The 118,209-nt window shown below is 37.4% G+C and overlaps 3 protein-coding genes across 20 annotated transcripts; 1 reads left to right on the plus strand and 2 right to left on the minus strand.

Annotated features, from left to right (window-relative positions):
- The first annotated feature begins 15,495 nt into the window (after nucleotides 1–15,495).
- On the plus strand, nucleotides 15,496–50,471 carry FUBP1 (far upstream element binding protein 1). 16 transcript variants are annotated; one of them, XM_081225196.1, is made up of 22 exons: nucleotides 15,496–15,705; nucleotides 22,448–22,538; nucleotides 23,363–23,425; nucleotides 24,230–24,268; nucleotides 25,470–25,509; nucleotides 26,051–26,100; nucleotides 26,193–26,264; nucleotides 26,389–26,446; nucleotides 28,066–28,228; nucleotides 28,328–28,426; nucleotides 28,551–28,652; nucleotides 28,903–29,005; nucleotides 29,104–29,204; nucleotides 29,587–29,728; nucleotides 30,348–30,508; nucleotides 33,345–33,496; nucleotides 33,582–33,661; nucleotides 36,982–37,110; nucleotides 39,115–39,189; nucleotides 45,195–45,340; nucleotides 47,982–48,028; nucleotides 48,934–50,471. In XM_081225196.1, exons 1-22 carry the CDS (start codon nucleotides 15,586–15,588, stop codon nucleotides 48,962–48,964), a joined length of 2,064 nt encoding a protein of 687 aa, XP_081081322.1. In that variant the 5' UTR covers nucleotides 15,496–15,585; the 3' UTR covers nucleotides 48,965–50,471. The 16 variants fall into 16 exon arrangements, with proteins under 16 accessions (XP_081081322.1, XP_081081316.1, XP_081081325.1 ...); XM_081225190.1 differs by lacking the exons at nucleotides 47,982–48,028; nucleotides 48,934–50,471 and adding exons at nucleotides 45,055–45,114; nucleotides 45,726–46,117 and having other exon boundaries at nucleotides 26,048–26,100; nucleotides 36,982–37,119; XM_081225199.1 differs by lacking the exons at nucleotides 47,982–48,028; nucleotides 48,934–50,471 and adding exons at nucleotides 45,055–45,114; nucleotides 45,726–46,117 and having other exon boundaries at nucleotides 26,048–26,100.
- Nucleotides 50,472–50,569: 98 nt separating this feature from the next.
- On the minus strand, nucleotides 50,570–110,194 carry NEXN (nexilin F-actin binding protein). Of its 3 annotated transcripts, none has more exons than XM_081225187.1 (12): nucleotides 109,562–110,194; nucleotides 84,707–84,785; nucleotides 82,808–82,886; nucleotides 82,574–82,722; nucleotides 77,106–77,147; nucleotides 75,721–75,918; nucleotides 75,451–75,627; nucleotides 72,642–72,830; nucleotides 67,916–68,116; nucleotides 58,173–58,394; nucleotides 52,218–52,403; nucleotides 50,570–51,957 (listed from the first exon to the last, which is right to left on the minus strand). In XM_081225187.1, exons 1-12 carry the CDS (start codon nucleotides 109,738–109,740, stop codon nucleotides 51,589–51,591), a joined length of 2,070 nt encoding a protein of 689 aa, XP_081081313.1. In that variant the 5' UTR covers nucleotides 109,741–110,194; the 3' UTR covers nucleotides 50,570–51,588. The 3 variants fall into 3 exon arrangements, with proteins under 3 accessions (XP_081081313.1, XP_081081315.1, XP_081081314.1); XM_081225189.1 differs by having other exon boundaries at nucleotides 109,558–109,681; XM_081225188.1 differs by lacking the exons at nucleotides 77,106–77,147; nucleotides 109,562–110,194.
- LOC308612604 (uncharacterized protein) lies at nucleotides 106,315–109,550 on the minus strand. Its single transcript, XM_081225208.1, has 2 exons — nucleotides 108,795–109,550; nucleotides 106,315–106,989 (listed from the first exon to the last, which is right to left on the minus strand). Exon 1 carries the CDS (start codon nucleotides 109,483–109,485, stop codon nucleotides 109,171–109,173), a length of 315 nt encoding a protein of 104 aa, XP_081081334.1. The 5' UTR covers nucleotides 109,486–109,550; the 3' UTR covers nucleotides 106,315–106,989; nucleotides 108,795–109,170.
- Nucleotides 110,195–118,209: the final 8,015 nt, after the last annotated feature.

The following is a 118,209-nucleotide window of genomic DNA, read 5'->3' on the forward strand; positions in this document are numbered from 1 at the left end:
CTGAGGGAAATGCTGGGTTAAGTCAACTCATGAACACATAACCTTGTTTCCCGTGTATTTCTGTAATGAAGACACTTTATTATAACACTGAACTCACGGTCAAATAGTAGTGTAACTCCTACCTGAATGAAGCTTATCTAACACATGTATTTCCTCCATAAGGCACATCACAGACTTCTTGTGCTTAGGAACGTCAGACAGCACTTCAGCACCACATTCAAACATCCCTTTAAACAGTAAAATCACCAAAAAAAAAAAGGCAGGAAAATGCAAAAAATGCAAAAATGCACTAAATAGACTACAAAGACTTGTTAATGAGAGCTGATATAAGAAGGCTAAGCACTGCCTTGTTGGATATCAGCTGGGAACATAAGACAAATTTTTTTTGCTGCTCTGCTCATGCACATGCAAATGGCCAATAAAGCACCCTGATTTCAGGGTTACAAATAAATTTTAGTGAGTGGGCAAATCTGAAAGTAAAGAACTGGTGAATATGAAGGATCAACTGTATGATGATGTACTACTACTGATAATCTAAATTAATTATGATCATTTAAAATATTATTTTTAAGCAACAGCAAAATGAAAACTACACAGTCACCCAAAGTAATGTCTTTAAAGTAATATTTCTTTGGTATGTATAAATTGAGTGGGGTGTGTTTGTATGTGTGTATTTCCCTCTTCCCCACTCCATACTCAGCTTAGTACTACTTGGAGACTCAGTCTCTAACTGGGCAAATCTGATCCCAACTTGGGTTAGGTTCCGCTGACCACAAGTTCCCACATTTTTCTCGGTATCTCTACCACTTATCACAACTACATAACCATCTGTTTTCTTATGCCCTACTCACTGGGTTGTAGCCTCCCTACAACCCAGTTTTTTGTTTTTTGGGGTTTTTTCTTTTTTTAGAACATTTTCCTAGTATAAGGCCTTGTTATACATTGCTGTTCAATTAACTTTTACTGAGCGAATAATTCAATGAAATGAGAAATTACAAGGACCTAAAGTATGATGACTATGATATAAAAAGACAAATGGGCAAATTTAATAGAGGTAGAATACATACAATTTGCCAACCAACTTTATGTGGGGGATTTGGAAGAATTTTAGATTGTCCTGGTTTCTTCTTCTTCTTCGTTTTTTTGGGTTTTTTTTTTTTTTGCGGTACGCGGGCCTCTCACCGCTGTGGCCTCTCCCGGTGCGAAGCACAGGCTCCGGACCCGCAGGCTCAGCGGCCATGGCCCACGGACCCAGCCGCCCCGCGGCACGTGGGATCTTCCCGGATCGGGGCACGTACCCACGTCCCCTGAATTGGCAGGCGGACTCTCAACCACTGCGCCACCAGGGAAGCCCCTTCATTTTTTTTTTTTTTTTGGCCATGTGGCTTGCGAGATCTTCCCCGACCAGGGACTGAACCCAGGCCACATCAGTGAAAGCCTGGAATCCTAACCATTAGGCCAAAGGTATGCAGAGTTGTGCTACTAATTAAAGTATAGAATATAGGAAGAGTACATTTGAAGAAAAGATGAGTTCCATTTAGTTTCCTATAACCTCTTCACCTATGCTACTTCTTTATTTTTTTAAAAAAATATTTATTTGGTTGTGCCGGGTCTTAGTTGTGGCATGCGAACTCTTAACTGTGACATGCATGTGGGATCTAGTTCCTTGACCAGGGATCAAACCCGGGCCCCTTGCACTGGGAGTGCGGAGTCTTAACCAATGTGCCACCAAGGAAGACCCTATGCTACTTCTATACTTGGAAAATTTTACTGCTTGATAAAACTGCATTCCTAATTACTACCTGTGTTGGAATAACTTGTTCCAACTATAATGTAAGATCACACAGGGCAAGGTTTATTTACTTTTTGACTCCTAAAAACCTAGCACAACAATATCAATTGAATTGAATGTGGATGAAGATGTCCAGGAGACAGTTGGATATTCTAAACTGGGGTTTAGGAAAGAAGTCTTAGCTGGAGATAAAGATTTAGAAAAGATCATAACACAGGTGTTATTTTAAAGGGTAGAAGAATAATTTTTAAAAGAATCAAAGACAGAACTTTGGGATACCAGCATTTAGGGGGCACGTCAATCAAGAGGAAAAAATGAAAAACACTAAGAAGGAACAATCAGAGATCAACCAGGTGAGAATGGTATGGCAGACACTATTGATTATGAACCACAAAGCCATTCCTATCTTCTTTCTGGATAACAGATACCTAGTTTCTTCCAGAATAGAGTAATGAACTCAAGGAAGGTCAGTGCCTCCGCCAGCCCCTGGGGAATGACTCATGGTTAGTTTAAGTCAATCATAGTAATCACATTTCCTTTTGCCAGTGACTGGTGTAGGGGTGGCCAATGAGATGTAAGGGAAATGCTCTGGGGAACTCTGGGGGAGACTGTCTTCTCCATAAAGAGATACCTACCCCAGAGAAACCCCAGCACTGCCTTTCTGCTTTGGGATGATTAAACTATGGTGCTTGCTATCTTACAATCCTGAAGGTAAACATCTGTGACACAGTGAGAATGCCAGAGTACAAAGAAAGCAAGAGCCTGTGTCCTTGATAGTGTTGTTGCATCCCTTAATCAATATTAGAACCATCTATCATTGGTCTTATTGTTAAAGAAATTCTGTTACTTGGAGCTGAAAACATCTTGATATCACTGGTGTCCCAAAACGAAAAGGAGGACAGTGTTTCATGAAGGATATAGGAAAGTCAAGAAGGGTGATAGGAAAGTACCCACTACAGTGAGAATGATTTTTGTTTCAGTAGTTATAGCTAATCATAGTAAGCACTCAAACATTAACTATGTGCCAGCATTATTCTAAAACTTAATACATATAACCTCATTTAATCTTTCACAACAATCCTATGATGTAGATGGAATTGTGGGCAATGAAAGCAAAAGCCAGAATCCAGTGAATTGAACAATAAGAGAGAGATGAAAATGGAATAGTAAATTTAAGCTTTTAAAGAAAGTCATCTGAGGGAGAAGAGAGAGTTGTAATAAAGTAGGGATAAAGAAGGTTTTAAGATGGTCAAGTGAGGGACATCCCTGGTGGCGCAGTGGTTAAAAAATCCGCTTGCCGATGCAGGGGACATGGGTTCGAACCCTGGTCTGGGAAGATCCCACATGCCACAGAGCAACTAAGCCCGTGTGCCACAACTAGTGAGCCTGCGCTCTAGAGCCTGTGAGCCACAACTGCTGAGCCCACATGCCACAACTACTGAAGCCCACAGGCCCTGGAACCTGCATGCCACAACTACTGAGCACACGCACCGCAACTACTAAAGCCCGTGCTCTGTAACAAGAGAAGCCACCACAATGAGAAGCCTGCACACCACAATGAAGAGTAGCCCCCCCGCTCGCTGCAGCTAGAGAAAGCCCACGTGCAGGAACAAAGACCCAATGCAGCCAAAAATAAATATATAAAAAAATTAAAAAAAAAGATGGTCAAGAGAGGAAAAAATAGAGAGGAAAATGAGATATATAAAAATACATAAGAAAGGAAATAATTGCTTAATTAAGGTCTCAGAGGAAATAGGAGGGTTTGGTGCCAAGATTGGAAATAGATGAAATTTGAACAAAATTAGAAGTAGGGCTCTGAGATTAAGACAAAATAAATAAGGAAAAAATTATAAATTTGAAGGCAAGAGGACTAGGAAGACTAAAAAGTTTATAGATGCTATCAATCCTCTTAAAATTTTTTAAAAAGGACATCTGCAACTAAGGAGTTGAGAATAAAAGTAGGGCATTTGACACAGAATGGTAATGGTTTGACATAGTAGTTAAGTGAACTAGGAAGGAAACTAATCAGAAACAAGTAAAGGATTACTAAATCTCACTGAGGACCCAGCCAAAACCAGAAACCATGATAAGATGAATCAATATTCATTTTATTCATTTCTTCATAAGGTGGGAAGGTGAGAAGCCACTGGAGAGTTTTATGCAGAAAAATGATGGGATTACTTTGGCATCTGGAGTAGAGAAGCATGGTAGGCAAGGATGGAAGACTAATTAAGAATGTATTGCAATAATAATTCAGGTGATTTGGACCATGATGTAGTAGTGGAGGTCCTACTTTATTTTAAAGATAGAGTCAATAGGATTTTCTGATGAATCAGATGTGGAATGTGAGAGAAATCAGTAATGACTTCAAGGTTTTTCAGCTTCAGCAAGCTAAAAGAACAGAATTGCTATTTACTAAAATAGGAAGACAGAAGAGCTACAGGAGGAAATTGGAGAGTTCAATATTGGACATATTAAGTTTAAGACGCCAGTTAAGCTTATAAATGGTAATGTCTAATAGGCATTTGGATGAGTTTGGAATTCATAGAGGCAGTACAGAGGGAAGACAAAATATCAGTAGAGGTGAACTTTAAAACCACAAGACTAAAGGAGAGTATACTAGAGTAAATGTAGATAGAAAAAAAAAGGGTCCAAGGAGAGAGTCCTAAGATTTACAAATATAGTAGTAACGATAACTATTACTAATAAGGTAAGGCCTCTCAGCCTCAGGAGATGAATCTTAATTATTCAAAACCAAGTATGATACTTGCTCGAGTAAGCCAGTGTGATTCAGCTCTGAGCAGCACAAGGTTAATCCAATGAGCAACCAGAGGAAGGAGGTAGTAGTGTTTCCTTGTTTTTAAAGGGAAGAAACTTTCTTTTTCCACTTTACAATCATGCCTGCATAACACTGGGAACTGTGGCAACCATTATGCAACCATTAGGGGCACTAAGCCACATGCTGAGGATGGCAGAGGGCAAAGATGAAAAAAATATGGATACCTCATGTATTGTTGAGCTGCTAAATCAACCAGCCCTAGAGTGACTCTGCACCTGGACTTTTTAGTTATTATTTAATAAGGGCTTTCATTACTTATAGGCAATTGTATCTGGTTACCATAATCTCATTTAATTTTCATAACAATGCTTAGAGCACAAAGAACAAAATGAGACTCAAAACAGATTAAACATGGCCAGCTTAAATAACTTGGCACATAGGTAGCAAATGGTAAATTGAAGCTTAACTGACTCCAAAGTCTATCTTAAGTGGTTTAGAGTAGATTTAAAGAGTGGACATAACTGAAAGACAAAGGGGAATGGGAGTTGAGAATTCTTGAAGTGACTGGCAAATAAGGCCAGGAAATAACAGAGATTGAAAAAAAAGAGAAGTGTCAAAAGACTAGAAGAACAGAAGGAATACATTAGTAAACAGGCGATTAAAATAATAAGAGGTTTTCTTGAGAGAATACTGGAATTGAAGATTTTTATTGTTTGAGTAGTCTGGATGAAGACTAGATGTAGGCTGTAGCTATGAGTAGGGAGGAAATTGCATTTTCAGTGGTCAAGGATTGATTTATTAATATTTACTAGCATCTATTATGTGACACATTATTTTATGCACTTAAGATACAGTGGTGACTAAAATAGACCCTGTGGAGCTCACACTACGGTGTGAAAAACTGACAACAAACAAGTAAACAACTAGAACTTTGGTGTGTACGGAGTTTGGGGCCAGCATAATCAGTGGCACTCAGTGGTATCTGATTTTTGATGAAGTTCCCTGGTTGTAGCCGGGCTAGCAACTGAGGCCTTTACTCATAAAGTTACACATAGAACATTTTACTCAGGGTTACAAACAGAACACAATAACTGAATGACAATTAGGATGACAATGACTGGCAGTTATGTAATTATTTCAAATAATTTTACATACTCACACTAGGAAATAAATGTTTAAATGAGTGAGTGGTCTGATTAAGCTTCTGCCATTCCAACTCTTCAACCCATTGCTTAATAAATTACAGACTATCCTTTTTTATTTCTTCAAAGAATTTTTTTTTTGGCCACACCAGGCAGCTTGTGGGATCCTAGTTCCTTGACCAGGGATCGAACCCAAGCCCTTGGCAGTGAAAGCGCTGAGTCCTAACCAATGGACCGCCAGGGAATTCGCTAACCTTTTTTAGAGTGATGCAAATTACGATCTGAAAACAAATATAGAGTCTTTCCAAAGTGATTCATGGTTTCATTCAACATTCACTCACTAGAATAAGGTCCATGAGGATAAGCGTGTTTGTCTATTTTGTTCACTACTGTATATCTAACACCTAGAACAATGCCCAGCATTTTCACTGAACTGAATAAATGAATAGATTAATAAGCATCCACTAGATGCCAGGTAGTATATTCATCTCAAAAGTAAATAAGGCAGTTCCTAACTGGTCTGCAGGGCAGAAATGGAGACACAGATGTAGAGAACAAACGTATGGACACCAAGGGGGGAGAGTGGCAGAGGGGATGGTGGCAGTGGGATGAATTGGGAGATTGGGATTGACATATATACACTAATATGTATAAAACGGACAACTAATAAGAGCCTGCTGTATAAACAAATAAAATTCAGAAGTTAAAAAAAAAAAGTAAATAAGGCAGTTCCTGCACTTAAAAAAGAGTGTACCATTTAAAGACTCTAACTAAAATAAAATCTCTTGATCTTCATTTATATCAAAGTATAGTTAAAAAAGCAAGGTTGTTAAGAATCTAGAAGTAATACCTCTTCTGGATAAAAGGAATTTATTGTAGACTTCATATGCTTTTATACAGTTTTTTTTTTAATTTATTATTTTTTGGCAGCATTGGGTCTTAGTGGCTGCACGCGGGCTTTCTCTAGTTGAGACAAGCGGGGGGCTACTCTTCATTGTGGTGTGCGGGCTTCTCATTGCGGTGGCTTCTCTTGTTGCGGAGCACAGGCTCTAGGTGCGCGGGCTCAGCAGTTGTGGCTCTCGGGCTCTATAACGCAGGCTCAGTAGTTGTGGCTCACGGGCTTAGTTGCTCCGCAGCATGTGGAATCTTCCGGACCTGGGATCGAACCCGTGTCCCCTGCATTGGCAGGCGGATTCTTAACCATTGTGCCACTAGGGAAGTCCCGATATGCTTTTAAATTTAGAAAATAAACTACCATGCTATCTTGAAAATTTATAGTATTTGTATTATTAGGTACTATAATTAGATAATCTGTTATGAAGAATATTATGGTTAAGTCACAGGAAAATAGTAATTTCAGATACTTTAAAAATTTTTATTCCTTCTTTTCCTTCTCAAGTCCTTTCAAATACACTCTTTTAAAAATGAAGTGAGAATATCAGTTAATATGAAGCAACATAAAAGAACAAACAATCAGAAGGCAAATTCCAAAGAGATCATTGCTATAAATAGAGACATGGAAATGTCAGGACAGAGAAGCAAAGTTCCACTAAAAACAACAACAAAATTGTATGCCAAGTGAGTTTTATATCTCACACCCACCCATCTTCAGTTAAGGATTTCATCGGCAAAGATCCTCCATCTTCTAGTAATCTATCTCAAAAACTAAATGTGAGTAAAGGCAGAGGTCCTGATTTAAAAAATCAAGCTGTTTCTGGTTGTGCACAGTTTTCTTCCCCTTGAACCTAAGAAGCAGAAAACCTCCATCTGAAACTTAACCCAATCACTGCTGCTTCAAAGAGAACTTATTTCATGAAATAAAGAGCACTGGACTAGGAATCTAGTCTTGGCTCTAGTCTTGCAATTCATCTTGTCACTTTGTACATACCACTCAAGCAATCTGGGTCACAGTTTCCTCCATAAAATGAAAGAAATGGACTAGACGATCCTAAAAGTCTTTCCAAGATCTTAGGAAAAGTTCGAGTGAAGCTACTCTTCTGTGCCACCTAGCCTTGAAGGCCCCCAACATTCGTAACCACATATTCAACAATTTGTTTTTAGCTCTAGCTTTGCAGCAAAATAAGTATGATTACATATAAAACTCAATTCAATATTTATCAGGCTTCTACCAAAAGAAAAGCACTAAGCCATACTGGGCAAGCCGAAGAGTGAAAGCCAGTCCTTGACCACAGCCCTCTCTTACACAGAGGGGAAATGGGAAAGGACAAGATCTTTGTATTCAGAACATTTGCTACAGTCTAGCTGGGGAGACAAATTTTAATTCAGCTTAATTATGCAAATGCTTATTAAATACTTTTTGCATAAAGAGTCAGTTTTCAAACTTTGATGAGCATAATTATCTAAGATGCTTTTCTTTTTGGCCATGCCCCATGGCTTGCGGGATCTTAGTTACCCAACCAGGGATGGAACCTAGGCCCCTGGCAGTGAGCGTGCCTAGTCCTAACCACTGGACCACCAGGGAATTCCCCTAAGACACATTTAAAAAAACATAATTTCCCATAAAAATGATTCACTACATCCAGGTGGGGCCCAGGTATCCACATTTTTAAAAGCACCCCCAGATGATGCTGGTGGCCCTGTTCAATTAACATTGCCATTAGCCTAGATCAACAAAAAGTTGATAGGTTCAAAAACAGAAAATGTTTCTAGAGCTTGAGTTCTCAAGACTATATGCCCATAACAACTAGAGAACAAACTGCAAGGCATTAAAAATAAGCAAAAATCTGATGGAGCATATAGACTTTGTATTTCAGTGGTTCTCAAGCGTGGGCTGCACTTTAAAAAAATCAACTGAGGGGGACTTCCCTGGAGGTCCAGCGGTTAAGACTCTGCACTCCCAATGCAGGGGGCCCAGGTTCAATCCCTGGTCAGGGAACTAGATCCCGCATGCATGCCGCAATGAAGATCCCACATGCCGCAACTAAGATCCAGCACAGCTAAATTAAATAAACAAATAAAATCAACATAGGAAGTTTTTACAGATACAGATATAGACCAGTTAAATCAGAGTTGCTGGGAGTGGTAGTTGTGGCTCAGCTTTCACATTTTAAAAAAACCTCCCTGTAACAAATGCAGACAACCATTAAATTAAGGGCAAAATCACTGGAATTGGTTAGTCAGGTTAAGTTTCATGAAAAAAGATGATTTTTTATCAGACTCTTTACTTGGCTAAAAATTTAATGAAAAAGATAAATGTAACAGAAGAAGTGAAAGGAACTGATGTATAAATAAATGATCTAGGTAGAGGAGGAACAAATAAAGATGCTTTCGACCACAAAATAAAGGGAGACTTAAGAACAGTAAATATATGAATTTTTTTTAGACATTTTGGTTTTGAGGCAACATACAAATAAGTCTTAGAGGTAACTGCAGACACGAGTTTGGTAACGCATTTAGGGAGTAAGTATAGGACCAGTTTAATGTAAATTATGAAACCATACATATATATATTCTGCAGTTTCATCAAATATGATATTCTACAGCATTATATTCCAGCTTTATTACAAATTATTGAAATACATGCTATAGAACTAGCTAAAAATCACTCAAGAACTGAGTGGTAAAGGCCACTTTGAGACAGATGCTTTGAGTCCCAGATATTTGACCTAGCAACATCCCTAAAGTAATGGGAAGCTGGGAGTGTTAAGGCTTCCCAGCAGGCAGCTCTAAACTTTTCTCACTGAATACTGATATTCAATTTTCTGTATATTCTATGATGCTACATTCTGTCTCCTATGATCCCAAAGGACAGATCCTGCTTATAGACAGGATGCCAACAGATGTGTGCAATTAGCCAAACACTCTATATATATTCAAAGAGGTCCTTTGTATGATACAGAAAGGATATTCACTCTCACTAGATTTGAAGGACCCTGTAAAGTTGGAAATGGTACTTCAGCAAACCCCACCCTTCTCCCTCATGTCTTCCACCTTCAATGAAGAGGTCCTCAAGGGCAGAGAAAATTTATTATATTTTCACAAAGAACCTTTGTCTCAAGCATTAATTGTTCTAAAAGATTAAACTATAAAGATTTTCCTCAGAATTCTCAGAAGAGTCTAATCTAAAAACTCCTGATATGCTTCTTTTAGCAGATGGGTTATTTTGTAGAGGAATACAATATGCAGACAAACAGTACAAACATTATCACAGGGGCTGTGTGGTAATATAGGGGAAAAATTAAAATTAATCAATCCTATCCTTGTCTTGAGAAGTCTTACAATCTAGTTAGTGATGTGTACTACAAACACGTAAACCCCCTGAACAATGTATTTGAAAAATAACACTAATCATCATCAAATATACAGGTATATATGTATATATACACACACACCATAAAGCACTATATACTTTAGTAAGGCATATTACTAATCCACCCAGTGCAATTAGCAATACAGAAAAACAAGCTTCTATAATGTTATACAACACACGGGTTCTTTAAATTTTGTAAGTAATCTACTTTTATTACCTTACATTAAAAGCTGCCTTCCCATGAAGAATTTTAGCCTAAGTCTTGATAAAAACTAATGCAAATATTTTAAACATCCAAGTAAGAAATACCAAATTGTGACTCATACCCTAGAAATTACAAAGAGATACATTTCATAGATTTTTAATAGATTCTTCCATTCTTTCAAGTCAGGCTGCCTAGGTTCAAATCTCAGCTCTAACATTTACTAACATGTGACCTTGGGCAAGTTCGCTAACTCATCTGTACCCCAGGAAAATGGAGATTTTAATAGCGCCTATCTCATAAAGCCAATGTGAGGATAAATGAATTAAATACATGTAAAGCACTTACAGTGCCCAGTATATAGCACTTTAGAGTGTGCTATGCAGTAAAGACACAGAAAAAGACATAGCCCTTACTGTCATGAACCTTATAATCTATTGGGAATTCTAAACAATAAATGATATTATGGTATTATTACCATGATATGGTACATGAATACATATAGGAATCCCTAAATTTGATAGTTCTGGACAGGTTTTCTGGAAAAATGGAAAATTTTCAACAGGCAACAGTGAAATGGAAGAGGTGAGGAGTGTTCCTGACAAAGAGAAAGATATGTGCAAAGGCCCAAGGGCTCTACAGTTATGAATAGGTGGGAATGACAAGGATGGCAAACAGCTGGATTTATGGCAAATCAATGGTCATGAGCAATATCCTAGAGGATTTGTCAGTGCTCTAACAGCCTTTCAATCAGGACATACTATTATATCTGACATCCAAATCAGAGAAGAAATTTCTAATAACTGAGGGTGAGATGATACTATGGTGACTTCTGAAAGAGAAAAGACAGAAATCATGGTGTAAAAACATAAGACTTTTTTATTATCCTTTACTTTTCAAAAACAGATTAAACTGCTGTCTCTGGTATGCTGGTAAAAGGAAGTTATGTGACTTACCAAAGGGCACATGGGTCAGACTTGAATCTAGATCCTCTGGGACCAAGTCCAGAGTTCTTTTCACTACATGGGGCTGCCTCCAGTTTCAGACACTAGTCAAACTGTTGTTCTCCACAAAGTTCCCTAGTTACATTTGTGTTAACAACTTTGTCCTTTATAATGCAAGTACTGATAGTTCTTGCTTCCATTCACACAGTCTGAAACAGAATCCTACAAACTCAATCAGAAAGGATACAAAAGTCATTAAGACCAATGACCAACATTAATGATCAAATACCCTAAAACAACATCCTGGACCACTTACTTTGAACTAACTGGCCACTTTCCTCCTCACATTTAACCTGAATCTGTTGTGACTGTGCACTGAGAAAATACAGGCCTGGTTCAAATGACACACAGAATACAGCATAAATTTATCAGCTCCTTTTGGCTAAGGGTTGTTAGCAGGTAGGTGATAGATATAAAGATGAGGCAGAAAAAAAAAAAAAAAAAAAAAAAGATGAGGCAGGAAGTCTGTACAATTTTGCCACTCTAAAATGCCTATCCAAAAAGCTATAATGGACTGTTTTTCTCCAATAGCTATAAAACAAGAATCTGTTAATATTCCACACAGATTTAACTAATCCAACAGTGGAAAGTTATGCTGAGAAAGAATCAGTCATTTGGTAACCAATAAATCAGAAGGTAAAATGAAGAATGTTGCCAGTATATTTAATAGCCCAACTTGTACTATCTTTACTAATCTTTTCATTCTGTTATTTGATAAATCTAAATGCCCCAGCTAGACTCTTATAAGCTTAAAAACGTTGACTTTTGCTTCATCCTGAGAATGAAATATGGAATACTAATTTCTATGATAAGACAGTGACTATAAAATAGAATTCAGCTGAAAATTTAGCCAATCTCTCAAAGCACAATAAACCAGTTTTAGATTAGCTATGATGCATCCACTTTTAAGAGGATTTACATTGCAAAGGGAAATGCATTTAGTCAAGAAAAGTCTGATTTCATCAGTTATAATGAAATTATCTAGAGTAACCAGCAAACTACAAATGGCTTTGAGAAGACTGAGTGGACTCAGAACTAATTCATATATAACCAAATCAAAAGTCACTGATTATAGTTTTCCTACAATTCAGTTGCTGTTACAGGATCCTGGGTTTACCAAAACTACGATTTGAACATAGTGTTTAATCCAAAAAATTTATAGAAGTGGAGTACCATGGATTATCCTTTCCTAATTATGAAATACCAGAAGCCAAATTCTATGTTTAATAAAGCCAATTTCCATTTGATAGCACTTTCCAGTTTCTGAAGAGCTCACAGAGATACCTCATTTGAGGATACCAACGCAGGTTATGATCATTATGTAGATGAGAAATCTGAGACACAGAGTCTAAGTTCACTTGACCAAGGTCACAAAATCAACTAAAATGTAGAGATGGATTTTTTTTGACATTCATTCATTCAACAAATATCTAGAATGCTAAGACTATGTGTTAGGGACTAGTCAGTGGTAGAGACAGACAAGGTCCTTTCTCTCCAGCAGTTTACAATCTAATGGAAGACAGACAATAAACAAGTAAACACATACGACATAATTTCCGATAAATTCTATAAAGAGAGCATGGTAATTGGAGAGTGATTGCAGAATGGCACAACAGAGGTCAGAGATGGTCTAGGGAGATGACATCTGAACTGAGACCCAAATGATGAGGACAAATCATCCATGTGAAGGTCTATAAGAACATCTGAATCAGGCAAAGGAAAATGCAAGCATAAAGCCCTAGAGGCAGGAATGTCCTTGGACAGTAAGGTGGCTCAAATGGAATGAGGAGCAGAAGTGTTTAGATAGTAGCCTGATTACATGGCACCCTTAGGCCATTCCAGGAGATGGGATTTAAAGTGCAACAGGAGAGAAGACTAGGTGAGATGATCTCATTTATGTTTTAAAGAAAGCTTTTAAGCTGCTATATGAAGAAACAATTGTAATACATTCAAGTAGAGGCACGCTTGAGCTTCAAGAGTACTGGTAATGGTCTACTTTTTGGAGAACATTCCTGGAAAGGATACATGGGTGCTTGTTACATTTGAAACATTACATACATACATTATATACTTCGCTGTACAAAGTTTTATAATTTTTAAAAGTAAATTGTAAACATGTAAGGGTGGAAGCAGAAAAAACAACTAGAATGCTACTGTAACAGCCCAAGACTGAGGTGATGGTAACTCAGGAGTAGTGGAGATGAAAAGTAGTGGAATGTGGAATATACCTCTGAAGTAATGTAAATAGGTCTTCTTGATGGAAAAATCAGGGGTTAGCAATCAAGGCTGACCAGTGATTCTCACTGTGGCGTGATTTTGCCTCCCGGGGGACATCTGCAATCTCTGGAGACATTTTTGGTTGTCATAATTGGTGTGGGGGTTCTCGTATTGGTACAGGTGCTACTGGCATCTATGGGTAGAGGCCAAGGATGCTGCTAAACATACTACAATGCACAGTAGTGCTATAAAATAAAAAATTACCTGGCCATAAAGTGTCAATAGTGCTAAGGCTGAGAAATCCTAATCTTGACTGATTCCAAATGGTTCCCATCCTAGAATACCCGTACTTCCAGGGGACTCTACCAAAAAAAACTAGAAATGGAGGTCTTTACTTATTTTCAATGTTTAGAGATAACTAAAATTGTGGTATACATGAAACAAAGTTTATTTCTTTGGAGGTAAATTATATCACTCTGTGACTAACACTACGTTGATCAGGACTAACTGGTATATGTCTAATTAATAAAATATGAAAAAATCAACTACTGACTAATAAATGCCATTTATTGGACAGACTTTCTCAAAGCACAGCTGAAGAAATCCTATTTAGCAATACCACCCAACACTGCTTATACAGTTTTTCTTTTTACCAGTTATGCTTAAATCTGTAGTCCAACATATTCACTGCTTTTCCAAATACAAATTCCCCCCCCCCACCAAATCGAAATAGATGGCTATGCACACTGAAGGACATAATCAGAGCTGTAAATGGATAAAATGGTAGGAAAAGCTAATTATGGGAAAATGATGGCCCACTTGTACCTGTGTGCATGTAACTGTTATCAGACTTACTTTGGGCCTTGAGCAAGTGGATACATTAATTTCAGGTATAAGTAAGACTGCAGCACACGTTTCTCTTAATTACTCTAAGACTAGCAATGGGAAAAGTACTCTTTGAGACCTAACTCACTAAACACAAAATACCAAAGTTGGTAAAGTTCATTTTACTTCATTTTTTGTTATCTTAAGGGAAAGAATTTGGGGGAAAAATAAAATCACTGTGATCGACTCCTAAAGCATTCTAATGGGTCTGAAACTACTACCACTAATGCCACGATATGCTCCAGAAAGAAATTACCTGGTAACTGAAGTAGATAACAAAAAACAAAATAATCAATATCATCATCATCTAGTCCTGGGATGACAATACAAAACATCAGAGTTCTCACAGGTTGCGGCTGAGGGAAACTATTTCGAAGAAGCCACAAAGCCAATTTTGGTCAAGAAATGGACGCTGTTTCTTATCTATAAGGATCTCAATAAAACTGGCCATGGATACATACGATACTAGGTTACTGAGTGTGGCTAAAACTGAATTTTAGGAACAATTACATTTTTTAAAAGGTAAAGAAAAAGGCAGTCATATTGTCACAGCCTCATCCAAAGAATTTACACAAAAACTTCGAAATCAGCCCGAGAACTAAGGCCTCCGGCCTAAATTCATCCCCACTTGTGACAAAACTCAAAACTGACAATCTAGAAGTAAAATGCAGGGACACTTTACTACCCTTAAAATCATGCCGCGTTCCCGCTATGCCGGGCGAACGTTTTCGGGAGCATCACCGAGCAGCGGCCAAAGCGCGCATCTCCCAGATGCCGTCCCGGTGGCACGCTCTAGACACTGTTGCGCCGCCGTTACGCCTATCGACGTCCCCCACTTCCCCATTGGTACACAGAATGACCCTCGGCGGAAAATTCACCCATTCTACCTCCCTGAGGCGGCGACCGATAAGAAACTACTCCTTTCCTCCAGCCTTTCAAAAATTCAAGCAGACGGCGGCCAGCTCACCAGTCTTATCCACTAACCCAGAGGGATAACCGAACCACCTCAACCAACGAACGCACATAGAGGAGGAGCCAATAGAAACCCCATTCTCGCGAACTCTAAAGACAATTCTCGCGATATCTCGCTGCCTGTCTTTTTCCAGCCCCACCTCCACACCAGCGCGTTGCTTCAAAACATCGCGAGATTTTCTTCTTTCAGTCTCCGCCCCTCTACGGCACGATGGTCGCACAAGAATGTGATACAGCCTCGACGGCCGCCATTTTCTTTCTTTCTTAGCAGTTGGCTGAGAGGTCTCTGCGAAGAAGCGGTAGCGGCCACTGTAGAGTAGGCATGGCAGATTATTCAACAGTGCCTCCACCCTCCTCTGGCTCAGCTGGTGGTGGAGGCGGCGGCGGTGGTGGTGGAGGAGTTAACGATGCTTTCAAAGATGCGCTGCAGAGAGCCCGACAGGTAAGTCAGGACCGCGCGGCGAGACCCCGACAGCTCACGGTAATTGGCCGCTGGCTGAGTAGGCCGCTACTTCTTCGCGCATGAGGAAGAGGAAAGAAGTGCCCTTCCGCCCTCTGAAATGTGACGAGACTCACGTTTCCCCGCGTTAGTAATACCGAATGGAGGCTGGAACTCGGTTTTGTGTTCTTGGTGTCTAAGCCACTTTGAACCCCAACGTGTGCTACGCGAAGATGGCTTTAGATTTTTCTCCCGTTTCTGCGGTACTCGCGCTTTTTTCTCCAAGGTGTTAGCATTTCCTTTTCCTCGGAGTGAACATCCTCTTCCATGGGGTAAAGCGCGCGTAGTTTTACACAATAGTATGGAAGCTTCTAGTAATGAGTTTGGGAAAGGACTAGGGTCTGTCCGCAGGAGCCATGGTAAGGGAAGGGATCTGTCATTAAAGCAGTCTTTAGAGCTTCCAACCCGTTTGAGCTCTCCCGCAATTAATCTTTCGGTACCATACACTTTCACACCTTCAAGGAAGAGAATTAGAGGAGAGCACTCGTATTCCGGGTTGGAATCCCTTTTCAGGGCGGGATTTACGCGTGTTCTACGGTTCCTTCCCTCTTCTCAAAATGGCTTCAGGGCCATTATACCCTAAGTTTCAATTTGAATCTGCCTCTCAGTTCAGAGTCGTAAACTGACCAGACCTCTTTGTATTACGTAGGTGCGTACATTTGCCCTCAAGGCACCACTTTCCCAAACAAAAGCTGTAAAAAAAAAAAAAGTTATATTTCAGGATTTTATTTGAACTTTATCTTTATTAGATAGTCCCTTAATGTAATTTTAAAACGTGTGATGTTGGTATGGACTTGTGTCTAAGTAAAAGTAAGAATCATATTCTCGTTATGACACGATGCGAGCTAGATGCTAGACATTTTTAGAGTACAGTGTTAAGCTCATGGTAATCAGAATCCAATTTTGTGGTATGTTTTGATTACATTAGGAGTTAACTTATTTTTCACTCCCCGGTTGGATTAAAGGATCATTTGAGTCAAAATCCATAAAATCTGTAGTGATGTAGCAAAGCGCTCATATTTTTATAATGTGAAAACATTATTTTAAAAAATGTACCTGTACTTGTTTTTAATCAGAAATTTTCCAAGGAGTCAACAGAAGATCATCATTAACCCTAATTCTGCGATTTATTCACCTAATTCTTATTTACTGCTTCTGAACATGTTTAGAATAGTGACTGAAACATTTATATAATGACAGGAACTCTGTTAGAGAAGGGTTTTATTAGATTGGAAGACTCACCTGAATTATTTTATTCAATCAGCATATTGAATTAATTTGTGACACACACTGTACATAAATACTGGAGCCTTTTAAATGTGTTAATTGGGTTTCTGCCTTCTAGGAAGCTATGATGGTCAAGGAACCAAAGACAAAAGAATAGAAGTATCTGATTAACGCTTTCAAACAGTAGACAAAATATGGGCACTGTTCATTCATCCATTTGTTCTGTAAACATTTTAGAGTTCTATGAATCAGGTACTGTACATAACACCAGGGATTGGGGTACTTAACTGCCAAAGTAAAGGACTGATATTTTAAGCAAGGCATTAAAGAATGAGTGAGAGTTTGACCAGTGGAGAAAGAAGCAGCATGTGCAAAGGTATGGGGGTTTTGGGGATGACAAGAACCTAAGAGTGAAGTCACTGGAGGATAGGGTTGGGTGGGGGAAGGAGGGTGGAAAATTAGGTGAGAAAAGGTACAGGTGGATACAACTTCTGAAGACAATTTTCTTATTTAGACTGCTTTTTTAAGTATAGAAATTGTCCTCAAACTATGAACTTCTTGTCCTCTATTTATATGCCAATAGCTGCCCCAGTGCCCTTTCTGTAATATAATTTACAAGTGTCTTTGCTGTAATTAGATTGTTTCTACAGAATTGATCTTAAATCTGAGATTCTCATATTTAGCATTTGAGTTGAATTGCCCCTTCTGGTTACATTTGAGAATGCCTCCGTATATTGGTTGTAGAGCTGCTTGTCTGATTATGTAAGTGGAGTATAGGGAAAAGTGCTTGGGCTGAAGGGACAAATTAGGTTAATCCCTGAAATACTTTTTTCCTTATCTATATTAAATGGATACTGAATTATATTTCCGAAATCTCCATCTAACCTTAAGTTTCTTTTCTTTGTCTAGAGTATTGTGCTGTGTTCTTTGGAAGGAAGAGGTATAAGAACAGCTTCTTGCCTTCAAAGAGCTGCATACTGCTTGGGAAGCTATTGGCATTTCAGCTGGATAGTTCTTTGTTATGCAGGAAAGCAGAACAAATGATTAGTATCCCTGGTCCCTATCTAGTAAATGCTAGTAGCATTTACTCTAGCTGATTGTTGCCATCAGGCAATTGAGGCCGAGTTGCTCAGTCTTTTTTCCAGAGAATTCTAGTAGCTTATTTTTTTACTGTGAAATTTCCAGATTTTTATAATATTCTGTAAGCTAAATCTAGCACAGGGGCACCAGACTGCTTCTCTAGTTTAGGGTTTCCAACCTGTGTACTTTAGAAATTTATATTTGGGTATTTCAAACTGTAACTGCAGAGGGTGATGTTGAAACTCTTTGATTAGATCTTTAGTGATCACACTGATAACAAGTTCTGTCTTTGAAACACTGGAAAGTTGAGATATATCTATCTACTTTTTTCCCCTTAAGGTTATATGAAGATAGAAGTGAATCAGAGACTGAGACTAAGTATAGTGGTAGATAACAGGTTATGCAAGAATATCAATCCTCATCACTTCCCCTCTAAAAAACTATTAAATTAGTCGTTAAGTACTCAATTCTTGAAATCTCTTTCTTGATAATTGTGAAAGTAATTCAGACTGTATTATGTTTGAATGCAATGAAAAATTTATAAAATAGAACTGTTGATTTTTTACTTACCATTAATCTCTTCAGTGAAAACTAGCATTTGAGTGTGTGCGGGGTGGGAGGGGGTTGTTTGGTTGTTTTTGTTTTTCTAACACATTTTGAGATGGGATAGCAAAGCTTGATTATGATAATAAGCAAAGATTTCTGGGCTGTAAAGAGGGGACAATGCTTAATAAAGTGGTGGGCTAGTAGTATTTCTAGCCTCTTCACATTTCTGGTGCATAGGAATTGAATCCATTAGGACCTTGCCCATAGTAGGTACTCACTATTTATTGAATTTGAATCAACAGATATCTTTAATGAATTAAAGCAGTAATGAAATTTTGTTCTGAAAATAATTATGTTCTTTCAAAGTGTATATCTTTGGCCAGTACAACTAAAAACCTGTTACATTTTTTAAATTGAATATTTGAAGTCTTGTGAACCTGCTTTATAGTTGAATTAAAGTGTGCTGATTTGTTCATAGTAACTGGCAATTTATATGCTACATATTAGGCTCTGTGCTAAGCATATTTATATTAATTCATTTAATTCTCACAACTATTCTACAGGGTAAGTGTAGAAACTATTTATCTCTTTTGTACACAGAAGATGAATGAGGCACAAAATGCTTAAGAAAATTTGGCAAGGACACAAAGCAGTAAAACCAGAATTACCACTGACCCCAAATCACGGTTGGACCCCAAAGCCTAAGGAAGCATGTAGACTGAAAATTAGGAGATAGTCATTTTGGGCATTTAGGTAATTACTTCTGAAAATCAGCTTTTTGTGTGTTGTTGTTTGTGGTTTTGTTCTTGTCGTTTTAACCTCTAAAATCAGGTGGTATGACTGAATAATCTCAAATTTCCTTTCAACTCCAAAGTTCTTGGATTCTAGGAATAATTGATGAAGAAAGGTGGAAAATGCTAAAACATTGAAAGCACAAAAAATATTTACTCATTTGAGAAGCAGGGAGGGTCCAAATGGAAAGCTTGAATTTTTTTTTTTTTTTTTTTTTTTTTTTTTTTTTGCTGTACGCGGGCCTCTCATTGCTGTGGCCTCTCCCGTTGCGGAGCACAGGCTCCGGACACACAGGCTCCGCGGCATGGCTCGCGGGCCCAGCCGCTGCGCGGCATGTGGGATCTTCCGGGATAGGGGCACGAACCCGTGTCCCCTGCATCGGCAGGCGGACTCTCAACCACTGCGCCACCAGGGAAGCCCGAAAGCTTGAATTTTTATTGTAAATTGAAAATGAAAGAAGTTACCTACACTTAATTCTACTAGTCTCATAAGAATTTTATATAGTTAGAGATTGGATTTTAGGAATTACTGTTTCTCTTAAATTCTGTGAAGTGACCTAGGAAGTTTATGTTTTCTATTGATCTTGGAGAATTGATTAAATCTGTGTTAGTATTTTTTCTAAAAGTTCTTCTCTAATGTTTTCGTATTGGTTCTGAATTTTTGAGATGGTGTTAACTGGTTCTTCTGAGTGAACTAAGGATCAATTTTAGTTGGATATTTTTAGAACTATTCAGTGGATAGGGAGGTATAAATAAATATCCTTTTTCTGTGCAGAAGTTCCTTGGAGTTCAAGGAGTGCTGCTTTGCAAACTCAGTGTTTATAAAAGCTAACTGCAGAAGGTATTACCAGCCTAAACCATTTTCTTTCATTAGTATTAACTCTTTCCTTGGACCAGAAATATTTTCCTCATAACATCAATGCCTAGGAGTATGTTAAATTTCCAAAGGAACAGTTCAAATGCTGATTGCTTTAAAGCTGAAGGGTGGAAAAGCAGTTCTCAGGTGTATTGCTTTAAAGCTGAAGGGTGGAAAAGCAGTTCTCAGGTGTGATGAGGAAAACTTTCAGGAAAGAAATAAGATTTTAATTAGATCAAAGATTCGAATAAGCTTTTGAGAAAGTGAAAGATGATTAAGATAGGTTAGAGTGACCAAAGCTATAAAGTCAGGAAATATATAATTGTATACCTTTTTTGTTGAGCATTTTTATATTTAATCCTAATATGCTTTGTGGTGGGTGTTTGCATTTACAGATGAGAAAAGGGAAACCTAGGAATCCTAGGAAATACATTTGGTATATGGGAACTGTTATATGTTTAGGACTTAAGTGATACATATTGGATTCAAGTCGTTGGATATGCTTATCCTTTCCAGTTTTCTAATTATAATGAAGCTTGAGGCACTTGGTTTAGTTCCACATCAACACCCTTTTAGAAGAATTCCAGTCACCAAAAGTTTCATTTTCTGTTTAATTTTTATCATGGATAATTTCAAGCATACTCAGAATTGAAAGAATAACGTGATGAACTCTAATGAGCCCATCACCCATCTTTGGTGATTACCACTTGTAGTAACTGCCAAGGAGGTGTGTAGAAATTGGGACTTCTCCACCGTTGACTTACTGTGTAACATTGTTAAGTTACCTCTTGAGATTTTTTTCAATTGTAAAATGGATATCTATTTCACTAAGTACTCTACCTCATAGAATTGTTGTGATAATTCAGTGACAAAATGAGTATAAAACATTTATTTTAATACAGAGTTTGGCCTTTTGCTGGCACTCAGCAATTTTAGTTCCATTTCCCTTTTCATAGAAAAATGCAGTAAATAACCCCTGGTTGTGCCCCACTTATGACTTGAGGCTGGTGTTTCTTTTTTTTTTTTTTTTTTTTTTCTTTTTGCGGTATGCGGGCCTCTCACTGCTGTGGCCTCTCCCGTTGCGGAGCACAGGCTCCGGACGCGCAGGCCCAGCGGCCATGGCTCACGGGCCCAGCCGCTCCGCGGCATATGGGATCCTCCCAGACCGGGGCACGAACCCGTATCCCCTGCATCGGCAGGCGGACTCTCAACCACTGCGCCACCAGGGAGGCCCGAGGCTGGTGTTTCTTATACGATGTTTGCCCCACTCTAAAAGTTAAAAGTCTCTAACAATGAAATGAGTTGTGGTTCTATAACAGAGGCTTCCTTAGACGTACAACTTCCCAGGCTTCCTCCACACCTCCTCGTTCCCTTAGAAAAAGATTGTCCAGGGCTCCCCTGGTGGCGCAGTGGTTGAGAGTCCGCCTGCCAATGCAGGGGACACGGGTTTGTGCCCCGGTCCGGGAAGATCCCACATGCCGCGGAGCGGCTAGGCCCGTGAGCCATGGCCGCCGAGCCTGTGCGTCCGGAGCCTGTGCTCGGCAACGGGAGAGGCCACAGCAGTGAGAGGCCCGCGTATAGCAAAAAAAAAGAAAAAGAAAGATTGTCCAATAGAAGTATAACGCAAGTTACATGTTTTGTTTAACCCAACATATCTAAAATATTACCATTTTAACGTGTTCAATATAAAAATTTTTGAGACACTTTACATTCTTTATATTTGTTCCAAGGTTTCGCTATCTGGTATGCATTTTACACTTGAAGTACATCTCAATTTGGACTAGACATGAAATACTCAGTAACCAAATATGGCTAGCATTTTACCTTATTAGACAGCACAGCCTTAGCATGTTCACATTCTCCCTATACCAACACATAGAGACTCATGGGAGAGAGACATGGAGAAGATAGAATTAGGATCCATATTTTCCTCAAAGTTATTTGGTCAGTCTTCTAAAGATTCTTAATTGATTACTTCTTTGTTCTTATAGAGATATATCAGAAACAATTCCAGATGATGATTATTTGTTAACTCTCCGAAGTTATTAATGATAGTAATAAATTGAACTGTAATTTTAATTTGTCTATCAAATTAATTTTCTTATGTGATAGATATTAGCATATATTAGGAAATAATGTAGTTATGATGCTCTCTTTAATAACGGTGTGTTTTTTGTTTTTTAAGATTGCAGCAAAAATTGGAGGTGATGCTGGTACATCACTGAATTCAAATGACTATGGTTATGGGGGACAGAAAAGACCTTTGGAAGATGGAGGTAAGTTATAGCCATAAATATTTTAAATTGTTTTACACAGAGTTTAGTTGAAGTGATTTTCAGTATTTTTCAAATGTTCTTTTTTTGAAACATTGCTTTTATCATAAGGTTCCTAAAATTGTAAGGGTTATATTGGACTCAAAAGGAGAGGGGGGAAAAGAGACCTAGACAAGGTAGGTAAAATTTGAGTTAACCAGCCAGTTTTGTCTTACTAGAGAACATCATTTTCCCTCTTTTAGGATTGTGCCAGATTGATAGTTTGCACAGACGACTTGTTAATGTACTGAAGAAAACAAAAATACAAAATGTTTAGGAAACATTTCATGGGTTTTTCTCATCATACATGAATTAATCTGAGATGCTGTATTCTCATTACTTTGTTATTTCAGATTTCACTGTAAAGGTTGAAGTTGCTATAGTTTGCTACTTTAGTGTGTTGCAGGTTATACCATTTTTTGTTTGTTTTAGTACCTTGTTTTGTGTTTCAGGTTTAACTCAAAATGTGGCTTAAAACAGTAGATAAACAGTGCCTTGTATTTTTTAAAAACATAATTGTTGAACCTTCTGAACTTAGAAGTCTGCACATATTTTTTGTTTTAGATTTGATGTATGAATTTCGATACATTTTCTTTTTGCCCTTTTTTTTTTAAAGGAGGATTCTGAATGAGCGTATAGAATGTATTTGTAGCTTTTGACCAGGAGTACTTGGTTTCCTTTTATTTAAGTGTCTTTCACATTTATAGTGAGGTTTTAATATACAAAAAAAATGAGCTAATGATGCTTCAGATGTTGTATGTAATGTATTCTTTTTATTTTATGTGTAGATGGCTCTTGGACAAGTCCGAGCAGTACAACACACTGGGAGGGAATGCCCTCTCCTTTTAAAGGCAGGAATTTTTATTTATTACCTGTGTTCAGTATGTAAACGTGAAATAAACCAGTGGATTCTTAAATGGACACAAATATTTCTTGGATTATGTGTCTGAATTTTTGTTGCACAACATTCTGATGTTTAATCATTTAAGTTTGAAGGGGGGAGGAGAACGTAGTACTTTGAGCTGTAGGTTGCCTATTCTAAGGTACGCATTGTATTCATGTGTGTAAAGGATATAGATAAAGATGAAGTCATGTAGTTGTTTGAGTTTCTTTTGAAGTTTATGCTGTGAAATGTTTGGTTAGGAACAGTAGAACAGTTTAGATTGAGATTGCCTTGTAATGTGATTTTTTACTTATTTTGCATAGCTTTGTGTTCACTGTCAGATACACTCAACTTTTGATATGTCAAATTTTCACATTTTGATAGGTTTTTTTCCTTCCAATCTTCAGTTCCTACAGTGGGAAGCATCATTAGACTTTAGCATGTGATGTTTTGCTAAGTAACGGACTAAATACTTTGTCTTGTATCATTCTAAAGTGCTTAACATACATTAAGGTCAGTGATTTGATTCAGTAAAAAAGAATTTTTTTTAATGTCTGTGCATCTTTTAAACATGAAGAGAATGAAAGAAATGCCGTTTTCTTTTGATCACTAAGTGTTTGGGTTGAGTTTTGGCAGTTTTGGTTCAAATGATAAACCATACCCTCAGCTATTTCAGTAAATGTTTATATTGGTATTCTTGATTGGGCATGGGGGAGCTAAGTCTTATGTTTGTACTTACTGGCAAAAAATTAAAAGACTCTTAATTTTGCAGATCAGCCAGATGCTAAGAAAGTTGCTCCTCAAAATGACTGTAAGTATTTATTTTAAATTGGGTTAAAAGTTAAAGTAACTGTGGATTTTAATATTAGGGCTTTGTTCCAATGTTTTGTTGGGTATCTTTGAAGTTAGTTGAAGGCCATAAATTATCTTTTTGTATGAATTTATTTGTAAAAATATACCTCCTATCTCCCACTTCAATTATGGCCATGTATCAATATAATTTAAGATTTAGTTGCTAAGTCATTTTACATGTTCAATTTATTTTATAGCTCTGTTTTTGAAGTACAGTTGTTATATATTTCATTATGGTTTATCATTGGATATTGAATGTAGTTCTTTGTACTATGTAGTAAGAACTCATTGTTTATCCATTCTGTACATATTAGCTTACATCTGCTAACCCCAGCCTCCCACTCCATCCCTCCCCCAGCCCAGCACCACCCCCCACTACCATAAGTCTGTTCTCTGTCCACTAGTCTGTTTCTGTTTCATAGGTAGAATCATTTGTGTCAAATTTTAGATTCCACATATAAGTGATATCATATATTTGTCTTTCTCTTTCTGACTTAGTATGGATATCTAGTTGCATCCATGTTGTTGCAAATGGCATTATTTCATTCCTTTTTATGGCTGAGTAGTATTCCATTGTATATACGTACCACATCTTTATCCATTCATCTGTCAGTGGACGTTTAGGTCATTTCCATGTCTTGGCTATTGTCAATAGTGCTGCTATGAACATAGGGGTTATAGCTCCATTTCTTTTTTTTTTTTTTTTTTTTTTTTTGCGGTACGCGGGCCTCTCACTGTTGTGGCCTCTCCCGTTGCGGAGCACAGGCTCCGGACGCGCAGGCTCAGCGGCCATGGCTCACGGGCCCAGCCGCTCTGCGGCATGTGGGATCTTCCCGGACCGGGGCACGAACCCGTGTCCCCTGCATCGGCAGGCGGACTCTCAACCACTGCGCCACCAGGGAAGCCCATAGCTCCATTTCTTAATCTTTGCTTATGCTGCTTGAAAAAGGACAGTTTTTTTTCTGTGCTATTGCCAATAATATCTGCCATTTCACTGAGTTTCTTGCCCACTCTCAGTGTTAAGTATTCTGCATAAAATTTTGTGCTCTTCAGGGTGTTGTCTGTGTGTCAGGGAAAGATTTTAAAATTGCTTAAAATGATTATATTGTTAAATATATGTCAATTAAATTAAATTCTCACTTTATTTAATTTTTTGGTAGCTTTCGGAACACAGTTACCACCGATGCATCAGCAGCAAAGGTATAGTCAAATAAAAGCTTTTCAAAGAGCATTTTGCAAGTTTTAGTTGAACTGTATGTGAAACACAGCCAAGTTAGTATATAGTGAATATGTGTCTGCTTTTTTTTTTTTTTTTTTGGTATATATAGTTCATTTCCCTTGATGCAAATAGGTGATAGCAAATGATCTGTTTTCTTGAGTGAGATACGTTTGTAATTTGAAAGGATGGGTGGAACTAGCCACACTTTAGAAGAACTAAGCTGAATTAAAATAACTGTCAAAATGATATCTCCTGAACTGCACCCCAACTCCTTTTTGTTCGTGCCTTCAGACTGTTCCATCCACGATACCTTCCTCACTTGATGTGTATGACCTTGATTAAGATACTGGGTTTAACTACTCAGGCCCCATATTTTGACTTTAGAGTATTTTAAGTATGTGCCTGGAAATCTAGTTTAAGCTATTAGGAGCCATTAGATTCCCATTTTTATGTTTACCTTTTATTTGTAAACAAATTATCTTTCTTTGAAGGAAAATGTTGGTTTCTGTTATTTCTTAGCAGGTCTGTAATGACAGAAGAATACAAAGTTCCAGATGGGATGGTTGGATTTAGTAAGTAATCTAATTTTTTGAAAGCTACGAAAAAACATAATCAAAACATACTTTAAAATCTTTCAGCAAATAATTTTCTTTTTTCTTACTAGTAATTGGCAGAGGAGGTGAACAGATCTCACGCATACAACAGGAATCTGGATGCAAAATACAGATAGCTCCTGGTAATGTTATTCTCTTGCTATTATTTTCAAAGTGACAAGAAAACTAGTATTTTTAAAGTTGCTAGTGAAAATGATGCTGTTAACGTTTTCTTGGCCTAAGATTTTTGTTTGTTTTTAATTGTAGACAGCGGTGGCCTTCCAGAAAGGTCTTGTATGTTAACTGGAACCCCTGAGTCTGTCCAGTAAGTACAAAAATCATGTTCCAGCCCTTCCTTCCTACTGAAGGATATTGTCCCTGCAATTGAACTGACTTTCTCCTGCGCTATTCCTTTTCCCCTTAGAAAATTTCTAACAGCATATAAACGTGCTTGAAAATCCCTCTAAACAGAAAACCATCCCTAAACCCCACATTTCTAATTCTCTGCTCTCTTTTACCAAAAAAACTCCGTAAAAGTTGGTAGCTCTGCTTGAATCTTCAGCCTTGATTTCTTTCCCTAAATTCCAGATTCATACCCAGCTGCTTCCTTAGTATACTGTCCAATTGAATGTCTACTAGACAGCTTTAAATGTTAAACTTCAAATTGTTAAAAACAGAATCATTGTTTTCCAGCCCATGCTTTTTCTTTTACTCAATCTAGTTCATCTCATTTTAGTGTATGAAAACTCTGTTTTAATACTTTATCTTTCTCTAAAGTCTCATTTATCCATAAGCATTTTTTCCTTCCCAGTTATTTGGAATTCAGCCTCTTCTTGCCACCTTCTATACTGTCACCTTATCTATGACTCCATTTGCCTATATTACCACAATGTGTCTCCATTCTTTTTAGCCTTGTCTAATTATAGTATAGCCATACCGATCCTTTTAAAATATGAATCAATTCATATCACTACTTTGCTCAAAGATCCTCTAATGCTTTCCCATTTAGAGTAGAAGTCGGTGTCGTTATTATGGCTTGGCTTACCTGCCACCTTTCTCACTTCATATTTTACCATTCTTCCAACTCACTCTGTTCTAGCCCCATTTAGCCTCTTTTCTATTTTTTCAGCACACCAAGCGTGCTTCTCATTAGAGTCCTTTGCACTTTCTGTTTCTTCTCCCTAGAACATTTTTCCCCAGATACTTTCACAGTCACTCCTCTACCTCCTTCAGGTCTTGGTTCAAATGTCTCCTTATCAGTAAGGTCATTCATCTTTCTTTTTTTTTTTTGCCCTGCTGTGTGGCTTCAAGGGATCGAACTTGAGTCTGCTTCAGTGGAAGCACAGAGTCTTAACCACTGGACTGCCAGGGAATTGTTCATTCATCTATTTTGCATAAAATAGCATCCCTTCACATACATACACACAACCTGTCCTCCTTATCTTGTTTTGGTTTTCTTTATAGCACTTAACAAATGATATGTTGTTTCTTTAACCTGCTATTTTTACTTATTTAATGAAGTTAAGCCATGCCAGCAAGGACCTTGTCTTTTTATTTCACTGCTGTAACCCCATTACCTAGAATAGTACCTGGCATATAGTTGACATTTCTTAAGTATTTGTTGAGTGAACAAATAAATTTTAACATGTGAGTAACCAAAGTAAAGGTTTAAAAAGTAAACACATTGTTTAATTTTTGGAAGAATGAGCTTTATTCTGAGATAACTTTAGAAGTAGGGTGTGTCTTCTCGGAAATTTTGGACTACTCTCAAAAATATTGATTATATATTGATACCTAGAAAATTTATTGTGTGGTTTCAGTCTTTGACACTCATGGCATTTTCTTTTAATTGTTAAAATTTAGTTTTAGGCCACCTTATCCTGAATTGGGATGGGAGGAGTACCTGATTATATTATTTTGTATTGGCTATTAATTTGTTAACAGATCAGCAAAACGGTTACTGGACCAGATTGTTGAAAAAGGAAGACCAGCCCCTGGCTTCCACCATGGTGATGGGCCAGGAAATGCGGTTCAAGAAATCATGATTCCAGCTAGCAAAGCAGGATTAGTCATTGGAAAGGGGGGAGAGACTATTAAACAACTTCAGGTATTACTATGTTTGTAAAATGATTACTTTTTGTCTGTTTTGAAGCCTCTTTTCTTCCTCTCCCCTTTTGTTAATACATCTGATTTCTGTGATTAACAGGAACGGGCTGGAGTTAAAATGGTTATGATCCAAGATGGACCTCAGAACACTGGTGCTGACAAACCTCTTAGGATTACAGGGGACCCATACAAAGTTCAAGTAAACTTAAGTTTATATTTTACAAAGAGGGATTTGGGGTGGATGGCAGAGGGGGAACACATGCATGAATAATTACAGTGTTTTGAGACACGATTCCTAAATTGGGTAATTTTTTCTACTTCAGCAAGCCAAGGAAATGGTGTTAGAATTAATTCGTGATCAAGGTGGCTTCAGAGAAGTTCGAAATGAGTATGGGTCAAGAATAGGAGGAAATGAAGGAATAGATGTAAGTAAAAATACCAGTTTAGAAGTGGTTGAATGCTAGCCCATAAATAAAATAAGGTTTTTCCTGTTTTGTTTTACATAGCCTTCTCTAACATTGTACTGTCTTTCCCCCCCACTTTCTATCTTAGAATACAGAATGTGTACTTTGTATCTTGCCATCCTCTTTGATATAAATATAGTACTTCTGTGGTTTGGGGCAGATTAATTTTTCAGGAAATGGCTTTCCTAATTCTTAGTCCTCTCTGCGTAAGGTCCCCATTCCAAGATTTGCTGTTGGCATCGTAATAGGAAGAAATGGAGAGATGATTAAAAAAATACAAAATGATGCTGGTGTTCGAATTCAGTTTAAGCCAGGTGAGTACATATATTTATTTTCTAAACGTTGGTGGCAGTTACTTTTGACACTGATTAATTTAATGCTAAATTAATCCAGTTTGTTCCTTTGTTTAAAGATGACGGAACGACACCAGATAGAATAGCACAAATAACAGGACCTCCAGACCGATGTCAACATGCTGCAGAAATTATTACAGACCTTCTTCGAAGTGTTCAGGTTTGATAGAATGTTAAATTTTCATTGTTTTGTTTTGTTTTCATTTAAAAAATACTTTTCCTTCATTAAATGTGAAAGTCCCCCTCCATATTTTTTTTGTCCGAATCTGTTTGGTGATACTTTATTAATAGCTAGAAAGTTTAAATTGCTTTAAGGTAAACATTTTGGAGCAGGATGGCAGCTACATAAGTGCACTGCTTTATTCACCACGGCATAAAAGGAATAAATGGTGGTGGACATTTCTTGATTATTTGGGCCAAGTTGTGTCCCAACTTCTCTAAACTTCTCAGTTAGGAAAATGAAAGTTAAGGGAAATAAATGTGTAATAATTTTACTGTGGAAAGAAGAGCATATTTCTGACTTTGTCTTTCCCCTCTTTTAGGCTGGTAATCCTGGTGGACCTGGACCTGGTGGTCGAGGAAGAGGTAGAGGTCAAGGCAACTGGAACATGGGACCACCTGGTGGACTACAGGAATTTAATTTCATTGTACCGACTGGGAAAACTGGATTAATAATAGGAAAAGGCAATGTATTTAAAACTATTAATGTGTGGTTAATAATTTAACGGTTCTGTTGCTGTTGTAAATGAGTAGCAATAATTTTTTTCTGACTGTGTTTTAGTAGAAAAGTGTTCTTATGCTGATAGTAACACCTAAAGCCTAAATGAAGGGCTTTATATGTACTTAAATCAAGAGTGGGATTTGAATCACATTGGCTTCTAGAGAAGGGAACCAACAGTATAATTAATCAGTGTAAGAAATTTTTCTTCTGACCTAGAAAGTGGTTAGTGTTTTTGTTTATTTTGCTGTTTCCTGGCATGTTTTTAAATTTTTGAATTTTTAAATCATTGTGTTAGTTTATATATACATTGCTTAGAAAAGCAATTTCTTTGAAGCAAATATTTTGATGTTATAATTCATTTTAAGGTTGGGTGCAGACATACTAAGTTATGTCTTAAAACTTAAATGTTTGAAATGCTTCATATAATTTGATTTAAAGTGTAGAATAAATGGAAACTCCTAGGAGAATATTGGTAAATGGGATACTGTTCATATCTTCCTTTTTAATTGTGACCAGTTTATTTTGAATAGCTCCTCTTGTATCCTTTGAATCTTTAGAGAAATTACTGTGCTTTGATTTTAGGAGGCGAAACCATAAAAAGCATAAGCCAGCAGTCTGGTGCAAGAATAGAACTTCAGAGAAATCCTCCACCTAATGCAGATCCTAATATGAAGTTATTTACAATTCGTGGCACTCCACAGCAAATAGACTATGCTCGGCAACTCATAGAAGAAAAGATTGGTGTGAGTATGCTTTAAACTTCCAACTGGGGCTTCCCTGGTGGCGCAGTGGTTGAGAGTCTGCCTCCCGGTGGGGGGGGACATGGGTTCGTGCCCCGGTCCAAGAGGATCCTGCGTGCCGCGGAGCGGCTGGGCCTGTGAGCCATGGCTGCTGGGCCTGCGCATCTGGAGCCTGTGCTCCACAACGGGAGGGGCCGCAGCAGTGAGAGACCCGCGTGCCGCAAAAAAAAAAAAAAAAGATAAACTTCCAATTGATACCACAGATCCTGTTAGTTAAATAAGACATTAATTCATATGTTCCTGTAAGTGCTGTACAGAAAAATGTTAATTTCTACTCTAAAATTATAGGTTTGGTTACATAATAGAAACATACAATATAGAAGAGATTTTCCAGCAATGAAAATAACCCAGTTAATACACAGTTACAGGTGTTCAGAACCTTGTACTTGAGGGTGGGTAAATAAGAGGATAGCATTACTTGAGTTATGGTATTAGGGCTGGTGGAAGATTGTGGAATATACCTGAAGGAGACAGTTAACAGTAAGTCACTATTTATTAAGGGCTTGCTTATCCAACTTTGGTGAAGCAAAGGTGAATCCGATGCCTCCCCCCTCAGTAAAGTAGAAATCTATAAATCCTAATTCTTAGACTGGCTGACAGTCGTCTGGGGAGTTTTAAAATGTCGACCGCTTGGGTGCTTTACACCTTGACACATATAACATACACAGTTCTGATTCAGATTGTCTGCAATAGGAGCCAGCATCTAATTTTGGAAGGATGTTCCAGGTGATTCTGATGCATGATCCAATTTGGAAATAGTGAGGAAATAGTGCTTTACTGTGTTTCTTTTATTTTACTATGAAGAATTAACGTGAAGGAGCATCTTAAATTATTAATAATAATTAGAGTATCTTAGGAAAGTTCTTCTTGATGTTTGCCATGCTGTGAATGGGGTGTTTCTCTCTGCTTGGAAAAACAAAAATAGATGTACAAAAGACACTTCAGAATACCTTACAGGGACTTCCCTGGTGGCTCAGTGGTTAAGAATCCACCTGCCAATGCAGGGGACACGGGTTTGATCCCTGGTCCGGGAGGATCCCACGTGCCGCAGAGCAACTAAGCCCGTGTGCCACAACTACTGAGTCTGCTCTCTAGAGCCTGTGAGCCATAACTATTGAGCCCATGTGCCACAACTACTGAAGCCCGTACACCTAGAGCCCATGCTCCGCAACAAGAGAAACCGCCGCAGTGAGGAGCCTGCATACCACAATGAAGAGTAGCCCCTGCTCACGGCAGCTAGAGAAAGCCCTCGTGTAGCAACGAAGACCCAACGCAACCAAGATAGATAGATAGGTATGTAGGTAGGTAGTATAGTTAGATAGATAGATTTATTTTTTTAAAAAGAATACTTTATAAAAATATACACAAACATAAGGTCTGTGGTATGGAGAATAAGTATGATTGTTCCAAAAAATGAAGAAAATAATTGTTGGACTCAGTAATGGCAGGAATTGATGCCAGAAAAATGAATAGTGCATCTTGGTTTTGGATTTTGCTATCATTATGCATGGATCAGCATTGCTTCTGGATTGATGGACAGACTAGATACGTTGTTCAAGAGAAGCTCTTAAGAAGAACTTGGACTCTTGAGTCAGGCTATTTGGATTCAGAATACTCTGGATCATTTACTGACTGTGTGACCTTGGGGGAAGATATTTACACTCTTCTTTGCCTCTTTTTCATCTGAAAGTGATGATAATCATACCTACCTTTTAGGGTTATAGGGATTAAATGTTTGAAGTATGTGTGTTTATCACTTAAAAGAGTGCCTGGCACAAAGCCCTGTAAAAATGTTGCTACCTTTTTTCAGTAATCCTTTTTTTTTTTTTTTTTTACTATTTGGAAAGGAAAGGTTATGTATAATTGAAGTGAGGGATAATGACAGCAGTTTGAGACTTAAAGAGACAGGTTATTATGAAAGTCTTGAAGTTTGGCTTTATTGTAGTGAGAAAATTGATAACCATATATAGATTAAGCATTTTTGTCCAAGTTGTCACATGGTGAGTATTAACTGCATGAAAGGAATATTTTATTTGAGAACAGTTAAATCTAGTGGTCCTTACAAGTTGGATTAGCAAAGAAGAATCAACTAAGCATTATTAATTACGATGTGGCATGAAATGGATACGAAATATCCTGATTTGCTAAATCAATTAAAAAGGGAATCTTCATGGTATTCAGAAAATTATGATAAAGGGTAAGGGAGGAAATAAATTATTTATTGAAATGGGGCTCAGTGACAGGAAGGCTGTGAGAAGGACTGGTTTGTTGAGTGAGAACTTGTTACATTATTGGGGAAGTATTCAATAGCCAGTTCACGATATGAGACCTAAGCAATTTGAGGACTGTATTGTCAGCATGGTTCTCTGATTACAATGTTAAGTGAATAGATGTAGAGTAGATGCAGAGAAAGAAGAGCTAGAGGTAAGAACTTGATATTTGATAAGCTTCCATGATTAAGATGATAAAGGGCTAGTAAAAGTAAAAATTGTGCAAGGAAAGGGAAATAATGGAAAAGGGAATAGCCTGAAAAGAATAGAAGGTAAAGTTAATGTTTCAGTTCTTTGCTAATGCTGTTGATTTTAATTAATTTTACATGCCTCATTAATATGGTAAGAGTTCAGAAGTTTTACAACATGAGTGAAGAAATGAAGGAAAATCATAAATTTTAGATTGCTTGTGGTTAGGTAAAAGGGTAGAAATAGAAGGTTATTTGGCCTTTGAAATGTTTAACCATTACTGTCTTTCTGATTTTTGTTTGTCTTTTGCTTTTTTGCAGGGCCCAGTAAATCCTTTAGGGCCACCTGTACCCCATGGGCCCCATGGTGTCCCAGGCCCCCATGGGCCTCCTGGGCCCCCTGGGCCTGGAACTCCAATGGGACCATATAACCCTGCACCTTATAATCCGGGACCACCTGGCCCTGCTCCTCAGTAAGTTTTAAGTTTGGTTCTAGGTTTTTCCTCAAAGATTCTAGATTTTGGGAAACTATTTTAAAATTGATTTCTGTGTTTTCAGTGGTCCTCCAGCCCCTTATGCTCCCCAGGGGTGGGGAAATGCATATCCACATTGGCAGCAACAGGCCCCTCCAGATCCAGGTAAAAGATGCTTATCATTTGGGTGTAATCTGTGTTTTTGTTTGCCACTCCTGTTATAGTTATACATTTTCTAGTGTTGATTCTACATTGTGTGCATTTTCTGCACTTGTTTCACTCCTTCAGCAGAAGTGTTAGGTTCTGGTTCTACTACAGTGTATAAGACTTGTGAGTATGGTCTGTTTTCGTAGGTCTTTCTCTACCTGCATTTGGTTTTCTCTACTTTAGAAGAGAAAGTAGAAAGTATAACAGAATGCTAAAAGCCAAAAGTATAGGAAGAAGTAAGTACAGTGTCTAGGTTTTAGATGCTAGTGTCATCAGATGTATGTTAATTGTGACATTATCCATGAAAGAATAGTGTACATTTATTTATAAAATTGTGTGAGAGTCAGTTGGAGTGTTTAATCCTTGGGCATTAAACTTCCAAATTCTCAAATAAGATACGTAAGTTGCCTATTTTAGTATTCCTGATATAACTTCACATTAGTAAAAAGCAGGCCTGTATTAAATATCTGCATGTTGGAACTCTCAAATTAATTTAGTTAAATATTCTCTCTGTTCAGATGTGATTTGTATCTGTTACATTTTATTCTATCCTTGAATCTTTTCCCACCCTGTCGTTTTCTTTCCATCACGGTCAAAGAGCATTCATTGAAACCAGTAACTTTTATAAATGATCCTTTTTTTTCCCTCACCTACTACATACCTCTTAGGCCTCTTTCACTGGAGTAGTTTCAAGGAAGGTACTGAACTAAGGATTCCTTTTCACACTAGTATACTTATTTTTTAGTTTTTGGTTTTTTTGTGTGTGTGGTACGCGGGCCTCTCACTGTTGTGGCCTCTCACGTTGCGGAGCGCAGGCTCCGGACGTGCAGGCTCCGCGGCCATGGCTCACGGGCCTATCTGCTCCTCGGCATGCGGGATCTTCCCAGACCGGGGCACAAACCCGCGTCCCCTGCATTGGCAGGCGGACTCTCAACCACTGTGCCACCAGGGAAGCCCTATACTTATTTTTTTAAAAACTAAAATAATTTAAATGAAATTGTTTTAGTGAATTTTATTAAACATTTCTGGAGTTAAGGGCGGCCTTGTATTATAACATACCTTAATTTCATAGGAGGTATGCTCTTTGGAACATGATGATACAACATGACAGTTACCAAATAACCACAACTCCCACACATTCAAGAAACTAAACTGTGTGCGCTAAGGCCTGAGTATGCAGCAATGAATTTACATTCTGTAGAAATGCGTACTTAAAATGTTAGCAATACTGTGCTAGAAGGACTTAAGAAGGGTCAAATATAATTTATTGTATAATAGTGTTTAAAGAATGGAAGGATTTTTCTTTCCCTCTTGTAAGCTAATTGGTATGGTGTTATTAAGCAGAAGAATCCCACCACTGAAGAGACTGAGAAAATTAAGGGGCAGATTTATATTGGGTAACTTGGATCTGCAGGATTGCACCTATTTGGATGCTCTGTTTGGGTAGGTAGTATGATTGAGAGAAATGATGGTAATAAGAACTGGTCTCTGTTTCACAGTCTCATTTTCCCACTTGGGGTAGTGGTGAAGTCATCAATGAAAGAATTGGTTAATGAATGTGGCTTTCAGCAACGCCTTTGGAAAAGAAATAACCCGTTTTGCCAAAAAATAACAGCTAGGGTTAGATATTGCTTATATGTAAAAACCAAAATGAAATTGTTTCATTACTTTGTATTAAACATCCTGGTATTTAAATGTGGCCCTATATTGGCAGTAAAGTCTGTATTCTCTGAATTAAAATCTGTTTCTATAAAAAAATTACTGGGTTGTTAAAGATTTATGTAGTAGTCACATACTTAGAGTGAAACAGACTTGAATGAGTCCTAGTCATAACTTACGAATTACGGGATAGTAAGCAAGTATTGAACCTCTCTAAATCTGTTTTCTTATCTATAAAATGATAAGTAAATGAATGAGTTTAATAATGAATGAATTTAGTAAGTTCTCAGTACGTATTAGTTATATGTAATTATGAGACTGGTTTTCATATATGGTCTACACATTTTAAGAGTGTAAGTATCAATTCCTAAAAGTCTGTTTTATCTCAGTTTCTCTCTCTAGACATGCTGTGACATATTTGTATTAATTACTATACAGGTAATGATACTATATATTGGGACACAGGTATTAATTTAGAAACTTACGGAGAGTGGCATAATGCCTTATAATTGTATCACCTTAGACATTGGATCACTCTGGGAATCTTTACCCTTTTTTTCCTCAAACATCACTAACCTTTGTTTTATTAGGCAGCTGAGAATTGCTGCCCATTTGGGATGAAGGCTAAATAGATTACATATAGATATAGAATCTGGTTAAGGAAATTACATCTTTCTTCAGGATATAAACTAACAAAGATATACCTGTAGTATCATATGATACACCCAGTATAAAAGACAGAATCAATAAGAGGATTTCTGTTTCTGACTGAGAAGTCTCAAACTTTTAATGCATCAGTTGATTTTTATGAAGGATGAGTGAGGGACAGTCAAGTGCAGAGGAAACATAACATGGTGAAACGCCCAAATATGAGCATGATGACTTTTGAAAAGTACAACCAATTTACTGTGGTGGAACTTGAGTGTTGGAAAAATGTTGACAGCAGGGAGAGGAGGCTGGAAGGAAAAGTATAAGCGAGGGTATCCAAATATCTTGTTAAATATGTTGAATGATATTCTGTACTTAAAAGCTTTAATAGTCCCTAAAGACTCCAGGAAATAAATGAAGAATTTCAAATAGGGCAGTGACATCAAGTTTATCTTTTAGGATAATCACTGAAATATGATGAGATGAAATATGGCGAATCTGTTTCTTTTTCCAAGGTTTTTAAGTTGTCTCTTTATTGAAAACAAGATAGGACAGAGTTCATAGTTGTAAAATAATTCTTTCTTGTACAGGTTAGTCCCTGGAATTCCTTTCCTTTAGTCATCTGCCACATAAAACTGTTGTGCTTGAGGCAAAACTGGTTTAGAAAAAGAAGGGCACAGGATGGTTTGAGACAAAGCATTGGATTTGGAACCAAAAGATCTTTATTCGTATCCCAACTCTGCCAGTCACTAGTTTTCTAGGAACTAGGAAAGTTACTTAATCTCTGAGCCTAAGTTTTCTATAATAAAAGCTAATGATGACAGTAAAAATAATAGAAGAATTTGAAAGTGTCCACTTACTGTTTTTTAATGTCCAGTTAATTTGGGGGTCTATATATTTGCTAGAGAGGTGTGTGTGTGATTGATTGATATGGACTTTAGATACAAATATAGAACTTGTGTTTATTCTAGCTAAAACAGGAACAGATCCAAATTCAGCAGCTTGGGCTGCTTATTATGCTCACTATTATCAACAACAAGCACAGCCACCGCCTGCAGCTCCTGCCGGTGCACCAACTACAACCCAGACCAATGGACAAGGTAACTATGGTAATTAAAGAATTTATTTTCTATGTGGAAGTGAAAACCTGTGTTTGGAATTATATATAAAGTGCATTGGTGTATTACCCCCAAATTTATAATATTATTTAGTTACAGCTTCAGTAAGCAGCCTTTGCTTTTTAAAAACAAGTTACTTTGAAATAACTGCAAACTTTCATAAAAGTTGTAAGATACATTACCAAGAACATCCAGATAATCTAGCTGTTGATGTTTATCTTCCCCATTTGATCCATTACCCTATCACATGTGTTCATATCCATTATCATTAGTCTTTTTCAGAACCATTAAGACCAGGCTGTAGACATAATGCCCCATTACCCTTAAATACTCCTTCCTGTATTTCTCCAAAAATAGCCATCACAGAGCACTCCTTAATCAACGTTGATACATCTTACTATCCCAAGGCATAACCGTTACTGAGATTTCACCAGTTGTTCCAACAGCTTCTCATCAATCAAGAAGAATTCCTGTCTTTTTCTTTCAAAAGAGTACAGACCTTTTGTGAGATGTTTAGGTCCCTTCAACCTTTTCTTATGAAGATGAGGTCACAGTCAGGGTTCCTGCTTACATTATGGCAAGAATACGTCAGAAATGAATGCTTTTCTCTTAGTGCATTACAGTAGGGGTCGTATAATGTGGACCTGTTTTATCCCCAGAGGTGGTAACCATGGTCACTTAGTCATGTTGATGTCTGCCAAGATTCTATACCATAAAATCACCATTTTTCTCTTCGAAATTAATACTGTCTGGAGAGTTATACTGAGATTATACCACTATTCTTTTCTTTTTTTGGAGGGGGGCAGGACAAACAGGATAAATTTATTCTCATTTTTCCTTAAAATAAAGATACAGTAGAAGTTTTACAATTCAGTTTGATTAGACGTGATTTATAATCTTAAACATTTTTTAAAAAACAAATGATAGCAGAAACAAAGAACTAGTACAAATTATAAAACTACTAGAGCAAAGAGAAAACTACCTTTCTGATCAAAACATGTACCACAGCTAAACTTCCTTAGAAAACTTGCTAGGATTTCTAAGCTAAACTTTCTTAGGATTCTATTCCTTAGTGAAGGCCTTAGCCTTCATTGATAATAGCTGCCTGATTCAAATATGATTAATTTCTCCTTTCGTCATTCATTCTGCATTTATTAGGTGGTATTTTACTATGGAAGAGGTTTCCTTTTTCTTTCTGTTTATTTCTCTATGTCAGTATGGATTCCTGTTTTATTCAGTAAGTTATATTTTTAACTTAACCAGATTGTCCTAGATTTGGCCAGTCAGGAGTAGCTTCAAGATGGCTCCTGTATCCTTTTGACATGCCTGTCATTCTTTAAACACTTCCCTACCTTCTTGCACAATAAGATGCTTATATTGTGCTTTTTGAGCTCCAGCCCTTGAATCAGCCATTTTTCCAATGATCCCTGATTTCTTTTAGCAGATGATGATATTTAGAAACTTAACAGTTGTGTTCATTGCTGCTGAGGTGTTAACTGCTACTAGCTCCTTTCAGTGTACAGAGCTAGGAAATGAATTTACGTACATGTATACCTACATACATATAAAAAATACATAAATATCCATATGTGTATGTATTTTTAAAACTGTACATTCATATCACCTGCAATTCCATTCCAGGGTTTCAAAGTTCTTCTTTCTAGCTTTTCCCACTTTCCATGCTTATAAATGGTGAAAGACCTGGTATCGTCAGTGTGTTTTATTTGACCAATGAATTTACTTACATGCTCAATGTAACTACTCTTCTAAATAAATAGACCATCTTCTCTGTACACTATCTCTGTACTCCCAGAGTCCTGTGTCTTTGGCACCAGCAAGGATGCCACTATCATACAGCACTTCTCTCCTACCCTCATTCTCCATGACAGGCTACTCCCAACTCCTCTACACAAAAAACAGAAGGAGAGGGCCAAAATTGCTTTTTAAAAACCTTAATCATAATTTTTTATGTTTTTCTTAAATAAGGAGATCAGCAGAATCCAGCTCCAGCTGGACAGGTTGATTATACCAAGGCTTGGGAAGAGTACTACAAGAAAATGGGTATGTTCTACATTTCTTTTTTTATACATTTTATTAAACTGAAACATTTAGTAAATATCACACTAAAAGGCTGAAGATTTTGATAAAAAGCCTGTTTGTTCTGTGTTTTTATTACCTTGGACTTCTTTCATCCGATAACTTTTAAAATCTTGAGGTATAGAACTGTTGAACAAGAATGCATTCCAAAATCACTGAACTTTCAGAGGTATCATGGTCGTTACAAATAATAATTGTTAAATTTGTGGTTAAGAAATCTTTTTATTTCTAAGTGCATTTGTCAGCCATTTACTAATTGAAACTAAGAGTTTCCCCACTGGCACATAGGACATTGAATATTACCTATACTTTTGTCAAAGATAAGTTACATGTCAGTAACCTAAATGGCACCGGTTAAATTATAGAGCACCAAGCAAAAATTGGTTGCGTGTAATATTTGTGCTGCAAAGTAACAGATAAGAAGTAACCTACAGGGCTTCCCTGGTGGCGCAGTGGTTGAGAGACCGCCTGCCGATGCAGGGGACATGGGTTCGTGCCCCGGTCCGGGAAGATCCCACATGCCGCGGAGTGTCTGGGCCCGTGAGCCATGGCCGCTGAGCCTGCACGTCTGGAGCCTGTGCTCCGCAACGGGAGAGGCCACAACGGTGAGAGGCCCGCATACCACAAAAAAAAAAAAAAAAAAAAGTAACAGAGGAAGTTAATTACTTAAATAACATTTGCATTATGAAAAAGGAAAAACAGTCACCTAGAAGGGCTGTTTTCATTCAGTAAATGTAGAGCATATACTATATGCCAAGCATAGGAATAGATACTGAGAATGTGACTGTGGGCATAACACCTAGGAGCCCTGCCCTTCTGGTTATTATATTCTAATGGAGAGTACAGTTGTCAGTCAAGTACTTTGCAAATATATTATTGCAAACTGCTGTGAATGAAAACTGTACAGTGGTCCCCCACTTTTACATGGGGGATATGTTCCAAGTCCCCTCCCCACCATGGATGCCTGAAAGTGCGGATAGTACTGAACCCTATATGTACTGTACTTTTTACCTATAAGTACATAACTATGATAAAGTTTATGAGTTAGGTACAGTAAGAGAGTAACAACATTAATAAATAGAACAGTTATAACAGTATATTGAATGAAAGCTACATGAATGTGATCTCTCTCTCAAAATACCTCGTACAAATGTAATCCCTTTTCCATCTTAACTAAGCAGATAATCACATACCGTAGCTGTAACCTGCATTTTGAGGTGGGACAGCAAAACTTGGATGAATTTCTTTTTCCTCTTCCACAATTTCATGGAAGATTTGTTCTTACTATAAATCTTAGCAACCTCAGTGAGCATACGATTTTTTTCTTTCCTTATTAAATGGAGAACTTTTAACCTTTTCACTTACAGGAAAAGGCTTCTCTTTGTCATATCCAAATTGCCAGCATCACTATTCTTGCACTTCAGGGCCATTATTAAGTAAAATAAGGGTTACTCAGACACATAAGCACTGCAGTACCAGGACAGTCAATCTTATAAGCAAGATGGCTGCTGAGTGACTAATGTGGGATATGCTAGACAAAGGGACAGTATGAGATTTCATCATGCTCCTCAGGATGGTGCACAATCTAAAACTTACGAATTGTTCATTTAATATTTTCAGGCCACGGTTGACCACAGGTCACTTCACTGCAGAAAGCAAAACCGTGGATGGAGTTCTTTCTGTTCACTGACACTTAGATGTGCACACTGCAAAACAGGTCACACAACTACAAAGTGGTGGAACCAGACTTTGAACTCTTAAGAGGGTCTAAGTCCCAAGCCTGTCTCCTGAATTTGCATTTTTCAGGAACCATTTCAAACTTGATGTTGTACTTCCGGACAGACCAGGTTTTTTTCAGATGCTTATTCTCATTCATTCAAAATTAACACACTTACACCATAGCCAGTTGTCACAAACAGAAGCTAATAAGATAAACTTGCTCATCCTTCACTGATACAGAAAGTATCTATAGGTGATAGTTTTGTCATAAGATACAGTCTACTTGTGATTCTCAACGTAAATTTCAGTGTTCTATGCCATAACACCATGTTAGAAGATCCTCCTAACCCCCACCTTCTTTTCACTTGAATGTTTTTCTGTAGCAGCACAATGATAAGCTATTAATTTTATGAGCGAAGTGAACTGGTTGAGTGATTTCCCCCTTACTTGTAAATCTTAAATAATGTTAGGTTGTCAGGTCTTTAATGATAGCTACAAGGTCCATATATTTTTCCTGTATGTCTTTTTTTGTTTTTTGTTTTGTAAAGGATTGATTGCTTAACTACTTTGATTTCTTCTAGATGCGTTGCTTGTCCTTAAGATCTTTTTAGGATAACTACAAATAAGAAACCTTAAAGCATCAAAGTAATCATTTCAATCTTTTGATGTTTTTAAATGGAAGGGAAAGAAAGGGGTAATAAAATATCAGGGAGAGAGAAAGATCTTTATCTCTAAGTCAAACTCCCTTATTTGGAAATATTGAGTTTTACTCTTCTGAGTGGCATAGGTAGGATTCCCTAGGACTCTGGATGTCCTGGTTTCTTTTTTTTTTTTCCTTCTTGTGTATCTATTGCAGTTTTGGGGTTTGCTATTCCCATGAGGTTTGTTCCCCCCCCCACACACACACACGCACACTGTATTTTATTTTTACAAGAGATAAATTGACACCAAGCATTGTAAATGGATAACCACAACAAAAGCAACAATGATTACAATTATGAAACACACTCATACTATGTCATAATATTGACATTCAGTCCAGTAAGGATGTCCTGATTTCTAATCCAGTGTCCTCGTCACCAAACTAGGGAGACTGTCTCAGCTTTTGAAGCCATTTCAGCTTTTTCTGTTAAAAACAGAAAATTCCCACTAACACTGTAGATTTGTCAGTTTGCTTATTAATAAAAGTCTGTTGAGGGCTTCCCTGGTGGTGCAGTGGTTGAGAGTCCGCCTGCCGATGCAGGGGACACAGGTTCGTGCCCCGGTCCAGGAAGATCCCACATGCCGCGGAGCGGCTGGGCCCGTGAGCCATGGCCGCTGAGCCTGTGCGTCCGGAGCCTGTGCTCCGCAACGGGAGAGGCCACAACAGTGAGAGGCCCGTGTACCGCAAAAAAAAAAAAAAAAAAAGTCTGTTGAAACATGAGTTTTGTTTTCTGAAACAATTGTAAATTGCGTAGATTAGCATGAAGAGAACTTAAGAGAGAAATTCTTAAAGATGAGATTCTGGAGGGTTAAAGATGGAAACTTTAAGGAATTCATATCGCTGTCCTATACGGAATGACGGCAGTCTGGATGTGGGTGCTTTTGAAGCTAGAATGAAGGGAACTTTTGTAAAAAAGTAAACACCCTAAAGAGAAATAGGTTTCAAAATAGAGACAGGCAGTTTCTATTTGGAGGAAAGTAAATGAAGGCATTTTGGGATAAGTTTGACTTGAGGCGGAGTCCCTTTTAATGTTAAGCACTGATATGATGGACTCTGAACCCTTAGCATATGGCCTAAAAGAGCCAGGCGAGAGTGGTTGTGGGAAAGATGCAGGTGTATGGAGAAATAACTGAGGGTAAAATCAAGCAAGGCTGTCTCTTGGGCTGTAATAGAATGTTACATATGAACTCTAGGACAAGTCTTATCTCTTGAATGAAATTAAGACTTTATATACATTGTAAAGTTACATGTAAATGTTAAGTATTGTTCTACTAAATTATTTCATATCAAAACAGTTTTTGAACTGAGGAGAAGAATAAAGGGAACAAGTTAAGGACATGGCTTTCCAAAGGGCGAGAGGCTAGGGGAAGAGCCAAAACATAAATAGATTAGATAGGAACAGTTCTTTCCCTGCTTTCACCTGGGCAAAAAGAATGACATTTGCTCTTCACATAGGAGTGGAATGAGATTTTCTATGGACGCTTTCAAGATTGGAATGTCAAATGTTGAAGACTTACTTAACCAACTGTTTATTTTTCTTAGAGTCTAACATGTTTACTTTTAGCTTTCCACAGGGATATTTGAGTTTGGGATGGGGGGTGTTTTTCAGGAAACATTTGAGTTTGATGAATTTTCTTGATATGTCTCCCTGATATTGTTATTTTTTGCCTCTAAAATATGAGTATCTCTTAACAATGAGGTTTAGTTCCACTTGTAAACCTGAAGTGGAAATTGTTGCTGTCTTAAATAAGTTTGGCCTCAAGTCAGCAAGTTTTCAAGTGTGCAGTTTGTAAGAAAATGTTGTATGGTTTTATTACTATTGGTACCAAGATATTTGGCAGTTGTCTAAATACTGAAACTGGTTTTAGATTTACTTGAATTGCGTCTCCTCATAAGATCAAAATGTTAGACTCACTTTCTCTTTGAAAAGAGTATGGAAAACAAAAGTGTGAGAATTTTGTTTACAGTATATGGGATTTCTCTGTGCTGTTGCCCATATAAGTAGGGGGGAGTTTCTTGCATTTTTTTAAGTTAGTCATAAATCTGAAATTTTTATTTACTCAGTTGCTTTTATTCTTTGGCCAATTTTGTGATGGTGAATAGACCACTTTCTAAAACTATAAAGTTACCTTGTTGGCAACATCTAACAAACATAAAAACAGCTTTCTGCCAGTATTTTTTGTCTAGCTGTAATAATTTCATAAAGTCAGATAAGTTACAAACTAAAATTTTTTTTCAAATAAAGGAGTTAAATAGGGAAACTCAAGTTCTCTTTCTCTCCAACTTTTGGTTTCACATTTTTTTATACCTTCAGAAAATTGGAAAAATAGTACAGCAAGCACCCATGTTTATATTTCCTATCCAGATTGACCATTTTCAAAAAGTTTGCGACATGTACTTTGTACGTGTACTTTTTTTGGTGCCTGAGCCAATTCAAAGTAAGTTGCCAACTGTTGCTCTAAATAAATTTTCAATAATATCAACATATTTAAGTTTCCCTGGTTGTCAGAAAAAATGTCTTTTGTAGCTATTTGTGTGTTGGGGAGGACTTGTTTTTATTTTGTTTTTTAAATCCAGAGACCATTCAAGGTTCATGCATCGCATTTGAGTATGTCTCTTTAGTCTCTTAATTCCAGAAAGTCACCTAGAAGAACGTGCTTGTGCAAGCTGTTGAGCTTTGTGTTTCATTGATTTTGCTTTTTACAACCTCTTCAGTAGTGATTATTCTTTATGTCCTTCATCAAGTTATTTTTAATAAAATTGTGTTGTAATTTGGACACAGCATATAAAAACTTTAAATGTCATATTAAAAGATATCTTGAAGATTAGTGTCTATATACATGTAGTTTATAGGTTACTTATCAGGAAACAAAAATGTTGGCCAGATCTTAAAATAATGAAGTCTTTAAATAATAGCTTTTAGGTGGGTTTTTTTTCTCAAAACATGTTTTTTCTTTTTCTCCATTGAAGATTTACATTTTATTTAAAATTTGTAGTGTAACAAATCCAAATGGATAAGAAAACAAACAAAAAAATAGTGGCCCATCCATTCCTCCCAGCATCACCACTGGTGAACCGTGGACTGCTGTTCCATACTGAATTTAGAACATTAATTCTGTAATTGAATTGAGATTATGCCTAAATGTTTACCTATCTTAGTTAAAACTATGTGGATGGCTTTGTTTTTTATTAATAGTGATGGTCTAGAACTAAAAGTTCTGATTAGTATAAGGCAAAAAGAAAATAAAAGAGCATTTAGTTTTTTTTTTAATTACAGAGTAGTTTTCTGACACTAGTGAATATTTAAAATAAAACAGGAGCAATTCTGACCCTCTGTGCTTTTGTCTTTATAACCTGTACTTACAGTGGATATAATTTTGTATTAAAATTTAGGGGGTTTTTTTTAGGTCAACAAGGGCAGACACAAGATTATTCAAAGGCTTGGGAGGAATATTACAAGAAGCAAGGTATTGTTTTTATTAGAACTGAGATTCTTTGGGGCTTTTAGTTGTGGTTACAGCAACAAAGTTGTTTTGTTTTCTCAAAGGTCAAGCAGTTCCTGCCCCTACTGGTGCTCCACCAGGTGGTCAGCCAGATTATAGTGCAGCCTGGGCTGAGTACTATAGACAACAAGCAGCCTACTACGCCCAGACAAGTCCCCAGGGAATGCCACAGCATCCTCCAGCACCTCAGGTATAATAAATTTGCTAATGTGTTGATTTCAACTCCAGTCCTGTTCTCTGCATGTTTACTGTTGTCTGGGATTATGTTTGCCTTTTAAATTTTTATCAGGCAAAGTATAAAGTATAAAGTATATACTGTGCTATATTGTTTGGGTTTTTTGTTTGTTTGTTTGTTTTTTACAATGCTTTCTGGCATCTGAGTGCTAGATACCTCTATAATGCCTTTGATTTTAAAAATAAATTTTTTTCCCCCAGGGATTTGCAAATCATGCAAGAAGCCACCACCATTTATATTAACCAGTTTTTCTTTCTTAAAGGATTCACTCCTGAGTTAGCTCCATTTAAAGGATTTTCTTTAACTTTTTGTGTATTTCTTATGTATCTCTTCTGCACAGGGCCAATAATAAGAAGTGGACAATACAGTATTTGCTTCATTGTGTGGGGGAAAAAAACCTTTGTTAAATATATGGATGCAGACGGCTTGATGAAGATCTTAATTTTGTTTTTGGTTTAAAATAGTGTTTTTTCTTTCTTTCTTTCTTTCTTTTTTTTCTTTTTTTTTGAAAATGTACAAAATATCTATCACTACTGATAGGAGGTTAATATTTCTGTGTAGAAATGAAAATTGGTTTGTTTTTAGTATTTAGTGTAGATGTACACATTCCAGCAAATGTATTTGCAACTATTATGTGGTCAATGCTTTGTGATATAAATGTACTTTTTTCAATGTATACTTTCACTTTTAAAATGCCTGTTTTGTGCTTTACAATAAATGATATGAAACCTCCTGTGTCGGTAAGTTGGATATGTGGGTATTTAAAGGATTCATAATTTCTTAGCAATGATAAATTAAGATACATATACACAAATATATAAGCTTTCCCCATGAAATATTAATTTGAGTTTTTAAACACTGGCATGTTTTTTTCCCCCTTGCAGTATAGTAGTAGGTTGGAGGATCTTTTCCATTTATTGTATTTGGCTGTTTCAGCACAAGTAATCCTGATATCTTCATTTTTTTCCCCTTCTGTTTGATTAAAAACTGCATGTGTGTACAGTGATCTTTTGGCATACTTCCATTGCATTAACAGTGAAATTTCCTTTTATACATGACCACTGTTTCAGACCTGTACTGCTGCTATAACAGTTAACCTTTCTGTTTTTAATTTGATAATTACTTGATTTCCAAGACTGTTTCAGCATAACTAATTTTAAACAGTTTTCAGATAGTGAATATGAGTAGTCTATAATAAGAACAGTTTTTTCATGTAAAGCAGCTCTTGCAAATGTATACAATATTAGAGTGTTTCTTTCTAAATTTAGGGTAGAAAAAGTAGTAGTGTGCAAAAAGTATAGCTACAGTGCATCTGCCATTGAAACATTATTGGGGTATGAAAATGTTCAAGCTTTTTTTTCTTTTTTTCTTTTTTTTCTTTTTGCAGTATAGATAAGCTTTGTTTTGTAAATGCACAAGTCCAATCATTGAATCAACTTAATTTTTTTATGTACTTGAAATCATTTTATTACTCTATAACACTCATGCTGAAGTTCTGATATTTTGTTGAAATCCATTGTTTTACTCTTTGCATATTTGTTGGCTCTTTGCATATTAATATATTAGACTACATGCAAATACAGTGTGTCTTGCCATTGTCTGTTGAAGTGCAGGTTTGATCCAGCCAGTATAGAACTAGCTCTGTAGGGGTGAGGAGGACTGTGCTGTGTATCATCCTTGATTGTGTTCCTTCAAGGAGCATTGCACTGTAAGTACATCAGAATGACAAATTGATGAACTGCAACAGTATCTTTTTGTCAATGTTCCACATAATGCAAATGCCATACTTTGTGTGAATATTATGTTGGAATACAGTGCTTATATCTTGGAAAACCATAACTGCTTCTTAATTTAACATAGAATAATTCATAGGTCTGTATTTTTTTTTAAAGTGAGCTTAATGGGTAAGTATTTTTCATATGCTTTAGCTATAGCTAAAGAAAACTGATCATTAACAAAGTTGAATAGTATTACTCATTGGTGCTCCTGAAATATATTGTTTTTCAGTGTAAAACATGCATATCTTATATATTAATATGAAAGACTTGAAATGTATCAGACAGAGTGGTTTTCAGTTTGCAAATATTAAGCAATGTAGTGGTTTTAACACCATTTCCTAAATATATATACTAGTTCTTTCATTGGTGGGGGAGCACCATTTGCTGTTCTGAATATACTATAAAGAAAAGATGTGCAAGGACATAAATGTTGAGATTACTTATAGGGTAGAAAATAGCAGTATAGTTAGTTCATTGTAGATGTTTTGAAATGTTTTTTGACTGTTTTATAGAACCTAGAGTGACTTCCCTTACCCTTATTTAGATATGGATATGTAGTTCTAGCTTCAAGTTTAATAGTTAAGGAGTTATCTGTTATCTTTAAGAGTAGGGTATTGATGTGAACAGTTTCAGTATTTTGCATGATACTGTTTTATAGATGAACTTTTAGGAAAGTGGTACATTTATTAATTAAACTGAAGAGATAGTTCAGTTGGATTCAATATCATAACTCACAAATTGGAGGCTGTTGATTTTGATTCATTTAAGGTTTAAAATCTTTATTAATTGCAAACAGTGCAATTATTTATACTTCACAGTGCCTTCCCAGACCTTCCACCTTAGGTTCTGCTGCAAAAAGCAACAGGTAAGCACAACCTAAGGACATATATAAATAAATATTTCAGTACATTAATGTTGTCCCTGTGAGGGTTTTGTGGTTGTGTATTCAAAAGCAATCTGCTACTGCTTCCCCAAAGTGTATTTTGTTATTTATGCTACCATTTCAGTGGAAAGTCTTTAAGTTGTTCAAACAACTGTTTACATTTCTGGGTAATGTTTTTTATTTTAATTTTTTAAATTAAAATGGGAAAAAATGATGAGTAGATTGCTGCTGTAATTAAACTACATCCGAACTTTTCCCAAATATAGAAGAATTGTTAAAATTTTAAAAAGGACAATTACATAGTTTTCAAGATTTAGGAAATCATTTGGTCAGAAACTTCAACAGCCTTCACAATCTGTTTATGATTGACAAGACATTTTCTTTGCCCTCCAAAGCTATGGAGTCTTTATTTTTTTTCTTATTCTTGAACTGTAGTAATTCAGTAAGGACGTTATGGGTCAAGAATTTCATTATGACTTTTTTTTTAGACAATTCAGTTTTCATAACTTTTTTATATACACTGAAAAAGGAAAAAATTATAAGAAATACTGGCAGTATGTTTTGGTAAAGGCATGTGCATCAGTGAAATGTTAACTGTATAGCAAATAACCTTTCATAATCTGTATAGCAACCAATATTTTTCTGGTTTATAATACTTTAATAACCAACGCTGCATTTATTTTATTTTTTGCCAGTTTAAAATGTTTGTGTGTTCTTATAGATGATTTTAACTGGTACATATTTTGAGTTAAGATGAATGTATTAAAGCAGCATCATATCAGTTTTGTTTATTCGATTTCTAAAATGTGCTGATCCTTTTAAAACTCCTGCTTATCTTTGCAACAAAGAAAAATATTCAAAAATACTGCCTTCATTTTCACACACAGTGCTGAAGATGCTGCAAGCACCAAATCATAGCTCATAAAATCAGGTCCTGAGATAGTTACCCATAAGAGGAATCCTTTGAGTGTATGCCATTGGTGAGCCGATGAGCATGGACCATAGAAGGGCTCAATGTAGAAGGTAAAATTGGCAAATCATAATTGAGAAAAATGAAATGTTTTCCCATACATAATATATGGTATAGGGTGTAATGTACCTGCTTTGATCACTTTTCATTTTAAAGTGCTATTCACTTGATCTTAAATGTTCCATGAACTGTTAAATTTTGAAAGTTATGTAGGTATTGCACCACATTTATGTGTGTGTATGTGTATTTTAATAGTCAATGATAGGTATGTTAAGATTGATATTAAGGAGCTCTTTGAACCTTAAGAGCCTGTCAAGTTTTGGTTAGTTGTAGTTTGCATTTTTATAAAAGAAAATACATATGAATGCTGATAGATATTGGGGCATTGTTTCTGTCTCATGAGAATTTTTTTTATTCATTATCATAAGCCTTCACTGATACTGCAAGCATTTTTTAAATGGCGCTAATCTTAACCTTGAAATAAATGGAAAGCAGAACAGGTGAGCCAGTTGATTTGAATGCAATGGATGTTAGGAGTGGTAGAAAGAATGTTTAGCTTGAAATTGATTTATTTTATTTAGCACTTAAACTTGACAATGTGTTTTTGTTTTTAAGATTTCTTAGTGTGGTAGTACTTAGAATTTTTATGGTTTGATGTTTCTTTTAGAAATGGGAAGTATACTTTTATTTTTTATTAATGAAAATGGTTTTAATACTAAAATGAGTGGTTTAATACTAGTTGTTTATGAGCATTGTAAAATACATCCTTAGATACCTTAGTAGTTAATGTACAGGAGTGGGTTTGGAGAGGAGTAAACAGTACCTTAAGAGGGAAATAGAAATGTATTCAAAGTGATAACATTTGTTTGAATACTCTGCCAGGAGAACCACTTCTACCTGCAAAGTTATGTTGTCTAGACTAAGGTTGTAGAAATTACTAACTAATGAAGATGTCTTTATTTTCTGAAAATTCTGCCTCACTTTAAAATGTATTTTAACAATACCTAGTTAAAGGTAACTTTGACTCTGAAAATAACCTTATTTTTTGTTTAGTCACTTGAGTTTTCTTGCCACAGTAAACTTTTGAGGGATTTTTTTAAATTGGTGCTTTTAGGAAAGCAAATAAGTCCCAGGATTTTATTTTCTTCAGTGGTACCCCTATAGAAACTCTTAAATGTATTTGCACATATATATATATTTTTTCTTATGCATGCTCAATGCATTTTCGTCCTGAGAAAAGTGTTCTCTACAGAAACTACCCGTGTAAAAAGAAGATTGGCTTAAAATGGCTACTGTGATGGGAACAGTGTCTTAGGGAGATGCAGCTTGGACTTGAGGTAAATTGAATACTTTACAAACCGTGGTTTAGAGTTTGCTTTAATACCATTGTATGTAAAAGGGTACATGATTGCTGTAATTTTGTATTGATTATGGTTTCCTCAATAAAAAAATAAATGTACATTGGTGAATATTATAAGGGAATGTTCGTCTCTTTTCTAAAATACTGAAAGACTTTTTTTTAAATACAGAAGTGACTTTATTATGGGTTTACATTGTAAATTAAAATTGTCTTCCAGACAATTAAAATATAAAACAACTTGATTAGTACATGGTTGCTAATTATTTACAAACTCACTTTAAAAACTCAAAATTGAAGATTGTGCCATTTTCCCCTAAATCTAATTCTAGATCTTGAAATCTTTCATTATGTTGAAATTGTTTTCTCCTGCATGAACTATTAATACAAAGTTTTCTCATTAAAATATAATTTGTTCAGGCAAGGTCACAACATAAATTTGCTTTATAAGCTTGAATATATATCACACACATTTGGAAAGTACATTTGATATTCTCAGCACTCAGAACTCTGTATTAGGCAGTGGTTTCCATCAGATTTGCTCTAGCAGTTGTTTCTTAAAAGTCTTTAATTTTTTTGTTTTCTCCACACAGAGGGAGAAATGACATCCCTACCCCCTCATATCTCTGCTTCAGAAAGACTCTGAAACTACAACAACCAAAATGATAAACTACTGAGGGAAAAAGCCCACTCAAATTGATAGGTTCCAAATTCCTTAACTCAGCTATTTCAGACTAATTTTAGGTGTGAATAGCTCATAAGTGGTATTCTTTCATGCAAAATATGTCTGATTTATGATTTTTTAAAACATAATTGCTGTAAATATGGGAAATACGCAGCCTTTGTATAGGTTCTGATAGAAATAATTGAGTAAATTTCCCACTTGGCCTTATTAAATTACACACTAACGTATACTGCGTAATGTGAATCTGGTGCTCATTTGAAAAGGAAGGAGGTACTTTTCAGACGAGCTTGTGTTGTGAAGACTGTTGGGGAAAGGAATGAGAAGTCAGCATAGTGGCACTTCCAGTTTCCTTTTCTGGCCCCGCCACAGAAAGGATGGATGCAGTAAGAAAGTCGGAGAGAGAGGGTGTGTTCCAGGGAGAGGGAAGGGGACCTAGTAGTCGTCAGCTAAAAAAGAGAGAAGAAAAGTGATTTTCTTTTTTAAAGGAAAACATTTTTAAATAGAATAAAAGTTCTAGATTCAAAGAGTGATTAATTCTTACTTTCAATGGTAAGAATGCAGGTACTAGCTGCAGAGCCTTTATTGTTCACTGCTTTACACATATATTCTCCTTCATCTTCTGGGAAAGTTTCTGGTAAATAAAGACAGTAAGTTTCTCCTCTTTCAATATATTGATAGTCTTCTCCATCCTGCAGTATTTCTCCTTCAAACCACCATGTAATTTCTGGTTTGGGTTCTCCTGTTACTTTAACAGTAAATCTAACTGGCTCACTGTCTACAACCGATGTGTTTTTTAGAGGCTTCTTAAACCACGGAGCTCCTGATCTGGTTTGTTCTTCATCTTCAATGGTGGAGCCATTCATGTTGCTACCCTCTTCTTCTTCCTCCTCTTCTCTTTTCTATAATAAAATAAGGGCATTCAAGTTGGCATTTATACTACAGTACTATTTTCAGGACAGTGGTTTAGTAATAGAATTTGGAGGTAAATATATTTTTCCCCCCAAAGTAAAGAACATGTAAGTATGCTTACTACAAAGTATTTTATAAAACATTTCAGTTACTTGTAAACTATTAAAATGTTTTTTTAATACCTCCTCATAAAACTTCATTGTTTTTAAAAGGTCATCTTTGGAAAATAAAGGAAATGTAAGCCTGGTACCTTTTGTAGTGCTGCATCAATTTCCTTTTGTTCAAACTGCATGCGTAATAACTTTTGCTCTTCAATTCTTCTTTGTTCTTCTTCTTCTCTTGCCTTAGCCATTCGTTCAAATCTAGCTTTCATATTCACTTTATGAGTAAATGGAGCCTCACTTTTTTTTGCAGGCTTGATATCAACATCTTCTTCCTTTACAAAAATGGGCCAAGAATAAGAATTGTTTTCTAAAAACCAACAAGAACTGAGATGTTAATAGTTCTGAAGATGTCTAGGCACAAAATAATTAACATGTTTGGTTATGCCTATTTGCCACACTGCAGACATGGAGATTTCCCCAATTTGGGAAAGATGAAAGTTTCATTTGTGAACTATTTTCTTAACTGCTGGAATCCTTTTCTCCCCGTGTAAAGATCATACATTATCTCTGGAGTCCTGGTGTATTTATTTGCCCAACCAAATCTCAGTGCTTGTTGATAGTAACAGAAAAGGGTGAGGATTTGATACATTGTTAACAATTATTAAAATACTTCCTTCTCGTTAGAGTCTCCATATCACTCTTCACCCTACTACATAATACCGAAATGTAATTTCTGTTATTTCCCACTTCATGATTTCCTTCCTCACTCTTCTTTGTTAATAAGATGAATTCCATTCAACAAATAATGTATTGATGGGCAATGGCAAAGAATGTTTGCAGGTAGAACAAACAGGAAGACAGCTATTGAAAGAGGCAATGGCTGGAACTTGGGGAAATCGTTGAGGTGAAGTATGGTTCTGAGTCAGTCTGTTTAGGGGTGAGAGCTGGAAGCCATGAAAATAAGGGGGTAATTTAAGAGCAGCAGAATTTAAACTGTCAAATAGTGTGAGTCTGTAAAACCAGTTTGGTGATGATGAGATCACTCGCCTTTTGAGAGCAGTTTTAGTAGAGTGGGGTCTTATGGGTACAGTTAATCCATGGTTTCAAAAGTTGTAGTCGACTCTTGGTTTCTAAACTACTTAGACTCTTGTGGGTCTATCTGGAAATCCCACCACTTATATTTCACTGTACTATGAGGAAATTGCTTCCAGGTACCACGTGCAACCAATAAAGGAAATTTTGAAACAAGCTGTAAAATAACTGCCTGTATAAGAAAAATCTTGGTTCATCAATGTTTTACATTAGTTTGAGGTGTTGCACCACAGCTCCAATGAATGTAGAAGGAGGAGTTAAAAGTAAGTTGGATAGTTTTTCTGGTTCTCCTGAATCAAGTTTTTATTTGATACTGGAAAGTGCTAGAACATCAGGCACAACCAGAGACCTAATGGGTAAATTCTATTGTTAACGCCATTATTTAACCTTCAGTGGATAAACATAAAGCCTGACTACCATTATTGTTAATGAACGGTGTTGATATGATTGTTTATTATTATATTTAAAAGATAGGGTAAAAAGTACATGTTAAACAATGGTTTGCTTGCTTAACAAGCAAAGTATTAAACTGCAGTTTTAATCTCAGCAGGCTTTTCTGAGACTTACATGGAAAGAAAAATGGACCTCTTTGTTCAGACTTTAAACAGTTAGTGTTATTCTTTGCTTACAGAATAAATCCTCAAGATAGGATATTTCGGCAGGTACAATAACTGCTGTTCTGACTGAATCCCTCCTGGTTAATAACTTGCCTTCTGGATTTTTGGATAAAAGTTTGTGTAAATTCATAACTGTTACTCATTTAGTTACCTCAAACCTGCCTTTAGAAAATAATCATTAAAAGGATCCATCATGGGCTTCCCTGGTGGCGCAGTGGTTGAGAGTCCGCCTGCCGATGCGGGGGACACGGGTTCGTGCCCCGGTCCGGGAAGATCCCACATGCCGCGGAGCGGCTGGCCCCGTGAGCCATGGCCGCTGAGCCTGCGCGTCCGGACGCAACAGGAGAGGCCACAACAGTGAGAGGCCCGCGTACTAAGAAAAAAAAAAAAAAAGGGGATTCATCATGGGCTTCCCTGGTGGCGCAGTGGTTGAGAGTCTGCCTGCCGATGCGGGGGACACGGGTTCGTGCCCCGGTCCGGGAAGATCCCACATGCCGCGGAGCGGCTGGGCCCGTGAGCCATGGCCGCTGGGCCTGCGCGTCCGGAGCCTGTGCTCCACAACCGGGAGAGGCCACAACAGTGAGAGGCTTGCATACCACAAAAAAAAAAAAAAAAAATTCATCATAAGTTAACTGGGAGAAAGTTCATGAACAGTCATTTATTGAATACAGTTGCCTTTTCTTGAATCCCTGAAAAGCCAGGTTAAAAGTGTTTCCAGGAAATTAAGAGAGTCACGTTATAAATGGAATGATCTTTGTTCTAGAGTCTAGGTGCATTCTTAGCAGGGCACTGATACTCCCAGCATGTGGATATTACAGGCAACCCAAATAGGCAATGAATTTGGGATAAAAACGCAAGGAATGGTTTTGGAGTGCACCTTATTGTAAAATCTAGATAGAATGTCAAACACACTAAGGCAATTAAGTGGTTTACGTACCAAATGTTGGTACAGGTTAAGGGCTACAGGAGCTGGGATGGAATTCTTAGGTAAGGTTACATGAATGAGGCCTTGAAAGGTGTCTGGAACATAAAGAGAAGGTATTTTCTAAAGGAGGAAAACAAATATATGATTAGATGGGAGGGGAAGATCCTACTCTGGAGCTGATTATACTCTGCCAAAACTGTGCTAACACAGGATCTCAGTGACCCTTAATCTAGATGTTATGATAGGAGGAATGTCAGATTCTACAAATTCTAAATTGAGGAAACTCAATTTAGGACATCCTCATGGATTACAGAAGATCAGCCAGGTCCTAATCTCATATCCTTTTATACAAGAGTCAGTAATAGCATTAAAACAAGAAGCCACCTACCTCATTTATTTTACCTACAAATTTTATAGGGCTAGGTATCACTGAGGTTTCACTATCTTAAAAAAAAAAAAAAAAGCACATGCATGCTTATTTAAATTCTTTACCTTCTGTGATTTGTCTCTGAAGGATCAACTGATCTTGTGGCCCATCCGTCCATTTAATGTTGGTGTTCTCCAGGGTTTTATCATTCGCCTTCCAACTATTAACTCTCAAGATGGCTTTATCTACATCTATTCTTTGAAACAATCTGTAGCTCCTGCCTCTTCCCTGAGCCCAGTACCTGTGTTTCAGACTGCCATTACCTTTCCAAATATAGCTCAAACTTCACAGGTCCAAAACACTTTATTCACCCGTCCCTCATCTCCTGACCTCCTGAATTCTCTGTAGCATCATCTAGTTTCCCTGGTAATCTTGAAGCAATGTTAGGCTTCTCAGCAACCACCTGCCTGTAACTCAGTTTTGTTAAATTTGGGTCAGTTTTTCTCCCTTGCCCCCAACTTCATGACCATCTTCCAGTTTATCCTCCATGATCCCAGGATTCTGTAAACATAAGCCTTTTATTACTCTTGTCTTAAAACTGATTATTTGGGGCTTCCCTGGTGGCGCAGTGGTTAAGAATCAGCCTGCCAATGCAGGGGACACGGGTTTGAGCCCTGGTCCGGGTTTGAGCCCTGGTCTGGGAAGATCCCACATGCCGCGGAGTAACTAAGCCCGTGTGCCACAGCCAGTGAGCCTGCGCTCTAGAGCCCGCGAGCCACAACTACTGAGCATGCGTGCCACGAAGACCATGCTCTGCAACAAGAGAAGCCACCGCAATGAGAAACCCACGCACTGCAACGAAGAGTAGCTCTCATTCGCCGCAACTAGAGAAAGCCCGCGCGCAGCAACAAAGACCCAATGCAGCCCCCAAAATCCCTGATTATTAACATTGTTCCCGGATTATAGTGTCCACAAGGTTAAAAAGGCCCTTCAGCTAGCTGCAACCTAGTTTTACAACTTTTTATCCTATCACCTATTATTATATGAACCTTTCCTTTGAACCTATTTTCCACTTAGCCAGATAAAGTTTTACAGCCTTCGTGTTAACTCACATTGTCCTTCCAATCTGGAATGCTTTCCCTTTTTAACTGAAGCTTCTATTCAACCTTCACATTCAGCTAAAATGTCGTTTTCTCAGCCCTGTTAAACATCTAGGAATACTGATTCCATACTACTTGATCCCATAACACTAAATACATAACTATCTTAGCACTTGATGACAATTTTAATTGTTTTCATACATCTCATTAGGCTGGATTTCTTGAAGGCATATTATATTCACTTTTATGTACCCAAAACTTAACATAGGACTTCCCTGGTGGCGCTGTGGTTGAGGGTCCGCCTGCCGATGGAGGGGACACGGGTTCGTGCCCCGGTCTGGGAAGATCCCACATGCCACGGAGTGGCTAGGCCCGTGAGCCATGGCCGCTGAGCCTGCACGTCCGGAGCCTGTGCTCCGCAACGGGAGAGGCCATAACAGTGAGAGGCCCACGTACAGAAAAAAACAAAAAACAAAAAACATAGGGCCCAACATAGAAGATATTAAAAATAGCAATGGCATTAGTTTTTAGCTGTGACAAAATGGTTTATAACCCAGTCCCTAAGTCCTTATGTTATTGTGTATGTTGCACTAAGTTCAGATGCATATCAGTTTAATTGATATCTGGATGTTCTACAGCATCTCCATTTGTGTAGCTTGTGACCTCTCTTCCTACCAAACTCCTATGTTCCCCTATTACCTAGTATACCCAGTCACTTTGATTCCTCTCCACCACCATTCCCAAGCTAAGTGTTGCCAATTTTGTATCCTACATACTTATCAGTCCTCTCCATTCCAGTTCTGGTTCAAATCTTCATGTTTTCTCTGACCACCCTGTACAAAATTATACCACATACTCTATAGTCTTTTACCCTGCTTTGTTAATCTCCATAGCTTTTATTTACTACCCAATCATTGTTTTCCATCCCCTGTCTCCTGCCCCACACCTGTTAGATTCTAAACACCATATGAGCAAGGACTGCAGGTTTATTCACCAATGTAGTCCCAGTGTCCAGAACAGTCCCCGGAACATAGTAGGCTTTCAAATAATTTTTTAATGCATAAATCTAAAGCCATCTTTAGCTTCAGCATGATCTTGCGATAAAGATGCCTATTTGATAATATCATTCCATGTTTTAAAAATACCTTCATTGCACCCCAATAGAACAAAGTTCCTTAACATGGCATCTAAGATGGGTCATCTTGCCTGTGCTTGCGTCTTCATCATCTTTTGCTGTGCTTGCACTCTACTTGTCTCAGTAATAATGAATTGCTTATAGTCCTGGAATTTGCCCATAGTTTCATCATTCTTTTTATTCACCAATCTCCTCTGAAGGCCCTCCTAAATTCCCATACCTGTTTTATAGTTAAATATATGATGAAAATCAATTTTTAGAAGAATATATGTTAAATATAACATAAAATGGCAATTTTGACAGAACAAGTTTTCCAGGTCTTATTTAAACCAATATTCATAATCATGGAACTAGTCCTTAAGCTGGAAGGGACATTATAGGTCATCTAGTGAGTGCCTCCTTATTTTACATATGGAGGTACTTCAAATTCATGTCACCTGAATTCTGATTTAGGCTCTGCCACTGAATGATTGGCATGACTTTGAACATATCATATAGGCTTTGTTGGCCTCATTTTTAAGAAAGTATGTATGAATAACCTCTGGAGTTTAATATACACTGGTTCTACTGATTCAAAGTAAAACTTGTGCCAATAAATATTTCTAAGCTATTTTTGCTAAAGTGAACCATTTGATGTTCACTGTAGGCTTTAATTCTTATAAAAGTCATTTTGGAACAATGCTAGAGTAGGGAAATCTTTCAAAGTCTCTTAAGATCTTAATGTGCTTTTGCTATTTAAGTTCCCAGATTATTATATACACTGATGGTTAACTATAAATTCCAACACTTATTTCAAAGTCAGTGTTATTTCTGTTAAGTTCATCATCATTACTGAACTATAACTGTTAAATATAAAACAGTATACCTCATGAAAGTTTTCTGCTTCTCGCTCTTTAATTTCAAGATCAATTGCTCTTCTTCTTGCTCGTTCTTCTTCTATCTTTTTCTGTATTTGTTTTTCAGACAATTGTCCAATTTTTTCAAACTTGCTTTTTAGATTTTTAGCTTGAATAGAACCACTCCTTTTCAATTTGATTAATTCTTCATATTCCCTACTCAGTTCAAAGGTTTCATTTTCTTCTTCTTCCTTCAAAAAAAATTAAGATTTTTTATATATTAAATACCAGAAAATTAGTTTGTACAACAAACCATCCAGAAAGTTCACTATTTCTTATGTGCAGCCAAAACTAAATGTTAAATAACTTCCTCCCTAAACACAGTGCCTAAATTTACTAATTAAAAGTAGTGCTACAAATTTAAGACTGTAGATAACATCTTATTTCATTTAAAATGCTATTTAATTAGGGACTATGGCTCAAACCCTCATTAACATTCCATTATAACCTGCTAAAAGTAAAATATATATGTTAAGATTAGCTTTTACTAGGAATTGTAGGAAGACCTTTGTTTAGGGGAAGGTAAAGAAAATTCAAAAAATACTGGGCTAGGAGTCAATAGTTCTGACTCTGATACTGTGTGGCCTTTTGCCTGGTCACTTAGTCCACTGGACATGATTTTTTCATCTCTCTATAGAGCCACAGTATCTCTAAAATTGCTCCTGCCTTTGATTTGATGATAGTCAAAGTTAAATATTGCTCTTAATAACTCAACTCAATTAAGCATTTCTACAGATATAGTCTGGTAAAATCCCTACATTTTGCTACATATCACTTGTATTCTCAATTTTATATTCTGCCAAGAAAGATGAGTCGACAAAAATTGGGTTCCAATTCTTTATACAATTTTATCTTGAATACCTTTTATTCAGGTTCCTTTCCCTTGTCTTTCCCTTTTCTTTGTATACTTCTTACACTAAACCCTAATGGAGTGGTAGAATATTGCAGTTATTCCTGGTACACTTCTCCTGGGGAAGACCTAGAGTTCTAGGCAGAGAAAAAAAAAAAGGTGGGACTGGGCAGGGTGGGGTGCGGGAAGAGTCACAGTGGATGATGTTGACATGAGGCTTAATTTCTTGGTTCAACAAAGGGAAAAAAGAAAGTTTATTCCTTTATACTACCTCCACTTTTTGGTCTATGTGGGTGAAAATGGGCAACTCCTAAAATACCAGAAATTAACAAAATTATCAAATTATCAATTTAACAAAATTAACAAATTATCACATCATATCACAATGGTTCCCACATCACTCTGTTCAAAATTAATGGTTGAACTAATCAGTTATGATCTATGTAATCTTGGAATTGGCATTCTACTTGTTTGAAAACTCCCAGACATAGTGGAGTGAGTCACTTAGTAGCACCAGAATGTCAGACAATTACACCCTGCCATATATGAATTAGATTACTTCTCAATAGTATTACTAAAATATATTCTAATTTACTTTGTTTTTCTAGACAGACAATTCATTTTCAGCTTCCTTTATAAAATAAATGCTATTACATTTTTAAAAAATTCTGAGGGTACACCTTGCAGTATTTTTCTACAGCATATTCATTATATTTTCTTATTAACTATATATTTATGCAGCATTTATAGTCTCTTGGTTGACCTGAGCAAGGAAGTAAATATCCCCACAGTCCCATTGCTCCAACCCATGACAAGGAGGCAACTTCTAAGAGATTGCAACCTCTGTGAAGGAACCCCACTCGGTTCCTAGATCAGGAGTTGGCAAGGGGCCCCCACCAAGTCACCTACCAAACATGCCATATCACTGCCAATCTTACTTAGGCTGGGAAAGCCACTTCTCGCCTCACCCCAAGTAATGGGGTTGTGCACTCATCCCAGACACTGCTGTTCGTGTTGCTGCTAGGGCCCCCTGCCCAGCCGGAGGCCAAGGGTGACAGTGGAATGCTGGCCTCTTCCCTCACCCTCCCCACTTGTGCCTATGTAACTGGTTGGCCATCCAGATGGAGGGAAGCAGTGTTCAGGGTTAGGAAGGTGAAGGTTAGAAAGGGTCCTAGGACATCAGGAGGTAGGAAGAGGGTTGCTGAGAGCCCACCATGAGGAAGCACGGAGATGTCACGTGGAGTGGGTGAGCCAAGACTCCGAGACTCTGGTGCAGGCTCCACTGTCCAACCAACTTTCAATTACAACACACACAAGTTCAAAGATAAACTTATTTAAAATTTCAAAGGCAACCTCAGAGCACTAAATCCTGTGTCCCTTCTGAGCATGGCGTCCTGTGAGGGCACAAGTTGCATGTTCATGAAGCTGGCCCTGTACAGTCTATAGGTATGTATGTGTATATATGTATTTTTAAAATTATTTATTTTGGCTATGTTGGGTCTTTGTTGCTGTGTGAGGGCCTTCTCTAGTTGTGGTGAGCAGGGGCTGCTCTTCGTTGCGGTGTGTGGGCTTCTCATTGCGGTGGCTTCTCTTGTTGTGGAGCACAGGATCTAGGCACGCGGGCTTCAGTAGTTGTGGCTTGCAGGCTCTAGAGCGCAGGCTCAGTAGTTGTGGCACACAGGCTTAGTTGCTCCACAGCATGTGGGATCTTCCCAGACCAGGGCTCGAACCCGTGTCCCCTGCATTGGCAGGCTGATTCTTAACCACTACACCACCAGGGAAGTCCCTATATATGTATTTTTAAAATTCATTTCAATGCTGGTGAAACCATGCTAAGGTATTTAATAGTATCAAAATTCTATCTTAGAATAATTTAATAAAATACAGGCATAACTTGGAGATATTGGGAATTCAATTCCAGACCACTGTAATAAAGTGAATATCTTAATAAAGTGAGTCACATGAATTTTTTGGTTTCCCAGTGCATATAAAAGTTATGTTTACACTATACTGTAGTCTATTAAGTGTGCAATAGCATTATGTCTAAAAAAATAATGTACATACCTTAACTTTAAAATATTGCTAAAAATTGCTAACCATCACCTGAGCCTTCAGTGAGTTGTAATCTTTCTGCTGTTGGACAGTCTTGCCTCAGTGTTGATGGCTGCTGACTGATCAGGGTGTTAATTGCTGAGGCTGCGGCGGCTGTGAGTTTCTTAAAATAAGACAACAATGAAGTTTGCTGCATCAATTGACTCTTTCTTTTGTGAACGATGTCTCTGTAGCTTGCAATGCTCTTTGATAGCATTGTACCCGCTGTAGAATTTCTTTCAAAATTGGAGTCAGTCTTCTAAAACTCTGCTTAATGGTACCTGGAATGTTGACTCCTTTCCAGAAGGTTTTTTTTTTTTTTTTTTTTTTGCGGTATGCGGGCCTCTCACTGTCGTGGCCTCTCCCGTTGCGGAGCACAGGCTCCGGACGCGCAGGCCCAGTGGCCATGGCTCACGGGCCCAGCCGCTCCGCGGCATATGGGATCCTCCCAGACCGGGGCACGAACCCGTATCCCCTGCATCCGCAGGCGGACTCTCAACCACTGCGCCACCAGGGAGGCCCTCCAGAAGGTTTTTAATTGATTTTGTCCATATCCATTGGAGGAATCACGATCTATGGCAGCTATAGCCTTACAAAACGTATTTCTTCAATAATAAGACATGAAAGTAGAAATTACTTCTTGATCCATGGACTGCAGAATGGATTCTGTGCTAGCAGGCATGAAAACAACATTAATATCGTCACAACTCTCCATCAGAGCTCTTGGGTGATCAGGCGCACTATTTATTTTTTAACATATTTATTGGAGTATAACTGCTTTACAATGGTGTGTTAGTTTCTGCTTTATAACAAAGTGAATTAGCTATACATATATGTACATCCCCATATCTCCTCCCTCCTGCATCTCCCTCCCACCATCCCTATCTGACCCCTCTAGGTGGTCACAAAGCACCGAGCTGATCTCCCTGTGCTCTGCGGTTCCTTCCCACTAGCTATCTACTTTACATTTGGCAGTATATATAAGTCCATGCCACTCTCTCACTTCGTCCCAGCTTACCCTTCCCCCTCCCCAAGTCCTCAAGTCCATTCTCTACGTCTACGTCTTTATTCCTGTCCTGCCTGTAAGTTCTTCATAACCATTTTTTTTAGATTCCATATATATGTGTTAACATATGGTATTTGTTTTTCTCTTTCTGACTTACTTCACTCTGTATGACAGACTCTAGGTCCATCCACTTCATTACAAATAACTCAATTTCGTTTCTTTTTATGGCTGAGTAATATTCCATTGTATATATGTGCCACATCTTCTTTATCCATTCACCTGTCGATGGACACTTAGGTTGCTTCCATGTCCTGGCTATTGTAAATAGAGCTGCAATGAACATTATGGTACATGACTCTTTTTGAATTATGGTTTTCTTGGGGTATATGCACAGTAGTGGGATTGCTGGGTCGTATGTTAGTTCTATTTTTAGTTTTTTAAGGAACCTCCATACTGTTCTCCATAGTGGCTGTACCAATTCACATTCCCACCAACAGTGCAAGAGGGTTCCCTTTTCTCCACACCCTCTCCAGCATTTATTGTTTGTAGATTTTTTGATGATGGCCATTCTGACCAGTGTGAGGTGATACCTCATTGTAGTTTTGATTTGCATTTCTCTAATGATTAGTGATGTTGAGCATTCTTTCATGTGTTTGTTGGCAATCTGTATATCTTCTTTGGAGAAATGTCTATTTATGTCTTCTGGCCATTTTTGGATTGGGTTGATTGTTTTTTTGATATTGAGCTGGATGAGCTGCTTGTAAATTTTGGAGATTAATCCTTTGTCTGTTGCTTCGTTTGCAAATATTTTCTCCCATTCTGAGGGTTGTCTTTTTGTCTTGTTTATACTTTCCTTTGCTGTGCAAAAGATTTTAAGTTTCATTAGGTCCCATTTGTTTATTTTTGTTTTTATTTCCATTTCTCTAGGAAGTGGGGCAAAAAGGATCTTGCTGTGATTTATGTCATAGAGTGTTCTGCCTATGTTTTCCTCTAAGAGTTTTATAGTATCTGGCCTTACATTTAGGTCTTTAATCCATTTTGAGTTTATTTTTGTGTATGGTGTTAAGGAGTGTTCTAATTTCATTCTTTTACATGTAGCTATCCAGTTTTCCCAGACCGCTTATTGAAGAGGCTGTCTTTTTTCTCCATTGTGTATTCTTGACTCCTTTATCAAAAATAAGGTGACCATATGTGCGTGGGTTTACCTCTAGGCTTTCTATCCTGTTCCATTGATCTATATTTCTGTTTTTGTGCCAGTACCGTACTGTCTTGATTACTGTAGCTTTGTAGTATAGTCTGAAGTCAGGGAGCCTGATTCCTCCAGTTCTGTTTTTCTTTCTCAAGATTGCTTTGTCTATTCGGGGTCTTTTGTGTTACCATACAAATTGTGAAATTATTTGTTCTAGTTCTGTGACAAATGCCATTGGTAGTTTGATAGGGACTGCATTGAATCTGTAGATTCCTTTGGGTAGTCTAGTCCTTTTCACAATGTTGATTCTTCCAATCCAAGAACATGGTATATCTCTCCATCTATTTGTATCATCTTTAATTTCTTTCATCAGTGTCTTATAGTTTTCTGCATACAGATCTTTTGTCTCCTTGGGTAGGTTTATTCCTAGGTATTTTATTCTTTTTGCTGAAATGGTAAATGGGAGTGTTTCCTTAATTTCTCTTTCAGATTTTTCATCATTAGTGTATAGGAATGCAAGAGATTTCTGTGCATTAATTTTGTATCCTGCTACTTTACCAAATTCATTGATTAGCTCTAGTAGTTTTCTGGTAGCATCTTTAAGATTCTCTATGTTTAGCATCATGTCATCTGCAGTGACAGGTTTACTTCTTCTTTTCTGATTTGGATTCCTTTTATTTCTTTTTCTTCTCTGATTGCCATGGCTAAAACTTCCAAAACTATGTTGAATAACAGTGGTGAGAGTGGGAAACCTTGTCTTGTTCCTGATCTTAGAGGAAATGGTTTCAGTTTTTCACCATTGAGAACGATGTTGGCTGTGGGTTTGTCATATGTGGCCTTTATTATGTTGAGATAAGTTCCCTCTATGCCTACTTTCTGGAGGGTTTTTATCATAAACAGGTGTTGAATTTTGTTGAAAGCTTTTTCTGCATCTATAGAGATGATCATATGGTTTTTATTCTTCAATTTGTTAGTATGGTGTATCACATTGATTGATTTGCATATATTGAAGAATCCTTGCATTCCTGGGATAAACCCCACTTGATCATGGTGTATGATCCTTTTAATGTGCTGTTGGATTCTGTTTGCTAGTATTTTGTTGAGGATTTTTGCATCTATGTTCATCAGTGATATTGGCTTGTAGTTTTCTTTCTTTGTGACATCTTTGTCTGGTTTTGGTATCAGGGTGATAGTGGTCTTGTAGAATGAGTTTGGGAGTGTTCCTCCCTCTGCTGTATTTTGGAAGAGTTTGAGAAGGATAGGTGTTAGCTCTTCTCTAAATGTTTGATAGAATTTGCCTGTGAAGCCATTTGGTCCTGGGCTTTTGTTTGTTTGAAGATTTTTAATCACAGTCTCAATTTCAGTGCTTGTGATTGGTCTGTTTATATTTTCTATTTCTTCCTGGTTCAGTCTCGGAAGGTTGTGCTTTTCTAAGAATTTGTCCATTTCTTCCAGGTGGTCCATTTTATTGGCATAGAGTTGCTTGTAGTAATCTCTCATGATCCTTTGTATTTCTGCAGTGTCATTTGTTACATCTCATTTTTGGTTTCTAATTCTATTGATTTGAGTCTTTTCCCTTTTTTTCTTGATGAATCTGGCTAATGGCTTATTAATTTTGTTTATTTTCTCAAAGAACCAGCTTTTAGTTTTATTGATCTTTGCTATTGTTTCCTTCATTTATTTCTGATCTGATCTTTATGATTTCTTTCCTTCTGCTAACTTTGGGGGTTTTTTCTTCTTTCTCTAATTGCATTAGGTGTAAAGTTAGGTTGTTTATTTGAAGTGTTTCTTGTTTCTTAAGGTAGGATTCTATTGCTATAAACTCCCTCTTTAAACTGCTTTTGCTGCATCCCATAGGATTTGGGTCGTCGGCTTTCATTGTCATTTGTTTCTAGGTATTCTTTGATATCCTCTTTGATTTCTTCAGTGATCTCTTGATTATTAAGTAGTGTATTGTTTAGCCTTCATGTGTTTGTATTTTTTACAGATTTTTTCCTCTAATTGATATCTAGTCTCATAGTGTTGTGGTCGGAATAGATACTTGATACGATTTCAATTTTCTTAAATTTACCAAGGCTTGATTTGTGACCCAAGATATGATCTATCCTGGAGACTGTTCCATGAGCACTTGAGAAAAATGTGTATTCTGTTGTTTTTGGATGGAATGTCCTATAAATATCAATTAAGTCCATCTTGTTTAATGTATCATTTAAGGCTTGTGTTTCCTTATTTATTTTCATTTTGGATGATCTGTCCATTGGTGAAAGTGGGATGTTAAAGTCCCCTACTATGATTGCGTTACTGTCAATTTCCGCTTTTATCGCTGTTAGCGTTTGCCTTATGTATTGAGGTGCTCCTATGTTGGGTGCCTAAATATTTACAATTGTTATATCTCCTTCTTGGATTGATCCCTTGATCATTATGTAGTGTCCTTCATTGTCTCTTGTAATAGTCTTTATTTTAAAGTTTATTTTGTCTGATATGAGAATTGCTACTCCAGCTTCCTTTTGATTTCCATTTGCAAGGAATACCTTTTTCCATCCCCTCACTTTCAGTCTGTATGCGTCCTTAGGTCTGAAGTGGGTCTCTTGTAGACAGCATGTATATGGGTCTTGTTTTTTTATCCATTTAGCCAGTCTGTGTCTTTTGGTTGGAGCATTTAATCCATTTACAGTTAAGGTAATTATCGATATGTATGTTCCTATTACCATTTTCTTAATTATTTTGAGTTTGTTATTGTATGTCTTTTCCTTCTCTTGTGTCTCCTGCCTAGAGAAGTTTCTTTCAGGTGCGCTATTAATGAGCAGTAATATTTTAAAGGAATCTTTTTTCCTGAGCTGTAGGTCTTAACAGTGGGCTTTAAATATTCAGTAAACCAGGTTGTGAATAGATTGCTTTATCTAGGTTCTCTGTTCCATTTATAGAGCACTGGCAAAGTAGATTTAGCAGAATTCTTAAGGACCCTAGGATTTTCAGAATGGTAAGTAAGCATTGGCTTCAACTTAAAGTCACCTGCTATGTTTTACCCCATAACAAGAGAGTCAACCTGTCTTTTGAAGCTTTGAAGCCAGGCATTGACTTCTCTCTAGCTAAAAAAGTCCTAGATGGCATCTTCTTCCAATACAAGCCTGTTTGTCTACATTGAAAATCTATTGTTTAGTGTAGCCACCTTCATTTTGACTATCTTAGATCTTTTGCATAACTTATGCAGCCTCTACAACAGCACTTGCTGTTTCACCTTGCACTTTTACGTTACAGAGATAGCTTCTTTCCTTAAACTTCAAGAAGCAACCTCTGGTAGCTTCAGACTTTTCTTCTGCAGCTTCCTCATCTCTCAGTCGTCATAGAATTGAAGAGAGTTAGGGCCTTGCTCTGGAGTAGGCTTTGGCTTAAGGGAATGTTGTGGCTTATGTGACCTATCCAGACCACTAAAACTTTTTCCACATCGACAGTAAGGCTCTTCCACTTTCTTATCATTTGTGTGTTCACTGGAGGAGCACTTTTAATTTCCTTCAAGAACTTTTCCTTTGCATTCACATCTTGGCTAATGGTTTGGCACCAGAGGCCTAGATTTTGGCCTATCTGTCTCAGCTTTTGACGTTCCTTCCTCACTAAGCTTAATCTTGCTAGCTTAATTTAAAGTGAGACAAATCGCTTCTTGGCCAAGTGTAAAGTGAGAGATGTGCGACTCTTACTTTCACTTAAACACTCAGAGACCATTAATTGGCCTAATTTCAATACTGTTGTTTAAGGGAACAGGTAGGCCTGAAGAGAGGGAAAGAGATGGGCAAACAGCCGGTCAGTGAAGCAGTCAGAACATAGACACTTATCGATTATGTTTACCATCTTATATGGGAGCAGTGTGTGGTACCCCCAAACAACTACAATAGTAACAATGAAGATCACTGATCACAGATCCCCATAACAAATATAATAATAATGAAAAAGTTTGAAATATTGAGAGAATTACCAAAATGTGACACAGAGACACAAAGTGAGCAAATGCTGTTGGAAAAATGGTGGCAACAGACTTGCTCCATGCAGGGTTGCCACAGACCTTCAATTTGTAAAAAGTGCAGTACCTGCGAAGTGCAATAAAGTGAAGCACAATGAAATGCAGTATGCCTGTAAAATTATTCAAAGACTTGCCAAACTGATATTCCTATTAACATCCATGGTACTCTTATAGTTTTTTCTTATTTTGATTACCAGTTTAATTCTGTTTCAAGGAAAATAAGTATAAATGGGTATATTAAGTACTCTAGAGTGACAGTTCTCAATCATGGTGTAATCTCACACAATTGTGAGGTATATAGGAAGAAATATTTACTTACGTACTACAGTAATATCTCAGTCACTTGGAATCTTATATATTTTTCAAACTAGCAAGAAGGAGTAGAGTTATAGCAGGCTGGAAAGGTACACTCAACTATGCTGAAACTTGTACCAAATGCCTCATAAGAGTGTCCTTTATGTGAATAATAATACTTAGAAAGTTATTGTAAGGTAATGCATGTGAAATACTGAGATTAATAAATATTTGTGGAATAAAAATGGACATTTCTTAAAGTCTTACCTCTCCCATTTCTTGTCTCAGTTGTTCAAATTCCTGTTTTTCCATCTCTAGCTTATGCTTCCGTTCCTCCTCTGTTCGTCGTCTTTCTTCTTCCATTTTTTGTTTTAATAATTCTTCAAAATTAATTTCTAGTTTTCCCGGTGTAAGAGGAGATTCTTGCGAGATTGTTTTATACATCTCTGGGGAGTCATCATCTACTACCTATTTAAAATAATTCTTTTATCACTCTTGACAGAATTATACATACTACAAAGGGAATATTTCTTGAATAAAAAGGTTTCACATTGAACTAAAAACCAAAAATTCTCTTTAAAAGTATAAAACAATAAACAAGAAGGAATTATTAGAAACTGTAAGACTAAAGTATTTTGTAGTAACAGAGAAAATGGTGACCATAAAGTCTCCATTCCAGTGAACACAAATAAATACTTTGACTTTATACTATGAGTAATTTGAATTAGACATTAAGATGTTCTAACAAAACTTTTTTTAATTAAAAAAATTAAAAAGATGTTCTAATATTGGGAAAACGTTTTAATTGGATTAAAATGAACCTCCATTCTGGTAATTAAAATAGAACATTTCAGTTAAATCATGGTTTTTACCTGAATGAATTAGATATCATGACCCCTTCATAATCAGGCAAAAATCAGTTAATGCTGTGATTTATTGTGCTGATTTATTTACTGTCAGGGTAATTAAAAATAAATAATAATAGTTAATACTTATAGCTGCCAGGTACAATTCTAAGCACTTTATGTGTATTGACTTATTTTTCTGTAACCCTGTGAAGTAGGTGTTATTAATATCCCCATTTTATAGATGAGGAAACTGAGGCACTAAAAAGTAACTTGTCCAAAGTCAACACAAATACTATGTGGAAAAGGTGAAATTCCAAACTTTAAAAGTCTTTCTAATAAAATTATAAATAACTATTTAGACTACCTTTTTGTAATTTCATGAATTACATGTCTAACTGCCATTTAGTTATGACCCTGGGCAAGTTAAATAGCCTCTCTAAATCTGAGTTTCCTTATCTGTGACAACTTTCATAGAGTTGTCATGAGAATTACATAAAGTTTGGAAACACTTTGCAGTGTGTCTGACACTATGGTAAGCTCCCAAATAGCAGTTTTATTATTACAATATCATTCCCTGTATATAGGCAATCTCTAAATTGCAAATCGAAACTCTGCTTTTAAATCACTGACTTGGAGTACATTTTGCCATGAAAAGCAATGACCTAATTCTAACCCCTGAAAGTATATACATAAACCTCTCACTTGAATTGTGTCCCTGTGGCTGAACTAGACACAGGAATAAGAGAGGTACAGGGTAATTATTATTTGTTCCAAGTTTTATATATGACAGGCTTTACCACAGAACCAGTTCAACTTAGAAATAATGTTTATATGGTCTTAAAATCCACAGATTGCCAAAAAAATTTTTATTAATATATGAGTTAACTGAGCAATAATATGAAATGACAATACTTGGCCCTAGATAAGAAAACAACATAAATGAAGGAAAGAGTTTCTCTTTCCTTTCCTGATATAGAAATGTCTTTAGGAAACCAGAGTTTTGGTTTAATGCCATTTTCCTTCCCTGCACTTTTTCCACTAGTGAGTCATTACAAAATGGCAGATTTGGCCTAAAAATCTGCTCCCAGGACTAGATTTCCTGATCTTCACAGCTACTTCTTATCTACCACTTCTGAACCAGCTGATTCTCCAGAAATTAAGTGCTTTCAGAATGTTTGTAGGGTTTCTGTGTAGAAACCATTTGTGAATCAAGGATTACCTAATAAGACAGTATTAATATCACTTATTCCAATTTAGCCATAAAAAAGAACAAAATAATGCCATTTGCAGCAACATGGATGTAACTACAGATTATCATACTAAGTGAAGTCAGAAAGAGAAAGACAAATACCATATGATATCTCTTATATGTGGAATCTAAAATATGGCTCAAATGAACCTATCTACAAAACAGACTCACAGACATAGAGAACAGACTTGTGGTTGCCAAGGGGGAGGGGGTGGGGGAAGGGAAGGACTGGGAGTGTGGGATTAGCAGATGTGAACTATTATATATAGGACGGATAAACAACAAGGTCCTACTGTATAGCACAGGGAACTATATTCAATATCCTGTGATAAGCCATAATGGAAAGGAATATTAAAAAGAAGAATGTATAAATGTATATAACTGAGTCACTATGCTGTACAGCAGAGATTGGCACAGCATTGTAAATCAACTCTACTTCAACAAAAAATAATAAAATAAAATAAATCACTTATTCCACAAGCATTTACAGGAAGTTTGTTACACTAGAATGCATTGTGCCGTGTGCTTTTCTTTTCCTAAGTCCAAGCACCGTCTTTTTCCTTTTTTTTGGCTGCATTGGGTCTTCATTGCTGTGCACGGGCATTCTCTAGTTGTGGTGAGCAGGGGCTACTCTTTGTTGCGGTGAGCGGGCTACTCATTGCAGTGGCTCCTCCTGTTGTGGAGCATGGACTCTAGGCACGTGGGCTTCCTTAGTTGCAGCACGTGGGCTCAGTAGTTGACGCACGCGGGCCCTAGAGTGTGCGGACTTCAGTGAAGTCCCGTGCCATGTGCTTGATGTGGTCTCAGCCTCACTGAGTGAGGAAGATAGCCATAAGCCACAACAATACAGCACTAGTGCTGTGCTAGGGGAGCACTAAATGCTCTAAGAATACATGAAAGGAACACCTTTCTGGAACTTGTATTATCAGGAAAGGCTTCCAGAGGAAATGGAATATGTGAATAGGAGATAGCTCAGCACAGGGAAAAGAGAGAGACACGTTTCATATAGCATTTATGAAGTTCCAGAGATGAGAGCATAGCGTTTTGAAGAAATGGAAAGAAATTTAGTATGTCTGGAACAAACATGGCAGATTAAGGAAGAATCAAGAGGGACTTTCCTGGTGGCGCAGTGGTTAAGAATCTGCCTGCTGATGCAGGGGACAGGGGTTCGAGCCCTGGTCCGGGAAGATCCCACATGCCATGGAGCAACTAAGCCCGTGAGCTGCTTAGTTGCTCTAGAGCCTGCGCTCTAGAGCCTGAGAGCCACAACTACTGAAGCCCGTGTGCCTAGAGCCCGTGCTCCGCAACAAGAGAAGCCACCGCAATGAGAAGCCCACACACTGCAACAAAGAGTAGCCCCCACTCGCCACAACTAGAAAAAGCCCACATGTAGCAACAAAGACCCAATGCAGCCAAAAATAAATAAATAAATGCATTTATTTAAAAAAAAAAAAAAGGAAGAATCAAGAAATGAAACTGGAGAAAATACTACGGCAAGGTTATAAAGAAATTTATTTTAAAATTTTAGTGTTTGGATTTTTGTTTTAAGGGACGTGGAAAATTTTTAAGCAAAATAGTAACATAATCAAATTTACTTTTTTTTTTTTTTTAGAAAGGCCACTTCTGGCTTTATAGGAAAAGAATGGATTATAGGCAAGAAAGCAAATTAATTAGGAGTTGGCCTGAGGCAAGGGATAACAGTGACCTGCATTATAGTAGTGGTAGTGGGAAATGGGGGAAAACTGATCAATTTTTAGAGTGATATAGGAAATGAGACAGTGCATGACTGGATGTGAGGCATGAATGAGAGGTGGAAGTGCTTAAGGCTCTCAGGTTTCTGATTTGAGCATCTGGGTGGGTGATGAAGCCAAATAAACACTTGGATATATCTGTCTGAAGCTCACCCAGACACAGGAAGAAAACCAAGTCATGATATCATTGAAGCCAATTAAAATGTTTCAGGAAGGGGATGCAGCGTTCACGTGTCAACTTACTTAAAAATAAAGTTTCTCAGGTAACTGTACATTTAACAAACATTAAAATGGTATAGAGGCTTCCCTGGATTCTGTGGTTAAGAATCCGCCTGCCAATGCAGGGGACACGGGTTTGATCCCTGTTCTGGGAAGATCCCACATGCCGTGGAGCAACTAATCCCATGTGCCACAACTACTGAGCCTGCGCTCTAGAGCCCGCGAGTGACAACTACTGAAGCCCACGCACCTAGAGCCCGTGCTCCACCACAAGAGAAGCCACCGCAGTGAGAAGCCCGTGTAGAGTAGCCCCTGATCTCCACAACTAGAGAAAGCTCGTGCACAGCAACGAAGACCCAACGCAGCCAAAATAAATAAATAAAATTTTAAAAAATGGTATAAGAAGTATAACTTTGTAACAGAGTTAAGTTTAGTAGCAATATCCAGAGTGATGGCAAGCATTTTGGAGAGTTAACTAATTGTGATTAAATGGCTTTGATCATTTACTATATCCTAGATGGGATGGATACTGGAAAGAAAGGAGGAAAGGAAGGAAGGAGTGAGGGAGGGAAGGAGGAAATGTGGAAAGGAGAAGAGAATGGAGAGGAGGGAAGGAAAGGTGGGGGTAGGAACCCCCCTCCCTCCTCGCTTAGATACTTAGTTCTGGAAAACATGCCTTCCCAGAGAAGGACGATAACATACACTCTTCTATGCTAGGCATAGCAATTTAATCAGAACCTTCTTAACACTATAATGAAGCAAACACCTTTAACTGACAGTGTTATGCCATAGGAGACTTTAATAACGTATATGTCATCCCTACTTTTGGCATATAAGTTCAGAAATAATAGGGTATTCCCCAAAGTTGAATGATTCTCATAACATACTGAATCCCAATGGCCTTCTCCAGTCATATTCTATCTTACCATGCTTCTCCTTGCTTCAGCAAATGCCTTCTTTTCTTCCTCTATTCTTCTTCTGGCTTCTTCTTCTGCTTTCCTTTTTTCATCTTCTCTCCTTTGTCTTTCTATTTCTTCAAAACTGAGTTTGAGTTTACCAGGGCGGTACCCTTTAAAAATGTTTTCTGTGTCTTGGTTTTCCTCCTCTTCATTTACCTAACCAAGAAACAACTCACTACTAAGAACTGGGATTCATCAAAGATAGGAATGAATTATAAATCAAAAGGCACAGACTCAGCCACCTTACACAGAAATGTTTCTTTGTTCTAGTATTCTTGACCAAAATCCCCTTCCTTTATAACGTCTCATATGATTTAAAAAATCAAATTTGGAAAAATTCCAAATAAAAATGTACCCAAGTTAAATAAAACTTCTCAAGCAAGTCAAATTTTTAAATGGATAAGATTAATTGTTTAAAATTCTTAAGGAATCATTTAAAAGTTTTATTAAACATTAACTCTCCCAGAACAAACATAAAACATGTGTGTGGACCTACTAGAGAAAGGACTTGAGGACACAGGGAGGGGGAAGGGTAAGCTGGGACGAAGTGAGAGAGTGGCATGGACATATATACACTATCAAACATTAAATAGATAGCTAGTGGGAAGCAGGCGCATAGCACAGGGTGATCAGCTCGGTGCTTTGTGACCACCTGGAGGGGTGGGATGGGGGGGTGGGAGGGAGGGAGACGCAAGAGGGAAGAGATATGGGAACATATATTTATGTATAACTGATTCACTTTGTTATAAAGCAGAAACTAACACACCATTGCAAAGCAATTATACTCCAATAAAGATGTTAAAATAAATAAATAAATAAATAAATAAATAAATAAATAAAAGTAACACCAACACACAGATGTGGGTCTTACTCAGTTTAAGATATGGAACGTTTCCAGTACTCTTGAAGGTCCTTGTGTATCCTTCAAGAGCCCATCCACCTTTTGCTGGCTTTTCAGAGGAAACTAATATGCTTAATTTTGTGTTTGTTATTCTTTTGCTTTGTTTGAATATGTAAAAATTTGTTCAGTGTTGCAGCTTTTGAATTTTACATATAAGAAATTATACTGTATGTGGTCCTATTGACTTGCAGTTTTGCTGAATCTTGTAGTTTTTTTTAGATTTATCTGTGTTGATGGGGCTACCTGTAGTTAATTATTTTCTATTGCTGTATAGTATTTCATTGATTAAAAATTCTACAATTTATCTTCCAAAAAAAAAAAGTGTGTGTGTCTGTGTGTGTGTACTTAAATTGAGGTTCAAGTATACACACACTGAGTCTCTTACATAATAAAAGAAAGTTCTCATTCTGTAATTTTCATGGATTTTTTTTACTATGAACTATGGTTATTAAATGGATAAAACATTATCTGGAAATATTTTATATACAATTCAAATTTTATGATTTTATAATTAAAATTCTAATGTAATGCTAATTAAATTAATTAAATACTCATTGAAATTTATGATTTGATTAATTAATGATATTTCTATGTCTTTTCACTAAATTGACCACCAGTGATATCTAAAATGTGTAGGTATTATCCAACTGTAACTACCCAAAATATTGGGTTGGCCAAAAAGTTTGTTTGGGTTTTTCCATAACGTTTTACGGAAAAACCTGAATGAAATTTGGCCAACCCAATAACAACATTTTCAAACAAACATCTAGAAAATTAAAATTTTGGAGATATAGACCTCAGAACATCATTAATGAAAGCTGATCAAGAAAGTCTGAAAGTTTAAAAAATTACATATATTCCGTTCTTAAATTCTTGCAATGAGATTTGGAATCAGTGTTTTCTTATTTCAATTTTATTTCTTGTTGTTAAATCTGTTACTATAATAATAGCAGTTAACATTTTTAAAGCACTTATTGGGAATTCCCTGGCGATTTAGTGGTTGGGACTCCGTGCTTCCATTGCAGGGGGCATGGGTTCAATCCCTGGTCAGGGAACTAAGATCCCAAAAGCTGTGCTGTGAGGTCAAAAAAAATAATAATAAAAAGATAAAAATACATAATAAGTAAGTAAATAAATAAAGCACTTATTATATGCCAAACACTACTCTAACTGCTTTCTATATTAACTCATTCAATGATTTAAGAAGTAGGCACAGTTATTTTCACCATTTTACAAATGAGGAAACTAAGATGTAGAGAGGTTCAATAACTTGTCCATGGGTACACAATAAAGGTTAGATATCTGAATCCAGACAATCTGGCTCCAAAATCCATGCTCTTAAGCACTTATATTATATACATTACACACACACACACATATATATATATATATATATTCAGTGTATATATATATATATACTGACACTAAGTGTACAATTATGATTAGATTTGAAAGTGCGCTGCACCATGCTATTAAACACATTGCAGGCTGAGCTAACAGATGAAGAGAAATCAGATTTGTTGAATAATTATTTTGTATGTTTACAACAATTTATAAAAATAAAAATTTAAGGCATATTAGGTAAAATATCCCAAAATGAAAACTAGAAAATAATATAAATGCATGTTATATATGGAATATGTATACAGTTTCAAAATCAGACCCTTGTATATAGAAAATCTCCTTAAATATATAGCAATGAACCTTATCTAAAGCCAGCTACCTCCCTTAATATTAAATGTTTTATATATAACATTTATATAACATATTATACATATAATATATAATTTGTATAATATATAAATGTTATGTATCTTAATATAATTATGTATTGTAATATCATATATAAATGTTACATATATATGTTTGTTTTACCATTTGCCGCCTTGCTTCTTCAAAAGCACGCCTCTCTTCTTCTAAACGTTTTCTTGCTTCCTCCTCAGCTTGCTTCCTTCGGTTTTCTTGTCTTTGTCTTTCCAATTCTTCAAAAGTCAGTTTCAATTTTCCAGGAGAAAGTGACTCTTTTTTTGCCTCACTTTCCAGTTCATCGTCCTAAGAAAACATAACGAAAACCTGTTAATCATAAAGGGATATGCTGCTAACCAACTTAACTGCTTTTATTTGTTCTTTATTTAAAATAATTACCATGACCAATGAAAGACACTTTGCTTCCTTGAGAGACCGACGTTGTTCTTCATATCTTATTCTTTTATCTTCTTCATACTTGATCCTTTCCTTTTCTTCTTGTTCTTTTTCTAGATCTTCAAAATTCTTTTTTATTTTTCCAGATGTTTTGTGTGATTTGACAGGTACCACTGTTACAAGCAGTGAATCATCTCCTTCCTAATTTATAAAATAGATAATTAGCATATTTCTTCCTAATCAAAATTTAGGTTTCATGGGACTTCCATCATTGGTGAATTTCATTACATTGCCATCAATGTTATGAAGAACAAAATTTAATATTTTTTACAGATTTCTATTAAATAGCTCTTTCTCTGAATTCATTGTACCTGATGAGTTAATCTTATTGAAATCCACTGCTGACAGGGTTCAAGAAGCATCTTTTTTCCTAGAAGATGATGTTAATACAGCTGTTTGGATAAAATTGCGTGAAATTATCTGAATTTCACTATCCGTGCACTCATCCCACAAAAGGTAATGTGCATGTGAGCATACTCTAAATCAATTTGATGGTGGATGGCTTCAGTTTAAACACACAAGAAAGGTTTCTGTGTTTGATTTTTCTCTCCATGCAAGTTTTAAAATATTTAATAAAACTAACATTTTAGCAAGGAAAAAAAACCCAGTATTTCCAAGTGATTTAGAAAACATTTATATTATGGACAAAACTCTTTGGCCTTTGGTCCTATTCAAATATTCTTAAACTTGTTTTTAAAATCCATTTAAATTAGTTCTATTACATCATCTGTTATTGCCTTTGAACTTTTTTCAAAAACAAAGTGAAGAACTGTAATATGTAACACATGCCTCCTAAAATAAAACTGCTTCCAATTTATGTGGCTGTAGTTTTAGGCACACCATCAAATTGATTGATCTTTAACTTTCTCTGTTAGATAAAAAGAGATAACTAAAATTTTTGTGGTTTGAACATTCCTTCATGGTAATAGGTACTGTACTCTCTGCTAGTATGTGATAAGCAAAACAAACTATCAGGAACTCTGAGGAAAGAAGACAAATGATGAAAAGAAAACTGCCTTTTTCAAATGTTAGCTTTCAACAATCTCAACTATTAGTAACAGTTCAAGAAATATACAGCCTTGGCAGAGTATCTCAAACCGAGACTTGTGTCTCTAACCATGAAAGCAAAAACATACTTTTCTTTAAAAACACTAAGCTATAGCGTTTGAAAGTGCAAAAGTATGATCTTGCTTTGCAAAATATTTTTGTCCTTTTTGTTGTTGTTGCTATATTTATAATAAAAAAACTCTTAATTTTTTTAATTGAAAGATTATTTGTGAATCAGATAATTTTAGGTGAATGTTTCATTAAAGGAAATGTCCATTTACCTCTGATGCTGATTCAGTTCCCGTATTGTTTATGTCCTCAATCTATTGAATAAGAATTTTATATCATTACATTACATCAGATTTCTGCTTTTTGCTTTAAACATACAACTGAAAAGTATTCGTTGTGATTTATGGTAAATTTCAAAATTTAGAATTCTGAAGTATTTTATGTTGCTCCAAATTAGCCAATTATGTCCTTTCAAATAGAGATTAAACTTTATATTAATTTTTGCATTTTGATATCAATATCTAGGGAACAACATATTAAGAAAAAATTAAAATAAAGCCTACTTTTGTAATTCTGGAATTTGAATAATGGACCAAACTCTTACAATCTGGCTGTGAGCTTACAACCAACAGTTATTAACGTTTCTGTAGCAATTTAAACGGAGCTACAGAAACATTTCTCCATTCTCTCTCTGCCACAGTGAAAGGAAAACCTATCATTAGCAATCAAATAATCATCATGACTATATTTTATAATATAAATAGATGGCAAAAATATAACTGACACAATAATAAAGTGCAGTAAAAGGTGTAGGCTTTCACATGGCTAGTTTAGAAGGGAAAATAATTCTGGAAATCATAATTGTTTACTCTATATTTTGACAGATCTAGGTAGGAAAGGCCCTCATTCAAAAAGAGGGAGCTCAATTTAGCCATTAAGATTAGCTTGAGGGGCAGGCTAATGTACAATACATAACAGAGTGAGAAATGACAGAAAGGTGATTTAAATAACACAATGTTTGAGATCTCAGGAAAAGGAAACATAAGCAACAGGAAAATGGAAAAAGTTAGAAAGTAAAAATTCAGATTGTTTATTATTTTAATTTGATTTTTAACACCAGTGAAAGAGCTGGAAGTAGTTTGTTCCTCACTCAGTCTAAGGGAATTCTGCTGTACCTTGTCTCATACTAGGAACTGGGCTGGCTAACTCCCTGTTCTCTCATCATCCCACTTTTCTATATTCTCTGTCAAGAAGAAATAATACATATTATTAAGATACCAAATTTCTTGAAAAAGAAATTATTCTGAACAAATCATTTATTAAAAATAAAACTATTTTGTATCTTAATAATTTATTTTATTTTATTATTATTATTATTTTTTTATGGTACACGGGCCTCTCACTGTTGTGGCCTCTCCCATTGCGGAGCACAGGCTCCAGACGTGCAGGCTCAGCGGCCATGGCTCATGGGCCCAGCCGCTCCGTGGCATGTGGGATCTTCCTGGACCGGGGCACAAACCCGCATCCCCTGCATCGGCAGGCAGACTCTCAACCACTGCGTCACCAGGGAAGCCCTTAATAGTTTATTTTAAATAGCTTTGTTCAGAATAATTTGCTTTGTTACAGAATTATTTACTACACTGATTTGTTGTGTAAATGATGAAGGTTTTATTGAATGATAAATGATACTATGAAAAATTTTCATGAATCTGTAATAAAATAATTACAAAATTATTTCCCTTCAAAAGAGTGCTAACAATTCCTCTACAAATCATGTTAATCTCAATAAAAAGTTCTAGGAGATATGGTGAGAAGCGAGACATTGAGAGCATAGGGAAGAAAAATTATAAATTTTTTAACTCCAAATTTCTTTTTCTTGCTGCTACAACCTTCTTAGATTTTTATTAGCTTACAGTAGAAAATAAACTATATTTAGAATAGTTTTTCTTTGTTTGGTTGGGTGTTTTTTTGTTTTTATTTTTGCTTTATTCTTTGCTCATTTTAAACCATTATCAAAACAACAAAAGATAGAATTTTTTTTCCATTGGGTTTCAACAAACAAAGAAAAAGATGAATTTGCCTAAGTGGCCATGGTCTCAGTATATTCATAGAGAACTAAGATATTCAGTTCATTTATAGTGCTAGCTTTCAGAAGCTACTATTGAAGATCTGCTTCCCAATTATTTCTTTTGATTTATGGAAAGAAAACTCCTTTTGCTCCTTCCCAAATCAACTTCCTTTCTCCCCTTTCTTTTCAACATCTCAATCTCCCACCAATAACTTCTCTTTTTCTAAGTTGTTAGACATTAACCTTGTCTATCAAAATATCCTCAAAGATAACCAGATTATACCAAATTAAGATTCTCCCCCCAATTTTTTTTTCTTGCGGTATGCGGGCCTCTCACTGCTGTGGCCTCTCCCGTTGCGGAGCACAGGCTCCGGACGCGCAGGCTCAGCGGCCATGGCTCACGGGCCCAGCCGCTCCGCAGCATGTGGGATCTTCCCGGACCGGGGCACGAACCCGTGTCCCCTGCATCGGCAGGCGGACTCTCAACCACTGCGCCACCAGGGAAGCCCTCTCCCCCAAATTTTATTGGTCTTTGATTGCAACATCCAGAATACGAAGTATGCCTTTTTTTTTTTTTTAATTTTTTTTGCAGCACACGGGCCTCTCACTGCTGTGGCCTCTCCCACCGTGGAGCACAGGCTCCGGACGCGCAGGCTCAGCGGCCATGGCTCACAGGCCCAGCCGCCCCGCGGCATGTGGGATCCTCCCGGACCGGGGCATGAACCCGCGTCCCCCGCATCGGCATGCGGACTCTCAACCACTGCGCCACCAGGGAAGCCCGAAGTATGCCTATTTTTAATTCATCATAATATCCTAGAATCTCAGAACTGGTAATTATCTTAAATGTCACTCAGCTACCTGTCTGACTCAGGAATCCTTTCTATAGCGTTCTTGAATATGGACTTATACAAGAGGATTTTTCAAACAAACATTAAGACTCTTCTTGACTATGTCATGCCTTACTTCTTATATTCAAAGTTATATTAAATTTTATTAGATTTGAGTGGAAAATGTATCTAATTAGGTTTTAAAATTAGACTTCCCATATTTGCAAGATGAAATTACTATTAATAGTTTATATTGCTCTACCTACATATTCTCAAATAATTTAATAGGCTAAAAATTTTATTAACCAAGATTCTCTCGCACCCTGCCATGTAGTATCTAGGGTTACTAAAGAAAGTGGTTCTTTTTCATGATTAGTTTTCTTCCATCTCTCTCTGAGTATCCTATGTCTTCATCATATTCAAATTCACCTCAACACACACATTTCTTCTTTTTGAAACCACTGCCATATTCAGTTCTTGGGGTGGTAGTATAATCAGTGCTTTTTGGAAAAGGGCACAAGACTTAAAAGAGGTAGACGAACCCCATGTGCATACTCACCATTTCCTGCCAAACAAACACGATATACTTTAATTATATATTTTATTACCTTGTTTTACAGTTTGTATTATAAATATAATTACATATAGTGCTATATTTTATATATAACCTAAAATATTGATTTATTATATATTGTATTCCCTTATTATAATAAGGGAACTCCCTCCTTATAATTGTATTCCCTTGTGAAATTTCATTTCTTTTTTTAAAAAATTAATTATTTATTTTTAGCTGCATTGGGTCTTCATTGCTGTGTGCAGGCTTTCTCTAGTTGTGGCGAGTGGGGGCTACTCTTCATCGTGGTATGAGGGGCTTCTCACTGCGGTGGCTTCTCTTTGTTGCAGAGCACGGGCTCTAGGCATGTGGGCTTCAGTAGTTGTGGCTCGTGGGCTCTAGAGCGCAGGCTCAGTAGCTGTGGGCATGGGCTTAGTTGCTCTGTGGCATGTGGGATCTTCCTGGACCAGGACTCGAACCTGTGTCCCCTGCACTAGCAGGCAGATCCTTAACCACTGCACCACCGGGGAAGTTTGAAATTTCATTTCAAAATGAATACTAATCTTTGATGACTGGAGGTGGCAGAGGTAAAGTACACCAACCTTTCTTCAGACAAAGAGATACAAAGTAATAAAATATAGGAAATTCCAATTCTTTTCTGTAATTCATCCGGCATATGACATTATTTGTCACCATATAAATGGCTGTTTGTGCCATAAAAGTGGTTATTTGCAAAGTCAGGGTAAATGAATTTCTTTGATATGCAAATATAGCATATGCTTTGCCTTCTTTGTCACTTAAAATTTTTTTCTTTGTTTGTTTGGGTTTTTTTTCGGCTGCACTGCGTGGCTTGCAGGATCTTACTTCTCTGACCAAGGATCCAACCCTGGCCCCGGCAGTGAAAGCGCCAAGTCCTAACCACTGGACCGCCAGGGAATTCCCTGTCACGTTTTTTAAAGAAAAGTAGTAGAAACTGAAAGAAGCATAGCAAATAGATTTAAGGCACTTAAAGAGTAGGCAAAAAAGAGCCAAGTACAATCTCACAATAAAAACGGTTATGAAAGACAATATACCGTGAAGACGATGTTAGGATAGTTGTTAAAATACTGATGACAGAAGGAGGAGAAACTAAAATGATTTCATGACATTTTATCTATATGTATCATTATTTAGGTGAAACATTTATTTATAGCCCACTTACTTTGTACCAGGCACTGTACTAAGTGCTTTGCACTTATTAACTCATATAATCTTATTAAAAATGCTAGGAGATAGATACCATTATTGTCTCGTTAAGCTCAATAAATTGATCATCTCTTTTGATCCTACAGTGTAGACAAGGTTAAAGTACATAAGCAATATAACTGTCTTCTGTGTCTTTTTTCTATGTCTCTATGACTACAGATCGTTTATAATATAAAACAAATATCAATATATTAAAGAACTTTTTGTGAATTGACCAGTTCTTTACTTAATAAAATGTAATTATGACTATTAGAATTTCAAGTTTCTATGTCATTACACTCATGAATCATTTGGAGACATTAGCTTTTTCTGGAAATTAGATCAGATTCTTGAGTATTTTAAAATACTTACCAGCTTCTTAGTTCTCATGCTCTGAGAAGAAAATATATGGGAATTCTAAGTTCATTAAGAGACTATATAAAATCATAGTAATAATGTTTTTCTCCCTCTAATTTGTCCTCTGTGGCTATGGGCAACAGTAATGGCTATACGACGGAAATGACTGTCACACATTTCTCCCTTCTACTACCATCCCCAACTTAAAAAACAAAGCTAAGCTAGCTAATAATACCATTATTAAATAAAATGTGACTTGAATTTGTTTCAAATAATTGAGTAGGAAGATATCCTAATTAAGCCTGTGTTTGATAATAACCAGCAAGTATTTTTTGATTGCTATTAAAAGACCAGCATTTTGTTATATGCTTGTGGATAGTTTATGTGTGAACTTGCCTTATATCTTTGTAAAATTCTCTAATGTGTCAAGACAAATAAGGAATGTGGACATTGTAAGGAATGCAGAGAGAATGATAAGATGGTATATAACAAAAGTCATCTCAGTATTCAACCTTGAAATAGGCACATTCTGCCCTTATCCTTCTAGGCATTTGATATTAAATATTTGTGCTTAAGATCTTATTTCCATGTTAGCTACTATTTAATAGGTTTCTGTTATATTAAAATATTTTGATTAGGCAGCATACTGATTAGTTTTACTCTGTACAATTAGTTTCTGAAGCAAATACCAACTTAATATCTAGTGTATACCTGCTCAGCCCTTTTTGCTAATTCACGTTGTATCTTCCTCTTTTCTAACATATCTTGCTCAATTCTGCGTTTTCGTTCCTCTTCTGTTCTCTTCCTTTGTTCCTCTTGTCTTTGTTTCTCCATTTCAGCAAATTTACCTTTAACAGTTCCTAAGAATATATGAAACATGTTTGATATTTTGCTATGCTTCCTTTTTTGCAATTTTATTTACAATTTGCCCCTCAAGTGTCTTACCTGTTAGCTTTGGGACATAAGCCTTTTCTACTTTAGAAGATACCTCTTCCTCATCATCAGAAGCAAGCATTTCTTTAATCTAGATGGTTAAATAAATTAATATGAACATATCCAAACTTTAGACTAGATCATATTATATGCAGAGTTTGCAGTTAGCTTATAAACACAGAAAATATTAAATATAGTTAATATGAAATGTAGTTAATGTGAATAACAAATAAAATGTAAAAGATGAAAATGAATATTTACATGAGAATAAAATAAAATAAAATAACCTCCTGCTTTTTCCTGTTCCATTCTCTCTCTCTAATATATTGTTCTTTTCTTCTTTGCTTTTCGTTTCTAGATCTCCTTTGATTTCTTTCTTCCCTGGCTCTTTGCATGGCTTCAAACTTATCCTTTATATCACCCTTGCCAAGTTTTGGCACATAGGTTTTTGGTACAGGTTTAGATGAAGAAAGCAGAAGCTTCATTAGAAGAAAATAAAGAGAAGAAAGTTAAAAAAATAAGAAAGGAAGAAATTAGGTAAAGATAGATCAGAATAAGCAATATAAGAAATATTTATTGAAACAGACTATAGATAGAAATGAGTTTGAAACCTTTATTTGTATAATCGGAATCTGATTAGATACTTTCTAAAGTCTAAGTATGAAAAATGAAATTACAGAAAATATGAGAGTAAAAATGTTATTAATATATAGCAAAGAAGTCCCATTTTGTAGGTATGTTCCACTGAAGCTGAAGACTAGCAAAATATAAAAATTGAAGACTGGATTCCAATTTAAAACAACATGTATTTTATTGTCCTATTTCATTACATTAAAGATTCAGATTTTACATCTCTTGCTTAAAAGATACCAAGACTAATTTTAATAAATTACATGAAGTTGAAAACAAAGCAAAAAGTTTAAGACTAATTCACATAAGCCTAATTCTTGCTTGTTTCCATATCTAATATCAGCAAAACTGAAGGCCTTTACTTCTCATTTGTGGCTGAGGTGAGCCAAGGTCTTTGTGCACAAGCAGTGATTTTTGTTGTTACTACTGCTATACTGCCCATCTAGAACTTCTTTAAACCCAAGTTGAAAATATGTAAGAATGCTGTATCATTCCAAGTAGGATGTGCCCTAAGAGGAAAATTCCCAAATGACAAAAGAGCTTTCCAAAGAAGGAGGAATCTGTTAAAAGACTAGAGAAATGATTTTCCTCCATCTGAAACCAGGAAAGCAAATTATTTTCATCTTTTTGAAAATTAAACTGATCTCTAAAAGAAGTTTCAGAAAATAAAACTTCATTGCCTCAGAACACCAAACCCTTTCTTCTAGTGATAATGGCAAATTGCTTAATTAATCTGTGCCATACCCAGCCCCTATTTTATTTTCTACTTATGGTGCCATTGGCCATTTTAAGGTTTTTTAAAGTTTATAATTTTGGGGTGTCAGCAACTGATTTCTTCTTATTACAACTCTCAGTAACAACAGCCAAGAACCAGAAAAAGGCCTAAGATAAGTTTAATTGCAGCTGCTAGAAGTAGCTAAGAAGGATCCTCACCTGAGAGTGAATTATCTCTTTCTCCTTAAAGTATATACATCAATTGTTTTTTAATACTGAAAACATAACTTCTAAAATTTATCAAGATATTAAAATCTACTCAAGATGCTAGCCATCACATCCACTTCACTATCACTCACAAAACTTAATAATCATGCTTCCTAGATAAGAATCCAAACGAAAATACTGGGCCCAAGACCAGCCTGTGAATTTTACCTCTTCTTATGTTTTACATCTTGACACTATGTCACTATGAACTTCTGTGAATGACCTTTCCACCAGTTGCCCTTTTCAGCAATTCTACAGTCAACCTTATGATTCCCCTATTTTTTAACTTTTAAGACTTACCTCAGCCTTTTGGGAAATATCATTCATGTTTGCTCTATGCGGTCTTGGGGTGATTATGAAGCTTTGTAATTTTTTGCACCTGAAAAAAATATATTAGTATTGAATAAGAATTTTGATGCCTTAATTTTTTAATATGCTTTGTATTTTTTAAAGAGAAATAGCACGTTAATTGCCCCTCAAAAAATAATGACATCATCCAAGCAAGTAATAAATTATAATAACCCTCAGCTTCTTTTCCCAAGATTCAGGGTATAGAAGGTACAAGGCGCAAGGTGTTAAAAGATTCTTGTAAGTTTACAGCCCAGAATAACTTAGTGAATGTATCAAGTACCCTTGCAAAAAAATTGTATTCTGCAGTTATTGGATGTATTATTCTATAATTATCAATGGGGCCAAGGTGGTTGATTGTGTTATTTAGGTCTTCTATGTCTTTACTAAAAAAAATTTTTTTTGGCCTAGTTCTATCAGTCTTAAACTATATGGAATTTTCTACTCCTTTATTATTTTATTTATTTTTGGCTGTGTCCGGTCTTAGTTGAGGCACGTGGGATCTTCGTTGAGGCATGAGGGATCTTTTCGTGGCAGCGCGGGCTCTTCATTGTGGTGTGTGGGTTTTCTCTTCTCTAGTTGTGGCATGCAGGCTCCAGGGGACATGGGCTCTGTAGTTGTGGCGCGTGGGTTCCAGAGCACGTGGGCTCTGTAGTTTGCAGCACGTGGGCTCTAGTTGAGGCACGTGAGCTCAGTAGTTGTGGTGCACAGCCTTAGTTGCCCTGTGGCATGTGGGATCTTAGTTCCCTGACCAGGGATCAAACCCACGTCCCCTGCATTGTAAGGCGAATTCTTTACCACTGGACCACCAGGGAAGTCCCTGTCTATTCCTTTAATTCTGTCATTCTTGTTTTATGCAATTTCAAACTTTTTAAAATGCATATGTTATGACTATAATATCTTCTTTTTTTTTTTTTAAAGGTTTTTTTTTTTTTTTTTTTAACGCCACATTTGTTTATTTATTTTATTTTTGGCTGTGGTGGGTCTTCGTTTCTGTGCGAGGGCTCTCCCTAGTTGTGGCAAGCGGGGGCCACTCTTCATCGCGGTGCGCCGGCCTCTCACTGTTGCGGCCTCTCCTGTTGCGGAGCACAGGCTCCAGACGCACAGGCTCAGTAGTTGTGGCTCACGGGCCCAGTCGCTCCGTGGCATGCGGGATCTTCCCAGACCAGGGCCCGAACCCGTGTCCCCTGCATTAGCAGGCAGACTCTCAACCACCGCGCCACCAGGGAAGCCCTATAATATCTTCTTGAATTGGCTCTTTCATCAGTATGAAATTTCCCTCTTCTTATCTCATTGTATTGAATTTATCTGTTATTAAAATGGCCACACCAACTTTCTTTATTGCATGGTGTATAATTTTCTAGCCATTTACTTTCAACCTATTTATCCCTTTATATGTAAAGCACATCTCTTGGACACAGCATATAATTGGATGTTACATTTTTAAAAATTCAATTCTGATAATACCTTTTAATTGTAGTGTTTATCCCATTAACATTTAAGGTAACTATGTATATGAATGGACTTAAGCCTACCATTTTACTATTTGTTTATTGTTTGCCCCTCTTTTTTTTCTCCTCTATTATTCTTTTTCTGCCTACTTCTGTATTAATTGAATAATTTTTAGAATTTTATCTATTGGCTTTAAACTTTTAATTAAAAAAATTTTAAGGTATAATAGACATACAATAAGTTATACTTTTTGAAAGTGCACAATTTGATAAGTTCTGACATATGTATATACCCATGACACCATCACCACAATCATGATATAAATAAATAAATAAATAAATAAATATATGGGGACTTCTCTGGTGGTCCAGTGGTAAAGAATCTTCCTTCCAATGCAGGGGATGCGGGTTCGATCCCTGGTTGGGAACTAAGATCTCACATGCCGTGGGGCAACTAATCCTGTGTGCCACAGTTACTGAGCTCACCCGCCTCAACTAGAGCCCACGTGCTGCAAACTACAGAGACCACGTGCTCTGGAGCCCAAGCGCCACAACTAGAGAAGAGGAAACTCTCACGCCACAACTAGAGAGAAGCCCGTGCACTGCAAGAAGATCCCATGTGCCACAACTAAGACTAGATGCAGCCATAAAAATTAAATAAATAAATAAATAAATAAACAAATAAATAAATGAAATATTTTAAAAAATATATGTATATGTAGGGATTCCCTGGCGGTCCAGTGGTTAGGACTTGGTGCTTTCACTGCTGTAGCCTGGCTTCAATCCCTGGTTGGGGAACTAAGATCCCTCAAGCCATGCAGCATGGCCAAATAAAAAAAGATATGAATATACACATTACACCCAAAAGTGTTCTCAGACCCCCTTTAACCTCCCTTTTCTTCTAGCCTTTCCCACCTCCATCCCTAGGCAGATATGCTTTCTGTCACTGTAGATTAGTTTAAATTTGCTATAAATGGAATCATACAAGTATATACTCTATTGTTTGGCTTCTTTCACCATGCATAATTATTTTGAGATTCATCCATGTTGTTGCATATAACAATAGTTCATTTCTTTTTATTACTGAATTGTATTCCGTTGTATGAATATACCAGAGTTAACCACTGTTAATCATTCATCTGTGGATGGACATTTAGGTTGTTTCCACTTACTATTACAAATATAGCTGGTATTGGGCTTCCCTGGTGGTGTAGTGGTTGAGAATCTGCCTGCCAATTCAGGGGACATGGGTTCAAGCCCTGGTCTGGGAAGATCCCACATGCCATGGAGCAACTAAGCCCATGTGCCGCAACTACTGAGCCTGCACTCTAGAGCCCATGAGCCGCAACAAGAGAAACCACCACAGTGAGAAGCCTGCACACTGCAGTGAAGAATAGCTCCCGCTCGCGGCAACTAAAGAAAGCCCACGCACAGCAACGAAGACCCAGTGCAGCCAAAATTAAATAAATAAATTAATTTAAAAAATAATAAAAAAATAGTCTCCTTATTAAAAAAAAACAAATAAGCTGGTATGAATATTCACATACAAGTCTTTCTGTGGACATATGCTTTTTTATTTCTCCTGGGTAAATAAATAAAGTATAATGGCTAGGCCTTATGGTAAATGTATGTTTAACTTTTTAAGAAACTGCCAAGCTGTTTTCCAAGTGGTTGTACCATCTTATCTTCCCACCAATAGTGTACAAGAGCTATACTTTCTCTACATCTTGATCAACACTTGGTATCATCTTCTTAATTTTAGACATTCTAAATGTGTGTAGTGACATCATATTATGGTCTTAACATTTCCCTAATACCTAATGATATTTAACATCTTTTCATACGTTTCTTTTCTATCTGTAAATATTCTTTGGTGAAGGTATTTGTTTAAATCTTTTGCCCATTTTATTACTTGGTTGTTTATTTTCCCATTATTAAGTTTTGAGAGTACTTTGTATATTCTAGGTACAAGATGTATGTCAGATGTATGAATAGGAAAGATTTTTCTCCCACTCATTGGCTTCTCTTTTATTTTATTTTATTTTATTTTTTTTGGTCGTGCGGCACAGCTTGCGGGACCTTAGTTCTCTGAGCAGGGATTGAAGCCAGGCCACGGCAGTGAAAGCACAGAGTCCTAACCACTGGACTGCCAAGGAATTCCCTGTCTTTTCATTTTCTTAACGGTGTCTTTTGAAGAGCAGAAGTTCTTCATTTTTATAAAGTCCATTTTATCAATTTTTTTCTTCTATGGAATGTGCTTTTGGGGTTGTACTGGCACAAAGAACCCAAAGAGAATTTATCCTACATTTTCTTCTACAAGTTTTATAGTTTTAGGTTTTGCATTTAGGTCTTTGATCCATTTTCAGTTAAGTTTTGTATATGGTGCAAGATCTTTCTTTTTTTTTTGTATTTTTTCAGGGCCATTTATTGAAAAACTTATCTGGGCTTTGCTGGTGGCTTAGTGGTTAAGAATCCGCCTGCAGGGGATTCTTGGGGACATGGGTTCGAGCCCTGGACCAGGAAGATCCCACATGCCACGGAGCAACTAAGCCCGTGCACCACAACTACTGAGCCCGCATTCTAGAGCCCATGAGCCACAACCACTGAGCCTGTGAGCCACAACTACTGAAGCCCACACGCCTAGAGTCGGCGTGCCACAAGAAGAGAAGCCACTGCAATGACCAGCCTGCACACTGCAACGAAGAGTAGCCCCCGCTCGCCACAACTAGAGAAAGCCCTCTCGCAGCAACAGACCCAACGCAGCCAAAAATAAATAAATAAAATAAATTTATAAAATAAAAAAAAAGAAAAAGCATACCCTTTCTCCACTGAAATGCCTTTGTACCTTTGTCAAAAATCAATTGACCATATACATATGTGGGTCTATTTTTGGACCCTCCATTCTGTTCCATCAATTTATCTGTCTCTCTTGATGCCAATATTATGTTTGTTTGTTTTTAACTATAGTCACCATGCCACAATTTTTTTTTCTTGGTCATGCCATGGGGCATGTAGGATCTTAGTTCCCAACCAGGGATCAAACCCGTGGCCCCTGCATTGGGAGCGTGGAGTCCTAACCACTGGACCACCAGGGAAGTCCCTGATTAGTGTACTATATAATAAGACCTGAAAAGGGTGGTGTAGGGAATTCCCTGGTGGTCCAGTGGTTAGGACTCCACACTTCCACTGCTGGGGCTTGGGTTCGATCCCTGGTCAGGGAACTAAGATACTGCAAGCCGTGCAGCATGGCCAAAAAAAAAAAAAAAAAAATTAAAAGAAAAAGAAAAGGGTAGTGTAACTCTGACTCTTCTTTTTCAAACTTGTTTTGGCTATTTTAAGTCCTTTGTATTCACATACAAATTTTAGAATCAGATTGTCAATTTCTGTAAAAAACGCCTGCTGTGATATTCATTGGGATTGTGTTGAAAACTGTAGATGGATTTGAAGAGAATTCACATCTTAATAATGTTGAGTCTTTTGATCTATGAACACAGTATATCTCTTGATTCAGTTACATCTTCTACAATTTTTTCTCAGACATGTTTTATAGTTTTCACTGTGCAGGTCTTCCACATCTTCTGTGAGATTTATCTCTAAATAATTTCATGTTTATTGATACTATTGTAAATGCTGCTTTTTACATTTCAATTGATGATTGTTTGTTGCTAGTATATAGAAATACAACTTTTTTTTTTTTTTTTTTGGCTGTGTTGGGTCTTCATTGCTGCGCACGGAAGAATTTCTCTATTCGCGGCGAGCGGGGGCTACTCTTTGTTGTGGTGCGCAGGTTTCTTATTGCAGTGGCTTCTCTTGTTGCGGAGCATGGGCTGTAGGTGTGCGGGCTTCAGTAGTTGTGGTGTACGGGCTTAGTTGCTTCGCGGTATGTGGGATCTTCCCAGACCAGGGATCGAACCTGTGTCCCCTGCATTGGCAGGCAGATTCTTAACAACTACGCCACCAGGAAAGTCCAGAATTTATTTTTGTATTCTGATCCTATATCCTGTTACCCTGCTGAAGTAATTTATTACTTTATTGTAGATTCCATCAGATTTTCCACATAGACGATTATATCATCTGTGAACACAGTTCTAACTTTTACTTTCCAATCTGGATGTCTTTTATTTCTTTTTCTGGCTTGATTGTACTAGCTAGACTGTTCAGTACAATGTGAAATAGAAGCAGTGAAAGGAACCAACAAGGACCTACTGTATAGCACAGGGAACTCTGCTCAATATTCTGTAATAAGCTAAATGGGAAAAGAATTTGAAAAATAGAGGTATGTATATGTACAACTGAATCACTTTGCTGTACACCTGAAACCAACACAAAATTGTAAATCAACTATAGTCCAGTATTTTAAAAAAAAGAAGAAGAAGTAGTGAGGACAGACATTTTTGCCTTGTTCCTGATCTTAGGGGGAAAATGTTCGGTCTTTTACCATTAAGTATGATTTTTAACTATAGATTTTTCTTAGATGCTCTATATCAGTTTAAGTTCTTTTCTATTCCTATTGTGGTGGAGTAATTTCAGGAACGGAAGTTGTATTTAATTTAATGCCTTTTCTATGTCTATGAAGTAATCATATGATTTTAATTTTCATTATGGTGAATTACATTAATTTTCAAATGTTAAATAGACTTCATTTTTTTAATGTAAGTTTGTTTATTATTATTATTGTTATTTTATTTATTAATTTATTTATTTGGTTGCGCCCGGTCTTAGTTACAGCAGGCGTGCTCCTTAGTTGAGGCTCTCAGGTTCCTTACTTGCGGCTGGTGGGCTCCTTAGTTGCAGCTTGCAAGCTCCACAGTTGCAGCTCGCCAGCTCCTTAACTGTGGCATGTGAACTCTTAGTTGCAGCAGGCATGTGGGATCTAGTTACCCAACCAGGGATCGAACCTGGGTCCCTTGCATTGGGAGCGCAGAGTCTTAACCACTGCACCACCAGGGAAGTCCCTTAAATAGACTTTATATTCTTAGGATAAATTTCATTTCGTCATGATGCATTATTCTTTCAACATACTGATAACTCAGTTGGATAAAATTTTGTTAAGAAGTTGTGCATCCATGTTTATAAGGCATATTAGTCTGCAGTTTTATTTTCTTGTAATGTCTGCTTTTGTTAACAGAGTAATACTGCTCTCATAGAATGAGTTAGGAAGTATTTCTTCTTCTTTAGTTTTCTGTAAGAGTTCATGCAGACTTGGTATTATTTTTTCCTTAAGTGTTTGCAAGAACTTCCCAGTGAAGCCATCTATGGCTAAACTTTTCTTTGTAGGAGGAGACAATATGATAAGAGTGGGTTGGACAAGATTCCATGTAATTATTAACAAGATCCTAACTTTGGTTGTTTAGTGGGTCTGTGGGTGCTTATTACATTATTAACAATAATTACCTAATAAAAGGAGGTCATGCATGAATGAGAGTATCATTAACCAAGGTTTGAGTAATCTATGTGCCTGAGATAAAAATAACAAGCAGCTCTAGTTCTGTTCTCTTACCTGAGCCACTGTATCATATCTAGAGTTACCTATTAGATATTTCTTCTTGTATAACTAACAAAACCTAGTCTTCATTCTCATAGCTTCTCAAGCTTTAGAGTTATTTATGGTACATCCTTCTTCTATATCTCCTAAATTTTAATAGATTGTCATGATTTGTGAATGTTATTTTCAAATTTGCTCTTATATATTACTTGACTATTTTCACTGCCCTCATACTAATACAAGCCTTCATCACCTCACACTTTGATTACTACAATTTGATAATCAGACCTAAATCTAAATTCCAACTCTGCTGCTTCCTAGTTAGGATTAGATATCTCAAGAATAATACCTACCATTAGTGGGTATCAATAAGTTTGATTAATTTCATTATTCAGTCTCCTTCACCACAATTTACCCTTTTCCATAAAAACCAACATTTCCCTGCTAGTGAGCACATTAACATTATTTGTGCAATTTAAAAGAGTAATACCACAGGGTATGATGAAAATTTGAGCATCTCACATGGGATTATAGGGACTGATCATTTTAGCTGAATTAATTGGCCAAGGGAATTTCAGGAAGCCTTTTTTTCCTGGTGAAATAAAAGAAGATTGTGTGGCTTGGTGATAGTGAAGAATTAGCCTGTCAAGAGTAATCCTGGAGAATACACTGATCAGCTAGCCCTCGTCATCTAATTTTTAAAAAATCTTCAAATTATACCTTGACTTATTTATAGATTCAGAATAAAATGAGATTGATTTTTTAAAATTTAGTATGAGCAAAACCACTTAAAATAGTTTTTTAAATGTCATTTCAGGGACTTCCCTTGTGGCCCAGAGGCTAAGACTCTGCACTCCCAATGCAGGGGGCCTGGGTTTGATCCCCGGTCAGGGAACTAGATCCCACATGCCGCAACTAAGAGTTTGCATGCTGCAACTGAAGATCCCACAACCCACAACTAAAAAAGATCCCGCATACCGCAAGGAAGATCCAGCACTTGGCAACGAATATCCCACGTGCCGCAACTAAGACCTGGCACAGTCAAGTAAATAAATATTTTTGAAAAAAGAATTTTTAATGTCATTTCAGTATTCTGAGCTCTCTTTTTGAAAATCTGTGAAAATTTGAATAGTACTAACTTTAACATTTTTGGTTAAAATATAAGCAAGTTATACTTTGCCGACAGTTTGCTCTGTTCTGCATTTTGAGGATAAAAAAAAATTGTAGCAAAATAAGTTTATTAGCTTTTTGCATCATAGGACTGTCTTTTAAGGTGTAGATTGAAGACCCATAGGACCCATATCTCTTACATAGTTTTATGTTGAAGAAGAAAATTCAAAATTAACAGATAAATATTTGTAGGATTTATAGATAATTTTTAAAAGGCATGACTCTGCCTGGTAGAACAACAGCGTGTTTCCATTGCTAACTCAGTTGTCCTTCTGTGCTAAACCAGGTTAAAGGTATAAATTTGACTACATTTGGTTTATTAACTTCACAGGAAAGAACTCTGTGCCACAGTCATTGATGTATTGCCTTATCGAAACCCACTATCTCACTAATAAATCCTTTGATCACAATATGAATAATTTATGATGATAATAATCCTAGCTAATATTTATTGAGCCTTTACTATGTGCTAGGTAATGTGTCAACTGGTTAACAGGCATTATTTCATTTATTTCCCACAATAACCCTTTAAAGTAAATACTACCATAAAACCCTCTCTCAAAAAACTTTCCAAGCTCAGTAATTTAAAATTTCTTAAAATATTAATATGAGAACAATGTCTCAGAGTTTATGTAATAGAATTTGAAAAAAAACACTGAGTCTCTGAAAAGTCAAGTAACTTGTCAAAGACCACACAACTAATGAGTGGTGGACATAGGATTGAAACAGGCAGTGTGACTACTGAGTCTGCATTCTTACCCACTGTATTATGCTGATGCCAAGAAAGCAGCACAATTGTTTTGTATGGGAATACCAACCAGCTTATAAGCTTTTACCTACTTATGTAATCAACATAGCCTTTAATCCAATTATTTGAGAACCACAATTCTGAGCAGTAGAAATATGTTGGAAGCTAAAAAGACATTACTAACAGTATTCTCTACATTTAGTGAGTTTGTAATATTTAGCTGGCAACTGGCAGCAGAACATGGTGCTGGATAAGTGAGAAGCAGGTATTTTGCCCTATGTGAGCAGCACAGAGTTTTTATTTAAGTAGTTTATTTCCTTTTAAAGTGATACATGCTAGCAGTTATTCTCTTAGAATTACTTGGAGTTAATTAAGCAAAACACACAGTGAGGTTATTAAAGGATTCCCAGGTACTGAATGAAATGCTGCTATCTCAGCTGGTTGTGGTTTAGAATTCATTTAGTAAACTCATTCATGTATGATAAAGTTAGGGACTGTTCGGTCTCTGATTTTGAAAGTGCCTAAGTCAGCAACATGCAAGCAGCACTCTTATTGCTGTAACTAATGACAATGAAGAATCCAGTAACAATATTCACATGTATCTTATTCTCTTGATTAAGGAACACAATGATATATCTCATCATTCTGCTAAATTGCCGAGAGTACAAAAGGCTTCTGAATCTCTAATCTAACAGAACATTATTTAACAGTGTACTCCTAGGGTAACCAAATTCACTTTTATTTGTTTAGTGACTGTGAGAATTTTGGTTTTATGAAGGCTTTTTAAAGTATTAATTGACTTCAACAAAGTCATGACAAAGACTCTGTGAAACGTTTAAAAACTAGTTGAATGTCACACATTTTAGTGAATCTCAACACTAAACCATAAACCCATAAAAGAAATTCCTGTGAAAGGGAGTCATAGACAGTGAACTTTAGTCAAGGAATGGAGCCATAATGCACTCTAAACTGCAGCTGAAAATGCTTCAGTTTCCTTAAATCCTCTCCTTTCTGCCTCCTAGTACCCTCTCTCCATCCTAACTCCACAATGTCCTAAATACTCATGCCCTTCCTGCCAGGAGGGCACCGTCACCTTCAAATCTGCCCAAACTACCTCCTTCTTTTCTATCAGCCAACTATGGACCATGCCGTGGACTAAGCTGCTCAATATGTATCAATAAATGATCATAATTACATGTGGTGGAATATGTATTATGAAATTAAAATTTCAGAACAAATGACATATACAGGTTTGAACTTGTCATAACTTTTCATAACTTCTCTCATACAAAAATGTACAAACCTGTGTATTTTTAAATTTGATAAAAGATTCGTACAAATATAATTTGAAATCTTCCAAAATATTCTCCTAGAACTTTTGCTGCTTAAGGACCTTCGTAGAATTTAGAATTATAAATATATCCAAATGATACTTTCTCAGTTAATTGTTGACGTTTCTAACACAATAAGACAATGATGGTGGGAATTCCCTGGCTGTCCAGTGGTTAGAACTCGGCACTTTCACTGACCTGAGCCCGGGTTCGATCCCTGGTTGGGGAACTAAGATCCTGTAAGCCGTGCAGCGTGGCCAAAACAAAAACAAAAACAAAAGACAATGATTATGGAAGAAGTACTGGAGTTAGAGCCAGAAAACTTGGATGAGGTCATTTATTAGATGTATGGTCCTGGGCAAGCCAGCTAACTTCTATGAACTTCAGTTTTACATGTAAATTAGGCATAATAATACTTTTCTCATATTGTCAAATAAAATGGACAGTTCCTGCCTTCTGAACCTCATTGCTACATCTGACACTCTCAGTCACTCCTTCATTCTTTTTTTTTAACCAAATTTATTTATTTATTTATTATTTATTTATTTTTGTCTGTGTTGGGTCTTCATTGTTGCGTGCAGGCTTTCCCTAGTTGTGGCGAGCGGGGGCTACTCTTCGTTGTGGTGCGCGGGCTTCTCACTGTGGTGGCTTCTCTTGTTGTGGAGCACGGGTTCTAGGTGAGCAGGCTTCAGTAGTTGTGGCTGGCAGGCTCAGCAGTTGTGGCTCGCAGGCTCTACACCGCAGGCTCAGTAGTTGTGGCGCACATGTTTAGTTGCTCTGCAGCATGTGGGATCTTCCCGGACCAGCGCTCGAACCCATGTCCCCTGCATTGGCAGGCGGATTCTTAACCATTGCACCACCAGGGAAGCCCCATTCTATTTTTTAAATATTTATCTTCTTTTGGCTGCGTTAGGTCTTAGTTGAAGTATGCGGGGTCTTCGTTGCAGCATGCAGGATCTTTCGTTGTGATGCAGGCTCTTTGTTGTGGTGCACAGGTTTTTCTCTCTTTAGTTGTGGTATGGGGGCTCCAGAGCACATGGGCTCTGTAGTTTGTGGCACGTGGGCTCTCTCACTGAGGTGCGCAAGCTCAGTAGTTGGGGCATGCGGGCTTAGTTGCCCCGTGGCATGTGGGATCTTAGTTCCCCAACCAGGGGTCTGGGATCAAACCCACGTCCCCTGCATTGGAAGGCGGATTCTTTACCACTGGACCACCAGGGAAGTCCCACTCTTTCATTTTTGAAATCCTTCTCATGAGCCTTCACTTGGCTCATGACACCAGTTCTCTCCCTGTTCATGTCTCTGACCATTCCTTCTCTGCTCCTCTGAGGGCTTCTTTGCCTCTCTACACTTCTTCAGTGTTGTCTGCCCCCACGTTTCAGTCTTTGCCCTTTTCTTCTGACTCTACACTTTTTCTTCAGTGAGTTAATACACTTTGGTCGTTTAAATTACCTCTCTGATCTCATCTCTCTCCACACCTCCCTCCATCACCCATACTGAAATACTGGCACACCTGAGCCTTCACACAGCTAGCTCCCCAGCCTGATGTTCTACTCATTCTCTTATTCTCTTAGCTAACTCCTACTCATCCTTTAGTTCTTAGATAAACTGTCACTTTTCTCCAGGAAGCCTTCCTTGCCTCCACGAGACTGGGTTAGGTGCTTTTCCTGTGTGTGTTTCTGTAGCACCCCCATGCTTACCCTAACTGTGGCATTTACCACAATGTATGGTAATAAAGAACTTTCTTGACCACCTCCTCTACCAGAAAGTGAGCTTTCTGAGAGTAGAGACTGTATTTTATACACCACTGTATCCACAGTATTTAGCATGTACCTGGTACATCGAAGACATATATAATAATTTTTTACTGAATAAGTAAATCCTGCCAACTTCAAGAGGAAGGACTTTATAAACAGTTAAGGATTGTTGGGATATAATGTATGACTCTCACTATGATTATCATTATGCCAGACTACAATATAAATAGAACACACTGTTCATTACAAAAATATTTATTAAGCATCTATTATGTGCCAGGCATTCTGCCAGGCATTGAGCAATGCAACACTGAATAGACAGATGCTCTCCCTATTCTCATGTTATTAACAGTCTCTTGGCCAAAACTCTGAACAAAAGCCTTGGAACAGGATTTTTAATGGTTCAGTCTGCCTTGCTATCTGTAGACACCAGTATGGTTCTAACACCGTACTTGATACAGAATTGAAAACCAGCACACACCATACCCCAAACTTCCCGTTAGATGCCCAAGGTCAATGACTTCCATTCTCGGTCTACATTCTGCAATACTCTTAATTCCCCCCAGACTTTCATCTGTACATCTGGTAGACATTATGCTCCTTTCCCACAATACAGAGGATTTGTTCCTTTCTAGTGCCTAGCTCCATGCTTGTTAAATAATAAATTATAATTTAAAATAAATCCCAAAAGCCATCATGGAAAGGTTTTCAATATCCATGTAGTAATCATCAAAACCAGGAACTCTAAAAGATTCCATTCCTCTGACTCAACTTTTATTCCCTTAATAAACTGTCAATACTACATTTTAAAATATGCTATCGAACACTTAACAAAAGATTTTCAAATTAATGTTTTGGAAACAGATTCTCAAATTCCAAATACCCGTTCAATCTTTGATCATTTTATCAACTCCTCCCACTTTCATGCTTTTTTACATATATTATTAGTCAACATTTCACCTACTAGTCTATAAACTCATGTGGAATTTGCTGCTTTATTTAGCACAGAGGTCCCAGGCCCTCCTTCAATTTCACATAATAATCCTTACTAGAAATACTCATATATATTTATTATTCATATGGATCATTATTTTGATTAATAACTTACAAAATGAGAAGCTATAAAATTCAAAGTATTCACTTTAATAGTTTTCTCTCCTTCAGAATGCTGATAAACATTTCTGAATTATTAAAACTTTTCAATAGGTACCAGAATCCAATGTGGTGAGTACATAAAGTTACCTCAGTTGCTATAGGAAAGCTATTTTAATGCAGTCTCTTCAAAGTTCTTAACTGGTACATATTATCAGAATAATGATTTTTTTATACTTCTTCATTGGAGCATAATTACTTTACAATGTTGTGTTAGCTTCTGCTGTACAAAAGAGTGAATCAGCTATATGTATACATATATCCCCTCCCTCTTGGACTTCCCTCCCACCCTCCCTACCCCACCCCTCTAGGTCATCACAAAGCACCAGCTGATGTCCCTGTGCTATGCGGCTGCTTCCCACTAGCTATCTATTTTACATTTGGTAGTGTATATATGTCAGTTCTACTCTCTCACTTCGTCCCAGCCTCCCCTTTCCCCACTGTGTCCTCAAGTCCGTTCTCTATGTCTGTGTCTCTATTCCTGCCCTGCCACTAGGTCCATCAGTACCATTTTTCTAGATACCATGTATATGTGTTAGCATACGGTATTTGTTTTTCTGACTTACTTCACTCTGTATGACAGACTCTAGGTCCATCCAACCCACTACAAATAACTCAATTTCCTTCCTTTTTATGGCTAATATTCCATTGTATATATGTGCCACATCTTCTTTATCCATTCATCTGTTGATGGACATTTAGGTTGCTTCCACATCCTGGCTATTGTAAATAGCGCTGCAATGAACACTGTGGTACTTGTATCTTTTTGAATTATGGTTTTCTCAGGGTATATGCCCAGTAGTAGAATTTCTGGGTCATATGGTAATTCTTTTTTTAGTTTTTTAAGGAATCTCCATACCGTTCTCCATAGTGACAATATCAATTTACATTCCCACCAACAGTGCAAGAGGGTTCCATTTTCTCCACACCCTCTCCAGCATTTACTGTTGGTAGATTTTTTGATGACGGCCATTCTGACTGGTGTGAGGTGATACCTCATTGTAGTTTTGATTTGCATTTCTCTAATGATTAGTGATGCTGAGCATCTTTTCATGTGTTTGTTGGCAATCTGTATATCTTCTTTGGAGAAATGTCTATTAGGTCTTCTGCCCATTTTTGGATTGGGTTTTTTTTTTTTATATTGAGCTGCATGTATATTTTGGAGATTAATCCTTTGTCAGTTGCTTCATTTGCAAATCAGAATAATGATTTTAAGTACACATTACATATTAGTAAAATGAAGTTTTCTTTTTCTTTCTTTTTCTTTTTCTTTTTTTTGCCTCACCACGTGGCATTGGGGATCTTAGCTCCCCAACACCAGGGATCGAAGCCACACCCCTGCAGTGGAAGTGCAGAGTCTTAACCACTGGACTGCCAGGGAAGTCCCTAAAATGAGGTTTTAAAAGTTCCAGAGTAACTTCTAGCCATGATTCTTTTGATTTCTAATAAGGTAACAGCTTGCCATTCTTTCTACCTTCATCAACTCGGCTACTGCCTTCTCTACTGCTCTGTGCTCCTTAACTCTGGTCTGTCACTCAACTCTGAGGATATAAACTGCACAGTGTATCATGCACCAGAACCGAAATTCTTACCTGGGCTTGTCAGGCCCTTTTGCAGGTTCCCTTAGCCTCTCTGATTTACCTTGTCTCCTTCCATTCCTTCAACCTCCCACCTCAACAAATACATTCAATGCCTGTTTCCATCTCCAAGACAATTCTTTTTTTTTTTTTTTTTGCGGTACGTGGGCCTCTCACTGCTGTGGTCTCTCCCGTTGCGGAGCACAGGCTCCAGACACGCAGGCTCAGCAGCCATGGCTCACGGGCCCAGCCGCTCCGCGGCATGTGGGATCTTCCCGGGCCGGGGCACGAACCCGTGTACCCTGCATCGGCAGGCGGACTCTCAACCACTGCGCCACCAGGGAAGCCCTCCAAGACAATTCTTAAGCCTCTTCTTTCCCAATGAAGTATTTTCCCAAACTAACAATAAATAGAAATGGTGATTTTCTGCACTCCAACCTAAGCATGGATTTTTTTTCCTTCAGTCTCTGACATCTCAAAATGTGCTTAGATTTTCTAGATATACTAGATTTTTTAGTTGCTAGATGTACCTGGCATAAATTTAAATATTTTATATTAAACATCTTAGATGTATCAGTCTAATCTATCTTCTTTAATTTTTTATTATTTCATGCATATATAAAATTAGAGCAACTCATATCATAGACGCCCATACACCCACCACAAAGCTTCAACAATTATCAGCTTTTTCCATTGTCTTCAACAACGCAAAGTCTGTTTCTTACAGCCTGCCCAATGCCTATTTCAGCACAGCGCACAGCACTTTACAGACGCTTTAAGCCCTGCTGCAGTGGCACCCACCACATTCTAGGCACTGCACAGGGCCTCCTGCTAGCCCTCAGAATTATGCCCAGGATCAAACCCCGCAACTCTCGCCTTTTATTCTCTCGTGGGAAGACTTTAAAGTAACCACTCAAAGAAAATTGGCAAGTTCTCATTTGGTGAAGTCATTAATGAAATGAAGTTACATATATCGATAAAATGTAAGAATTTTTTATAGGGGCAGGACAGGAATAAAGACGCAGATGTAGAGAATGGACTTGAGGACACGGGGAGGGGGAAGGGTAAGCTGGGACGAAGTGAGAGAGTGGCATGGACATATATACACTACCAAATGTAAAATAGATAGCTAGTGGGAAGCAGCCGCATAGCACAGGGAGATCAGCTCGGTGCTCTGTGACCACCTAGAGGGGTGGGATAGGGAGGGTGGGAGGGAGGGAGACACAAGAGGGAGGGGATGTGGGGATATATGTATACATACAGCTGATTCACTTTGTTGCACAGCAGAAACTAACACACCATTGTAAAGCAATTATACTCCAATAAAGATGTTAAAAAAAAAAGTAAGAATTTTTTTTAAGTTACAGTAATTAGAGGAAAGACCTGGTGTCTCTACACTAATTAAGGAGAAGCGTGGAAAATAACAACTGAATCCCTATTATGTACCATATACTAGGTGGTTTGCATGTTATTTCTTAAATTCAGAGGTGATGAGTATGATAGAACTAAGCATAAATGGGAAATGAAGAAATTTGCTAAAATGAATAAATATGTATTTATTATTAATTCAAGAAACATTTATTAAACATCTTTCTACAATGTGCTAGACAGTATAAGGCACTACATATACAAAGATGAATATAGAATAAAATATGTCTTTTCATGGAGCTCATAGACCACATGGGATGAAAGATAATTACCAAGAAAGTATAAAAAGGCCTAATGTCTGAGCCTATTATTGAGGAGCCCAGAAAGCTTTTGATTATATAGATTATATCTATAGATATATAATGTATTGAACATTAAAACAGAATTTCCAAATATATATTTATTAAGTCATTTGAAATAAGAAGCCCATTATACATCAACATAAACACATTTTATGAAAAAAATGACTTTCCAAAATAAAAGTAATTAGAAAAGTGACATTGTTTTACATTTTTTTTAATTATTATTATTTTTTTTTGCGGTACATGGGCCTCTCACTGCTGCGGCCTCTCCCACTGCGGAGCACAGGCTCCAGACGCGCAGGCCCAGCGGCCATGGCTCACGGGCCCAGCTGCTCCTCGGCATGCGGGATCCTCCTGGACCGGGGCACAAACCCGTGTCCCCTGCATCGGCAGGCGGACTCCCAACCACTGTGCCACCAGGGAAGCCCTGTTTTACATTTTTGAATATCTCTTTAATATCTGGCTTAATAAAAGACAGGTATATTCTCATATCTGCTTCTGCATTCAAACTATCGTGATATGTTGTTTTGACTGAAGTATATAAAGAAAACATGGCCTCATACAGATATGTTTTTAGGAAAGGAAGGACCTCATGGGTCCTTGAAGGGTCTTGGGGACTCCCAAGGATTCTAAAACCACATTCTGAGATATGCTGAGTTATAGGAAAGAATATTCTATCAAATCATGTCAGTTCTAATTCTAAAAATAAAGTAGTAGACTGAGCACTCCCTTACTGTATTTTAGAACACTAAATGAGGCTTAGTTTAACAACTTAATTCCTATACTCAGTAACATAAATGCCAAAAGATTTATATCTGGAATCTCACACACTTTTCTTAATCTAGTATTAAGTAACTTTTCTTCTGTTTGGGCAGGCAGATGTAATGTCTTTAGCCACCTTAAAGGGGCAGCAGCAACACAACAATTAGGCCTCACTGTACTTTTCTAAGTGTCTAAGATCTCAAGCAAGCCAGTCAAATTGTTATCAAGAATAAGACAAAACACTGACCAAAGGATAAGGTTGAACATGTGGTTCATCAACAAAAGCTTGGTCATAATAAAGGTATGATGAAGGGATTTAATAATGCCATTCCAGCATATTAAGCATTCAATGTCTTCTTAAATGAAGACAAGTATCCATCATAGGTTTCAGAGGGAATACTGCAATATTACTATAGCCTGTCCATGATTTATCAAGAATGCATTTTTTTTCAAACTTGACAGATTAGGTCTGTATTTACAAACACAGTATTTTTGTGAGGAGAACCTACTGTGTACCAGACATTATGCCTGGTGATGGTATACAAAATGTAGGCGACAGCTTTTGAAATCAATTAGCTTTGTTAGGAAAAACAGATGGTACCACAACTAATTATAAAACAAAGTAATAAGTGCTATAACAGCAGGATATACTGGGCTACAGAATTATGGAAAATTCATGGAAAGACTATGGTTGGTTAAGGAGGGGGCTGGGGTGAGGGCAGATGACACAGAGAGAGATGGTGACATTTGATTTAGACCTTGAAGGATAAGTAGGATTTCGCAATGTAGAAAAGAGAGTAAGGGCATCCAGGCAAAGTAGCAACACGAACAAAAACACCAAGGCCTGATAGCCCAGTACAAATTGGGGGAGCTATAAGTTGTCCAGAGAATCTATGGTAAAACTGGAGAGACAGACTGGGCACAGAATAGGAAGATTCCTAAATGCCATATTTAGAAACAGTTTAGACTTGATCCTATAGTCAACGGGGAGCCAGCAAAGGATTTTTTTTAAAGTAGAAATGTGACTTAATAAGATATGTATTCTAGAAAGAAAAAAAAAGAGACTGAGAGCAGTGTAGAAAACTGGAATAAAATGGGGAAAGACTACAGGGAGGACAAGTAGAATGATCTTGGCAAGAGAAGATAAGGGCCTGAATTAAGATAGCAGCATTAGGAATGAAACGTTGGAAAAGACATTTCAGAAGTATAATTGACATGACATGGTGACCCATTCATTCATTTATTTAACAAGTGTTTATTAAGCTCCTACTACATGCCAGGGACCATCCTAGGCTGTGGAGAGATGAAAGTGAACAAAAAGACAAAGTCCCTTCCTCCAGGGAAGGGGGTTGTACTGGGGGCATTACTGCAAGAATTTTAACCAATTAGATTTGGAGGGTAGAGGTGAGGAGAGGCATACTGTCAAGAATTAGTTCAGGGACTTCCCTCGTGGTCTGGTGTTAAGGAGTCCACCTTACAGTGCAGGGGACACGGGTTGGATCCCTGGTCAGGGAACCGAGATCCCACATGCTGCGGAGCAACTAAGCCTGCACACCACAACTCCTGGGCTCGTGAGCCTCCACTAGAGCCTGTGTGCCACAAACTACAGAGCCCACGCACTCTGGAGCCCACACCGCAACCAGAGAGAGAAATCTCACACACCACAACTAGAGAAAAGCCCGTGCACCGCAAGGAAGATCCGCGTGCCACAGCTGGGACCCGATGCAGCAAAAATAAATAAATAAATAAATAAATAAATAAATAAATACATAAATAAAAAATCTTTAAAAAAAAAAGAATTAGTTCAAGTTTCTTAGTTTGAGTTAATGGGTGGACAGGGTTACCATTAAAAGCATGTTTAAGGGGTAAAAAATTGAGTTCAGTTTTGAACAGGTTTTACTACCCGTCAGAATTACATATGGGGTCTGGTTATATTTGTGCTAAGAATTATGGACTTTTAGAGCTCATTCGCTAAAGACCTTAAAGATCACTTAGTTCAACCTGTTCATTTACCATATGAAAAAATGGGAGGCTCAAAAAGATTCAGTGACCAATCCAAGGCTGCAAACTATTCAGCAGAAGAAGAAGGAACTAGACTCCAAGTTTCTTGACTTCTAGTCAACTACTCTTTCACTCCGTCATTCTCCATTTTTACCTAAAAGTACATGAAGTATATGTATATGAATTGTATATATGTATACATACACAATATACTAATATTGGTATCAGCTGGCATAGCAATAAATGAGATAACCTTCAGAAAGTCTTTGAAAATGACTTAATGGCCTGATAAAATATGTTTCAAAAATAGTATATACTTTTGAGCTGTTATAATTTCCAGGTTGAATATTAAGGTATAAAGCTCAAGCTGTGAAATAATATGTAAGTCTCATAGAGGAATATAATAGTAAGTATAACAGATGGTCTTAAAATATGCATGTTAATGTTCCTGTTCTAGAATTTCATTGGACCTATGTTTGACCTCTAAATTTTCTAAATTTAATTACTTTACTTGACTTTTTTTGATACGCAATTAAAATATTTCAAGATAGCAAGTAATGCAGGAATCAAGAAAAGAATTTTAAATCATAGCTAGCTATCATTTACAATAACTATTTCATTGTGTTAATGTATTATCTCTTTTCTCAAGGAGAACAGAACTGTCAAGAAAGTGACAGCTTTAAATCTGCATTTCATTAAACTCAAGTAAATTCTTTGTCTCAACTTTTAAGAAGGTTTTAGACAGAACCCTTACCTATACACTAGAAGTAAATGTTAAAACCTACCTCTTTACAGTCTTTGGAACAAACAACATTATTTTGAGCTTCATAAAATGTGAGCCTAAATTTTTTTTTAATTTATTTTAATTGATTTATTATTTTTGGCTGTGTTGGGTCTTCATTGCTGCACGTATGCACTTTCTCTAGTTGTGGCAAGTGGGGGTTACTCTTGGTTGCAGTGTGCGGGCTTCTCATTGCAGTGGCTTCTCTTGTTGTGGAGCACGGGCTCTAGAGCACGTGGGTGGGCTTCAGTAGATGCGGCACTTGGGCTCAGTAGTTGTGGCTCGTGGGCTCTAGAGTGCAGGCTCAGTAGTTGTGGCGCGTAGGCTTAGTTGCTCCGCGGCATGCGGGATCTTACCAGACCAGGGCTCGAACCCATGTCCCCTGCATTGGCAGGCGGATTCTTAACCACTGCACCAGCAGGGAAGCCCCTAAATTTTTATAATTTTGCACTTGTACAAGAAATATAAACTTAAATATTATGTAACCTTATTACATGTAATGAAGGTTGTAACCTTATACTCTAAAAATTATATTACAAAACATCATGAACCTCATCACAGCTCAAAAATATGAAACTAGATCCTATTTTACCTATTTAAAATAGTGAGTTTTTTTCTCCTACCAATATATAATTCCTCACTTATAACCAAGAATCTTATTTTCAACCTGTCTTGACATGCTTCTGTATTAATATATAATACTTTGCCCTCAGATGACTGTGTGTAACATTTTCAAAAGAGCATTCACCATACTATGAGTCCCTGAAAGGTAAGAACTGTGCTCTAGTTGGTTCTTTATCTTTTGCGTCTCACATAACAACTAGGACACAGTACAAACTCGATTCATATTTGAGCTAGTGAACAAATAACAAAGAGGAGGAAAACTGTCTGATCCAAAATCAGCCTAAATGAAACTTATGAATGATACCTCTAAAAGGAGGGCTGATGATGAGGATGCATGAATGAATGAATGAATGAACAAATGCACAAACAAATAAATAAAATTATAGAAAGTAAAATAAAATGGAGTGAGTTTACGTTAAACTAGATATCATGAAAAACCAGAAATTGGGCTTTAAGGATGTTGTCTTCCCAAGTAATTTCTGGAGGATACTGGGCCTCCTCACCCCCTCTTCAAGTGGAAGATGGCCGTTCAATGAAGGACACAGCTGGGAATGGGAAGACCCAGGCCACTGGCTCCAAACAAGTGGGTGGGGCCGTGAGGTGGAAGAATAGTAGTTAACTCCACTTTATGAACAGTGTCTAAGGGTCGCAAAAACTCTCCTAAACACTTAAGATGGGGAAGGAGTAGGATTATTTAAGAGTTCCTAGGAAAGATTTCTTTCCCAGAGATATCTCCCCTATGCTTTCTAAAGTCCCACCAGTTAAAATATTTTTAGTTCTCAATACATGGTTCCTTTCAGCTCAATGGACACTAGCAATTAGTGTCAATGAAAGTTAACCTTTCCTTCCCATTCCCATGATCAGATTATTTAAGAGAAGGACTGCTAACCAAAATATATATTCAACATTTAACGTCCAGGTTCCTAATGCCAAGTCCAGCAGACTTTCCATCATATCATGGCTTCAGACCTGCCCTAATATTGATACTTAGATCAGAAGCCTGCATATTCAAGTGTCTATGGTCAGGTAATATAAGTCCATGTTATGTAGTATAATTGACAGGTAATATAAATGAGTGATGACTAATTGTCAGACAGTAAGGGATAGTGGAGACTATGTCAAAAGAAGAGTGTGTACCCTATCTGAGGAGGGAGCCACTACTTAGTTCCAGGGTACTCTTGCTATGCAGAAATGTGGACCCGGTTTTGCCAAGATCTTCCAATTTTTCAAGAGAGGCTGAAAATCCATATTTTAATGTAAAATGTACAATTTTTAAGCATGTCTATGGCTGAAAGTGGCTTTTTGGCTCCCAATTTGTGGCCCTTGATCTAAATGAACAAGCATCATTGAGAAAATGCAAAGAGACAAAGGGGAGGCCTATTTTGGCCAGAAAGAGGGAGGCAGAGTCAAAGGGAGAAAAGGGCAGGAGAGAGGCACAGAAAGGAAGGTGGAAGTCAAATTTCACCAACCTCAAAACCTGGCCTAGGGACCCCAAACTATTTGTCTTCTAATCTGAGAACAAAAAGGAAGAGATGAAGAAAGAAAAAAAAAAAAGAGGAGAAGGGAGAAAAAGAACCAACTCTTGAACACTTACTAGATGGCAGATGCGGTATCAGATGCTTTCACATATGCACTTTCATTGAGATATGGCAATGCAAGAAAAAACATCCTATGCATGGGGAAAAGAGGGAACTATATCAAAATACTAACTGTTTATGTGTCAGATGATGAGAGCCCCCTTTTCAGTTCCCCACAATTTTTAACCATAAATATAATATGGTTGTATTAACTTTATAATAAAAAACAAATTTGACTGAAAGTTAAATAAATAAGTTGGATTTCTGGGTAAAAATCCACCCATCCTAGAGTGTAGAAAGTATACTACCATTAAGTCAAGCCAAACTATGTGCTGAGCATTTAAGTAGAAAAAGAAAATACAACAACTCTAAGTGTATATAGATATGTAATCTTGCAATTATAAAACCAGAAGAAAGAGAACATGAAAGAAACTATACAGGTGATGTAGACCACAGGCAGATTAAATAAGAATAGAGATATGTGAAATTGTTAAGAATGCTGTAGGTCATTCTCCTTCTTAATTATAAAGTTGACTAATAAGATGTTTTGTGTGTGTGGCCTACAAACATACAATGTACTAAGTCCTCTCTTCTATAAAATCTTTCAGACACCTGCCCATCTGTTACATACTTTTCTACATTTACTACATTGTATTCTTTCTTTTAGGCATGGATTTTTATTTGAACAATATTTTTATTTGTCTTTAGGGTGTTTCAAAGGTAACAGTAGGTTTTCTTTTTTTTTCCTAAATGAAGTAGTATCTCATTTCAGGCCACTTGGGTTCAAGCAATCTAAATTCCCAATTAATCTCTTCCAAATATACATATCCAGTTTTCATTCTGTTCACAAACGAAACCCTAACCCAAATACCTCAAATGTAATTTCAGGGGAAAAATACTGTTCAAAAACCTAGATAATGCATTCCTTCGCTGATGCTAAATATAGTCATCTCAAGATGACATACATTTTGACAATGATCAGTCTTACATATCAAATTTTCAAAAACAGCACAGATTCCATTTTCAATGAGTAGGAAAAATTGCTATTCACTACATTTCAGCTTAAAATGGATTTAAAAGTGTGACTCTTTCATGAAAATGGAAATTACATCAATACTGTATCAACGTAAACTGGATTTAAAAGAATTTTGTTGTGGTTTTTGCTTAGGGCTCTTTAAGGGAGACAAAATACAGAATTGCCCACATTTTTCTTTCAAGTATTCCCATGCAGAATATAAAATATCTTCAAAAATAGGGGGCTAATAGCTGTGAGAAAGAATCTGACTTAACTACATTAAGTAATCAAAGTTCACTTATACTAAATATACCTCCTCCAAAAAAACCCTGTCCCTCAATTTGGTTGATAATGCACTTTTCCACCCTACTGGGCTTCAAAACTCAAAAGAATTTCAGAGACTTATGTGTATTCTGAGTTTTCTTATGGCAACAATTTAACCTGTAAAAGGATTGGCGGAGAATAATGTGGTTCACTCAATGACGGGTGACTAAGATGGTATAAATACCTAAGTTTATATAATCATGCTATCCAACACATAGTTATGCTGTGACTCGAAGGCCAATGGGTCCATGCATGAATTCATTAACAAAATTAAGTTGGTGAATGATGTTCCCGTTGCTTTGCTCACGGAACTAATTTCGTTCTTATTATGGCTTAAATTCTTTTCTTTACCTGCCTCCAGCCCAAGGACAGACATTTTGTTAGGGCATATCCTTATGCTATTTTTATCTTGTTCTCGTTCTATCCTCCCTCTCTGTCTCTCTCTCCCACTCTCTCTTCATCCCACCCCCCTTTCCAACTCTCTTCGTTCGCATTATGGACCTTAAATTAAATAAATATGAAATGAAGAGCTTGAAGCCACTGCGATAATCAACTAACCTCTCAACTAGGTTATTTTCTTTATAAACGCCATTAATAATAATTTTTTAGCATTTGTAGAGCTTTGCAGAGTTTACAAACAGTTGGAATGCCTCGGCGTTTTCAAAAAGCATACAGAGAAGGGAGGTCTCGAGAGGTGACTACATCATTCACTCCAACTTCCAGCTCTAGTTGCCCAACTCCCAACATCCGACATCGGTTAGAATCACGAAAAACTAGTCTGGAGGGAGGGGGCAGATGATGGGCTGTTAAATCACATTTCAGTCCCCAGCCTCCACAGGGACCGATCAGGAATGACTTCTCTTAAAAACAACAGGCACTGCCGGCGGAGACGGAGACCGCGCCGGGGGCACGTGGTGGGGGACGACACGGCACTTTACCTGCCGGGACCCCTGGGACAGAGCAAGGGGACCGGCACCCGCTCCACCGCCGTAGGGCTCACTCCCTGCAGGACCGAGAAAGCTCCCGAAACTGCACAGACAGGGCGCAAGCCGAGCTGAAGCTGCAGAGCCGGGCAAGGAAATCGTGGCCAGGAGCCCGAGGCCGGTGACCACGGAGGGACAGCCAGGCAGACCTCGGTCCGCCCTCCGCCGAGCCCGCGGAAGCGGCTCCGAGGGCCGTTTCGCTCGCGCCGGGGGACCAGCGCGTCGCCACAGCTGGATGGAGCCGGGCCAGGAGCCGGGGCGCGCATCCCCGCCGCCCCGGGGGAGCCAACGGCTCCGTCTCGGCCGCCCCCTCCCCACGTCCCCCCGACTCCTCTCACCCGCCTCGAGCCGGCGACACGCGAAGGTCCGGGGTGCGCGCTGGCAGGCTCTGGGCGCCAGGGTGTGGTCAGGGGTCCTGGCGCTCCGGCCGCCGCCGCTCCAGCCGCTACGAGCCCTCTGGCCGCCGCCGGCTCCAGCAGCAAGTTTCCATAAAAGTCCTGGTGTGCAGCCTGTTCCCGCATTCCAGGCGGGCCCTACGCCGGCTGCAGCTGTTCCAAAACACGAGGCCAGTTCCCCCAACCCCCCGCCTCCGCCGTGTGGCCCGGAGAGGGGTGGAGAGTCCAGGAGGAAGGCGGGCGAGGGGGGCGGTGGCTGCCAACTTTCCGCCGGGACCTGCGGGTCGCCCGGCTCTGGGTCCCTGCGCTGACCCCCTCCCCGCGGGTCCCCCTCCACTTCGCGGCGGGGTCCGGGGAAGGCAGGCTGCCTCCCTTATGGGAAATGGTTGCTACCGGAATGGGATTCAGAAACTGGCGGCGGCTGACTCGCCGCGACCCGCAGCCGCTTTGCGCTGGGCCCGCTTCTCAGCTGCCCTACCGGTCCTGGTGTCTAAGAAGCCGAAGCACTGCCTTATCTTCATCCAGAGCGTCGACCCTTGGCCAACCTTCCTTTTACTGTTGAGAGCACAGGGCAGCAGACTGGGGACCACTTCATTTGTCTGTTGCTCTCCTTTTCTTGGTTCTGGTCTTCAACTCCAAAGAGAATGGCTGATAGAGAAAAGTGGAAGAAAGAGGGGGGAGGGGGCGGGGAGGAGGAGGCATAAAAATAAATAATATTTATATAATCTTCCAATTTTCCTTAATTGAAGGCAAATCATCTCTGGTCTTTCTAAACCTACATTAAGGCATCTTGCGAATATTAGCACCACAGAACTTCTCAATCTGGACCACCAGACTGCCAATTAAATCCATCAGACAACCTACATTAAAACCTGAAATACTAATCCAGCGGCGACATTTTCCTGGTGGGGAGATCTTCAGTTCTTCACTGCATGCATAAAATGAATATAAATTTAATGAATGAGTGAATGAATTAACAAAATCGAACTAGCATCCACACAGATAAACCAGGGACAACCACTCCAATTTCCAGCCCTGGGCACAGTGGTGCTCAGGTTATATTTTAAGGGATTTTGAAAAGGCCTTCTCGTCTTAACTAAAACTTTCCTTCTCCATCCCATCCCCATACACTATTTACTCGGGATGGAAATTCTTTTAAGAGGTATAAATCATTCATTCTTCAATTAGAGAAAAGTTCTAGATTGGTAATTAAAACAGCTATTTAAACTTACTCTAATACAGATTAGCATGGCCTGGATGATCTACCTTGTTCCCTTGCACCCATCAATACCATCACCCTAACCTTCTTCAGTTCATGGAATTTTCCGTGGTCATTCTGGCTGCAGGGCCTTTGCATAAGCTATTCCCTCTGCATGGAATTCTTTCCCTGGACTCTTCACCTACCTAACTTCAACGTATGCTTTTGCTGTCTACTTATATGTTGCTCTCTCAGAGAAGCCTTCCTTTTACCCCAATCTTTATCAGTCCCCCCATTATAAATTCTCACTCCACCCTTTTCTTCCTTACACTTACCAAGTTATAATTAACACATTTATATTTATGACTTAAAGTCTTAAATGATCCACTCAGATTCACCAGATACAATAAAGCTCTTCATTCTTCCTATAAACTCTGCTAGCTACCCACAGCATGCAAGGCCTACCTCTTCTCCCCTCAATTCATCATTCATTCATTCAACAAATATTCAGTTCTAGATACTTAGGATACAGCAGTCACAAAACAAATAAAAAACCCTGCCATCATGGGACATACATTTTAGTGGAAGAGGGCAGCCAGTAAGCAAATAAACAACTAAGTGATATGCATTAGAGATAAACCAGAGCAGAAAAGTAGGGAATGCTGGGAACGGAGTGGGAGAAAAGTGGTCCAGAAGGAGGTGCAAAAGCCCCAGGAAGGATCCTATCTGACATGTTCTAGGAAGAGCAAGAAGGCTTCTGTGGGTGAAGCTGAGTAGGCAAAGGGGGAAATAATACTGAGTGGAGTGGGGCAGGAGATAGACTGTGAGAAACCTTTTTTACATTGTAAGGACTTTGGCTTTTACTCTGAGTAAGATGGGTGGCCACTGGTGGATTGTGAACAAAGCAGTGACATAATCTGACATATTTTTAACATGTTCACTCTGGCCAATGTGCTGCAAACACACTAAATGAAGCAGGGAGACCAATTAGGAGGCTTCCAAAATAATCAGGATGACAGGTAATGGGAGTTTGGACCAAGATGATAGCTCTGAAGGTAGTGAGAAATGCTTGGCGTATTTTTTTTTCTTGGTACCTTTTAAAAAGTGGAACTGGTGTATAAGAATGCCACAGATTTCTGTTCATTAATTTTGTATCCTGCTACTTTACCAAATTCATTGATCAGTTCTAGTAGTTTTCTGGTAGCATCTTTAGGATTCTCTATGTATAGTATCAAGTCATCTGCAAACAGTGAAAGCTTTACTTCTTCTTTTCCGACTTGGATTCCTTTTCTTTCTTTTTCTTCTCTGATTGCTGTGGCTAAAACTTCCAAAACTATGTTGAATAACAGTGGTGAGAGTGGGCAACTTTGGCTTGTTCCTGATCTTAGTGGAAATGGTTTCAGTTTTTCACCATTGAGGACGATGTTGGCTGTGGGTTTGTCATATATGGCCTTTATTATGTTGAGGAAAGTTCCCTCTATGCCTACTTTCTGCAGGGTTTTTATCATAAATGGGTGTTGAATTTTGTCAAAAGCTTTCTCTGCATCTATTGGGATGAGCATTTGGTTTTTCTCCTTCATTTGTTAATATGGTGCATCACATTGATTGATTTGCGTATATTGAAGAATCCTTGCATTCCTGGAATAAACCCCACTTGATCATGGTGTATGATCTTTTTAATGTGCTGTTGGATTCTGTTTGCTAGTATTTTGTTGAGGATTTTTGCATCTATGTTCATCAGTGATATTGGCCTGTAGTTTTCTTTCTTTGTGACATCTTTGTCTGGTTTTGGTATCAGGGTGATGGTGGCCTTGTAGAATGAGTTTGGGAGTGTTCCTCCCTCTGCTATATTTTGGAAGAGTTTGAGAAGGACAGGGTGTTAGCTCTTCTCTAGATGTTTGATAGAATTTGCCTGTGAAGCCATCTGGTCCTGGGCTTTTGTTTGTTGGAAGATTTTTAATCACAGTTTCAATTTAGTGCTTGTGATTGGTCTGTTCATATTTTCTATTTCTTCCTGGTTCAGTCTCGGCAGGTTGTGCATTTCTAAGAATTTGACGATTTCTTCCAGGTTGTCCATTTTATTGGCATAGAGTTGCTTGTAGTAATCTCTCATGGCATTCTTATACACTAGTGATGAAAAATCTGAAAGTGAAATCAAGAAAACACTCCCATTTACCAATGCAACAAAAAGAATAAAATATCTAGGAATAAACCTACCTAAGGAGACAAAAGACCTGTATGCAGAAAATTATAAGACACTAATGAAAGAAATTAAAGATGATACAAATAGATGGAGAGATATACCATGTTCTTGGATTGGAAGAATCAACATTGTGAAAATGACTCTACTACCCAAAGCAATCTACAGATTCAATGCAATCCCTATCAAACTACCACTGGCATTTTTCACAGAACTAGAACAAAAAATTTCACAATTTGTATGGAAACACAAAAGACCCCGAATAACCAAAGCAAATTGAGAACGAAAAATGGAGCTGGAGGAATCAGGCTCCCTGACTTCAGACTACACTACAAAGCTACAGTAATGAAGACAGTGTGGTACTGGCACAAAAACAGAAAGATAGATCAATGGAACAGGATAGAAGATAAACCCACGCACATATGGTCACCTTATCTTTGATAAAGGAGGCAAGAATATACAGTGGAGAAAAGACAGCCTCTTCAATAAGTGGTGCTGGGTAAACTGGACAGGTACATGTAAAAGTATGAAATTAGAACACTAACACCATACACAAAAATAAACTCAAAATGGATTAAAGACCTAAATGTAAGGCCAGACACTATCAAACTCTTAGAGGAAAACATAGGCAGAACACTCTATGACATAAATCACAGCAAGATACTTTTTGACCCACCTCGTAGAGAAATGGAAATAAAAACAAAAATAAACAAATGGGACCTAATGAAACTTCAAAGCTTTTGCACAGCAAAGGAAGCCATAAACAAGACCAAAAGGCAACCCTCAAAATGGGAGAAAATATTTGCAAATGAAGCAACTGACAAAGGATTAATTTCCAAAATTTACAAACAGCTCAATAACAAAAAAACAAACAACCCAATCCAAAAATGGGCAGAAGACCTGAATAGACATTTCTCCAAAGAAGATATACAGACTGCCATATTAAAGAATTAAACATATTAAAGAATGCTCAACATCATTAATCATTAGAGAAATGCAAATCAAAACTACAATGAGATATCATCTCACACCAGTCAGAATGGCCATCATCAAAAAATCTAGAAACAAAAAATACTGGAGAGGGTGTGGAGAAAAGGGAACCCTCTTGCACTGTTGGTGGGAATGTAAATTGATACAGCCACTATGGAGAACAGTATGGAGGTTCCTTAAAAAACTACAAACAGAACTACCATATGACCCAGCAATCCCACTACTGGGCATATACCCAAAGAAAACCATAATTCAAAAAGAGTCATGTACCAAAATGTTCATTGCAGCTCTTTTTACAATAGCCAGGACATGGAAGCAACCTAAGTGTCCATCAACAGACGAATGGATAAAGAAGATGTGGCACATATATACAATGGAATGTTACTCAGCCATAAAAAGAAACGAAATTGAGTTATTTGTAGTGAGGTGGATGGACCTAGAGTCTGTCATATAGAGTGAAGTCAGAAAGAGAAAAACAAATACCGCATGCTAACACATATATATGGAATCTAAGAAGGAAAAAAAAAAAGGTCATGAAGAACCTAGGGGTAAGATGGGAATAAAGACACAGGCCTACTAGAGAATGGAGTTGAGGATATGGGGAGGGGGAAGGGTAAGCTGTGACAAAGTGAGAGAGTGGCATGGACATATATACACTACCAAACGTAAAATAGCTAGCTAGTGGGAAGCAGCCGCATAGCACAGGGAGATCAGCTCGGTGCTTTGTGACCACCTAGAGGGGTGGGATAGGGAGGGTGGGGGGGAGGGAGACGAAGAGGGAAGAGATATGGGAGCATATGTATATGTATAACTGATTCACTTTGTTATAAAGCAGAAACTAACACACCATTGTAAAGCAATTATACTCCAATAAAGATGTTAAAAACAAAAAGTGGAACTGGTAGGATTTTGGCAACAGATTGAGTGTGAGATGTGAGGAAAAGAAGTTTTGGGCCTGAGGAACTGGAAAAATGTTTTCATTTACCGGGATGAGAAAGATGGGGAGGAGGTTTAGGCTGGTGTGGTCAGGAGCTCCGTTTTGGACATGCTAAGTTTGAGAAGACTATTAGAAATCCAAGATTTGTCTATCTGTGTAAACATTCCTTGTATATTTACCATGAATCGATTAGATTTGTTCTCACTCTTGATTACATCAGTTGCATGTTACTGAAATTACACAAACATTACAAAAAGGAAGAAATACAAAAGCAAAAATGAACAGTTAATAGTTTTTATAAAAGCTAAGTTGAATGTTTTGAAGACGTAATAAAAGCAAATAGCTTATAAACATTACCATCAAGCTAGGTGTGGGGAAGACAAATGTAAAAGATTGGGTAGAAAATTATGAAAACCTAGGGGGATTTGGGACTCATTGCTTTTCATGTAACTTTTTCTCCTTTAAATAAGGGAAACTGGAAAACCCAGATGATGATTTTGAGGTATAGTTTCTACAACAAAGACGTCTCAGAATACCCAGTAGATCCATACTCCTAGTAAAGGCCTTCACCCTACCTCAAAATATTGGTCCAAGAATGTGCACATATTCATTTAAAATTAAAATGTCTACATTATCTATATACAATTTATTATGATTCCCTGGTGTGATATCCAGGCACCAAGATAACCCCAAATGATCCCGCCTCCTAGTCTTTCCACCCTTGTGTAATCTCCTCCCACATTGTGTCAGCGCTGGTCTGTGTGACTAATAGAATATGGTACAAGTGATGGTATGTCCTGTTCAAGTCTAGGTTATAAAAGATACTGTGTCTTTTGCCTTGATATCTCTTGGATTACTCACTCTGGGGAAAGCCAGCTGTTGTATTTTAAAGATACTCAGGCAGCTCTGTTAAGAGGCCCACGTGGCCAGGACCTAAGTCCCCCTGACAACAGCCATGTGAGTGAGCAAATCTTGGAAGCAAATCTTCCAGCCCTAGTCAAACCTTCAGATGACTGCAGTCTCAGGACAGACCCTAAAACCCTGGACCACTAGAACCAGCCGTTCCTAAATTCCCAACCCTCAGAAACTATGGGAGATAATGTTCGTTGTTTAAAGCGGCTAAATTTGGGGATAATTTTTTATGCAGCAATAGATAACAAATGCACCCGCTTTAACCTACTTTAAAAAAAATTATCCATCTGCTACCACATTAAGCACTCAGTCCTTTTTAAAGTCCCTGGGCCTATTCTCTCACAGTGCTATTAAATAAAAGAATTAGCAAAATTCTAGAAGTCACATATTTCAGGTGCTTTCAAATGTCGAAGTTCTTCTCTATATTTAAGTATTATGGTATTATTTCAAATAGCAAATTACAAAAGTTCTGTAATTTCCTATATATAAGTATACTTTGTGAAAGACTTTTGTGACACACATAGAGACAGTTAAAAGCAAAACGTTGAGGTGGTATTTGATATACCAGTTGCTTTGCTGTGGCTTTTAAGTACAGAATAAAAAGCATCATAGAAGGAAGGTTTGCTTTTTTTTTTTTTTTCCTGTACTGGAATTCAGTCCTTTCCTGCCCAAACGATAAAGGTTACTTAGGGGGTTTTCACTGTTCAAAGGTAGAAAAAAACAAAAAAAGAACCTCATCAGACAAAAGAGCTGAGCAGCCTGATCAAAGATGTCAGTAGCATGAGGAGAGACAGAGGTTAAAGGAGAAGTGGCAGGGTAAAGTATTACAGAATACAGAGTGTAGGAAGAAACACTACATAAAAAATAGAAGTCAAAAGCAAGAACAGTAGAAAAGACAGCTGGATAAACCAAGTGAGTTTATAACAATTTCCAGCAAAGCTCTACAAAGAGTGTAACAATAGGACACTGAGACTCTTGTAGAGGAGTATTTGAGATAAACATAAAAATTCGGAGAGACATGTTTAAAGGGCAAAATATTAAGTTCATGTAGCAGGGTCAAAGAGGACGGCATGAGACAACAGGAGGATGGCAGATGACAAAGAAAACAGAAGATGAGACTGAGACATGGATCAGGTTTCCCATTCCATCTCCAACCCTATATCCTTGCTAGGAAAAACTTTAACTCTTATTTGTATGGTTCGTTTATTAAGTAATATACTTAAGTTTATGTTTAGTTTAACAGTCTAAAAATATAACTATACATATTTATCTATACTGTACAGGTTTATTCTAAAATAAACCTCTTCATTAAAAAGTCCCAAATCGAGAATACTGTTTTTATAACAAGATAAACCCTTCTCACCATCCGGTGTCTTCAGTGGTATCCAGGCAGCATCCCTCTCCTTGAATAAATGTATCTGAACCAAGAAGTGGTGGGCAAGGGGCATGTCTGAATAGGGAAGGATGCACGTACATCAATAAGATAAATTTATATTGTGTTTGATGGCAATTTTAACCAAAACACTTTAAATTATTAATAAAAAACCACAAGTACTTTGCCTTTATTGATCACAAAACTGTTTTCTCTCCCAGTTAGTACATAAAGAAAACATACTTTTACACTTGATTTCAATATTTCTGCAGCGTTCTGTATTCTCCATGCCTGTATATGTGGTCTTATGGAGACTGAAAGCTCCCATAAGGTAGGTAAGGGTTTGCTGAGACAAGTGTGACCTTGCAAATACATATAAGCATTGTATAAAATATTCAATACATCAGCAAGATGTACCATCACTTTTTTATTTGGCAGAAGTAGAAATACATCCATGTTACAGTGCTTATTTTGGCTAAAGAGCCAGTGCTATTTTTTTCTGCTACTGTAGTGTTTCACTTTTACATAAATTAATAAGTGCAGTCCTTACATATAGGAAATAGACACATTTACTGATATCAGCCAAGTAAAGCTAATACACGGTTGTTCTCCAACTAAGCAAAACAATAACATAATATAATCATTAGGAACAAAGAAAGGATGCTCTTATTCCCATTAATCACAGACTATACAAATTCTTAAGTCTCACATACAGAGGTATTTCTAATTTGATTAATCCAAGCAAAAATAATATTTTTTTAACTTCAGCCTAATTCTTATAACCACTTTGAAATATATATTCCAAATAATTTCCTAATATGTGTTCATATTAAAATAAAAGCAAATTATGTTATGAACCTAATTTAAAATTTCTAATTATGTAAGGTCACAGAGAAGTATGTTAAATGTTACTTTGGCATTCCTATCTCACAGGTTTAAAGGAATGATAAACTAAAGAATTCTTTTGTAATGCAAATAATCACTCC

Source organism: Mesoplodon bidens, assembly GCF_964165515.1.
Source record: "Mesoplodon bidens genome assembly, chromosome: 2".
Taxonomy (NCBI): Eukaryota; Metazoa; Chordata; class Mammalia; order Artiodactyla; family Ziphiidae; genus Mesoplodon; species Mesoplodon bidens.

Bases quoted from the DNA above. Each gene is read 5' to 3' on its own strand.
- NEXN (XM_081225187.1), bottom strand. From the start codon at position 109,740: ATGCGGGAACAGGCTGCACACCAGGACTTTTATGGAAACTTGCTGCTG. The intron at 77,148-82,573 runs GTATACACTAGA...CTTATTCAATAG, and splicing joins TAGCAAAAAGGGCTGAGCAG to ATTGAGGACATAAACAATAC. The intron at 75,628-75,720 runs GTAATTATTTTA...ATGTTTTCTTAG, and splicing joins AGTGTCTTTCATTGGTCATG to GACGATGAACTGGAAAGTGA.
- FUBP1 (XM_081225190.1), top strand. From the start codon at position 15,586: ATGGCAGATTATTCAACAGTGCCTCCACCCTCCTCTGGCTCAGCTGGT. The intron at 29,006-29,103 runs GTGAGTACATAT...CTTTGTTTAAAG, and splicing joins TCGAATTCAGTTTAAGCCAG to ATGACGGAACGACACCAGAT. The intron at 30,509-33,344 runs GTGAGTATGCTT...GCTTTTTTGCAG, and splicing joins TCATAGAAGAAAAGATTGGT to GGCCCAGTAAATCCTTTAGG.
- LOC308612604 (XM_081225208.1), bottom strand. From the start codon at position 109,485: ATGCGCGCCCCGGCTCCTGGCCCGGCTCCATCCAGCTGTGGCGACGCG.